The sequence below is a fragment of the Theropithecus gelada genome, chromosome 1 (assembly GCF_003255815.1).
Source record: "Theropithecus gelada isolate Dixy chromosome 1, Tgel_1.0, whole genome shotgun sequence".
NCBI lineage: Eukaryota > Metazoa > Chordata > Mammalia > Primates > Cercopithecidae > Theropithecus > Theropithecus gelada.
In genome coordinates, this window is record NC_037668.1 from 81,917,405 (window position 1) to 82,060,999 (window position 143,595).

Genomic DNA, 143,595 nt, shown 5'->3' on the forward strand with positions numbered 1-143,595 from the left:
CACCACAATAACACTCCTGCTCATTCCTCTCATCAGTTGCGACAATTAGGGAATCATTAGGCCTCCACCTTACAGTCCTCATTTGGCTGCTTCTGACTTCTTTTTGATTCCTAATCTTAAGAAATCTTTAAAGGGCATTCATTTTTCTTCTGTTAATAATGTAAAATAGATTGCATTGACATGGTTAAATTCCCAGGACCCTCAGTTCTTTACGGATGGACTAAATGGCTGCTATCATTGCTCACAAAAATATCTTGAACTTGATGGAGCTTATGTTGAGAAATAAAGTTTACATTTATTTATTTATTTATTTATTTTTGAGACGGAGTCTTCCTCTGTCGCCCAGGCTGGAGTGCAATGGTATGATCTCGGCTCACTGCAAGCTACGCCTCCCGGGTTCACGCCATTCTCCTGCCTCAGCCTCCCGAGTAGCTGGGACTACGGGCGCCCATCACCACACCCGGCTAATGTTTTGTATTTTTAGTAGAGACGGGGTTTCACTGCGTTAGCCAGGATTATTTTGGTCTCATGACCTCGTGATCTGCTCGCCTCGGCCTCCCAAAGTGCTAGGATTACAGGCATGAGCCACTGCACCTGGCCTACATTTTTTTATTTTTATCTCCACTTTTTAAATTTTTAAATTTTTTAAATTTTTTTTCCACTTTTCCACTTTTTGAAGTGGAACTTTTTGAAGTCCACTCATAGAATCCCACAACAGCAGAATACACATTCTTCTCCAGTGCACACAGAGTAATACAGTATTTCTAGTAAGACCAATGACAATAAAAAAGAGAAGATATCAGTAAAATTGATCAACCTCTAGCAAACTGATCAGGGAAAAAAATGGAGACACAAATTACTGATATAAGAAATGAGAGAGGTTGGGATTACTACAGATTCTACAAATATAAAAGCATACTAAGAAAATATTACAAATAACTTTATGCCAGTAAATTCAACAACTTTGATGAAGTGGATAAATTCCTCCTTGAAAAATAATACCAAAGCTCACTCAAGAAGAAATAATCTAAATAGTTGCACATCTATTAAAGAAGTTGAATTTGTAGTTGAAAATCATCCCACAAAGAAAACTGCAAGTCAGATGGTTACACTGTTATAAGATCTTTGGGGTGTTGGCCAGGCGTGGTGGCTCACACCTGTAATCCCAGCACTTTGGGAGGCCGAGGTGGGCAGATCACCTGAGGTTGGGAGTTTGAGACCAGCCTGACCAACATGGAGAAACCCCATCTCTACTGAAAATACAAAATTATCTGGGCAGGGTGGTGCATGCCTATAATCCCAGCTACTCGGGAGGCTGAGGCAGGAGAATCACTTGAACCCAGGAGGCAGAGGTTGTGGTGAGCTGAGATCACGCCATTGCACTCCAGCCTAGGCGACAGGAATGAAACTCCATCTCAAAAAATAATAATAATAAAAAAAAGAATTCGGCCGGGCGCGGTGGCTCAAGCCTGTAATCCCAGCACTTTGGGAGGCCGAGACGGGTGGATCACGAGGTCAGGAGATCGAGACCATCCTGGCTAACACGGTGAAACCCCGTCTCTACTAAGAAATACAAAAAACTAGCCAGGCGAGGTGGCGGGCGCCTGTAGTCCCAGCTACTCGGGAGGCTGAGGCCGGAGAATGGCGTGAACACGGGAGGCGGAGCTTTCAGTGAGCTGAGATCCGGCCACTGCACTCTAGCCTGGGCTACAGAGCGAGACTCCATCTCAAAAAAAAAAAAAAAAAGAATTCAAGAGCAGTTTGCTGCAGGAGGTGCTCCCACACATTAGTTTTCAAGTGGAATAGCTATAAAGGAAGCAAGATGGATACTGAAGGTTTGTGTAACCTAAGAATGAAGATTGCCACTGGTGCCACATTGAAGAGAACAATTCCCGAGGAAGGAAAGAAGTTGGGAGAACCTCACAACAAGGCAGCACTCCTCTTCTGCCACCCCTCTCCAGGAAATGCAGGATTGTTGTTCTGAGAATGACTGTGCACAGCAATGCACTGTTAACAGTGTTTTGCATGTAGCAGGTGCTTAAAAAATGTTTGACGAATGAACAACAGCAACAAAAAATATCTTTGGGGTGTCAATTTTTCTGGCCATAAACCTCTGTGACTGGTGGCACCTTTGCCCGGGTTTTGCTCGGGCCTGCTGGGCTCATTTTGCCCACTCGATCTGGCAGGCTGCACTCGGCTCATGCTACCAGCCTAGGTCCCACACTGGTCAAGGGTGAGTCAGGCGTGGAACAGTGAGGGGTGTGTGAACGAGCCTGGGGTCTGGCCACTATGCAAAGTCAGACATGCCGGCTGCTGCAGTGAGGTGGGCAGCTCTCTGTGAGGCTGTGGCTGGACCTGGCACACCGCAAGCAGCTTCCGTGGCTGGCACCAGGGAACACAGTGGCAAATGGAAGCTTGGAGATGCTAGGAACTGCAGGGCCCTGAAGAGGGAGTCACAGCCCTGGCTGGGGGAGCTCCCAGGTCTGGCCTCCCTGAAGGGCCACAGCTCTTCTCTCCTCTTCACCCACAACGTGGTGAACAAGGGGGTCTGTTTCAGCCCTGTTTGTGTTATAGCTCTTTTAGTCCCACCATTTGATGGGTCCCAAATTCTTGTCCTACAACTGGAAAGAATGAGGTGCTCAGAAAAGTGGAGGGTGAGCAAGACGAAGAGGAGCTTTATTGAGTGATAGAACACCTCAGTCTCCTGCAGGGGGCAGCTCCTTTCCATAGCCAGGCTGTCCTGACGAGTATTCAGCTCCCAGCAGAGAGGAGACTGTGGAATGGAAAGCTCCTCTCTACAGGCAGGTTGTCCTGTCATCTCTGCAGCTCTCAGCAGAGAAGAGGCCCTGGAGTGGGTAGCTCCTCTCAGAAGCTGGTTGCCCTAATGTCTGCTTGAATCTCAGCAGAGAGGGGGCCCTGGAGTGGGTAGCTCCTCTCTGCAGCTGGTCATTCCAACATCTGCCCAGCACTGGCTGAGCCTGGGGCTTTTATAGGCCTCAGGGGGAGGAAGTACATGCTGATTGGTCCATGGGCAGCCATGGGTGGGCCTGGAAAAGGCACCACCAATTCCCACTCCTGTCTGCAGGACTGGCAGCTCACCAGGGACCCACCCTCTTCTGCCCAGGAGCCTGTCTGCCTCCCACTGCCATCCATGGCACCCAGGCTGTTCATGCCAAGGGGTACCTGAAGGCCAGTGCCGAGCTGCCCTCAGCCCCCACTTGGCTTCCCTCCCATGCTCATTGGTGCCCAAGGTCCCAAAGGGGGCCGAGGCAGCAGGGGTCTGGCATGTCAGCACTGCCCTAAGCATGTGCACACCTGGCCGGGCTATGAAAGCACCTAGGTTTGGGCCTAGGTTCGGCCCTGACTTTGCTCTGAGATCAGATCAGGCACCAAAAGCAGGGAGAAGCCAGGCAGTGGGAGCAGGCATTTCTGAGCCTGTGAGGACAGGGGCTCTTTCTCGGGCCCCCAAGAGTGCAGGGATGCCTGGCTCCACAGCCACAATTTGGGAGGGTGGGGCTCCTGCCCACAACATGGAGCCAGAGGCCTGAGTCTGCAGCCACAACTCAGCTTGTCGCAGGCTCCACAGAGGGTGCAGCCCTGGCTGCACCTCCCTGCTGCAGCTGACATGATGGCAGCAGCTGCTCCAGACAGGCCACCACTGCCACCACCACTAGTGAATTTTACCAAACATTCAAGGAAGAAATAATACCAATTCTACATGAAGTATTCTAGAAAACTGAAGAAGAGGGAGCACCTCCTAACTCATTATATGAGGTCAGCATTACTCTGATACCAAAACCTAACAAAGACATTACAAGAAAAGAAAAATGCAGATCAATATTCCTCATGAAATAGATGCAAAAATTCTTAACCAAATTTTAGCAAATTGAATCCCACAAGATATACTGAAAGAATAACACATTGTGAATAAGTGGGGTTTATTTCAGGAAAGTAAAATTATTTTAACATTCAAAAATCAATTTATAGGCCAGATATGGTGGCTCACGCCTATAATCCCAACATTTTGGGAGGCCAAGGTGGGCTGATCACTTGAGGCCAGGAGTTAGAGGCCACCCTGGCCAACACGGTGAGACCCTAGCTCCACTAAAAATACAAAAATTAGCCAGGCTTGGTGGCGGGTGCCTATAATCCCAGCTACTTGGGAGGCTGAGGCAGGAGAATCACTTGAACCTGGGAGGCAGAGGTTGCAGTGAGCCAAGATTGCACCACTGCACTCCAGCCCAGGTGACAGAGTGAGACTCCATCTCAAAAAAAAAAAAAAAAATTAATTTATGTAATTCTTCATATTAACAGACAAAATAAATATAGATCATCTCAATGACACAGAAGAAGAATTTGGCAAAATTTGACATCCACTCCTTCAGTAAAGGCCATCATCCTTCCTGATAATCTACCAAAAACCTACATCTGACATCATTTTTTTTTTTCTGAGACAGTTTCACTCTTGTCACCCAGGCTGGAGTACAGTGGTGCAATCTCGGCCCACTGCAACCTCTGTCTCCTGGGTTCAAGTGATTCTCCTGCCTCAGCCTCCCAAGTAGCTGGGATTACAGGTGCGCACCACCACGCCCAGCTAATTTTTTGTATTTTTAGTAGAGACAGGGTTTCGCCATGTTGGCCAGGCTGGTCTCAAATTCCTGACCTCAGGTGATCTGCCTGCCTCGGCCTCCCAAAGTGCTGGAATTACAGGTGTGAGCAACCGCTCCTGGCCTAGCTGACGTCATTCTTAATGGTGAAAGACTGAAAGGTTTCTCCTCAAGATCAAGAACAAGACAAGGATATCTCATCTTACCACTTCTATTCAACATTGTATGCGGCCAGCGCAACAAGAGAAGAAGGAAAAAAAAGGCATCCAGGGGGTGGTGGCAAGCGCCTGTAATCCCAGCTACTCAGGAGGCTGAGTCAGGAGAATTACTTGAACCTGGGAGGTGGAGGTTGCGGTGAGCTGAGATCGCATCACTGCACTCCAGCCTGGCTGACTGGAGTGAAACTCCATCTCAAAAAAAATAAAAAAGGAAAAAAAGAAATGAGAGGCAAGAGGCATCCAGATTGGAAAAAAGGAAATGGAACTGTTTTTATTCACAAACAACATGATTATCTATGTAGAAAATCTGATTAAATTAGGCCGGGCGCGGCGGCTCAAGCCTGTAATCCCAGCACTTTGGGAGGCCGAGACGGGCGGATCACGAGGTCAGGAGATCGAGACCATCCTGGCTAACCCGGTGAAACCCCGTCTCTACTAAAAAATACAAAAAAACTAGCCGGGCGAGGTGGCGGGTGCCTGTAGTTCCAGCTACTTGGGAGGCTGAGGCAGGAGAATGGCGTAAACCCGGGAGGTGGAGCTTGCAGTGAGCTGAGATCCGGCCACTGCACTCCAGTCTGGGAGACAGAGCGAGACTCCGTCTCAAAAAAAAAAGAAAAAAGAAAATCTGATTAAATCTATGAAAAAAATCAGAATAAGTGAGTTTAACAAAATTGTAGGTTGCATGATTGATATGCAAAAAAAGTATTTCTATAAACTAGCTATTACAAATTAGAAATTAAAAGTTTTTTAAAAAACAGTCCAGGCTTGGTGGCTCATACCTGTAATCTCAGCACTTTGGGAGGCCAAGGTAGGCAGATCACTTGGGGCCAGGAATTCAAGACCAGTCTGGACAACATGGTGAGACCTGGTCTCTACAAAAATAAAAATAAAAAAATTAGCCAGGTGTGGTGACATGTGCATGTAGTCCTAGCACTTGAGAAGCTGAGATAGCAGGATTGCTTGAGCCCAGGAGGTCGATGCTACAGTGAGCTGTTGTTTGCACCACTGCACTCCAGCCTGGGTGACAGAGCAAGACTCTGTCTTTAAAAAAAAAAAAAAAAAAAAAGCCCACAAATATTAAGACAGTATGGTATTGGCAACAAAATAGACAAATAGGCCAATGGAACAAATAGACCAATACACATATGGATTACTTATTTTTGACAAAGATGCAAAAGCAATTAAATAGAGAGAGGATTGTCTTTTCAACAAATAGTGCTGGAATAAGTGGATTTTATGTGCAAAGCAAAAAAAGGAATGTTGATCTATTACTTATACCATATACAAAAATTAACTCAAAATGGATTATAGACCCAATTATAAAACCTAAGTTTGGCTGGGCATGGTGGCTTATGCCTATAATCCCAGCACTTTGGGAGGCTGAGGCAGGAGAATCACTTGCGTCCAAGAGTTTGAGACCAGCCTGGGCAACATAGTGAGATTCTGTCTCTATGAAAAAAATTTTTAACTTAGACTACAGTTGTAGTGGCATGTGCCTGTAGTCCTAGCTACTCGGGAGGCTGAGGCAGGAGGATTGCTTGAGTTCATGGTTATAGTGAGCTATGATCAAGCCACTGCACTCCAGTCTGGGTGACAAACAAGACCTTGTCTCTGAAGAGAGCAACAACAATGAAAAACCTAAAATTATAAGCCTGCTAGAAGAACACAGAGGATAAAATCCTTGTGACCTTGAGTTACGCAATGATTCCTAAATATACCAAAAGAGTATGATCCATAAAAGAAAAATATTGATCAATTGGACTTCACCAAAATAAAAAACTCCTGCTGTTTAAAGGCACTATTAAAAGAATGAAAAGACAAGCCACAGACTAGGAGAAATCGTGTAAATCCTATATTTGATAAACAATATGTATTCAAGGCTGTGAGCAGTGACTTATGCTTGTAATCCCAGCACTTTGGGAGGCCGAGGCGGGCAGATCAACTGAGGTCAGGAGTTCGAGACCAACCTGACCAACATGGAGAAACCCTGTCTCTACTAAACATACAAAATTAGCCGAGTGTGGTGATACATGCCTATAATATCAGTTGCTTGGGAGGCTGAGGCAGGAGAATCACTTGAATCCGGGAGGCAGAGGTTGTGGTGAGCCAAGCATGCCATTGCACTCTAGCCTAGGCAACAAGAGCAAAACTCTATCTCAAAAAAAAAAAAAGTATAAGTATTCAAAATAGATAAAGGACTGGGTGTGGTGGCTGACACCTGTAATCCCAGCACTTTGCAAGGCCAAGGTGGGCGGATCACCTGAGGTCAGGAGTTTGAGGCCAGCCTGGCAAACATGGTAAAACACCATCTCTACTAAAAAAAATACAAAAATTAGCCAGGTGTGGTGGCACCTGCCTGTAATCCCAGCTACTTGGGAGGCTGTGGTAGGAGAATCACTCGAACCCAGGAGGCTGAGATTACAGTGAACTGAGATCACGCCATTGCACTCCAGCCTGGGCGACAGAGCGAGACTGTGTCTCAAAAAAAAACAAAAAATGAAACAACAACAACAAAAACCAAATAGATAAAGAACTCTCGAAACAGCATGGGACTGGTACCAAAACAGATATATAGACCAATGGAACAGAACAGAGGCCTCAGAAATAACACCACAGATCTACAACCATTTGATCTTTGACAAACCTGACAAAAACGAGAAATGGGGAAAGAATTCCCTATTTAATAAATGGTGCTGGGAAAACTGGCTAGCCATATGTAGAAAGCTGAAACTGGATCCCTTGCTTACACCTTATACAAAAATTAATTCAAGATGGATTAAAGACTTAAATGTTAGATCTAAAACCATAAAAAATCCTAGAAGAAAACCTAGGCAATACCATTCAGGACATAGGCATGGGCAAGAACTTCATGACTAAAACACCAAAAGCAATGGCAACAAAAGCCAAAATTGACAAATGGGATCTAATTAAACTAAAGAGCTTCTGCACAGCAAAAGAAACTACCATCAGAGTGAGCAGGCAACCTACAGAATGGGAGAAAATTTTTGCAATCTACCCATCTGACAAAGGGCTAATATCCAGAATCTACAAAAAACTTAAACAAATTTACAAGAAAAAAAAAAACATCAAAAAGTGGACAAAGGCTATGAACAGACACTTCTCAAAAGAAGACATTTATGCAGCTCACTGGCCATCAGAGAAATGCAAATCAAAACCACAATGAGATACCATCTCACACCAGTTAGAATGGCAATCATTAAAAAGTCAGGAAACAACAGATGCTGGAGAGGATGTGGAGAAATAGCAATGCTTTTACACTGTTGGTGGGAGTGTAAACTAGTTCAATCATTGTGGAAGACAGTGTGGCAATTCCTCAAGGATCCAGAACTAGAAATTTGACCCAGCCATCCCATTACTGGGTACATACCCAAAGGATTACAAATCATGCTACTATAAAGACACATGCATACATATGTTTATTGTGGCACTATTCACAATAGCAAATACTTGGAACCAACAGAAATATCCATCAATGAGAGACTGGATTAAGAAAATGTGGCACATATATACCATGGAATACTATGCAGCCATAAAAAAAGGATGAGTTCATGTCCTTTGCAGGGACATGGATGCAGCTGGAAACCATCATTCTGAGCAAACTATCACAAGGACAGAAAACCAAACACCACATGTTGTTACTCATAGGTGGGAATTGAACAATGAGATCATTTGGACACGGGGAGGAAAACGTCACACCCCAAGGCCTGTCATGGGTGGGCGGCAGGGGGAGGGATAGCATTAGGAGAAATACCTAATGTAAATGACAAGTTAATGGGTGCAGCAAACCAACATGGCACACGTATACCTATGTAACAAACCTGCACGTTGTGCACATGTACCCTAGAACTTAAAGTATTAAAAGAAAAAAAGAGCTCTCAAAATGCAATAATGAAAAAACAAGCCATCTAATAAGTAAAAGGGGCAAAAGATTTGAACAGACGCTTCACTGAAGAAAATATATAGATGGCAAATAAGCACATGGAAACACACCCAAATCATTAGTCATCAGGGAAATGCAAAGCAAAAACACAGTGAGATACAACCACACACCAGTTAGAATAGCTACAATAAAAAGGCTGGCTTCCCACCTACTCAAGAGGCTGAGACGGATCAGTACTTGAGCCCACGAGTTGGAAACCAGCCTGGGCAACGTAGCAAGATCCCATCTCTTAAAAAAAAAAAAAGGTCTGTGCATGATGACTCATGCCTATAATCCTAGCATTTTGTGGGGGTGAGTTGAGAGAATCACTTGAGCCCAGAAGTTCAAGAACAACCTGGGCAACATGGTGATATCCTATCTCTACAAAAATAAAAATAAAAAAATTAGCCAGGCGTGGTGGTGCACACCTGTGGTCCCAGCTACTCCGGAGGCTGAGGTAGGAGGATCACTTGAGCCCAGAAGGTTGAGGCTGCAGTGAGCGGTGTTCATGCCACTGCACTTATCCTAGGCAACAAAGTGAGAGTCCGTCCCAAAAACGAAATGAATTTTTTCTTTTTTTCTTTTCTTTTTTTTTTTTTTTTTTTTTTTTGAGACGGAGTCTCGCTCTGTAGCCCAGGCTGGAGTGCAGTGGCCGGATCTCAGCTCACTGCAAGCTCCGCCTCCCGGGTTCACGCCATTCTCCTGCCTCAGCCTCCCAGTAGCTGGGACTACAAGCGCCCGCCACTACGCCTGGCTAATTTTTTGTATTTTTAGTAGAGACGGGGTTTCACCATGTTAGCCAGGATGGTCTCGATCTCTTGACCTCGTGATCTGCCCACCTCGGCCTCCCAAAGTGCTGGGATTACGGGCGTGAGCCACCACGCCCGGCAATTTTTTCTTTTTTTAAACAAAGGCTGACTGTAGGTTCACAGAGACGGTTTGATGAGTGAATGAAAGAATGAGGCAATGAATGAACCAGAGCTCAGTCTCTTGATGCCCATTTTCAGTTCAAAACTCACAAGAGACTGATATGCACAACCAATTTTATTAATTTTCAATGTGGACATGTCTGGCTCCCTCGACAGAAGTCCTCCAAAATGTTGGTGAGGATGTAGAACAACTGGAACTCTCAGACTCTAATGGTGGGAATGTAAAATGATGCAACCACTGTGGAAAACAGATAATTTTTAAAAGTTAAAAACACACCTACTTGATCCAGCGATTCCACTCCTAGGTGTTTCCTCAAGACAAATGAAAGTGTATATCTATAGAAAGACTTGTACACAGGCCGGGCATGGTGGCTCATGCCTGTAATCCCAACACTTTGGGAGGCTGAGGCAGGAGGATCTCTTGAAGCCAGGAGTCAGAGATTATAGCGAGCTATGATCGTACCACTGCACTCCGGCCTGGGTGACAGAGTGAGACCCTATCTCTAAATACATATATATAAAGAAAAGGGCCAGGCGTGGTGGCTCTCGCCTATAATCCCAACACTTTGGGAGGCTGAGGTGGGCAAATCACCTGAGGTTGGGAGTTCAAGACCAGCCTGACCAACATGGAGAAACCCTGTCTCTAGTAAAAATACAAAATTAGCCAGGTGTGGTGGTACATGCCTATAATCCCAGCTACTCGGGAGGCTGAAGCAGGAGAATTGCTTGAACTTGGGAGGCAGAGGTTGCAGTGAGCCGAGATTGTGTCACTACACTCCAGCCTGGGCAACAAGAGCGAAACTCCATCTCAAAAAACAAAAAACAAAAAAAACAAACAAAAAAAAAAAAAAAAAGAGAAAGAAAAAGAAAAGAAAAGAAAAGAAGGTCGAGTGTGGTGGCTCATACCTATAATCCTAGTACTTTGAGAGGCTGAGGCGGGCGGATCACCTGAGGTCAGAACTTCAAGACCAGCCTGGTCAGCATGGTGAAACCCCACCTCTACTAAAAATACAAAAATTAGCTGGGCACAGTGGCAGGTGCCTGTAATCCCAGCTGCTTGGGAGGCTGAGACAGGAGAATTGCTTGACTCCAGGAGGCAAAAGTTGCAGTGAGCTGAGATTGCACCACTGCACTCCAGCCTGGGCAACAAGAGTGAAACTCAGTCTCAAAAAAAAAAAAAGAAAGAAAAGAAAATATTAAAAAATGTTTAAAGAGTTGTACATAAATGTTCATAGCAGTCTTATTTGTAATAGCCAAAACTGGGAATAACCCAAAATTCATCAATAAGTGAGTCAATAGGTGAAGCATAAGTGAAGAACGCATCTCTTCAGCCTGGAATCCATAAACACATAGTGGTTTATACAATGGACTTTTATTCGACACTAAAAAGAATACTGGACATGCTACAACATGGATGAGTTTCAATAGTTATTTTCAGTGAAAGGTGCCAGACAAAACCTGATATATGCTGTATGATCCCATTTATATGACATTATAGAAAGGTGCAAATGAGTCTATATTGACAGAAAGTAAATCAGTGGTTGCCTGAGTATGGGGTTGAGGATCAAGGATAGGTAAGAGGGAGGGGTTACAAAGGGACATGAGGAAACTTTTAAGGGTGATGAGTTTGTTCTTTTGTATTAACTGTGACAGTTCATGGGCGTGTATATATGTCAACACTTTCAAAAATGTTGTTTCATAAATGTTTATTTTTTTGAGACAGGGTCTTGCTCCATCACCCAGGCTGGAGTATAATGGTGCGGTCACAGCTCACTACAGCCTTGACTTCGAGGGCTCACACAATCCTCCCATCTCAGCCTCCCTGGTAGCTGGGACTACAGGCACGCGCCACCACACCTGACTAATATTTTGTATTTTTCATAGAGATGGGGTTTTGCCATGTTGCCCAGTCTTGTCTTGAACTCCTGAGCTCAAATGATCCTCCTGCTTCGACCTCCTAAAGTGCTGGGGTTATAGGCGTGAGCCACCATGCTCAGCGAAAATGTACACTTTAAATAGGTGTAGCATGCCAGGCGCAGTGGCTCACACCTGTAATCCCAGCACTGAGAGGCTTCTGATCACCTGAGGTCAGGAGTTCGAGACAAGCCTGGGTAACACAGTGAGACCTTGTCTCTAATTCAAAAATAAGACTGGGCGCAGTGGCTCATGCCTGTAATCCCAGTACTTTGGGAGGCCAAGATGGGTGGATCCCTTGAGGTCAGGAGTTCCAGACTAGCCTGGCCAATATAGTGAAACCTGTCTCTACTAAAAATACAAAAATTAGTTGGGCATGGTGGCGGGTGCCTGTAATCCCAGCTACTATGGAGGCTGAGGCAGGAGAATCGCTTGAACCTGGGAAGTAGAGGTTGTAGTAAGCCAAAATCGAGCCATTGCACTCTAGTCTGGGTGACAGAGTGAGACTCCATCCTAAAAAAAAAAATTAAAAAATAAATATGCATAACTTACTGTATTTCAACTATGCCTCAATAAAGCTGTTTTTAAAAACCTCATTGAACTAGATACTTAAGATCTGTGCATTTTATTGTATATAATTATATATGTATATATACAATATACAGATGTACAAATATATATGCATACTATATATATGTATGTATACATACACACATACTTTTATATATATATTCTTTCAAGGACTCAGAGAAATCACTTCTACTTTGACCTCGAGTGGCGCTCAGAATCCCAGTGATAGCCACCTGGCAGTGCATCTTTGGGCTGGTCCCTTTCTTCTCTGGGAAGTAGTGTCCTCTTTTGTCAAAAGCCTGGCTGTGCTCTGAGGTCCTCGCCAGCTCTGACGTCTGTGGTTCTGTGAACCTAAGGATGAAAAAGAGTCCCCTGCAAACAGTGACGGCAGATAGTTAAACCAGACCAGATTTCCAGTCCAAACTCTGGGGCCCAGCCTGAGCCAGTTCAAATTCCATTAATCTATCCCTGCATGTTTGCACAGCAAAAAATCCATTGTTCTTAAAGTACTGATCTTGGAGCTGGAGCCAGGGAGGCTGGGAGATGGCAAATATTGACGCTGGCTACCTGGGTTCTCACTCCAGGTTGCTCTGCTGACGTGAGCCAAAGGAGGGGCCTGCCTGGCTGCCATGGGTCCTGTGTCTTTCTGGAACCACCTTATTGAGTGCTGTTTGAGCGGTTGCTGAGGCACCTGCACCTTTCTGAAAGGAAGACCCAATTAACAGGAAAAAAATAAACACTGGTTCTTCTGCCCAAGCCAGCCACCTCCTGTTTACAGGCTGTGGCCCTTTGGCCAGAACCCCAGCTCTGCCCTCTAGGGAGAGCTGGCTGAAAACGAGTGAGACATGACCAGGGGTATGGCGGCCTATCAAAGTATGGATCCTGGGCCTGCATCTTAAAAACTGTGATCTTAGGCAAGCAGTTGCATCTCTCCATGCCTCTGGGGAGTGTGAATAACCAAACCAGGTACGTAGAGTGGTTGTGAGGATTACAGAAAATGAGATGCCAGAGATACAACATACAGAGCTTCTCAGTGGCGCCTGGCATGGACTGAGCACTCCCTAAACCTTGACTATCAATATTCATTAAAGTCCCTGGCACGGCGCCTGGCACCCTTTTCTTCTGCATGAAGCTTTACTGCTTCCAAGTGACATTTGCATTCCGGAGCTCACTTTTCCTCGCAGTAAGCATTTGAGAGGGTTTGGCGCTGTGTCCTTATTCCTGACGTTCAGAGGACAGCTTTCTTTGCAGCCCCTCCTCAGAAGGAGAAATCAAATATATGTGTTCCTCCTGCTGAAAACCTCTGCTGGCAGCCTGCAGCCTTCATAGTCAAGCTCCCTCTCTGCTGCCAGGGTCCAAGACTCTCCTGACATCCAGGCACTCCCTCAGCTGTCACGTGCCCTCCCCACATTGCACCCAACTTGCCTTCCTGCCTGGTGGCTGAACATCTCTTCAACCTCGACTGCCCTTTCCACGCCCCCTGCCTGGCTCATTCCTAATCACCCCTTCGAGGTCCTGCTTAGGTGTCACCTCTGCTAGGAAGCTTTCCCAGACCTCCTGAGACAGCACAAAACTGAACTACCATGGTGTATTAGTCTGTTCTCACACTGCTAATAAAGACATACCGAGATTGGGTAATTTACACAGAAAAAGAGGCTTAATGGACTCACAGTTCCACATGGCTGCAGAAGGCTCACAATCATGGTGGAAGGCAAAGGAGGAGCAAAGGCATGTCTTACAGGGCACCAGGCAAAAGGGCTTGTGCAGGGGAACTGCCCTTGATAAAACCATCAGCTCTCATTGGACATATTCACTACCATGAGAACAGTATGTGGGAAACCACGTCCATGATTCAATTATCCCCACCTGGCCCTGCCCTTGACACGTGGAGATTATTACAATTCAAGGTGAGATTTGGGTGGGGACACAGCCAAACCACATCACATGGCAAGGGCCCGGACTTCAGAGTTGGCAATCCTGGCTCTGTCGCCTACCAGTCACACACCCTCAATAAGCTGCCTTGCCTCTCTAAGTGAGAGGTTTTAGGTCCTCTAAAAATAATACCTACCTCATAGTGTTGTTGTGTGGATAAAAGGTAAAGCCCTTACTTACCATAGTGCCGGTTCATTGTAAGTGCTTATCAGACACTAGCTGTGTGCACCTAGGTACCTGGCTTTTAGTCCTTGCCCAGCTATTGACATGCTGAGTGGACGCGGACAAGTCTGTCTTAGACTTGGTTTCCCTATTCTGTTAATGAAGCATCTTAAGCCTCAGAGGCCTGTGGATGGTTTGATGGGGAGTAAATTAATATGCTGCCCACAGTGGTGGGGCCTCTGGTTGTTTTTTCAGAGAAGCTCCAGGCTGCCCACTAAAGAAGCCCAACTGCCATACCAACAGACTCTGCGGGGAGCTGGACGCTTTCCAGCCGCCTGAACCGCCACGGCTGACTTGGTATGAGCAAACATAGGCTCAGGCTCTGATCTTGCCTGGCTTCCTGTGGCCAGTGCTCAGGACATGTTGTCATTTGGGTGCTGAGATGAACCTCTGGACCTTTCTTGTTCTTCAAGGACAGATTCAACCCCTCTTTCCCTTGAGACTGGCATCCTGTTAGAGAAGGCATGGCCCAAGGCAGGAGGCCAGGAATACACTCCTTCTGAGGCATCCTGGACTCGTCATCTTTCTCATTCCCCTACCTTACTGTCCCCCGTCCCCCACCCATAGGAGGGCTGAAGACCCATGAGTTCTACCAGTAAATAGCCCTTGACCACCCCTTTTCTCTGCCCACTTGGTCCCAGCCCTTGGCACCCCTTTTATTGGGCTGCTGTAGTGAAAGGTCATGCTAGGTGAGATACCGTGGCTCATGCCTATAATTCTAGAGCTTTGGGAAGCCAAGGCAGGAGCATCTCTTGAGGCCAAGAGTTCAAGATCAGCCTGGGCAACACAGTGAGACCCTCACCTCTTAAAAAAAAAAAAAAAAAGGCTCAGCGTGGTGGGGCACACCTGTAATCCCAACTCCTTGGGAAGCTGAGGGAGGAGGATCATTTGATCCCAGGAGTTTGAGGTTGCAGTGAGCTATGATCATGCCAGTGCACTCAGCCTGGGTGACAGAATAAGACTCTGTCTCTAGAAATATATATACGTAGATACAGATTGTGGTAGATCCAGTTTCCAGGCTAAATTGCCCTTGATGATAGCCCACTGCCATGCTAAGCTCTCCATAATCCATCCCCTGCTCATCCCTCTTACCTCTTCTCCTCGCTCCTCACCCACCGTGTACTGTGGCCTCTCTGGCCTGTTGGACATTTGCTGGCTGAGCTGTACAGTTCACTTCCATAACTTTGTTCACATGCCCCCTCATCCTGGAATGTCCATTTTGTCCCCTCCTACCTCTGGAAATTCTTCTAGCCTCCATAGCTGGCCCAAAGTCCTCCTCCTCTGGGAAGGAAGGCTCCTCTGGTTCAGGGTCAGAATTAAGGATGCCCGAGGGCTCTCTCAGCTCCTGCTTGCACTGCAGTTGGAGAGAAAATCAGCGGAACGTGCTAGAGCTGAGAGCTAACAGTCCTTTGGGCAAGATTCCTGAGGAACACTGTTCCAGGAGCTCCTCAGTTGGTCCGGGTCAGAAATGTGATTGTCCTTGCTCTGGGAGACCCTCCTCGGAGCCCTCGGCCCAGCATTTCCTGCAGTCGCAGCCCTCCCTCCATGGTGTGAGGTGCTTCCTCCAGGTGACCCTGAGCTCCTCGTGTACTAGGATCCAGGTCTCTTCTCTGGGGGCTTAGCATCTGGCTCACAGTTTGGTCCAAAGCAGGTTTGCAGAGGCTGATGAGCGAACGATTATATGAGGCAATAAATAAATCAGAGCTCACCAGTCCCTTCAATGCCCATTTTCAGTTTTCTTTTTTTCTTTAAAAAAATTTTTTTTTTTACTTACTAAAAAATTTTTTTTACTCTAAGTACCGGGATACACATGCAGGTTTCTTACATAGGTATACACATGCCACGGTGGTTTGCTGCATCCTGTCATCTAGGTTTTAAGCCCCCATTTGTCCTGATGCTCTCCCTCCCCATACCCCCCACCACCGACAGGCCCCAGTGTGTGATGTTCCCCTCCCTGTGTCCATGTGTTCTCACTGTTCAGCTCGCACTGATGAGTGAGAACGTGCAGTGTTTGGTTTTCTGTTCCTGTGCTAGTTTGCTGAGGATGATGGCTTCTAGCTTCGTCCACGTCTCTGCAAAGGACATGATCTCATTCCTTCTTATGGCTGCCATTTTCAGTTTTCACAACTCAGAAAACTGATATGTAAAACCAATTTTATTAATTTTCAGTGGGGACATGTCTGTCTCCCTCAACAAGAGCCCTCCCATCAGGCAGATCCCAAGTCTCTCTTTCAGAATATGGGTTGCACACTTTCTGACCCTCAATCTCATGTTTTCTTTTTATTAAAAAGAAATTTTTCGAGACAGGGTCTTTGTTGCCCAGGCTGGACTGCAGTGGCATGATCATGCCTCATTGCAGCCTCAACCTCCCAGGCACAAACGATCCTCCCACCTTAGCCTTCTGAGTAGCTAGGACTACAAGCATGCACCACCATGCCCAGCTATTGTTTTTCCCTATTTTTTGTAGAGACAGGTTCTCCCTATGTTGCCCAGGCTGGTCTCAAACTCCTGGGCTCACGTGGGACACTTCCACCTCAGTGTCCCAAAGTGCTGGGATTGTAGGTGTGAGCCACTGCACCTGACAAGCTCACTTTTAAAATACCCCACAGAGACTCTGCCCTGGCCAAGGTATAATTACACTGGTAGCTGGAAAGACTTCTGGGCTCGGGTACCATAGACTGTATTTGGGTACCAGTTCCAGCACTGACTTTGCTGTATGATTCTGGACAAGTCATTGCCCTCTCTGGGCCTCAGTTTTCTCATCCATCTAATGGAAATGATCATCCTTGCCTGCCTGGGCGGTGTGAAGCTGGAAAGATAAGCAGAGAAGCAGCTCATTCAGGCTCCAGGACCAAAATATAGTCCCTACTTCCAGAAAACTGGGCTGTTTAGGCGGGCAGCTGGGCATAGAGTGGAGGGCGGGGAGTGGTGGTGTGGAGAGCAGGGTGGACAGACAGAAGACTGGTGAGGAGCCCTTCAAGCTGCTCTTTCACCAGATCTTCTATTCTACAGCTCGGAGTTTCCTGTGGTGGCTTCCCACCGGTAGGATGCCAGATATCCTGTTTCACGTGCTGTGTCACGTGGTTAAACCAGTAGAGCCTGCGGGGTTAACTGAACTGGGGGAGATGCTAAGGTCGCATCCAAGCCCAGTATCTCTGCCTTAGGTACCAAAGGGGTAGGAAGTGGCATATGTTTCACATATGTGCCATCCATGAAGGCTAAACTCGGCTTGTCATTTAGGCCCCAGACATATCATCACTCCAAGGGGTGATGAGATTAGGATCCACAAGTCTGTCTTGGAGCAGTTAGCAGATTTCCTATGAGACACCCCAGAGACAGGCATGAAATCATGGAAGTAGATTCCTTTTCTCTTTGTTGATGTTTTTGTTTTGTTTTATTTTTTTGAGACAAGGTCTTACTCTGTCACTCAGGCTGGATGGAGTGCAGTGGTATGGTCACAGCTCACTGCAGCCTTGACCTCCTGGGTTCACACAGTCCTCCCACCTCAGCCTCCCTAGTAGCTGGGACTATAGGTGTGCGCCACCATGCCTGGCTAATTTTTGTATTTTTGGTAGAGACAGGGTTTCATCACCTCATCTGTGTTAGAAGCCACCTAACATGGTAATGAGCTCCTGGTCATTGGAGGCATTCAAGCAGAGACTGAACAACTTGAAAGCAGGAGAGAAAATTCCTCTTCAGAAATGGTTGTAGATCCCATTTCAAAGGCTCCTTCCTTGCCCTTGTGAGCTAGGATTCAATTTTCATGTGCAGGGTTATCAGTGCCATTCTAGCCAGCTTTCCATGCTGGCCTGAGTAGCCCACTCAGGGTCCGGGACAGGCATACTCATCGGACCAGTCGGAGCAGTGCTGTATGTGGTCGCGGCAGAGACGCCTCGGAATACAGTCGCAGTACTTGAAGAAGGTTGAAGGACAATGCCACCACCCAGGGCCACAGGGTGGGCACACAGTCACTGGGGAGACAAGAGCCAGCAGGAGAGCAGTTGCTGTGTCCTGGAATGCTCTGTGCACCAGGGCACTCCCTAGTTCTGAAACCTGCTGTAGCTCCCCACGGCCCCAACCTATCTAACATGGGTTGAGTGTGTTCCTAGTTTTTCTGCAGCAGAGAGAATCTAGACTCTACAGCTCACAGGCTATGTGACCTTGCTCACCCTGTCTGAACCTGTTTCCTAGTGTGCTCAAGCTTGTTATTAAGCAAAGGATGTCAGGCAAAGTCCCAGGCACATGGTAAAGGCTGCAATATGAATGGGTGCCCTTCCTTACCCTAAGTCCAGCCACATTTACCTGCCATGACTCCCCGAGAGTGCTCCTAGCCTTCTCTCCTCTGCTCAGGCCTCTGGCATTCCTCCCCACACACTCAGCCTCTGCCTACTGAAACCTGTCTATTCTTGGTCTTCCTGAATGCTACCTCTTCTGAGAAGTCTCCCTTGATTCCTCCAGGTCCCCAGCATCTCCTTTTGGCATCAGCATGATGTAAGTCCTGGGGGTAGGACACAGGCTTGATTCCTGATGTCCCCCATCTGAATCTGATACCAGGTGTGTTCTGAGCACCCCACCAGTGCTCAGAAAATGTTTGTTGATTGACCACTGGGGAAGAGATTGAGAGGAAACTCTAGGGCAGCTATAGGACTTGGGACTTGGATCAGGAGGCCTGGGTTCATACCTGAGCTCCCTTCCTGTCATGCACTGTACTAATTTTCTCTTCTCAAAGCCTCAGTTTACTTACAAACAAATTGGGGCCGGTGATTCCTGCCCTGCTTTCCTCACAGGGTTATTGGGAAGTGCAGAGATGAGGGAACCCCAGGTTCAAATCCCAGCAGGGTCATGTATGTGCTCCTTGCATGACCACCTTCTGGGACCCAGTTTTCTCATCTGCGCCCTTGAAGGCGACTTCCCCACTGCAGAAGAATGAGCCTCCAGAAAAAGTCACTTGGAGTGGTGGTGAGTACCCCACCACCGGATGTATTCAAGCAGGGGTAGAACACTCCTTCCTAGGATGCAGAGAAGGCATGCAAAGGGGAGCCCTAGAGATTCCCTGGTCACCCTTTGCCCTCTGGCTGCTGCCCAGCCACCGGCTCCAGCCCAGCCTGTGCCCAGACCCCTACCTGGGCTCAGTTCATCCGAGCAGTCCCCACAGTTGTTAGTGCCATCACATTTTTGGTCTGAGTAGATCCAGGAGGCTGGGTCTCCACAGTGGGCCACGAGGAAGCAGGGGAGGCTCTGGGGGCACATCTCCTGGGACAGAGGAGGCAGGAAGAAGTTCACATCTGGTCACAGCTGTCTGAGGGTTATCTGGAGAAGGATTGGCCACCCTGGCAGTTGCCAAACTCAGGATCAGTGACCATCCAGCCCATAAGGGTGCAAGCAGAAGGTTTCCTGGGGAGGCGGCAGAGTCAGAGGGAGAGGAGAGCTCCGTCGCTGGACAGAGGCCCAGAGAGCTGCCCCTCCCTTCCTCAGTTCCTCCCCAGTCGTGGTGTGTTCCTGCCCCACACCACTGCTGATCCTATGCCCCTCCACAAAGAGCCTCCTTAATACCTATCCAAAACCATTCCACTTTCAAGTTCAGGTTCAAGTTCCATCACCTCCAGGAAGCCTCCTCCAACTGGAACAGCACAGGAATAAATGTGCAAGTCTTACAGTTGGGCCCCGGAGCTCAGGGGATGTAGGGTTCACACACCTTGTAAGGCAGAGTCAGAGGGCCTTTCTTGAAAGTGTGTTCTGTGGCCGGGCGCGGTGGCTCACGCCTGTAATCCCTGCACTTTGGGAGGCCGAGACGGGCGGATCACGAGGTCAGGAGATCGAGACCATCCTGGCTAACACGGTGAAACCCCGTCTCTACTAAAATACAAAAAATTAGCCGGGCGCGGTGGCGGGCGCCTGTAGTCCCAGCTACTCGGGAGGCTGAGGCAGGAGAATGGCGCGAACCCGGGAGGCGGAGCTTGCAGTGAGCCGAGATGGTGCCACTGCACTCCAGCCTGGGCGACAGAGTGAAGACTCCGCCTCAAAAAAAAAAAAAAAAAAAAGAAAGTGTGTTCTGTTAGGCAGCAGTGTGATAGGGCTACCAAAAATTCACACAAACTCAGGCCACACCACTAGAGGTAGAAAACCTCGGGCAGGGAGGGAGCAAGCTTCTGTTCCTTAGACTGCCCAGACCCAGCCAGAAGTGCCGAGGATGTTTCTGAGGCCTGTCCAGGGAGGGGGACATGGGCAGTTGGTATTTATTCTGTGGAGCATTGATGGAATGGGGAGGGCCAGGAACTCGGTCACAAGGGGGCTGACTGTGACCTAGAGAAGGGGATGCGGCCTAGATAAGAGAACCCTCATGGGGGGCAAGGGAGTAATCTTCAAATCCATGCAGCGCCACCATGATGGGAGGGATTAAAGCATGGTCTATTGGGGCAGGGTTGACAGAAAGACAGAGTTGGAACCAATCAGGGAAGAACCACTCTGGGAGGCAGCTCTAAGTTTGGGACAAGGAAAACCTTCCCATGGAAAAACCTTCCAACCCTTGCATCTCAGGGGGTGCAAACGGAGGCCGGGTGGCCTCGGTTGGGCTTGCTAAAGAGGGGCCTGGGGATGAGCTGGGGCAAGGACTAGATGTTTTTGAAATTGCTTCTCGTCTTGAGGGTCTTTGATGCAATGACTCACCCTCCATGAGCTCCCCTACCCCACCCACTGCACCTCTCCAGGCTGTCTCTCTCCTGTGGGGTCAGGCTTCTCTCTCCTGAGAACATTCTGGTGTCTGAGGTCCGGGGTCAGGTCTTCCCATTCATTCATTGCTCATTCATTCAGCAAGCCATTCTGAATACCCCTCTGTGCTAGGCGCTGGGGCCCCCATATCAAGCGGACTGGGCCTGCCTCAGAGGAGTTCACAGTCTGATGGGGGCAGCAGATGTGCCAATCGAGTGACAACCAGTGTGACGAGGGCTGCGACACAGGGAACCACAGGGACTGTGGAAGCCCAAGGAGACAATTTAACCTCGTGTGGGAGTCAGGGAAAGCTTCCTGGAGGAGGTAACACTTGAACTCTGCCTTGAGGGATGAATACGGGTTCTCTGGGAGTGGAGATGCACAGGGTGAAGGCATTCCTTAGTGGGGGCATGTATGTCCCTGACTGGGACCAGGTCGGGGCAGGCGTTCCTGGCTCAAGGCACTGGAGCATCAAAACCATGGGGACGTGAAGGTGCCTGGTGTCTTCAGGGATGATTGAGCTTCAGTATGGCTGCAGAGAGAATTAGGCTGTGGGGGGACCCCTGGGAGGGGCAGCACCGAGCGGGTACTCACGGCACAAGCTCTCATCCTCATCCTCGCCGTGGGTACAGGTGCGAACGCCATCACAGACCCCACTGGCTGGAATGCAGCTCCTCTGGTCATGGCACAAGAAGCCTGTCCTATTTTTCAGTGTTATACAAGCTTGGACTCCTGAATGGGTAGGGGAAGGCCCTGGAGGGTCAGGGGTGGTGCTCACAAGGACAAACTTTCCTCACCTGAACTCCACCTAGAGCTGGCCTGAGGGGCTAGAGCAGTGGGGAGGATGAACCCAGCGCCATCAATGGGGTTCAAGCCCCAGCTCTACCCACTGCCGGCTGCCTGATCTTGGGCAGATGACCTGACCACCTTGAGTCTCAGGTTGTCTGCAACATGGGGATCATAGCACACACCCCGTGGGACTGTTGTGGGGATTAAATAAAAGCATCTCGGCCGGGTGCAGTGGCTCAAGCCTGTAATCCCAGCACTTTGGGAGGCCGAGACGGGTGGATCACGAGGTCAGGAGATCGAGACCATCCTGGCTAACACGGTGAAACCCCGTCTCTACTAAAAAATACAAAAAAAGAAAAAAAAACTAGCCGGGCGAGGTGGCGGGCACCTGTAGTCCCAGCTATTCGGGAGGCTGAGGCAGGAGAATGGCGTAAACCCGGGAGGCGGAGCTTGCAGTGAGCTGAGATCCGGCCACTGCACTCCAGCTCGGGCGACAGAGCGAGACTCCGTCTCAAAAAAAAAAAAAAAAAAAAAAAAAAAGCATCTCTGTGAAGAAACATAGAACAGAAAATGTGCAGGACAAGTAATGGTTCTCTCCTGTATTGAAAACTTATTTACAGTGTCACGGGAAGCTTCTGAGGACAGTGTTCAATTCAGTGAAGTGGTTGTAATGGTGAAGCTCCTGGTATGAGGTTAGAGTGTCAGAAGCAATATACTTGGGCTGGCTGGAGGGCCATATGTCATAATTCCTTCTATCTGGGCACAACTGCAAAGCACTTTCATATCTTTATTCTATAGTTCCCCAAACACCCCTGAGACACGTCATCATTGGCCCCCCATATGGGAGGAGAAAAGGAATACCCACTCCTAGGGCTGCCGCAAAGAATTAAAAGACAGAAACCTGCGGACAAGGTAGGGGGAACCCCTTGGCCCCACGTGTGTATACGTGTGCATAATTGGGGATGGGAGCCGGTTTGTGCATTTGTGTTTGTGCATGCGTGAACCACCTCTCAGTCCCTGGGCAGCCTCAGCTAGTGTGGGTGGGGGGACGGGGGAGCAACTCTCAGAGACACTGATGTTGACACAGACACACACACAGATGCACATACACATGAACACATGCTTACACACAGACAGCTGCACCTACATGCACACTCACAGATACACAGACAACAGATGTGCACACATGCACTGACACACACATGCTCTCACACAGACATGAACATGCATACACAGACAGCTGCATATACTCATAGACACACAAAACACACAGGTGCGTGCACAGACTCATGACTGCAGCTGCTCATGTATTCGCATCCACCTCAGGGCCTGTGTTCCTGCACAGGCAGTGGGAGAGCTGCGAATCTCAGCCCCTGGCCCTGCCTCAGCCCTCTACACCCACCCTGCCCGGCTGCAGAGCCATCCTGCAGAAACATCCACCTGGTGACACTTGCCCCCAACTTAATCTCCTGTCTGTGGCTCCTGGACTATGACCTCCCTTCTCGGTGCAGCCTGTGAGGCCCTTGGCCCCACTTGTCACTCTAGCCCTTCCTGCACACTGGCCTCTTGCAGTCTCTTCTTCTCTTCCTGCTTCCTCCCACCCCTCAGGGCTCCACACATGCTGTTCCCTGTTCCTGGGATGCTTTTCCTGGCATCCCCCCACTACTAATACCCATTGTGCCTACCCTGACTCCTCAACGGGGCTAGACTCTCAGGGATCCCAGGGACCCTGCTGTAATATGTATTCATGTCGAGACTGCTCTCAGAACAATTATTAGCTCCATGAGGGCAGGCACTGTCTTGGGGTTGTTCACCCCTGAAGCTGGGGCTGCAGGCATGTATGGGATGTGACCCTGTCCCCCATGGTGGAGATGGACACACAGATGGATAGCACTACCCCAGGGTGCCCAGGCCAGGGGAAGAGGAAGTATAGGGACTGTGGGGCTGAGAAGAGGCTTGTAACCCAGCCTGGGGGTCTAGGAAGACATCCTGGAGGAGGTGACTTCAGAGCTGGATCCTCTCAGTAACCATGTCACAGATGTGCAAATGGAGGCTCAGAGACTGGTACAGTCAGTGTGTGTGCAGGTGTCTGTGCGTGCACCTTAAGGAATTTGTCCAAAGTCATCTGGTAGAGAAGCCAGGCAGGTCGGGGCTCCCTCATCTCTCTGTGCCCCCCCATGCCCTTCCCACCGGGTCTGACCCACGCTTTCTTGGCTGCCCTGACCGGGGGTGCGTGATGGGAGTCCAAGGATGGTGACCAAGGTGATGAGGGCGGCCAGAGTTGCCAGGAGGAACAGCAGAGAGGCAGAGAGGCAGGCCCTGCGACGCGAGCAGCAGAGGGGGCCGCAGCCTGCTGTGTGGGGGGAAACAAGCCCGGGGGTGGTGGTGATGGGGGCCAGCACTGGGAACAGGGAGCTCCCTTCCCGCCATGCCCGCTGCAAGCAGCCCGTCCCCAACCGGGGTGAGCAGAGCAGGGATGGCTTCCCTGGAGGAGCAGCTCCCAAGCCCTCCGTGATGCTCTTTGTTCTGCCTGTGGGCTCACTCCACTAGATGCCACCCTGGCCGGGGCCCACAGATGACTGAATGGCAGAGGCGGACAGCCTCCTCTCCCACCCGCCATCAGGTGACCTCCTCAGGACACTGGGAGAGATGGACGCCTGTGTGTCCAGCCCCCACCTTGGGGCGGAAGCTCCATTAGGCCCTTCATAACCATGGTCTTTATTTTTCAAAACAAACTTTTATTTTATCAATGAGGAAACTAGGGCTCAAGAAGAAAAGATTCAGGTCACCCCGGGTAGAGCTGGCGTGTGAATCTACACCTGTTTGATGCCAAAACCCATGCCCTTTTCACTGTCCCAATTCACTGTCCATTCTGGAGTCTGCCGGGACGCAGGTTGGAATCCCAGCTCTACCACATCCTCCCTGGGCCACACTGAGTAAGCCACTTCACTTCCCTGTGCCTCAGATTCCTCATGTGGAAAATGGGGACCACAGTAGCTACCTCCGAGTTTGTTGAGAGGATTAGAATTTGTTGAGTTAATGTGTTAGAACAGTGCTCAGCACATAGTAAGTGGTGAGTATGAGCTATTATTATTGCTTTTTAAAAAATTATTATTTTTTATATTTTAGGGATAGGGTCTGGCTCTGTTGCCCACGCTGCAGTGCAGTGGTGTGATCGTAGTTCACTGCGCCCTGTAAGTCCTAGGCTCAAGCAGTCCTCCTGCCTCAGCGTCCCAAAGTGCTGGGACAACAGGCGCGTACCACCGTGTCTGGTCTGTTATTGCTTGTTGAGGACTTACCATGTGCTATGCCTTATTCTAAGTGCTATGGAGATAGCAGTGACAGGGGACCTCCCTACTCTTGTAGAACTGCACTTTAATTCTCCTTTAATTCTCTCCTGCTTACAAAATAATAAAAGAAGGCTTTACTGAGGACCTCCTGGGTGCCCTGCCGTGCAGCTTGCCCTGGTCCTTGTCCTCTGCAGCTTGTTATTGCACTTGGAAGGCAAGGCATGGACATGTCTGAAGGAGCATGGGAGCTACTGACCTGCCCAGGCCACAGGTACCTCAGAGAAAGGGGCAGGAGCAGGTGTGATTCATCCCTGTGACCCCAGAACCCAGCCCAGAGCCAGGCATGTAGTGGGGGCTTTTGTTTTTTTGCGTTTTTTTGAGACGGAGTCTCACTCTATTGCCCAGGCTGAAGTGCAGTTGCATGATCTCGACTCACTGCAACCGCTGCCTCCCGGGTTCAAGCGATTCTCCTGCCTCAGCCTCCCAAGTAACTGGGATGACAGGTGCCCACCACCATGCCTAGCTAATTTTTGTATTTTTAGTAGAGACGGGGTTTCACCATGTTGTCCAGGCTGGTCTTGAACTCCTGACCTCAGGTGATCCGCCCGCCTTGGCCTCCCAAAGTGCTGGGATTATAGGTGTGAACCACCGCGCCGGGCCTGGGGCTTTGTGAACACTGTGAATACGCTGACCCAGGGGCCCGGGAGACAAGAGAAGGCCCCCAGTATGGGTCAGTCCAGGTTATTTCCAATCCATTCACATTTCCAATGCAGTGTCCTCAGAAGCAGAGTGGGATTTCCACAGGCAGAAGAGGAGGGTGCAAAGAGAGGGCATTCCAGGCAGAGGGCGTGGCAGGAATAAAGGCCTGGTGGTTGCAGGTGGCCGGGGGCGGTGGGACTCCAGGATGGATGTGCATTGGGAGGGGAGACAATAGCAGGAGAGGCAGCATAAATCTAAAACCTGTCATCCCTACAGCCCTAGCTGGTGGCTCTTTGGCCATCAGCAACCTGGGTAAACTCAGGTAACCAGGGAGGCAGCGTGACTCCGGGCAGGGAGAGGTGTCCTGATCAGCCAAGCAGCTCCTCAAATATTTGTACAGCACAGACCATGCGCAAGGTGGGGCAACGGGAGAACCCGCGGAACCAAGGCCCCTGCCCAGGTGAAGCTGTTGCACTTCAAAGCCAGAAAGCCCTTAGGTGCCAGTCCCCTTCCTGGACCGATGAGGAGAAGGAGGCGATTCTTTCCACAACCGCGCCCATCATGAGTCAGGACTTGGAAATAAACAGACACCAGCTTGGAGCAACAGAAGCCCTGGGGCTTTGTAACCAGAGACACCTCAGTTCACATTTGAACCCTGCCTTCCAACCTCCCGGCTGTGTGACCTTGGCCTGGTTACCCAACTTCTTTTCGTTTCAGCTGCCTCATCTGTTATTGCCCCATAACAGGGTCCCTGTCTCAGAGCTGTGCTGAGGATTAAAGGGATCGTGCAGCACCAGGCACATAACTGGGGTGAGATTCTTCACAGCTGGTATTTTAATCTGCCTCTCTCAGTGTGTTTCCTCATTGATCAAATGTGGGCCAAGCCAAGGCATATACAAAGCTCAGTACGTGTGTGTTTCTTCCTTCTTCTGATTTCAGAAGGGTAAAGAGAACTGTCCTGGTCACACTGTGGGCCAGTGGCACATAGTAGGGCTAAATAAAATGTGTCACTTTATCCCTCAAAGGTAAAGAGAATTGCCCAGGTCACCCACTGAGCCAGGAATTTGGTGCTGGTTCTTTTCCCTGTGTTAGAGGAGAGCACTGTATGCAGTTTGATGCCTGTGAGGTAGGCAGCACACAGTAGGTGCTTAATACATGCATGTGCGTGGAGAGAATGAATAACCCTATTAAGCAAGTGACTGACAGCATGGCTGGCCAGGAAGCTGGGAGCAGACATTCACCTGGAGGCAGAGGTCTGAGGGAAAGCGGGAGCCTCGAAGCCTCCTCATGCCTCTATAGCCAACTGCCAGCTTCAGGGGAGCCCCACAGGGCACTGGTCCCGGGCCCTCCGGTTCTTTACCTTCCCCTCCAGGGTGGGCTTTGGGTCCAGCAGCAGCGTAGTCATTCTCTCCCTGCCCAAGAGAACAGAGTGAGGGGTGGGCTTAGGTGAGGTGAGCTCCAGCCTCAGGCAGGCAGACAACAGGGTTTTCAGAGGGGTCACTGAGATAGTCTTAGGTGGAACCACGGGTCCCTCACACCCCAGCATGCTTACGCCCCAGATGCTTCATGCCCGCTTCCTATCTCCACACCTTTGCCTGCACTGTGCCCTCTGCCTGGAATGCCTTTTTCTCTGGTGTCCCCCTGACAAACATTCATCCTTCAAACCGGCTTGGGCAGCAACTCCTGGGTGAAGCTTTCCCTGATACCCTCCTCCCCAGTAAAGCTGGCCGCTCTCCCCTCCCATCCACCCGGCTCCTCTGTTTCCATACCAGCACTTGCCACCTGGACTGTATAGCTGTGTCACTGGTAGGGTCCCCTACACCCTGGGAGTGAGCCCCGGGGCAGGCCGGGGGCTGATTTTCCTCCATGTCTCCCATGTATGCCCACTCTGTACTGCCCACTCTTCATCCCAAGCTTTGCTCTCCCTAGACCAGGAGCCTGGTCAGGGCAACTCTTTCCTGGGGACAGCTCTCACCTGGGGACAGCTCTCACCTGGGGACAGCTCTTACCTGGGCACAGCTCTCACCTGGGGACAGCTCTCACCTGGGGAAGACCTTGTTCATGTCTTCAGCTTCCAGCTCCCTGGCCAGGGCTGTGTGCAGAGAGCTCAGCACGGGTTCCCTGCCTTGTCCCCAGGGCCAATCTGGAGGAGGGACAGGCGGGAGGCCTTGCCCAGGCCACACCCTCCCTGTGGGCAGTCCCCTGCCAGCTGCCTTCCAAGCAGAGGCAAGGAAAGGAGGGCCCCGCTCCGGCCAGGCTCTTCCCTCATCTGCCATCTGACAGCAATATTGCGAGGCTGGAATCTTCATCCCCGTTCCACAGATGAAGAGTCAGAGGTTCAGAGAGAGAGAAACTGCCCCAAGTCTCACAGCACATGGGAGGAGTGAAACCCAGAAACTTTTCAGGAAGTGCATTGTCCTCCACATCAGTGATGGAACCGGAGGAGCTCAGGTTCCAGGGGTATGAAGATGCAGGCAGAAACTCCCAGAATTAATGTTTCTGTGGCTAGAAAGTAGGGGTCATTTTCTCATTGATGTTCTTCTGTTCAACTACATAGGTAACCTAGATTGAAAGAATATGCATTTTCCACTAAAATTATAAAGCAAATGTAATTTTAAATTATTTCACTTAGAAACGTGGCAATGTGAATTTTTACTGTCCCTGAGGTGGTGCCCGAGGTAGGGAAGAGGTGGGAGGTTGGTTGCTTGCCTGAACAACCCCTTCTATGCCCCCAGGGAGTGGGTTTTCCTAGCAGCCTGTCCCACTGCTGAGCAAACCAAGGCCCTGGAATCTTGAGGGACAGGTCCAAGGACCCGGTCCAAGAGAGGGGAGGTGTCTACCTCCAGAAATGAGCTCAGGAGTTCTTGCACCTGCCTCTGAGGCCCATAGATTTTCCAACCTGCAATCAGCCTTTTCTTTTGCATTGGAAAATAAAATGATGAATCCACGTGGGGCCAAGTGGGAGGCGCAGACACAGGGGCAGCCCTTGGGAGGCAGGAAGTAACACTCTGAAGAGCTGAGCCCTCGGCCAGGAGAACGGGACTCTCATTAGGGCCCTACCACTGGCTCTGACGGGCTGCTCACTCCCCTTCCCTGTGCCTCAGTTCCTTCATCCAGAAAATAAGGATGTAAACTAGATGAAGGGGGTGTTTTAGTTTAAGGTTACCCAGAATCAGACTGTAAGACAAGATGTGAGGGCAAGTAGATTTAATTGGGAGTGATCCCAGGAAACGCTGGTCGTGGGATGAGGGAAATGAGACAGGGAAGAGAAGGATCCAATAACAGGCGTGTTATGAAGCAGGTTCCCGCTGTGGGCAAGTGGAATTTAGCCCTGCTGGGGCACTCGGGGAAGCCAGGGGAGAAGATGCACCTCAGAGTTATCCCACTCAAGGTCGGGGGAACTGGGGTATTAATCTGCCAGCTTCTGCCAGTCCTGGTTGAGAACGGCCAGAGGAGGCCAGGCATGATGGCTCATCCCAGCACTTTGGGAGGCAGAGGCGGGTGGATCACCTGAGGTCAGGAGTTCAAGACGAGCCCGGTCAACATGGTAAAACCCTGTCTCTACTAAAAATATAAAAAATTAGCTGGGCATGGTGGTGGACACCTGTCATCCCAGCTACTCGGGAGGCTGAGGGAGGAGAATCGCTTGAACCCGGGAGGCGGAGGTTGCAGTGAGCCAAGATTGCGCCATTGCACTCCAGCCTGGGCAACAAGAGCGAAACTTCGTCTCAAAAACAAAAAAAGAGACTAGCCAAAGGGTGTTCATTCCTTGCACCTCTGGGCTGCCTTAGGAAAGGAGATGCCAGTGTTGGCAACTTGGCAACTGCATGCTAGGCTAATATGTCCTGAAATGGAAAGGGTTGATAGCATGGGCAGGGCACCCATGGTCCCTGCTAAAGACTCTAACTAGATTTTATATGGCATGCCAACTGCAACTGATGGGAAAAGGCTCTCTGCAACATGGGTTCAGGACTGTGATTGACCAGTGATGCCTGCCGTGGGTGTAAGAGTGGAGAGGGGTATCAGACATCATGACCATTTGCCATTCCTGAACCTATTAATGCCCTTCAGCCTCTGGCCTTCCTTGACTCTGTGATTCTTAAGTGTTCCTCTAAAAAAAGACTCCTCGGGCTTTGAAATGCACTTTTGTCTGCTGAGTCCGGATACAGCCACATACAATTGTGCTGAAAGCACTGTGCTCTCCAGGGCTCAGGGTGTCACCAAGAACCCTTGGGGGAAAGGCAGCAAGGGGCCTGGTGACATGAAGGAGAGGCCCTGGTGCCTCAATTCTTGAACTTCCTGGAATCATATCCCCTCCAATTCACAGTCTCACTCTCAAGGGAGAGGGCGTGTGTAAGGCGGTGGTGTAGTGCCTGGAGCACAGTAGCTGCTCAGTAAATAATATCTGCCTCCGTTCCATCCGTGCCCTCCCCTTGATCTTCACAACAACTCTGTAAGATAGGTAATATTATTACACCCACTTGACAGATGTGGAAACTGGGTTCAGAGAGGTTAAGTAACTTGCCAAAGCCACACAGTGAGTAAACAGCAGAACAGAGATTTTAACCCAGGTCAGTTTTGACTCCAAGCCTGTGGACCTGTGGAGTTGATTCGCACTCCCTCCCTTGTGGATGAGAATTTCTGATGATCACATGTCCGTCAACACTTAGTACCATCAGACTTTCTGGCGTCCACCAGCCTGACAACTGTGAAATACTATCAGTGCTGTCAGGATTTGCAGTCCTCTTTTGCTTCACCTCAGACGTGTCTCATTCTAAAGCAGGGAGAGGCTGGGCGCTGTGGCTCGCACCTGTAATCCCAGCACTTTGGGAGGCCAAAGTGCGCAGATCACTTGAGATCAGGAGTTTGAGACCAGCCTGGCCAACATGGTGAAACCCCATCTCTACTAAAAATACAAAAATTAGCTGGGCATGGTGGCGCATGCCTGTAATCCCAGCTACTTGGGAGGCTGAAATGGGAGAATCGCTTGAACGAACGGAAGGCAGAGGTTGCAGTGAGCCGAGATCGTACCACTGCACTCCAGCCTGGGTGACAGAGCGAGACTCTGTCTCAAAATAAATAAATAAATAAATAAATAAATAAATAAATAAATAAAGCAGGGAGAATGGTGAGGGACGGATGCAGAGTTCTAGCAGCAGCTTAAGGTGGTGCCCATACGAGGGTTAGAGGAGGAAATTGAAAAGAGTGGAAACAGGGCTGCCAAAGTCCCTCAGGGAAACTCAGAACTTTGATCAGCAGAGTCAAAGGGACCTGAGGCTCAGAAAGCACAATGGCCTCATTTTACAGAAGGGGGACCTAAAGTATGGAAAGAAGAGGGGACTTGCGCAAGGCCATACCATGGTCAGTGCCCTAGCACAGCGAGCACTCCTTCCACAGCAGCAGATGGCCTCAGGAACATTGGCATGTGCAGCCTCAATTTTTTTTTTTTTTTTTTTTTTGAGATGGAGTCTCACTCTGTCGCCCAGGCTGGAGTGCAGTGGCACGATCTTGGCTCACTGCAAACTCTGCCTCCCAGGTTCATGCCATTTTCCTGCCTCAGCTTCCGAGTAGCTGGGACTACAGGCGCCCACCACCACGCCTGGCTAATTTTTTGTATTTTTAGTAAAGACAGGGTTTCACTGTGTTAGGATGGTCTCGATCTCCTGACCTCATGATTTGCCCATCTCGGCCTCCCAAAGTTCTGGGATTACAGGTGTGAGCCACCATGCCCTGCCCAGCCTCAATTATTTTTAGCTTCACTGTCTGTCTTGCCTAGGGTAGAGGCCGCAGGCTGCCAACCTCGTGTGTCCCAGCAGTTGCTCCTGAAGGGCACGGTTCAGATGCTGGGCCCACGTTGTCCCCTCCTTCAGCTCTCTTTCTGGTTAGTTAGAACTGATGGCAGGGGCTTTCACTGCCTGTTCTTGTCCTGGTGGGAGGCAGTTGTTGGGATAGTTATATCATGAAGATTAATGGCTTGGGCTGTAGTGAACGACCTCCAGTTCCACCCTGCTGGGCCCTTGGCCTTGACTGGGACCCCTGGGCTAGGGCTGGGTAAACTTCTAGCAAGAGCATACGTTTTGGAGCTGATAGTCCAAATGGTTTCACCACTAGCTGAGCGATCTTGGCTGGCTCACGTAACCTCTCTGAGCTTCAACTTTCCCATCTCCCACTCTAGACTTCTTTCCCCTTATTCCTGAAGAAAGAGGAGGACAGGAGATCCTACCCCACTGGGTGGACCTCTCTGTCCTCCCTCCTCACCCAACACCATGCCAAGCCCACTCTCTTCACCTGCTCCAAAATCCTTCTCCCTGCCAGGCCCCCAGAAAAATGTTTCAAAACCTTAAGAAAAATATGGAAAGGTGGCTGGGCACGGTGGCTCACGCCTGTAATCCCAGCACTTTGGAAGGCCAAGGCAGGTGGATCACAAGGTCAGGAGATCGAGACCATCCTAGCTAACACGGTGAAACCCTGTCTGTACTAAAAAAATACAAAAAATTAGGCAAGCATGGTGGTGGGCGCCTGTAGTCCCAGCTACTTGGGAGGCTGAGGCAGGAGAATGGCGTAAACCTGGGAGGCAGAGCTTCCAGTGAGCCGAGATTGCACCACTGCACTCCAGCCTGGATGACAGAGGGAGACTCTGTCTCAAAAAAAAAAAAAAAGAAAAAGAAAAAGAAAAAGAAAAAAAACATATATATATGGAAAGGTAGGAAGAACAATGTAAATAATGTAACAAATAATCATGAATCCAATGAGTTAACGAATGTTAACATGTAGTCAGTTTTGCTCCAGATTTTTTTCAGCACAATTCAGGGCCTCTGTTGTTTTCCCCAGTTGTATTTCTTCTCCTCCCTCTCCAGAGTTGATCAGTTTCCTGAGTATGGCATGTATTCTTCGGTAACTGGTTTGTATATTTTTAACATCTGGGTATATATGCATGAAAAATATGTAGTGCTGCCTTTATGGCTTTTTAAAAACATTGACATAAATATCATCTTAGTGTACATATCTCTATTGCTCTTTACACACACACACACGCACACAGACACATCTAGTTAGTGTGCATATCTCTCCTGCTCTTTACACACAAACACACACACATACACACACACACACACACACACCCCTAGAATCATAGTGTAGCAAACTGCTCTGCAAAGGGAGTGACCTTGCATTCTCATCAGCAGTATGTGAGAGCTCCTATCTCACCAGCTCTTGAAATTGCCAGACTTCCTGACACCTGCCAGTCTGGTAGGTGTGGAATGGGATGTGGTTTAACCTTCGCTTCTCTAGTTAGTCCTACTGCTACCACCAATTGCTAACATTTATGGAGTTCTTTACTTTTGTCACATACTGTACTACATGCTTTATGTATATTTGCTGATTTTGTCCTCCACAGGAGATGGAGACTATTATTATTTCCATTTTACACATGAGAAAACTGAGGCACAGAGACGTGAAGTTACTTGCCCACGGTTTGCAGCCACAAAGTGGCAGAGCCAGAATTCAGACCTGGCTGGCTGAATTCACTCTTATCCTTACCTACGAATTCACTCTTATCCTCGCCACTCGAAAGTGTGGCCAGTGGATCAGCAGCACCCACATCACCTGGGAGCTGGTTAGAGATGCAGATTCCCAGGGCTCCCCAGACCTACCACACCAGAATCTGCATATTGACAAAATGCCCAGGAGATTCAAAAGCACATTACGTTGGAAAAGCACCGCCCTGTCCTATGTCGTTATGCAGCTCCTTTTAAAATACACAAGTGGATTTCCTCGCTCATGAATTGCCTTTTTGTATCTGTTGCCCATTTTTCTATGGGTGGTTGGTCTTTTCCTTATTGATTTATGAATTTCTTTATGATGGATTTGAATCGTTTGTTATGTGGGCTGTAAATCTCTCTCCCAGTCTGTGGCTTGTCACTTCTTAGGATGACTTCTGCTGGCTCCTTCTGCCTTTCTAAATCCATCGTTCTTGCCAGGAGCCTTCTTTGCCTTTGCCTATACCTATATTCTTTATACTCTGTGTCTCCCTCTTAGCCTGGCTATGGCTAAGGGAGAGTCACTGGACACGAGGTCAGCAAACCTCAGCTTGAGTCACAGACCTGGGTTTTCATCCTGACTCTGCCAAATTGAGACCTATCTAATTTAAGGTGGCGAGCTGCAGACTCTCTCAGTCTCAGTTTCCTCATTTGAAAAATGGGGATAAGAGGCCGGGCCAGTTGGCTCACGCCTGTAATCCCAGCACTTTTGGGAGGCCGAGGCAGGAGATTGAGACCATTCTGGCTAATATAGTGAAACCCCGTCTCTACTAAAAATACAGAAAATGAGCCGGGCGTGGTGGCCGGCGCCTGTAGTCCCAGCTACTCAGGAGGCTGAGGCAGGAGAATCGCGTGGACCCCGGAGGCGGAGCTTGCAGTGAGCCGAGATTGCGCCACTGCACTCCAGCCTGGGCGATAGAATGAGACTCTGTCTCAAAAAAAAAAAAGAAAAAGAAAAAAGAAAAAGGAAAATGGGGATAAGAATCCTTAATTCAAAGAGTAGTGGCTGGAATGAAGTGAGTGCACATATGTGACATTGCCCTGCACCCTCTAAGGGTGGAATATTGTTTCTGGATGCCTTGGTCTGTTTCCAGTTTCGGAGATTGACCCAGGGACCTGAGAGATCTGCTTCTAGACCTGCCTATTGGTGAGGCCCAGCCTCTGCTTCAGCATAGATCATTCCTTCTCTATCCCTCCCGCAACTCTGGGATACTGGCTGGCTGCCTCTCCTCTGTGTTTACTCAACTGTATAATATACAAGTTAAACCCCATCCTGCTTTCCTAGATGGATTTTTTTTAACTTTTAAGTGCAAGGATACATGTGCAGGATGTGCACGTTTGTTACACAGGTAAACGTGTGTCATGGGGGTTTGTTGTACCGATTATTTTATTACCTAGGTATTCAGCCGAGTATCCATCAGTTATTTTTTCTGATCCTCTCCCTCCTCCCACCCTCTACCTACAATTGGCCCTGGTGTGTGTTGTTCCCCTCTATGTGTCCATGTGTTCATCATTCAGCTCCCACTTGTAAGTGAGAACATGTGGTGTTTGGTTTTCTGTTTGTTAGTTTGCTAAGGATAATGGCCTCCAGCTCCATCCATGTCCCTGCAAAGGATATAATCTTGTTCTTTTTATGGCTGCATAGTATTCCATGGTGTATATGTACCACATTTTCCTTATCCAGTCTATCGCTGATGGGCATTTGGATTGATTCCATGTCTTTGCTCTTCTGGATAGTGTTGCAATGAACATATGCGTGCATGTGTCTTTATAATAGAACGATTTCTATTCCTTTGGGTATATACCCAGTAATGGGATTGCTGGATTGAATGGTATCTCTGACTTTAGCATTTTAGGTCTTCAAGGAAGACACTGTCTTCCACAATGGTTGAACTAATTTACACTCCCACCAACAGTGCATAAGCGTTCCTTTTTCTCCACAACCTCACCAGCATCTGTTATTTTTTTGACCTTTTAATAATAGTCATTCTGACTGGTGTGAGATGGTAGCTCCGTGTGTGTGTGTGTGTGTGTGTGTGTGTGTGTGATGTTTTTAAGACAGAGTCTCGCTCTCTCGCCAGGTTGGAGTGCAGTGGCACGATCTTGGCTCACTGCAACCTCTGCCTCCCTGGTTCAAGCGATTCCCCTGCCTTAGCATCCTGAGTAGCTGGGACTACAGGTGTACACACCACACCCAGCTAATTTTTCTTTTTCTTTTTTTTTTTTTGTATTTTAGTAGAGACAGGAGTATCACCATGTTGGCCAGGATGGTCTTGATCTCCCGACCTTGTGATCCGCCCACCTCGGTCTCCCAAAGTGCTGGGATTACAGGCCTGAGCCACTGTACCTGGCCTGTGGTTTTGATTTGCATTTCTCTAATGATCAGCGATGTTGAGCTTTTATTCATATGCTTGTTGGCGGCATGTATATATTCTTTTGAGAAGTGTCTGTTCAACTCCATTGCCCACTTTTTAATGGGGTTGTTTTTTTCTTGTAAATTTGTTTCAGTTCCTTTAGATGCTAGATATTAGACCTCTGTCAGATGCATAGTTTGCAAATATTTTCTCCCATTCTGAATGTTGTCTGTTTACTCTGTTGACAGTTTCTTTTGCTGTGCAGAATCTCTTTGGTTTAATTAGATCCCATTGATCAATTTTTGCTTTTGTTGCAATTGCTTTTGGTGTTTTCATCATGAAATCTTTGCCTGTGCCTATGTCCTGAATGGCATTGCTTAAGCTGTCTTCCAGGGTTTTTGTAGTTTTGGGTTTTATATTTAAGTCTTTAATCCACTAGATGGATGTTATAAGAATCCATTTAAGGCGATAGGTGAGAGTGCTACAAAGGGCTTTGCAAATGTCATGGGGAATCAACAAACAAACCCCATATTGTGAATTACCTAGTTAGACACTTTTACAAGATAGCATTATTTTTTAATGCAGATGACCCAAGTTTTATTAAAGTTTACACACGTAAGCATAAATAAATTAACAGATTTGTAGCTCCAATAATGGTGGCATGATATACACCTGGAGGTAACATTATCAACAGCTTTTGTTGAAACCTTTCATTTTCAATCAGGTGCTGATTTTTCTTCCACCCAAGGCTTCAATGATTGCTGTTCTAACACTGCAAAAACAATTCAAGCATAAAAAAGCACACAAGAGGCAGTAAAATAAGCCGAAATAATTTAAAATTGAACAAGAAAACAAAATAATTTACTCTTAAAATGACAAAAGTAAAATTAACCTCTAAACCAGGGGTCTGGTGAACTTGGATAGGAAAAATTTTAAATCCTCCTTTTCACCAGCTGCTAACTGAAATATAACATTCCTTCAATTACGAATATAGGAAACAGTCCACAGTAGGATCAGAGGACCTGTGACTTTGTCACCAGTAGAAATGAGACATTTATATATATTACAGTTGTTAGATATTTCAAAATATGAATTTGAATTTATAGTAATTTTAGAACCACCATGCAATCTTATTTTGTGTTAATAAAGTATGTATGTTGCTGGATCATAAAACTTTGAAAATATCTTAACTTTAACATGATCAGTTTCCTTTGCAATACTTTATATTTAGTTTTATGCATTTAAAAACATTACTATGAGAGGGGGTCCACAGGCTTCACTGGATCACCAGAAAGCTCAATGGCACAAAAAAGTTTGAAACAAAGGTCATTAATATCACAGGAAGAGAGTACTTAATAGTGAAATAGGGTGGGCATGGTAGCTCACATCTGCAATCCCAACACTTTGGGAGGCTAAGGCAAGTGGATCACCTGAGGACAGGAGTTCGAGACCAGCCTGGGCAACACGGCGAAACCCCCATCTTTACTAAAAATACAAAAATTAGCCGAGCATTGTGGTGCACGCCTGTAGTACCAGCTACTCAGGAGGCTGAGGCACAAGAATTGCTTGAACCTGGGAGCTGTGGAGGTTGCAGTGAGTCAAGATTGTACCAGTGTACTCCAGCCTGGGTAATAGTGTAAGACTCCATCTCAAAAAAAAAAAAAAGTGTAATATATGAAGCTGACTTCAACAGTAACAGATTTCAGAAAAGGTCTGAAAACTCTGCTCCAGAATTTAATTACCACAAGGAGTTAGAAAATCCACACTACAATCCAGCTTCCCACACAGAAGACTAAATTTCCCACTATCCCTGCCTTTACCACTGTACACACCCCCACCCTAGACTCCAGTGTAGAACAAGTAGTCAAGGAAAGAGAGATTAAAACGGTCACGCATGCAGATGATACTCAAATGCAAACATGACAGGCTTAGCAACTAGAAACCTGGTGGGAGGGGCGCAAGAGCACGCTGGGTTCCTAGAGACTGGTTGGCAAATGTAGAATTAGAGGACGGTGATAAGAAACCAGGGATCCATGGGCAGCCTTCCCAGTTTGCTTGGCAACATTCTGTTGCCAGGCTGTGACCAGGACTCAGAGTCCAGTCCTAGGTTTACCATCCAGACAACAATGTGGGGGAGCAGAGATAGCGTTATAGAGAAAAGTTTAAAAATACAAGTAAAATAAAAGGAAATAGTATTCTTGGGTGTTCAAAAAAGTACTCTGAGGCTAAGATTATTGTTGGCCTCTGGACTTGCCCTCTCTGGTCTATCTTCCACATTGCTATCCGAGTGAATCATTCCAACACTGTATGGAACCCTCTTGCTTAAAATCTTTCAGTGGCTCTCTGCTGTGTTCAGGATCAAGTGCAGTTTAAAGTGCAGGTTTATTATCTGGTCTGCCTAGCCCCATCTTTTGTCATGCTTTTGTATGCTTTATCACGGCCTACTCAACAATCTGCAGTGCCCCACCCTCTGGCCTCTAGGTCTTTGAGCACAGTGTCCCCACTGTCTGGTACACTGCTCAGTGTATTGTGTTTGGCTTCCCCTTCCTCTCCAGGTTTAAGCTTGGCTATCACTTTCTCCCAGAAGTCGGTCGTCCTGTGTGCTCCCATAATGCACAGAGCCCCTCCTATGTGCTCTGTGCTTGTCTGGTCATAGCACTTACCACAATAATAGTCTCCTTTAGAGTCTGAGCAACCGGAGTCAGGCACTAGGTCTTACTGCGGTCCTAGCATTTAGCATAGGGCCCGCCATTCAGGATCTCAGGTGGTTGTTGAATGGTTAAATTGTGGACCTATAAAGGCAGAGCTGAGCAAAATTACTGCCTTGGTGTGGTGGTGACAGTAACTGGAAATCTCTGTCAATGATTGCCTACATGTGGACTTGATATTTGAGTCCACAAAAATTATAATGGAACTACTTTATATCTTTAAAAAATTCATAACAATAACGGCTCATTTATCTAAGATAAATCCAGACAGACTAATGACAAAGGGTAAATTGTTTGCTTCTGGCTGGAAGATAAGCTCAGACAGTGCAGGGTTTTGTGCTGATCAGCACCTCAGATAGCCTAATGATGCACCACAGGGATTTCTGAGATAAGATTGACCAGATCATCTAGTAATTTCTGATTTACTACAAAACATATCTTAAATGAAAGGTGCCCGCGAAGTTTTGTGAAAAAACTAGGAATCTAGGCCTGGATCATTCATTATGGTGATTAGTACTGTTTTAATGTAATTGCCTGAATTAGCATGTCTCTTAGATGAGGGACCTGAGCCAAGAAGGACTTTAGAAGTCTGGGAGGTTTGAACCAGAGACCGAAGGGTCTGGAGAATTTGCCTAGGACCAAGACCAGATTCTCAAGATGCTTTCTGTGTGGTAGGAAATAAGACTATGACTGTTTTATGGAAACAAGGAGCTAAGTAAACTCGGGCACATCCAAGAAGGGCAAAACCGTTACTTTAGGAGAAGGGGCTTGGAAGCTCAGTTTTGTTGCTTTGGTTGGGATTTTCAAGATCGGAAACATTTTTATGCTGTATATATTTTGGGGATTTTTTTTCAAAAGTAAGATCTTTCTTCTCAAAAGCAGATTCTGTGCTTCAGAATTTAATTATCACAAGGAGTCAGAAAATCAGCACTACAATCCAGCTTCCCAAACAGAAAACTAAATTTCCCATTATCTCAATCTTTATCACTGTACGTACCCCCACCCTAGACTCTAGTATAGAACAAGTAGTTAAGGAAAGAGATTAAAATGGTTACTTGTGCTGATAGTACTCCAATACAAACATCAGTCTGGCTTAATTATGCTAAAAAAGAGAAGACAAATATTTGAGTGCCTACTAAATATCAAGAATGCCTTGGTATTTTCACATATAAGGAATTCTCTCAAGAGGGGTGATATTTGTCTAAACTTGGATCAATACTTTCAAGAGAAATGAAGGTATCTCAGGCACTTCTCAGTCAGGAAGCAAAGAGAAATGAAACCAAGGGAAGGTGGAAGAATATAGGACAACTGTACAATTGCTCCTTCTTTTTTTTTTTAAGGAGATGGGAATCTCATTATATTGCCCAGAATCATCTTGAACTCCTGGCCCCAAGTGATCTAGATAATTCTTTGTTTTGTTTTTATAAGGGAGGGTCTTTTCTAACAGCAGGCTCTCTGATTCCTGCGAGACAGCAGCATTTTATATGTTTCTCCCTGTTTGCTTCACTGGATGCATTACAATTAAACCTGTGCCTGATTAAGAAACTAAGTATGCACTCATGATGGGAGACAAAACAACAGGGCTTTTTATTTTTTTAAAGGTAACTCCTATCCACTCCCCATGTTTTAGACATAGTCCCCATATTTACTTGTATTTTTTTGTACAGAGAGGGACTTGCTGTGTTGCCCAGGTTGGTCTTGAACTCCTGACCTCAAGTGATCCTCCCACCTTGGCCTCCCAAAGTGCTGGGATTACAGGCATGAGCCACTCTGCCTGGCTGAGTCCCCATGTTTTATCCCATGTTTTCTAACAAAAATAACAAAGAAACAATGACTGCTTGACAATGACTGCTAATTCCTCCTTTCTTCCCCATCTGGATGTGTTCACAACTTTCTATCATCCAAATCTAGACAAACCTAAAAATAAAACCCTACACTTTGTGACCAAAGTCTTCCTTGATTAGCTGTTAACTGCTTTTTATTTGGACTCAGGAAGGCTAAAGACTAGGCCATAGGAGGAGTGACTAACTTACTCTTTAGTCAAATAGCACTGACATAGTTGTCAGCAATGCCACTGTGAATGAGGAAAGTATTGGTTTACAAAGTTTTTAATATTTTATGGTATAATAACAGTGAATCATATCAAAATTCTGGTGTACGCTGGGCGCGGTGGCTCACGCCTGTAATCCCAGCACTTTGGCAGGCCTAGGTGGGTGGATCACCTGAGGTCAGGAGTTTGACACCAGCCTGGCCAACCTGGTGAAAACCCATCTCTACTAAAAATACAAAATTAGCCAGGTGTGGTGGCGCATGCCTGTAATCCCCGCTACTTGGGAGGCTGAGGCAGGAGAATTGCTTGAACCTCAGAGGTGGAGGCTACGGTGAGCTGAGATCATGCCATTGCACTCCAGCCTCAGTAACAAGAGCAAAAAAATACGTTTACCTTATACTTGATATACTGTCTAACAGAGAAAAATAGTTCCTTGGAAAGACTCATCAAACAAAAACCTATAGCCTGTGCAAAATAACATCAAATGTACTGCTGAAAGATCATTTTTGCATCAAAATGGTCCCTGACCATCACATTATATAGCAATAGCAATAGACACAGAACATGTCATAATTCTTATCTAGGTTGGGCAGGGGTAGGAGGGAAGGCCTAGAAAATCAGATACTCAAATTTCAGCACATAATTATTCGAATAAAATTTTAATGATTTCAGTTCCTGAAAATGTAGTGTCATTAAAGGTCATTTCCTGCTAGATTTCAAATTACAGATTTGTGGGCCATTCCTGAGCAGAAGCATCATATTCTACTAAATATTCAGCTTATTAACTAAGGTAACTGACAGTATCATGGCAGGAGGTGAGGAGGAACAATGATCAGCTCATAGCTAAGAAAAGGGAAAAAAACAATAACCAAAGCAAAAAACAAAATAGCTACAGATATTAGTAAAATACTAATACAATCCCAAACATCCACCTCTTAAATTACTAGAAAAACAATACCAATAAAGTTATAGCAAATACAGTCTTCACAGATTTGAGTAACTTTATTTGCATTTTATAGTGATTTCTTAAGGCCTATATCCAATGAAACCATTTTAAAAGCTCTATGAGGAGTGGAATTTTAGATGTCTATTACACTTTTCTTTTAAAAGAAAAATGCTTAAATTTCAGAATGAGCAAGATTCACTTTTGTAGGTAGAGGCCCTGCTTCTTCATGATCTTCAGTTTTAGATCTAACAACCACAAGAGAAGAAGCTGGATATTTGTTCAGCTTTTGTTCATTCATAAACTCCAAGTCACCATAGATACTCAGCTTCTGCAAAAGAAAACCAATGTACATTAGTAGTCTGGATAATTAGGAACCTCTCCAAGTAAGTCTTCAAATAACAATTTAATTTATAAATGGTTAGTAAAAAAAAATTCTATAAACAACTTTAAGAAAGAAGAATGCTTTTTCTCAAAATGTTGTAGACACATGATTCAGCTCCCAGTGGATGGCCAAAGAAAGCTGTTCCACGTCTCAAGTTAAAATCCTCAGGAGTATAACAACTGAGTATCAAGAAAAATAGCTATGGATGCCTTAAGTGATCAAGTCCTTCAACATCTTAGCTCTCCTACCAAGTGGTAAAATAATTTGGTGTAAGTCTTTCTGCTCCTAAATGTTTTAGCTTAACATGTATGGAAAATGATAGATGCTATTTGAAAAGGCTGTGAGAAAAAAGAATATGCATGAAATGCTCTAACACTGATAGAAAGGTCTTCATAAATATATAAAGTTCCTTAATTGTTACTACCATATCCAAAAAGATACTAAAAGAATGAAAGCATAAAACAGAATCACTGCAAATGTCATAAAACCCCTTAGAGAATAATGTTAATATCTAACATCTTTTGAGAGTAGGTAATATACGTATGAATGTCTCTGTCTTTTTTTTTTTTTTTTTTTTAAAGAGATGGGGTGTTGCTCTGTTACCCAGGTTGGAGTGCAGTGGTGTGATCATAGCTCACTACAAGGCCTTGAACTCCTGGACTCAAGTGATTCTCCTGCCTCAGCCTCCTGAGTAGCTAGGACTATAGGCATGCACCACTATGTCTAGCTAATTTTTCTTTTTTTTTTTTTTTAAATGATGGGGTCTTGCTATGTTGCCTAGGCTGGTCTCAGACTCCTGGCCTCAAGTGATCCTCCTACCTTGGCCTCCCAAAGTGTTGGGATACATGTGTGAGCCACCACGCCTGTCCATACATATCTCTTAAAGGCAGAAAAGCAAAGTGAAAAGTCTTCACTAATAAGCATAGGCCGGGTGCAGTGGCTCACGCTGGTAATCCCACCACTTTGGGAGGCTGAGGCAGGCAGATCACTCGAGGTCAGGAGCTCAAGACCAGCCTGGCCAACATGGTGAAACCCTGTCTCTACTAAAAACACAAAAAATTAGCCAGGCATGGTGGTACGTGCCTGTAATTCCAGCTACTCAGGAGGCTGAGGCACAATAATCACTTGAGCCCGGGAGGCAGAGGTTGCAGTGGGCTGAGATCACGCCACTGCCCTCCAGCCTGGGGGACAAAGTGAGACTCTGTCTCAAAAAAAAAAGAAATGGTATAGATTCTATTGTTAATCTACTCATACAGCAACAAATCCCCATATCCAAAAGTTAGAAACTGAAGTGCTGATATCACTGGCAGGGCAACTCACTAGATTATAAAGCAAGAACTACACAGAAGTACCTACTACTGGAAAGGTGTTTTTAAAAGATGCTGAATAAAGAGCACCTTCAAGAATTTATCAAAAGTGATACATGCTATCCTGGCTGGGCATGGTGGCTCAAGCCTGTAATCCCAGCACTTTGGGAGGCTGAGGAAGGTGGATCACCTGAGGTCAGGAGTTCCAGACCAGTCTGGCCAACATAGTGAAACCCCATCTCTACTAAAAATATAAAAATTAGCTGGGTGTGGTGGTGCGTGCCTGTAGTCCCAGCCACTAGGGAGGCTGAGGCAGGAGAATCGCTTGAACCCGAGAGGCGGAGGTTTGCAGTGAGCCGAGGTTGCACCACTGCACTCTAGCCTGGGCGATAGAGCGAGACTCTATCTCAAAAAAAAAAAAGATGATAAAGTGATACATGCTGTAACATGATGAACCTTGAAAATATGCTTAGTGAAAGAGGCCAGTCACAAGAGACTACATATTGGCTATTTAGGACTGGAGGGTGAGATGGGGGTGGGGCTGGTGCAGCTGCTGCTGCTGCTTGGGAGAAAATGGGGAGCAATTACTAAGAGTACAGATTTTCTTTCTGGGCTGATGAAAATGTTCTAAAAGTGACTGTCACAATAGTTGCTTATTCATACATGTTTCAGATGTGTTCTACTGGACTGCTGCCTCAGGGGAACAACTATCCCGCAAGGAGTTGCCCCAGTACCTTAAGCTTTTCCAGTAAGAGAGTAGCTTTAAGACAAGTTCAGGCCAGGCGCGGTGTCTCACGCCCATAATCCCAGCACTTTGGGAGGCTGAGGTAGGTGAATCACTTGAGGTCAGGAGTTCGAGACCAACCTGGCCAACATGGTGAAACCCAATCTCTACTAAAAATACAAAAATAAGCCGGGTGTGGTGGTGTGCACCTGTAGTAGTCCCAGCTACTCAGCAGGCTGAGACATGAGAATCACTTGAACCCGGGAGGTGGAGATTGCAGTGAGCTGAGATTGTGCCATTGCACTCCAGCCTCAGTGACAGAGTGAGACCCTGTCTGGAAAAAAAAAAAAAAAATTCAGTGGTTGATAGGTTGGACACGGATCTGATATAGTAGGCCTCCTTAAAACTCAGAATTCACATGTGACCACTGGCTCTGGGGCACTGTGAAAGAAAAATGTTCACAACTCTACCTAACAACATTTAAAGATCTTGAAGCAGCAACCAGGAACTGTTTGATTTTATACATCAACATGAAAGAAGCCACTGAAGGGAGGAAGGAGACTGAGGAGATGCTGGTTAAAGGACACAAAATTTTAGTTAGATGAGAAGAATATGAAGGTATATGAAAATACTTTGTAAATTTTAAAGACTATACAAATGTTGTTATCAACATTATCCTGTCCCAGTTTCTAGGTGCCTACATCAATTATATCACCTTAATAAAAATATTAAGCATAATATTTTAATTTTTCATGTGCAAATCATATATTTAAACATCTTTATAGTCTGTTAGAATAAAACAGTTGTTCAAGCACCGTATTAGGCACATGCCAATGGCTTATTATTATATTCTAATTTCTGTCTCTTCTTCTTTTCTCTCTTTTTCTATGGTACTTTGGAGGTATAAGAAAACTAAAGTTTATTTCAGTGGGATTAGATGTTGACAGCCATTATTATTCTATATTTAGTTATATAAATACTTTTCTGTTCTTGAAAGCTAAGCTGAATAATCAAATTATAGCCTTTCCCCCAAACAAAAATCCTTTACCTTAACAGTTATATTTTTTGGGCCAGTTAAATTTTAATTACCAAGGAAGTCACAATGTCTTCCATCTCTTATGGGGTTAGATACCAGAATATAACAACTCAAAATCAAACACTCCAGCATTTCTCCTCTCCCTCTCCCTCTCCCTCCCTCTCTCCTCTCTCTTCTTTTCTTTTCTTTTTTCTTTTGAGACTCAGGGTCTTGTTCTGTCACCAGGCTGTAATACAGTGGCACAATCCTGGTTTATTGCAGCCTCAACCTTCTGGGCTCAAGTGATCCTCCCACCTCAGCCTCCTGAGTAGCTGGGATCATGGGCACACACCACCATGCCCAGATAATTTTTATAATTTTTCGCAGAGACAGGATCTCATCATGTTGCCCAGGCTGTTCTCAAACTCTTGAGCTCAAGTGATCCACCTGCCTAGCCTTCCCAAAGTGCAGGGATTAGATGCATGAGCACCACACCTGGCCCAGCCTTGCTGCTTCTAAAGCAGCACTGCTCCTTAATATTGTGGTAATTAATTTAAACTATTAAATGGTTCTACAAATCTTCTCTCTGGCTGGGTATGGTGGCTCATGCCTGCAATCCCAACACTTTGGGAGGCAGAGGTGGGCAGGTCACTTGAGATCAGGAGTTCAGGACCAGCCTGGTCAATATGGTGAAACCCCATCTCTACTGAAAATACAAAAATTGGCTGGGCATGGTGACGTGTGCCTGTAGTCCCAGCTACTCAGGAGGCTGAGGCAGAAGAATCACTTGAACCCAGGAGGCGGAGGCTGCAGTGAACCAAGATCCTGGCCACTGCACTGTAGCCTGGGCGACAGAGTGAGACTGTGCCTCAAAAAAAAAAAAAAAAAAAAAAAAGGCTGCGCACGGTGGCTCACGCCTGTAATCCCAGCACTTTGGGAGGCTGAGGCAGGTGGATCATGAATTCAGGAGATCGAGACCACGGTCTCTACTAAAAAATACAAAAAAATTAGCCAGATGCAGTGGCGGGCGCCTGTAGTCCCAGCTACTCAGGAGGCTGAGGCAAGAGAGTGGCATGAACCCGGGAGGCGGAGCTTGCAGTGAGCCGAGATCACGCCACTGCACTCTAGCCTGGGTGACAGAGTAAGACTCCGTTTCAAAAAAAAAAAAAAAGTCTTCTTTCCCATATATCGCCTTCGAAACTGATGTCAACAGGTCTTTTCAGTCTTAAGAGAGTCAGAAAGACACACTTTTCTCAAGCCAGTCAACATATATGTCACCACGGTAGTTAGCATCACAGAAAGCTGGGAACAACCATTCTTGTGCTGCAAACCTGTAATTTTTATGTGTGCCAACCTCTACCACATGAAAACCACCACATCTTCTCTCTTTCTATTAGTAGAGAGGCCTTGTTTTTCCAGCTAAACAAATAAGGTGTTTAAAATGATATCTCACAGGGCTCAGTCTTCAAATGGTCTAAGGGTTAGAATTAAATTTACCTCAGAGGGAACATACTGCTCCACAGCTGTAGCAACAGTGGCACAACAAATCCAAAGCAATACCATCACCGAGAGGACAAGAGTTGTAGTTAAAATCCACCCAGAGTTACTGGAAAAAAAATCAACAATTAGTTATATTAAAATTTCATAAGAAACAGGAGATTCTTAGTCAATCAACCTTATGTACTTAGCTCAACAGTACAATTAAAACTTTGTTGATTATCTTTGAAACTATTAAAAAACATACTTACAGAAGGAAATATTATACTAATAGCTATTACATTAGGTTGGCATAAAGTCTTTTTCCTCTACTTCTAATGTTTCTGTAACATGGCTACATCACTTTTGTAATAATAATAAAATCAAATATACTTGACTTTCTGCTAAATATATAAGGCAAGTGAAAGTGTCCTGTAAATTGTACACTGTCGTACAAATGTCATATATTATACAAATTATTATACTTGCTTTCAGAAAACCAATATACCATAAAGTTAAGGTATAGACTAGGTAAATTTAAAATGATCATTTGTTTTATAAAAGAAATCACAACAGGCTTCCAGAAGTCAGTTTCCCTAGAATACTTCACATATTTAATTTGCCATAATTTACTTATACTTCAATTTAAAAGAGCACATCTATTGTAAGGCATTCTGTAACCATTATAGCATATCTCAGTAAAGAGATAGTTATATTTTCCTTATCATTAAAATATCTTAAGATAGAAGGCCAGTTATGAGAATCAGCAATTAGAGGTTTTTTATTTATTTTTATTTATTTTTAATTTTTATAGAGACAAGCTCTCACTGTATTGCCCAGGCTAGCCTTGCACTCATGGGCACAAGCCATTCTCCCACCTGAAGTTTTTTTCATAATTGACCTATTAAGATTCAAAAAAAAGTCAAGCCATTTTTAAATAATTAAAAGTCTAACTCTGACAAACTGTGTAACACAGATAGTCCCTAATTTTCACATCTCTGCTCATCCAACACTGCCTAATAAGAGATCTATACTTACCACCCTAACCACTCACTTGACAGTCTGGCAAGACTTGAACATGCAGTAAGCACAGTCATTGTCTGCCAGCAAAAGAGGGCTTTGGAGAATGTATTGTATCTAAAAGTAGGGAACTCCCATATGATGCTTTAAGTATCCCAATTTAGAAAGATAATAGAGTAAAACACGTTTTTAATGAAAAAAATACCCACTTTCCTCTCCATGTTCCAGCCCTAACTGAGTTAAGGAATTTACCGCAAAATGAGGATATATTTGATATCTGGATTCCAGTAGCAACTACCTAAGCCAGAAAATTGGGGTTCATCCCTTCACTCTCCAGAACAAAACAATGACTAGATCCTACAGATTTTCAACTATCTCCATTATCTCCTGTTCTTGTCTACTGCCCTAATTCAGGCTTCATAATTTCTTCCCTGATTTACCAAAGTTCTCCAACCTATCCTTCACATAGAAGCCTCTTCTTGACACTAATGTTATGTTCCTGCTTCTCTCTATTCCTGTTTTCCCAGTTCAGTCAAATTTCTGACTCTCCTTATCCTCCATATGCAGTAATGTACCCTATACACATTGAGCAGGAGGCCAGTGTATCTGAAAAAAAAAATTTAAGTAAATCTTCTGCTACAACTAGCAAAAATGTCTACTCATTATTCAAGATATTTCTATCTCACCTGTCAATCCTCCCCTTGAAACCTCCAGTAGACTTAAATACAGTCTTTATATGCTGTGTATGAGACATGTGTAGGAGTGTGTATGTGTATAGCAATCACTATTGTCCATGTCTGTCTAGACCTGAGAACTCCTGACATCTTTTCTAGGTCTCAACTCCCTAGCACAGTGCCTGGCTCTTCAAAAAGAAATACAAGTGAAGAAAGAGTGACTTCAATTTCCTTTCTGGAGATAATGGTGTCTCTTTAACAGCTATGATCAGATTCCAATAACTGGCTGAGTGATTCTGTATGTAATCATGGAAAAATCATGACACTTTCGGAAGTAAATATTTACAGCAGAATAGGATGAGCAGAAGATGTATAATTAGAAAAATTAGGTTTGAATTCTAACATAGTGACTGTATAACCTTGGGAGTAGTCAATTCACCTCTCTAAATTACCACCTACTTATCACAGGGTATTGTTCTAAAAGTCAAATGGGATCACTGAAGGGGAAAAAGCATTTTAAAAAAGAACACTTAAAAAAAATTTTTGAGACAGTCTCGCTCTATCACTCAGGCAGTGCAGTGGCACGATCATAGCTCACTGCAGCCTTGACTTCCCGGGCTCAAGTGATTCTCCCACCTCAGCCTCTTGATAGCTGGGACTACAGGCGTGTGCCACCATGCCCAGCTAATTTTTTTTATTTTTTGTAGAGATAGATGGGGTCTCACTATGCTACCCAAACTGATTTTGAACCTCTGGGCTCAAGTGATCCTCCCGCCTTGGCCTTCCAAAGTGCTGGGATTACACGCACGAGCCACCGCACTCGGCCAAAATCATAATTTTTTATTCAAATATAGGATCCTATTATAATCTACATTTGGGCACAAAAACTTCTTCTTTTTTTTTTTTTTGAGACAGAGTCTCATTCTGTTGCCCAGGCTGGAGTACAGTGGCGCGATCTCGGTTCACTGCAACCTCCGCCCTCCGAGTTCAAGCAATTCTCCTCCTGCCTTGGCCTCCCGAGTAGCTGGGATTACAGGCGCCTGCCACCGCACCTGGCTAATTTTTTTTGTATTTTTAGTAGAGACGGGGTTTCACCATCTTGGGCAGGCTGCTCTTGAACTCCTGACCTCGTGATCAAAGTGCTGGGATTACAGGCGTGAGCCACCGCGCCTGGCCAAAAACTTCTAAGAAATACATTTCTAGTTATAAAGTTAGTTGTTTCACAAAATCACTTTTAAAGTGTTAGATTTTAAAAAAAACACACACAGCATATAATGACAAAATGTTAAAGGTCAATAAATCACCAATAATATGCCAGGTAGTACAGTACTGAGAACTGTAATTTAAGATTAATTATTTAGGTTTCACAGAACTATCAAACTGCAACAAACATCCTAAATACTGGAAAGAGAAAAACTGCCCTTTGTTGGACAAGCTCAAAACCAGGTTTAGAAATGAAAGAAGGATAAAATTTAAAGTTTAATCCTTGTTTTCTCATACAGTCTTTTAAACATTTTGCCTAGTAAAAGGTATTAATTTGTAAGGTCCACCTAACTCTAATGATACACGATAACACCTCTCAAGAAACTGTTTCTATAAGAAATTACAGGGAGCATGTGGTTTGGACTACTGAAGTTTTATACTTGAGATAGAACAGTCCACTAGAATGAACACACTATACAGCAATACCACTCACTGAAATGCTTGGCCTGGTATCTGACACAGAGTAGGTAACAGTCAATAAGTGACATGGCCCACTAGCTTTCTCTGTTTCCTTTTTTTGGGGGGGTGGGGAGGAGTAAAATGTGGGGGAGGGATCATATCCGAATTCCTTGGAGAAGAGGAAACATGCACACTTTGATAAAACCTGCCTCTCACCCTCATAAGGCTTGATATTTTTTCCTAGGAGGGCATATGGTACCCACTACTCTCACTTGCCCACTTTACCATTACCCTTAAAAACTCTTGGCACAGAGCTGATACTCCTTAGTATAGAATACAAAGCCCTTCTTAATCTAGAGTCCTTATCCAGCTCTTCTAGCCTCAAATCTGGCCATGCAGATAAAAACTAAAACAAAAATCTGATCCCTAAACCATTCAAACTTTTTTATTTTATTTTGTTTTATTTTATTTTTTGAGACAGAATCTCACTCTGTCACCTAGGCTGGAGTGCAGTGGTGCAATCTCAGCTCACTGAAACCTCTGCCTCCCAGGTTCAAGCCATTCTCCTGCCTCATCCTCCTGAGTAGCTGGGATGACAGGCATGCGCCACCACGCCCGGCTAATTTTTGGATTTTCAGTAGAGACGGGGTTTCGCCATGTTGGCCAGGCTGGTCTTGAACTCCTGATCTCAGGTGATCCACCTGCGTTGGTCTTCCAAACTGTTGGGATTACAGGCGTGAGCCACCGTGCCTGGCCTCAGACATATGTGAAATTAAAGCTTAATTTAAATGTGTGGAGAAGCACATTCAACATAAATCAAGAGATTCTAACAAGAAGTATGCTCCTGTACTGTGAAAAAAAACTACCTGCGTGGGTTTTATTCAAGTAGTATGCCTATAACCTTTTAAACACACTAAAATATCTAACGTACAATCTTGGAAGGGAAAAAGTAAAAAGGTTTACTTTTGAGGTGCTAACTTTAAAATAATAAAAAGTAATGTATCTCTCTGATACAAGCCAGATTTTATCTGTTATACACACAATAAAGAGGAATACATACAGAGAGAGGCATCTTAAAAAGCCATCACTTTCTCCATCTTCAAGAAAATTCCTGTGTGCTTGTGAATTTCTCATTTGCAGATCTGCTGAAATAGTAAGGTATGAGTTTATTATACCCTACATCCCAAAACCTAGTCTCACATGACTACTTCTAGATATACACACTTTACAGATATCCAATTGTTTTTGTTTGTGTCATCTGATACATTTTATAATACGTATCAGTTTTTCTAGCACATCAAAACCAAATGAATATTCTACCGCATTATGAGTTTCCTGTTTTATTTTCAAATTCTTATTGGCATTGATGCTTTCTGCTTAATTACATGTGAGCTTGGATTTGGTTTATTTTAATCTAATTAAAGTTAAAGATGGTCTTATGTTATGTGCTATCATTATCTACCCACTCCCACCTACCAAAATAATTAGAAGGCTAATTAAATAGTATCTAAAATAAGGTATGAGTAAATTTTACAAGGTAAGCTCTGCTTTAGCTTGATGTTTTATGTTCTTATGAGTCAAAATTCACTTCTAACATGGAAATAAAAATAGAATGGGGACTCATACTTTTGGTATTTTTCATTATTTGGTCAATTTATTGGGAAATACCAGAATAGTTGATTAGTTCATGCTCAAAACATCCTTTGAAGCAAACTAAATGTTTTTAGAATAGTGATTCTCAAAGTGTGGCCCCCAGGCCAGTAGCATCAGCAAAATCTGGAACTTGTGAGAAATAGAAATTCTCAGGTCTTCTCCCGGACCTAGTAAATTAGAAACTCTGGAGGTGGGGCCCGGCAATCTGTGTTTGAACAAGCTCTCCAAACTCTAATACACATGAAAGTTTGAGAACCACTGTTTTAGAAATTATCTGTTTATGTTCCATCAGTGGAAAAAAAAAAAAACACAACCAACTCTACTACAACCAGATTTGACTGCTAATGTTTTTATCTAAGCTACTTAAAATAAAACTTACAGGACATTTTGCTTAGAGATGATTCTCTCAAATTTGTAGACTCCTGTTCCAAATGTGGTGCATACTGGATTTCTGGCTTAGACTAAAATAATAATGAAAGCAATTAAGTCATTTGTACTTCTTTAGCTTTTTTTCAGTAACAAGTTCTAAAACACATCATCTCTTTAAACATTTAAATTGAGAAAGAGTAACAGAAATACTGTATAAAAAATAAAACATGTTAACCACAATATATTTTAATTGCACTTCCTAAACATTAGAACCAGTGCCTTGCAAAGAAACAGATTTCTGGCAGATTTATGTTAGTTTAACTTCCTGACAACATTTTTTTTTTTAAGGGAGAGAGCGATAAATCATTACATACTACATTAAATACTATACCTTGCAGAAATGAGTTCTAATTCTAGTTGATCAGGAATAATTTATCAGACTGCCAAAACTTTTGGCTAAACACATATTATCTCTATTTCTTCTCATATGAAACATTCCATTATTCCCTAGGTATGAGGAATCCATAAATTACAGCCAAACACTCCATACTTTACATTTTCTGAATAGTTCTGATCCTCTAGAATGGGGGTTTCTCCATCCCAGTTATGCTCAAATTCACACAGACTTTAGACAGACACAGAGCTAATCTCCTATCTAATGAGGAATGAATGAGGGCTTCACTCTGAGAGTCAACTTATGCTTTGATGTAAGTAGCTTTAGGACATAGAACTTGTTCATGAATTTAAAGAGAAAATTCCTGCATTTTACTTATTACCAAATTAAGTAGAGGGGACCCAAGGTTCAGGGTAGTGCTAAAAATCACATACCAGCCATACATTAAGTCACTTACTTAGCTACAGTACTTAAAAGGTTTATTTTATTACCCGAGAGGAAGACACAACATAAACTCTGTTGACTGGTAAATTTGAGGAATTCAACTACTGAATTAAAAGCATGGTAGGGTAGTATATGGGCCTTGGTGCTAAAGTGTCCTGGGTTTTAAGCTTAATTCTGTTACTTATCGGCAGTGCAACTGCAACAAGTTACTCTCACCTTCCTCATCAATAAAATAGGAATAATATAACCTCATTAAGTTGTTTGAAAATCCGAGATAATATATCTAGTACAATATAACCTCCAGGGAATAACAGTTATTATCACATGGTAAATGATGAGATAGGAGACATTACCTCTCTAGGCAAAATACTTCTTCAAGAAGTTCTCTTATAAGAGTTATGAGTAAAAGCACTATAAAAAACTAAAAATTATGTCATATTGTTTTTATCTGATATCCATATGTAATGATATATGGCCACTGTTTACATTAAAAGTATATTAATTATTATCTCTCATATTTAAAGATTTCATTTTATCAATTTAACCACCATAAAATTTAAAAGACTCAGAGTTCTGGTTAGATAAAAACTAATGGGCTTTAGATAAGGCTTTTAATGGGCAAAGGGAAGGGTAATCAAACTGATGTCCAATATTTTAATGTAGGGCCAAATAAGTAATTCTTACTTGATGATAAGTATTTGTAAGTGACTGAGTATGGTTCTATGCTGAAACACTCATTTAAAACATATACATTTACTGTTGTTGGTATTTAGATGAATCCATGAAGCACTGTTGTCACCTGGAATATGACTATTTTTCCATCATCAGCTTGAAGATAAAAAGTCCATGAAGAGGTTATGAAGCTCTGTGCAGAGTCCATCATGTCACTCCAGAATGACCTCACCAGAGTTAGAGGAAAGAGTAGGTGCATTTTTGGCATCAGGGACATAAGCTAAAAATAAAATAAATAATGAGAAATGCATTATTTTTTATATATGTACATTCAAGAGAACAACATAATCAAGATTACTCAAATCCTTAATGGGACAGGATACAAACAAATACATCTACCATAATCTAATAGCATTAAACTCTTAGTTATCTATGCAAATTATGGTAAGGCTTAAAAACCAAGGCTACTTTAGTTTGCCACCAAACACACTTACTAGCTCCCTGTCACCTCTATCAGAATAACAGGCTTTTGAATTAAGTCCAAAAATAAGAAGACTCTTAAGATGTAATTAAACGAGGACCAGCAAGTCCTCAAGGGTAGAACAGGAAGGGACAAATCATATCATTCTCATCTTTAATGTTTTCATCGAGAATAAATCATGCTATAATGAACATCAATGGAAAAGGGGAAGGAAAAAATCAATCAGAAGAATATATACATAAAATGGTAGACATCTGACAACAGGGCAGGGTGAAGGGAGTATTTATGGGCTGAGTATATGTAGTAAGCTACTGATAAGATTTTAATGGCCCGGCATGGTGGCTCACGCCTGTAATCCTAGCACTTTGGGAGGCTGAGGTGGGTGGATCATGATGTCAAGAGATTGAGACCATCTGGGCAACATGGTCAAACCCGATCTCCACTAAAAATACAAAAATTAGCTAGGCGTGGTGGCACACATCTGTAGTCCCAGCTACTCAGGAGGCTGAGGCAGGAGAATCCCTCAAACCAGGGAGGCGGAGGTTGCTGTGAGCCAAGATCACGCCACTGCACTCCAGCCTGGTGACAGAGCGAGATTCTGCCTCAAAAAAAAAAAAAAAAAAAAAAAAAAAGGATTTTGACAAATGATGTCATCTTTCCTCCTCCAATTCTGACTTCTTGACTTCTTTAGCAGCACTGGGCCCCTCTAAAGCACAAGCGTGGGATGCCATTTACTAAACTCTAGGGATAGCTTTGGTTCTACTTTGTTTCTTTATATGTTTGTTTTTTCTTTTTTTTTTTGAGACAGTGTCTCGCTCTGTCACCCAGTCTGGAGTGCAGTGGTATCTATGGTAGCACTTGAGCCCAGAAGCGTGAGGCCAGACTGGGTAATATAGTGAGATCCCCATCTCTAAAAAACATAAAAATAAAAAAAGCATATACCTCTTAACTCAGCAGTTCTAGCCATATGATTTTATTCTACAGGTATACTCACAAATGTGCAAAATAGATATTATTTACAAAATAAAAAGATTAGAAACAACTTACATGTTCACAAATAAGGAACTGCCTAAATAAATTATAATATATCTACACAATATTATGTAGTAGAAAAAAATTAGTAGAAGCTCTTTATGTATACTTATATTTATAAAATACATGTGTACATCCTTGTATATGCAGAACATATCTGTGTACTAGTAACCTTGGCTACATGTATGAGGGAAAACTGAGTGGCTAAGAGACAGGGGTGGGAGACTTTTCACTATATGTATACTCTTTTTATCTTTTGAGTTTGTACATGTGACTATTTCCTGTGCAAAAATTAAGAAACTTTTCCCAGTATGTCTGGAGAATAGAGTATGAAATTCCCTTGTCAGGAATTTTAAGCGATGGCATTGGAGAAGTAATCAGGAGCTAGGTTGTGATAAACAGTTTGGACTTAAATCTACATGTAATTGGGAGCTACTGGTTATATAAGACAGGATAATGGCATGATGAAATTTAGAAAAAAAAATCTGGACACAGTAAAGGATGGAGTTAGAAAGGGTTAAATTAGAAAAACAGTTTGGAAGTTAACTTAAAAATACAGATAAGAAATGATGATAATCTGAGTTAAGGCAATGGCAACTGTCCAATGGAAGTTGGGATGGAGAAAAAGAACTCTGAAATAATTCCTCTGAGCCTTAGTTTTTTCATATGTAAAATGAGGATAATATCTTCACTGGAATGTGGGAAGAAACAAAATAAGATTATGAATGTAGGCATAACTTTTAATAGTAAAGCATTATACAAGTGCAATTATTCAACTGACTTTTTTATTTGCAAACAAATTTTGTTTGCTGAAAGTCAAATTTATATATTTTATATATTTATATATTATATATATATAACACTAAAATAGGATCGAGTGGGTGATAAACACTTCAAGCAACACAAGTCAGTGCCATCTAAGCAGGCTAGTTTGAAAGGCAGTATTGTTTCGTACTTGTTCTTGTCTCAGTTCAGCGAATGGCAGCTGATTCTGGCAACCAAGATGGCAAGCATATTGCTCATCAGATTGGGAATATGCTTCTGTACATGCTGTAAGAGAAAAATAGTCAAATTACAAGAAACAAAAGGGAAAGGGAAAGAGGAAAGAAAAGGATTTGATATTTTATTAAAAAAATTCTTATACTTAAAAAAGATTTCATCAATGTCAATTTCCAAATTTGGTAATATAGTAGTAGGAAATGTATCTTTAACAGAACTCCATATTGTCTCCCTCCTACAAGTCAAATGTTTTAGATACAAATCTGTTAATTATACACCCAGGCTCTGGCCACATGATGACATTCATATAAGAGGACCCTTGCAGCTAAGGCTTGTGTAGTAGAAAATGCACTGGATTGGCATCCTGAAGATACCACTCAAAAAGTTTTAGTTCCATCATTTGTTGGTGTGTGTGACCTGGGCTGAGCAGTTTAACCTCTGACTACTGATTTCTATATATCTAAAACAGAAATAACACAACCCACTGCATAGGGTTGAATGAAATAATATATTTTAATGATTTATACAAATATACAGTATTATTGTTAAGAACCAGATCACTCAGTTAAGAAGTAAGGGTATACACGTGGCAACAGAAAAATAAAACAATCAGCCTAACATCTGAAAGTCTAAGAAAATTGAACTAGGCCGGGTGTGGTGGCTCACGCCTGTAATCCCAGCACTTTGGGAGGCTGAGACGGGCGAATCACGAGGTCAGGAGATCGAGACCATCCTGGCTAACACGGTGAAACCCCGTCTCCACTAAAAATACAAAAAAAAATTAGCCGGCCGTGGTGGCGGGCGCCTGTAGTCCCCGCTACACAGGAGGCTGAGGCAGGAGAATGGCATGAACCCGGGGGGGGGGGGGGGGGGGGGGGGGGGCGGAGCTTGAAGTGAGCTGAGACCACGCCACTGCACTCCAGCCTGGGGACAGAGCGAGAATCCGTCTCAAAAAAAAAGAAAATTGAACTAGAAAATGTTCTATAGCAGATGATTCTAATGTTGAAATAGGTCTCTACCAGATATACTGTCATTTAGTTCATTAAATCCATTTCCTTCTTGTGATATAACATTTTACCACTATACCAATTTCATTTTTTCCCAACTCAGTAATGCATTTGTAATACACTTCTCAGAAGCGCTAGATAATAAACTGGACAGCATTATGCATATACAAAGATGATCAGTTAGGAGACTGAGCTGCAAAAATACGGTTATGATATCAAAGAAGACTGTATGTGAGTCATGGCATAGTGATGGGGAAAAGGTGCCTCCTTCTATGCTAAAAACAGTGTAATGAATGGAGAACATTCCATTATAGTTATTTAAAAAGTTAAACGTCAATTGTGTCCTGATTGCAGGTTTCTTTTATTAAACAGACTGCTTTTAGCAAAAAGAAAGAAAAGTGGTTTAACAGATGACAAAGCCTCTGGCTACTTATTTTAATGGCCTGACCAATGAAGAATACGCTATTAAATACTGAGTCAAAGGCCTGATTCAGTAAAAAACTTGGAGATAAATCAATGAACTTATGATTGAAAGGTTTAGGAAAATTATACTATTTGTGAAAAGGTAGTAATGAATTGTGAGTAGGGTAATTTTACTGCATTTGTCTGACAGAAAGTTGGTTAAACAAAGGTGTCCTATTCACAGCAGAAAATAAACACTGTCTCAACAAACAGATGAAATGTAAAGCCCATGAAATTTCTAGCAGCAGCTACGAAAACTCTTAAATCCATAATAATTACAGTATGTTAGATGACTAGTTTCAACAGTGTGCTTGCCATTTCCTAAGGAAAATACTTTAAAAGGTTATCACAAAGAAAACAACAGTGTTACATACAGCTGATGTTGTTAGCATAGCATCTTACCAGATTCACATTCCAATTTAGTTCGATTTAAGTCAATTCCATCATCCACAAACTGACAAATTGAAAACAGCCTGCAACCTCTCTGACATGCGTACAACTCCTCTTCCTAGGGAGTTCAAGAACAGGAAGGGTTACCAAAAAATAGTATTTTTTTTCCTCAGGGGAAAATGGGTTAGGAAGAAAGCAGTTAGTAACGTTTATTACAAATCATCCTATAAGTTTCATAACTGAAAGAAAAAAATGATAGGAGCCAGTTGATACTCAAGACCTTCGCCATACAGAGGTTTTAGTTCCTTATTTTAAAAGTGATACCAAGAAAAAAGCCTAGTAGGTAAGACCACTACCCTTTTTCCATTTTCTTTGGTTACAATCTGTGAGGGGGAAATTAAAAATAAAAACAATAGTGACATGCCAGGTGCAGTGGCTCACACCTGTAATCCCAGGGTTTTGGGAAGCTGAGGCAGGAGGACTGCTTGAGGCCAACAGTTTAAGGTCAGCCTGGACAATACAGCGAGACCCCATCTGTACCAAAACAAACACACACACGAAAATAACTGGGTATGGTGGTGCACACTTGTAGCCCTCGTACTCAGTAGGCTGAGGTATGAGGATTGTTTGAGCCCAGGAGTTTGAGGGTACAGTGAGCTATAATCACACCACTGCACTCCAGCTTGGGGTACAAAGTGAGACCCTGTTGCTTAAAAAACAACAACAAAACAACAACAAAAAATACAACGGTGATATAACTAGAACTTCAACAGCAATAGAAAGGAGTAAGCAAGTACCCTAGGACCAGTGGCATACTTCTGTCACATCCATGTTTATATGAATCACCAGGCTTATCAGGAAAAGTATCAGACTAGCTTCACATGGCAAATGGTGACACAAGGGCCTGATAAAGTAAGGCATACATCTATAAAAATGTTTATATGAAAGGATTTTTAAAAACTGGGCTTAGGCCAGGCGTGGTGGCTCACGCCTATAATCCCAGCATTTTGGGAGGCCGAGGTGGGTGGATCACGAGGTCAGGAGATCGAGACCATCCTGGCTAACATGGTGAAAACCTGTCTCTACTAAAAATACAAAAAATTTGCTGGGCATGGTGGCGGGCGCCTGTAGTCCCAGCTACTCGGGAGGCTGAGGCAGGAGACTGGTGTGAACCTGGGAGGTGGAGCTTGCAGTGAGCCGAGATCGTGCCACTGCACTGCAGTCTGGGAGACACAGCGAGACTCCATCTCAAAAAAAAAAAAAAAAAAAAAATTTGGGCTTACATTAAATGAAAACACTGGAGCAACAGTGTGCTGCATGGGAAAGGACACTGCAATCAGCCAGACCTAGATCAAACCTTTTGGGTGAGTGCATAAGTTATTTTACCTAAGAATCTCAGGTTTCTCATCAAAAAAGGAGAGAACAGCCATTATCTCCAAATTCCTCAATAATTTGGAAGCTATTTCCAGCACAGTGCCTGGGATGTAGAAGGTTCTTAATAAATGGTAATAGTGTTAATAGATTTTTAAAATAGAAAACAATTACAGGCATCAATGTATATGTGTGAAAGCTCAAGATAGGATGGACATCTAGTTCTTCATTACTGTAAAATATTAACTGCTTAATATGACTAATGTCTTCAGCAGGGTTTTCTTTGATAAAATAAAAGTATTTTTAAAAAGCTATTGCATATGGGGGAGCCCCCTCAACTTACTGTGTGATATACTGTGTACAAACTGGCAGACACCTAATAAGGAAACAGCATGTACATATGCCAGTTAGCAACCAATGGAATACAAAGTATGTACTTCTTTCCAGCAAAAGGATTAGTAAAATTTATGCAGCAGCAACAATCCATCAAGAAGAGATGGCTGCAGTCTAATATTAAATATACTTTATCATACAGCTTTGAAGGTAGCACACTTTTGGACCTCAGTTCCAGCTGCATTTATTGTTAAGATGAAATTGAAAGAATTTTAAAAATTAAGATAAATTTCATATCTGAGTAGCTTTTGCAGGCTTTGTAAAACAGTTAAAGAATTATTTTATGTCTTTGGAGCACCAAATATTTCCTTATACTGCACAGAGGAAGCATAAGCTCATTAGTATGAGCTATATCACATGCCATTTCATTCTTAGATATGCTTTCCTTTGTTAAAGACACCTAGTAAGTCATCCAGTACCAATTTCAGAAAACCATATGGCATGGTGAAAAGAGACTAGGTTTCAGGAATCAGCCCTAGTTTGAAGTTCAGACTTGCCACTTATTCTGCACAACCTTTGGCAAGTTACTTAATCTATTTCCTCAGTTGTAAAATACGGACAATACTCTTACATCAATCCTCACTACTATTTATTCCTTTATTTTCTACTGCCTGTATAATTGTAGAGCGTCAATCTTCACTATTAGGATAATTATATATTTATATCTACAATAGCATTACTATTATTTAATGAGCATCTACAATGTGCCAGGCACTGTGTTAAGACTTAACAAATTCAGGGCCGGGCGCGGTGGCTCAAGCCTGTAATCCCAGCACTTTGGGAGGCCGAGGCGGGCGGATCACGAGGTCAGGAGATCGAGACCATCCTGGCTAACATGGTGAAACCCCGTCTCTACTAAAAATACAAAAAACTAGCCGGGCGTGGTGGCGGGCACCTGTAGTCCCAGCTACTCGGAGGCTGAGGCAGGAGAATGGCCTGAACCTGGGAGGCGGAGCTTGCAGTGAGCCGAGATCGCGCCACTGCACTCCAGCCTGGGTGACACAGCGCGAGACTCCGTCTCAAAAAAAAAAAAAAAAAAAGACTTAACAAATTATGCAACATCTGGTATGGGGCAGGCACTCAACTGGTAGCTATTAAGAATCATATCTTTATTCTAAGTATTTCATGTTATATATACAAAAATAATGATTTCAAGTAAATATTTCATGCCCTATTTATCCCAAATGACTGGCAAGCTTATATAACATGTATCTCCTCTGATTTAGGACACAATAAATGGTGCTTCCACCATAGGAAATACCAGCTAAATTCATAATTAGAAGGTCCCTCAATGATACTATTTAGGGCAGGCACCGTGGCTCATGGATGTAATCCAAACAGTTTGGGAGGCCAAGACATAAGGATCCATTCAGTCCAAGAGTTTGAGACCAGCCTGGGCAACAGAGCAAGACTCTGTTTCAATTATTTTAAATTAAAAAATAAATAAATAGAAGTTAAGTGATCAGCAAGGACAAACAGTAATCAAGGAACTGGGAATAAAACCAGGTTTGTATGGTTCTAGAGACCACACTCCATTAATAAATGACCAGGCTAGCTCTAATTAGCTTTTTTATTAACATGATTTATGTCTCTTGTTTTTTCGTCCGAGATAAATTATGCAATTGCATTTTCTGTAGATAAAAGATAGAATAATTTAAAAATAACTACTTACAAACAGGTATTCTACTTTCTTGCAACAAATAATTAGTTCTCAAAAAGTGTCATTAAAATGAGATTTTTTTTTTTTTTGAGATGCAGTCTTGCTCTGTGTCCCAGGCTGAAGTGCAGCAGCGCAATCTCGGCTCACTGCAACCTCCACCACCCGGGTTCCAGCGGTTCTCCTGCCTCAGCCTCCTGAGTCGCTGGGATTACAAGCATGTGCCATGCCCAGCTAATTTTTGTATTTTTCGTAGAGACGGGGTTTCACCATGTTGGTCAGGCTGATCTTGAACTCCTGACTACCCATGATCCACTTGCCTTGGCGTTCCAAACTGCTGGGATTACAGGCATGAGCCACAGCGCCCAGCCTAAAACGAGATTTCTATCTCGTTTTTCAAACTCTATGTGAGTTTGAAAATTCTCTAATTTCTTACAACACACGAAGCTTTTTCCTGGAGCACAAAGCACAGAGGAGAGCCAATAGAAATCAGTGACATAGTTAAATATGTGGTTTTTTTTTTCTGTTTTTTTTTTTTTGAGGCAGAGTTTCCCTCTTGTTGCCCAGGCTGGAGTGCAATGGCGCAGGCTCACTGCAACCTCTGCCTCCCGGGTTCAGGCGCTTCTCCTGCCTCAGCCTCCTGAGCAGCTGGGATTACAAGTGCCCGCCACCATGCCCAGCTAATTTTTTTTTGGTATTTTCAGTAGAGATGGGGTTTCACCATGTTGGCCAGGCTGGTTTTGAACTCCTGACATCAGGTGATCCACCTGCCTCAGCCTCCCAAAGTGCTGGGATTACAGGAGTGAGCCACCGCGCCCAGCCTTTTTTTTTTTTTTTTTTTTTTTTGAGACAGGGTCTCACTGTCAGACTGGAGTGCACTGGCGACATTTCGGCTCACTGTAACCTCCGCCTCCCAGGCTCAAGCAAGCCTCCCACCTCAGCTTCCCAAGTAGCTGGGACTACAGATGCTCGTCTCCACGCCTGGCTAGTTTTTTCTTTTTCTTTTTTTTTTTTTTTTTCTTCAGAGACGAGGTCTTGCCATGTTGTCCAGGCTGGTCGCAATCTCCTGAGCTGAGGTGATCCACCCACCTCGGCCTCCCAAAGTGCTGGGATTACAGGTGTGAGCCATCGCACCCGGCCGAATATGTTTAATGCAAGTTTATTGATAGGAGGCAGCATAGTGTAGCCAGTTTTAAGCTGAATTCCTACTCCACGATTTCTTGGGTATGTGACCTTAGGCAAGACACTTAACCTTTCAGAGCCTCAATTTCCTTAATTTTAAAACCCTACTTTACAGGGTTGTTGTGAGAATTAGGAATAATAGTATGATAAATCTCCCATCACTCTGGCTAACAGTGGAGTCTATATAAATTTCAAGTCCAGGACCTATAGGGAGCCAGATGATTTGGAGTTCTTTGTGAGAAAAGCTTTAATAAATAAGTAAAAATGGTTTATAGATATCACACCAATTGTTAGAAAATAGTGGACATTATTAAAGTACCTACAAGTTCCAGGAAGGTATCCTTTCAAATTATTTGATTATTCTACCAACATTCTGGTTTATACTACAAAATTGCCAGGAAAATCTCAAAAAAAGGAAACAAACCCTAGAACAATAGTAAGTAAGTCTCAGCCCAATTCCAGGCCAAATCAATATTAATGAGCTTCCTCATACAATCCTCTTAATGATGAGAAGTTTACAAGAAGTGAAGAAAAATAACGTGGTTAGAAGCAGTATTCATCGATTTAAGTCTGAAGTTAAAACTTCTCACTTCTTTCTCGATTGTTACATAAATCTCTGGAAAAATTTAGCACAGTCCCCTCTCCCACAGTTTTTGAAAATTGATAATCTCCATGCAGTTTAAAATCCAGCCGTAAACAAAATCTGAGAAGTGCCGGCACTTAGAACTTTTCATTTCAAAGACCTGAAAGCACTCGCCAATATGGAACATCCTAAGCTTCACTGGAACTGTCTCCGTAGCCACTCCAGTTTTAGAGAGCAAGGAGGTCTAGCCACAATGGTTAAGCAAATAGCATACAGGAGATGAAGGAAAAACGAAGAGGAAACCACCAGCAACATCAACAAAAGCTCTCATAAAACAACGTGGGGGAGGGCATACACTCAAATCATACATGGGAAACGTGTGGTGGGAATCATCAAACAATTTAGAATGTTGAGTAAACAGAGATCTTACGCTGAAAAACCAACGTGAAGAGGGTTAGGTATGTACTTAAAAAGGGGGGAAGCATAGAGAGGAGGGCCATTACCTCTCCGTAAGCTGCGAACCCTCTCCTGTCTACAGTCTCGTTTCTTTACCCACTCCACGAATCCCCCGTTTTCTGCACTGAGTGGTCAGTTTCTGGTAGGCAGACACCTAACTGCCTCTTCTCTAACCCAGTCCCTCTTGGCAGCGTCTTGGACACAGTAACTCAACATAGGCAGACAGCATTCCTGGGCGTCTCGCTACTCCTTGAGCCGCCTTCGTGACGCTTTTTATACTTCAGTGGAACTGTCTACTTGTCTGACTCCCTGAAGACTACGCTCCCGACCCCGAGAGGCGCTTAGTAAACAAAGGTTATGAATCAATCATTTGTGGACTCGCTTATCTGCGCCTCCCTTTCTACAAACCCCCCTTAGGCTCCTTAAGGCGAGGACCCTGCATTAATCATCCATATCCTCCTCTATACTCCTCCCTCTGAGTGCTCGACTCCCCTGCTGCCCGGCTAGCTCCCAGAGGAAAGGGATCGCGTCTTTCTCATCTTTGTGTCCCTCAGCCTATCACAGGGTAGTGCAGGACAAACTTCCGGTAATGACAGCAGGAATTGGGGTGCAGGCAGGATTAGGGAGGAAAACAGGAGCTACACAGATGGGAGACAGCGGTTAAAAGGCGGATTGAACAGCCAGGTTGCCAGAGCCGACATACGTGTGGGGAGCCGAGAGATGGGCGGCCAGGGAAGGGTCGCAGCCCGCTCCGGACGGGCCCTACCTTAGGGTAGGTGTGCAAGGGGTAGGTCAACTGACAGGCCCGGTGGCAAGACGCTGTATCACCCAAGACCGAGTCAAATGCTTCAGCCGAAGCGGTCCCCGAACCTCCGGCCAAGGCCATGGTCAGCAGCAGCAGCGGCGGCAGCCCCAGTTGGGTCCTGACCCAGAGGCTCGCCTTCGGCGCCGCCATCTTGTTCCCCTCTATCACAGCAGCTCAGCTTGTTGCTGTTTTCTTTGAAGGGTTTCCTCCTCCTCCTGGGGCCAGCCCCCTTCTCCGCCCCACCGACCGTTGCTTCCGCCTCCGCCGTCGCTTCAGCTCCGCCCTGACCCGCCTGAAACTGCCGCCTCCTGCCCCACCTCTGGGACTACGAACTTCTCCTAGGCGGGCGTGAGGCGGAGAATTCAACCATCGCGAGCATTAGCGCGAAGCGGGTCCCCCTGTCTTCCCTTCGCGGGGCAGGCTGGGGCATGTAGTTCTCCATAGGCGGGAGGCGCACGGTGCTGTCGGGAAAGTTGGTCTCGGAAAACTACAGCCGCCCTCGGCGCGCCTTCTGCGCGTATTTCTTCGTAGTGCATTCTGGGGAATGTGGTTCGCTTTGGCCCAGAGGCGCGAGGGCCGGCGGAGTTTCTTCAGAGGAACTACAGCCCTGGGAGGAAGCGTCTATTTAGTTTCAACACAGACGACTGGGCTTGGGAGCCTACGGGGTTGCAGTCTGGAGGGCGCCAACAGCAGCTGCCAGGGCTGCTTTTCCTGGTGGGTCTCACGCCAGACCGTTGTTAGGTGCCCCTACCCGAGCTCCTGAGTGCTGAGAACGAGGAGGATGGGGTTTCTCCTTGTTCGGGGATCCAGAGATTACAGCCGTGGGTAGGGTCCTCTGACCACCAAGCAGTTTGTTCCAGGGGATGGCTGCGTATTGTGAGACTCCCTGCTGTGTTCTGGAGGTGGTTGTCAGTTGCTGATTACCAGGGAAACCCTTGGGATTGTGGCTGTGGTGAGGTGATTGTTAAGAGGGCGGCATTGAGCCTAGTGTAATCCTAACCCTTCCACAGCCCAATCTTAATTGGAAGAGGGCTTAGGTGCACGCTCTAGGGGGGATTCCAATATTGGGCCAATCCCCCCAATATTGGAATCCCCCCTAGAGCGTGCACTTCTGGAATCTAGGAACCTCCTAACCCAGGACGTAGGCTGATGATTGTTTACAGTTTCAATTCTTAGGAAGTTCCTCAGGAGGAAATCTTCTTGTCAATTCCACTCGAGTCCCCATAATTCATGAATTCTTCCAGAGAACTCAATTGTGTTACTTTGGGGAGCAAATATCACGGCAGTCTTTAGTGAGGTTTTAGAATCTACCGTCTTTCTTGACCAGAACACGCTGCAAGCACGTCAAGGTAGTCGGAGGCCCCTAACAATGGATAAATTCGTCATTCGAACGCCCAGAATCCAGAATAGCCCTCAGAAGAAAGATTATGGAGGAAAGGTTTACAAGCAGGCCACGATTGAATCTCTGAAGGTGAGAGGGGATCTGGGGCTAGAGGAAATGTGCAAAGGACTGATAGCAAGGTGGTACCAGAGGTTCTGTTGTGAAAAGACCTATGAATTATTTCTTGTTATGCCTCCTCCCGCAAAGTGTACCTGACCACTCCTCCTTTGTTTCCCCCATAGCTGTACAGACTTACATTTATCAATTTCCGCACACCTCTGCTACACCCTTGTAATTACTCAGGTTTACAGCATGTATGGTAGCTGGTAGGACAAGTCCCATTTGTTGTTATTCTTTTGCAAAATGTAGTCTGTTAGGAATGTTAAAGTACCAGATATGATTCTATATACCTACCCTGTACAGACTCATTTAGGGGTGGGTTTTGATGCTGTTCTCTCACATCTTACTGCCCAGAACTGTATCAAATGGCTTTACAGCTTCAGCTGAGACCAGGAAAGAGGCTGTTTTTTGTTGTCGTTGTTGTTGTTTTTGTTTTTCAGAAAGGGTCTCACTCTGTCACCCAGACTGGAGTACAGTGGCACGATCTTGGCTCACTGCAGCCTCCACCTCCCGGGTTCAAATGATCTTCCTGCGTCAGCCTCCCAAGTAGCTGGGATTACAGATACCCGACTAATTTTTGTTTTTGGTAGAGATGGGGTTTCACCATGTTGGCCAGGCTGGTCTCGAACTCCTGACCTCAAATGATCCACCCACCTCTGTTTCCCCAAGTGCTGAGATTACAGGCGTGAGCCACTGCCCCCAGCTGGAAAGAGGCTGTTTTAATGAACTCTTTGCTGCCTTGAACTCAGTCTGATGTCTGCAAGCAAGATGCAAAGAGTAGATACAATGAATCAATCAACATAGTCACCCAATAAGTGCTAAAGTAATTATTATTTTACTAAAATGAAACAAAACAACTTGTACTTGGTCCCCTTTGTCATCCTGAACCTTGCCTCTTAAATATCTTTTTCATTTTCTTTTATCAGTTCTTCTTCCTCCACTAGGTTCCTAGTGTTCGTGCTCCTCAGAGTTCTGTCACATTTTATGTATTTGGCCAGGATGACATCCATTCTTTAGGCTTTCTATGCTAAAACTGCCAGAACTGCACCTCCAGCCTAGGTTTCAGAAGGTAGGAGGATCTGGGGCTAGAGAAAATGTGCAAAGGACTGTAAGAGCGAGGCAGCATTCTGAGTACTTGACACATACTTAGTTGGACTCCTTTTCTGGATGTCCCACAGACTTACCAGACCCATATTGGAAAGCAGTGAAGGAGAGTATAAATAGGCCCTACTGGTAACTAGGTGATCTTTAGTAGCAAGTCAGTCCCTTCTCTAAGACCTCAGTTTCCTCATCTATAAAATGTGGAGATTGAACTATATCAGTGTTTCTTCAAGGGGGTGCTATTGTTGTATGGGGCAAGACAATTTGTCATTATTTGGAGCTGCTGGTGAGTTACAGGATACTTAGCATCCCTGGCTCTCAGGCACCTAATGCCAATGGCACCTCCCATTCTGATAACTGAAAATGCCGTCACATATTTCCAGACAGCACTTGATTGAGCCCTACTGAACTCTAGATGATCTTTAAAGTCTGTCCTAGTCTTGCAGTTCTGTGACTGCTTAGAACACATTCAAGGTTTTCAACTGTCTCTACCTTGTCAGAATATTCATGGATAATTGTACATAGCAATGATTCTCAATGAGGGATCATGTCAGACTCTCTCCAGGAAAAAGGTGGGAAGGAATAGTTGAACTACACATACACTCACCTACACCTACAAACACCCATATTATTATTATTTTTTTTTTTTTTTTTGAGATGGAGTTTCGCACTGTCGCCTGGGGTTAAGGGCAATGGTGGGATCTTGGCTCACTGCAACCTCTGCCTCCCCGTTTCATGCGAGTCTCCTGCCTTAACCTCCCTAGTAGTGGGGAATTAGAGGTGCCCACCACCACACCCGGCTAATTTTTTGTATTTTTAGTAGAGACAGGGTTTCACCATGTTGGCCAGGCTGGTCTTGAACTCCTGACCTCGTGATTCACCCGCCTCAGCCTCCCAAAGTGCTGGGATTATAGGCGTGAGCCACGGCATGCGGCCCAAACACCTATATTCTAATATACCTCCTCCTACCCCTCTCCCTTCTGGGTTCCTTCTTGTGCCCCAGTTGAAAATCACTATGTGTGATGATGAAAATAAATGATATGAAAATTATGGAATAAAAATAAAACAACAGGCTGGGCTCAGTGGCTCATGCCTGTAATCCTAGCACATTGGGAGGCCGAGGCGGGTCGATCACCTGAGCCCAGGAGTTCGAGACCAGCCTGGGCAACTTGGCAAAATCCCATCTCTACAAAAAATACAAAAATTAGCTGGGTATGGTGGGGCGCGCCGGTAGTCCCAGCTACTCGGGAGGCTGAGATGGGAGGATTGCTTGAGCCTGGGAGGCAGAGGTTGCAGTGAGCCAGGATGGCACCATTGCACTGCAACCTGGATGACAAAGTGAGATACCATTTCAAAAAAAAAAGAATAAAACAGCAGGCATATGTAACAACATTCCCCTTAAATGCATAATGCATTAGCTTTTCTTCCAAACCTGTTCCTTGTTCTCCTGTATTAATGTATATCCATATACCAAGTAACTGGGACTAGAAATCCAGGAACCATCCTTAACTCTTTTTTCTCTTATATTGAATTTTCTTTTTTCTTTTCTTTTCTTCTTCTTTTTTTTTTTTGACAGTCTCGCTCTGTCACACAGGCTGGAGTGCAGTGATATGATCATGGGACTATGATCACATCATAGCTGGGACTATAGGCACATGCCACAATACCTGGCTAATTTTTTTTTTTTGTAGAGACAGGATTTCATCATGTTGCCCAGGCTGGTCTCGAACTTCTGGGCTCAAGCTAACTGCCCTCCTTGGTCTCCCAAAGTGCTGGGATTACAGGCATGAGCCACTATGCCTGGCCTCAATTTTTAGTTTTACTTTCTAAAAGTCCTTCTTGCCCATACTAACTTGTCTTCCACTTTAAGTTCAGAATCATACTTCTCATCTAGAGCAGTGCTATGGTCTGTTGACTTGTCTCCCTGCCTTTGGCATCCCCCATTCACCTCCATTCCACTCTTACACCAGAGAAATATATCTAAAACAGAAAAGAAAATCTACTCAGGTCACTTTCCTGCCTAATCCTTCCATAGTTTCTCATTACCCATCAATAAAGATCACAGTTTTTTACATGGCACCCAAGGCCTTCCATGACCTGGCACCTGCCTGCCTCATCCCCTGCTAGTCTTTTTATTTATGCCTCATCCAGTGTCAACCATTCACAGTTCCCCAAAGATGTTGTGCTCTTTCCTTCCTCTGTGCCTTTGCATATACTGTCCTGTTTGCCTGGAATTCCCTTACTATCTTGTCTTGGAGGCAATGTAATGCAATAATTAAGAACACAGACTTAGGAGCCAGACTGCCTTACTAAAATCCCAGCTCTGCCACTTAACTACCTTTGTGACCTTGGTCAAGTTATTTAGCCTCTCTGTGTCCGTCTTAATCTATAAAATGGGGATCAATAATACCTGTTTTATAAGGTATTACGAAATTTGAGTGAGTCAACATATGTAAAGTGTTTGGTACAGAGTCTGGCCTATACTGAGTACTATGTAAATGTTTGCTATTATTGTTGTCATCATTCCTTTATAAAATCCTATTCATCTCCCATGATCTAGTTCAAATCCTCTACTATGGGGCCCTTCCTGACCACCCTTTTGTCCCTGAGACACAGAGCCAATCTAATCACTCCCTTCTTTGAGCCATCCCTGTATATTAAACATGTCTGTATCATTGTACTTATTTGTGCTGTATCCTGGTTGTTTCTTTACATGCCTGTGCCCCGCTATGCTCTGAGCTTCTTGAAAGACTATGTCTCATTGATTTTGTGTCACTGGTTCCTGGCACAGGACTTGCCTATAGTAGGCTGCAATACATTTTTCTGAATGACCAAATGAAGTAAAATAAAAGGCTTGGCTTGGCACATGAGACCTGTTCTATCCCAGTGTGTTTATCATCTCATGCCTTGTAGCCCCTCCTTTGTATGTATGCATTCCAGCCACACCTTATTTCTTGCTATTCTTTGTGTAAGCTCTTTCCTTCCATGTCTTCAGGGCTTCCTTGAACTTGAGGCTGGTCTCTTTTCCTTGAAAGCCCTTCTGTTTCTTTTTACAGAGTCAATTTCTACCCATTTGTCAACCCACTCAAGAACCACTTTGTCTATAAATCCTATATTATAAGCTCCATGAGTACAGGACCTTGAGTTGTTTTTTTGTTTTGTTTTGTTTTGTTTTTGTTTGTTTGTTTTTCCAAGACAGAGTCTCGCTCTATCGCCGAGGCTAGAGTGCGGTGGCATGATCTCAGCTTACTGCAGCCTCTGCCTCCTGGGTTCAAGCGATTCTCCTGCCTCAGCCTCCCGAGTAGCTGGGATTACAGGGGCCCACCACCACGCCCGACTAATTTTTGCATTTTTAGTAGAGATGGGGTTTCACCATGTTGGCCACCCTGGCCTTGAACTCTTGACCTCAAGCGATCCATCTGCCTTGGCCTCCCAAAGTGCTAGGATTACAGGCATAAGCCACTACACTCGGCTAGGACCTTGAGTATTTTATTTACCTCTCTACCCTTGGGCGTAGCACAGTGCCTGACACACATTAAGTGGTCAATAAATATTTGTCAAATAAATGAACGTTGAAATGCTTTCTGGGTTCTATAAGGTAGTTAATCCTTCTCTCATTAGTACTCTCAACATTTTGTTCAAGTATCTGTCGTAGCACTTACTTTACTGTATTGTAATTGTCTGATTACCTGTAGTTTTCTCCAATCCACTATGAATTCCTGAGACCCAGGACTGTAATATCTTATTATGTTCTGATTCTGCTCCAAGACCTAACACAGAGTGTGTGCTACACTGTAGGTAAAAAGTATTGAATAAACGGTAATCATCTGTATTCTGGCATGCCGTTGTAGGGTTTTGATAGTAAAGTATTCTATAAATATTGTGAAACAGCTTATGCATAGCACAATGCTAAGTACTATAGAGAATGTAAGAGAAATTTAAGATCAAAATACGAACCCTCATGAAACTTGCTGAAAAGTGATCAAATTATAAGAAGTTAATAAATGATGAAGCCAGGTGTGGTGGCTCATGCCTATAATCCGAGAACTTGGAAGGCCAAGACAGGAGGACCACTTGAGCCCAGGAGTTTGAGACCAAACTACAGGGTGAGGCTACATGGTGAGGCCTCATCTTTACCAAAAAAAAAAAAAAAATTAGCAGCCGGGCGCAGTGGCTAACACCTATTATCCCAGCACTTTGGGAGGCTGAGGCAGGTGGATCATGAGATTAGGAGTTTGGGACCAGCCTGGCTGATATGGTGAAACCCCATCTCTACTAAAAGTACAAAAATTAACTGGCCATGATCGTGCGTGCCTATAGTCCCAGCTGCTTGGGAGGCTGAAGCAGAAGAATTGCTTGAACCTGGGAGGCGGAGGTTGCAGTGAGCCGAGATTGTGCCACTGTGCTCCAGCCTGGGTGACAGAGCGAGACTCCGTCTCAAAAAAAAAAAAAAAAGAAAAAATTAGCCAGGCGTGGTGGCATGCACCTGTGGTCCTAGCTACATGGGAGGCTGAAGTGGGAGGACTGCTCGAGCCCAGGAGGTTGAGGCTGTAGTGAGCTATGACCATACCACTGCACTCCAGCCTGGGCAACAGAGCAAGACCCTGTCTCAAAAAATAAAATAAATGCTACAAAATTATATGTGATCCATTACAGAATTGTCATATAGACAATAAGGGTTAAGAGTTAAGAGAAGCGTGGTGGCTCACACCTGTAATCTCAGCATTTTGGGAGGCTGAGGTGGGCAGATCACCTGAGGTCAGGAGTTTCAGATCAGCCTGGCCAACAAGGTGAAACCTCGACTCTACTAAAAATACAAAAATTTGCCGGGCGTGGTGGCGGGCACCTGTAATCCCAGCTACTCGGGATTACAGGAGGCTAGGGAAGGAGAATCACCTGGACCCGGGAGGCAGAGGTTGTAGTGAGCCGAGATCGCGCCACTGCACTTCAGCCTGGGTGACAGAGGGAGACTCCGTCTCAAAAAAAAAAAAAAAAAAAGGTAAGAGAAGAGAGAGCTTAGTACCTGTTTTAGTGCCCAAAGAAGGCTATGTGGCAGGGCACCATAAAGGGACGGGAGGATTTGGCTAGGTCTGATATACTCTAGGGAAGTAGTGACATGTAACCATTCAATGAGTGGTATGTGCTCTTCTGTTTCCTCTATGTACGCATGATGCTTGGTGTGTTCACAATGGCAAATTAAAAAGAAATTGAGTTAAATGTGAATGTTAGAGTCAGCTTGGTCCACTTTCTGCCAAGTGACTTCCAAACATCAGCATTATGTTTTAATGCCAAGAACCTACTAAATGTTCAAGACTTAGTTTCCTCATCAATAACATCAGAAATAACAGTACCCCATCTGCATGATTATTATGAGAGTGAAATAAATAAATTCATGTTGAAAGGGCTAACCATTGGGCCTGGCATGTAGTAAAAACCGATAGTTTCCTCTTTTCATGTATGGAAAAGGAGGGGCTTGTATAGTAAAACCAAAGCTGAGGAGGAGGATGATGATAGTAGTAATAAGGATTACTACTAACATTTATTGAGTCCATTTTTACAGGCCAGGCATTGTGCTAACTAATGCTTTACAAATATTAACTCTTTAAATCTTAATAATAGCTTTGTGAAATGTATGCTTTTATCATTTATATTTTACAGATTAAAAACTAAGGCACAAGGCCGGGCGCGGTGGCTCAAGCCTGTAATCCCAGCACTTTGGGAGGCCGAGACGGGCGGATCACGAGGTCAGGAGATCGAGACCATCCTGGCTAACCTGGTGAAACCCCGTCTCTATTAAAAAATACAAAAAACTAGCCGGGCGTGGTGGCAGGCGCCTGTAGTCCCAGCTGCTCGGGAGGCTGAGGCAGGAGAATGGCGTAAACCCGGGAGGCGGAGCTTGCAGTGGGCTGAGATCCGGCCACTGCACTCCAGCCTGGGCGGCAGAGCAAGACTCCGTCTCAAAAAAAAAAAAAACTAAGGCACAGAGAGATTAAGTAGCTTGCTTGAAGTCACGTAGCCATTAGTGGCAAAGTTGAGATTTGAACTAGACAATCTGGGTCCTGCAGATAGTGTGAGCCAGAAAAAAAAAAAAAAAAAAGTGGAAGTTTCTGAATGCCAAACTGAAGAGGTATTAAAATCTTGGAATATTAGGACCATTGTACTTCTGTTATCACTATATATTACAAGTAATTTTGCCATAGGCTTATCACATTCTATAAAAGTGATTCTCAATAGAGCTCATGTAATGTCCATTTAAGTGGTAAAGGTTAATTTGGTTAATCTCTTTTTACTCCCTTAAGAGGAAGTGATTTCTTCTGTTGGTTGCAGTAAGAGATTTTTTAAAATTAAAAGGTCCTAGAGTATACCCATTCTTTTAGGTTAATTGCTTCAGAATGTTCTATAAACCTTTCCTTCCTTTGTAGGATCAACTAGCCAATATGTTGCCTCCTGCCCCCACCAGTGGAATGGTGCCCACATAACTGCTTATGAATGAATCATTTTCCCTAATTGGTTTTGTCAAACCTGACATTTCAGCAATCCACAACTGTAAAACCAGATGGTATATTGGAAAGCACATCTTCTTTCTGGCAATAACTGTTCTACTACTCATTGTAGCATACTTATTGATATTTTGTGTCCATTTCTTTTGTTCCTCCAAGTAATTAGAGTGATCTATTTTCTGGCCAATGCTTAGAGATTGAGACATTTCTTGATATATATGGAATTCTTTTGCTCTTGAATAGACTGATGTTTTTCCTATTCCTGACCTAAAATTTCATATCTGAAAACTGTACTATACTTAGTCCTTGAAGGTAGAAATAGTTTTGTTCAGTTACACCTACTGTGCACTGGGGATAGTGAGATAAATGAGAAATGGTTCCAGCCCTCAAGGGAAAGACAGCCTTGTTGATGGTAAGTATTTGCAGAAAGCATAGATGCAATAATAGGAGTCTATACAAGTTGCAGAGGGATGCAAAGTGGAGTATGGTAAAATGTGGTAGAGGAGAGGCAAGAAAGGCTTCATAGAAGACGTGATGCTTGAAGAGTCTTAAAAAAATAAATAAGTATTTATCAGGTAAATGAGGCAAAGAAAGAACTTCCCAGGCAAAGAGTATGAAATTCAAAAGGAAGCTGTAAATAGTTTGGTGTATCTGGAGCAAATGATGAGACTGAAAAGAATGTCAGGAGCCAAGTCATGGAAGGCCTTTTATGCCATGCTAGGGTTTGGACTTCTTTAGTTCCATATGTTGAAATTATCTGATGTGGAACCCTTAACCCGATTCCAGCCATGTAGAAATGCTGGATTAGGGCCGGGCGCGGTGGCTCAAGCCTGTAATCCCAGCACTTTGGGAGGCCGAGACGGGCGGATCACGAGGTCAGGAGATCGAGACCATCCTGGCTAAAACAGTGAAACCCCGTCTCTACCAAACATACAAAAAATTAGCCAGCCATGATGGCGGGCGCCTGTAGTCCCAGCTACTCGGGAGGCTGAGGCAGGACAATGGCGTAAACCCGGGAGGCGGAGCTTGCAGTGGGCTGAGATCCAGCCACTGCACTCCAGCCCCGGTGACAGAGCGAGACTCCATTTCAAAAAAAAAAAAAGAAACGCTGGATTAGAAGTCTCCAATTCCGCCGGGCGCGGTGGCTCACACCTGTAATCCCAGCACTTCGGGAGGCCGAGGCGGGCAGATTACGAGGTCAGGAGATGGAGGCCATCCTGGCTAACACGGTGAAACCCCGTCTCTACCAAAAATACAAAAAATTAGCCAGTCATAAAAAAAAAAAAAAAAAAAAAAAAAAAATTAGCCAGTCATGATGGCGGGCGCCTGTAGTCCCAGCTACTCGGGAGGCTGAGGCGGGAGAATGGCGTGAACGTGGGAGGCGGAGCTTGCGGTGAGCCGAGATCACGCCACTGCATTCCAGCCTGGGCAACAAAGCGAGACTCCGTCTCAAAAAAAAAGAAAAAAAAAAAAAAGTCTCCAATACAGAGCTGAGCTTGAACGCAAGAAAGGGAAATCCTTAGATGCCAGGAAGAGAGAGGAATGCCAAAATCAGAGCTGTAAGTGGGAGCTGAAGCTGAATAGTTCCAGGGAACATTGAATCCAGATATAATGCTTAGGGGCTGGATTTTAAGGCCAGTATGGATGGGAGATAAGACCTCGGGCTATTGTGATGTGGGGAGCTAGAACTGATCTCCCATGTGAAGCTGGAAGCCAAAACAGAACTACCATATGTTTGTGACAAATGAGCTCGAAAAATTCCATCCACTGGTCCAGGGAAGCAGATTGTTACCTTCTCAGGGTCTTAGATGGAAAAAGAGTTGACAGTAATAATAAATTGGAACCACATTCTTATTACCATGCATGAATATGTGTACAATCGTCTCTCAGTATCTGTGGGGGATTGGTTCCAGGACCCCCCACCCCCAACAGGTGCCAAACTCCACGAATGCTCATGTCTGTTATATAGAATGGTGTGCTATTTGCCTATACTCTATGTAGATCCTCTTATATAATCTAAATCATTTCTAGATTACAGGTTGAGCATACTAATCTGAAATCCAGAATGTCGCAAAATCCAACACTTTTGAGTGCCAACATGGTACCCAAAGGAAATGCTCATGAGAACATTTTGGACTTTGAATTTTTGGATTAGGGATGCTCAACCAGTAAGTATAATGCAAATATTCAAAAATCCCAAATCCCAAACATTTCTGGCCCCAAGCGTTTTGGATAAGGGATACTCAATCTGTAATACCTAATACAATATGAATGCTATGTAAGTAGTTTTTATACTGTATTGTTAATGGAATAGTGACAAGGAAAAAGGGCTCTATGTGTTCAATACAGATGCAGCCATCTATTTTTTAAAAAATACTTTTGACCTATGGTTGGTTGAATCCACAGATGTGAAACCTGCCAACCCAGAAAGCTAGCTGTAGTTAAATTCAGTCTATTTGCAAAACTGAAAAAGATTAATATAAAAACTGGCCTAGAACTGAGAAAATTCAAATCTTGGCAAAGGCCAATGTGAGATTTCTCTGTTAAGACACTTCATATCCTAGAGTGCAGAGGACTTTCATAGAACACAATCCCCTACAAGGATAAACTAATGGTCAGAAATTACAAAGTCTATAAGAAAATAAATTACCGAGAGAGAATGAGCAGACAGATGTAAGTAATAGAATTTCTACCCCAAGAAATAAAGATAAGAAAACAATCTCAAAGAGACCTTAAATATGTTTAAAATGTTTGTTATTGGTGGAGGGTGTCCAGATTCCTGGCGTTTTGAACAAAGAATTGGACAGAATGCATACAGCAACAAATGAAGCAATGAAGCATAGATTTATTGAAGTAAGTACACTCCACAGAGTGGGAGTGGGCTCAAGCAGGCTCAAGAGTGCAGGTTACAGAATTTTCTGGGGTTTGAATAGTGTGAATACCCTCTAGAGGCTTCCCATTGGTTACTTGGCTTACACCGTGTGTAAATGAAGTAGTGGCCTGCAACCAGTATGATTGGTTGTAGAAGGTGACCAATCAGAGGCTGAAGTGAAGTTACAAAGTTACACCCTATGCAAATGTCTGATTGGTTCCAGGAGAGGACCAATCAGAGGCTGAAATGAAGTTACAAAATTATACCCCTATGCAAATAAAGACTAGACATGTGACCAGTTTGGTTGGTTGTGCATTTTTCCTTTTTTTTTTTTTTTTTTTTTGGAGACAGAGTATTGCTGTGTCACCCAGGCTGGAGTGCAGTGGTGCTATCTCGGCTCACTGCACCCTCCACCTCCCAGGTTCAAATGATTCTTGTGCCTCAGCCTCCCGAGTAACTGGGATGACAGGCATGTGCCACCATGCCCAGGTAATTTTTGTATTTTTAGTGGAGATGGGGTTTTGCCATGTTGGCCAAGCTGGTTCAAACTCCTGACCTCAGGTGATCCGCCTACTTTGGCCTCCCAAAGTGCTGGGATTACAGGTGTGAGCCACAGTGCCCAGCCGAGTTTTCCTTTTGATTTTGTTCTAGGAAGTCAGCGCGAATCAGCTTTAGGTTCCCTGCCTCCAGACCTCATGATCACAGACATAAAGGAATAGAAACCAAAAGATAAGAACAGAATAGTATGAAAAGAGAATAGGTAAGTTTGGAGAAGAAGAAAAACAGAACTTGCCCAATGAAAAAATATCCTTATTGAAGCAGAAACATATCAAACAGGTTAAACATAGGCAGGCCATAGCTAAAGAGAGAAATACTTAGGATTTCTGAAGAATTCACTCAGGATGTATCATAGAGAAATGAAGAGACAGAAATATGAAAGAAAAAAGTACATAAGGGATAGAGAAGCCATGGAATTGGGGTTTCTGAAGTAGAGGCTTGTGAGGAGAATACTGGTATCAATTTTTGTTAGTATACATCTTAAACATTGTAAGGACAGGTTGAGCATGGTGGCTCACCTCTAATCCCAGCACTTGGGGAAGCCAAGGCAGAAGGATCACTTGAGCCCAGGAGTTTGAGACCAGCCTGGGCAACATAGTGAGACCCCATCTCTACAAAAAAATTTAAAAATCAGCAGGTTGTGGTGGCCCACCTGTGGTCCCAGCTACTTGGGAGACTGAGATGGGAGGACCACTTGAGTCCAGGAGGTCGAGGCTGCAGTGTGATCTCACCACTGCACTCCAACCTGGGCAACGGAGCATGACTCTGTCTCAAAAAAAAAAAAAAAAAAAAATTGTAAGGGTAAACACTCAAATGATAGAAATATAATACATAACTTCCAAACCATAGAGGGGAAAAAAAAGGGGCTGGGCACAGTGGCTCACACCTGTAATCCCTGTACTTTCAGAGACTGAGGTGAGGGGATCAGTTGAGGCCAGGAGTTTGAGACCAGCCTGGGCACTGGGCAACAGAGTGAAACCCCACGTCTACAAAAAATACAAAAATTAGCCAAGCGTGGTGGTGCATGCCTGCAATCCCAGCTACTTGGGAGGCTGAAGCAGAAGAATTGCTTGAACAGGTTGGGGGAGGAGAGGCGGAGGTTGCAGTGAGCCAAGGTTGTGCTATTGCACTCCAGCCTGGGTGACAGAACAAGACTTTGTCTCAAAAACAACAACAACAACAACAAAAATTAGCCAGGCATGGTGGCAAGTACCTGTACTCCCAGCTACTTGGGAAGCTGGCAGGAGGATTGCTTGAGCCCAGGAGTTGAAGGCTACAGTGAGCTATGATTGTTACCACTGCACCCAGCCTGCGCAACAGAGCAAGACCCCATCTATAGAAAACAAAAAAAGGAAAAAGGAAAAAAATAGATTAAAGAAAACTGTTAAATAGAAGATACAAAAGAAGAAAAAAGAAGAGAAAATATGTTCAAATATATCAATAATCATAATAAATACAAATGGATTAAACATGCCTATTAAAAGATAGAGTTTCTCAGATTGGAATAGGAGGCAGGGAACAAAATAAAGCAGCCACAGGTTATGTAAAGTGTAATGACCCAGAAAAGTTGAAAGTAAAGAGATGAAGACAATATACAAAAAACTGTCATAGACAGGAGTTCATTGAGTTCATTGAAACAATGTTTGTAACATGTAAAATATGGGGAAAGAAACTAAATACTTAATAGGGGAATAGTTTTAAACTTCTAAGACATTTGTATATAAAAATAATGGAATACTATTTAATACTATTAAAATGGATCAACCGGGATTACATATTTCAGTATGGATAAATCAATAAAATACATTGGTGAAAAAGACATGATATTTGCACTTTCTTCCTATTCAAAATTTCCCCTTACTTGGCTTTATTGATTTATTTTTCATACAGTTTAACACTAATACCATTTTATATTGTAACAGATCCTAGAAAAAGACTGTCTCAATTTTAACTAATGCCCCTGAAGACTGAGAACAAAGCAGTAGGTATCAAATGATATTTCCCAATGCGATTTTAGACCATCTATACAGAAGGCAATACCTGAAGACCAGTTTTGGGATCCTGAACCCATCACCCACCATAAGCTATAAAGTAGGTTGAAGTTAAAGGAAGAGGGGAGAGAGAATTCCTCTGGATGAAGCAGGAGTGCCACGGTATTTTTTCACTTGAAGAACTTGACTTTAGTTCCTGGGGTTGGTGGACAGAGATCAGACTATGCCTGGGAAAGTCTAAAGACAGAGAGTGGCTGACTGATGTCAAAAGGAGAAGTGGGTGCGTTGGGAGGGCTGTTACCAAATTCTTTAGGACAAAGGTGTGGGCAAGTGTGGGAGAAAATGCTGGCTGGCCTGGAATTGAATGAAAATGGATGGGTCCACAAAGATACTTGGAAAGGCAGTGGGATCCCTACAGGGAGAGCCTGTGGGAGGTGGGTTGCCAAAAACTGGGAAATCGAGAGGACTTATGGGTGGCTGGCAGAAGGAGACAGTGCCCACAGTATGGGAACTGCAGGTGAGAGCTCAACAGTGGGAGCTTTCCAAGGAACTGCAAAAGTAACCTATACGAGAAAAAGAAAGTCAGCTTTCAACATCTGCCAAGTCCAGGTAGTAGTAAAACCTGATTAGCATAGTATCACTATGTTAAAGTAAGGCTTTTCCTTCCCCTTTCCTCTTTTCCTTTTCCTGGCTTTGAACCTGGAAGGGTTAGAAACCAAAGCAAACAAGCGGATTGGAGAGGAAGAGAAGCAAAGCTGGGGTGAGAGGGAAATCAAACATACCCTCCTCCCACCATAGGCTTCTAGGCTGGAAGCAGACACCAGCCAAGGGAGAGAGATAAGACTTTTTTTTGTTGCTTTTATCAAACTGTCATATAGAAAATGCATATAGAAAAGTGCACAAATCATAAGTGTACATGAGGAATTTTCACAATAAACACACCAGCATCCAGATCAAGAAAGTATTACCAGAATCCCCTTTAGTTCCCTCACTGTGCCCACCTCCCTCAGATAATAACAATCCAAGATGAGATTTTTTGTGTGTGTGTAGTTATAAAAGCAAATTAAAAGTCTCCCACTTTACTTTTTGAAAAATTCTTAGTGGAATAATTTCAACACTATAGAAAAGTTTGGGCCGGGCGCGGTGGCCCAAGCCTGTAATCCCAGCACTTTGGGAGGCCGAGACGGGCGGATCACAAGGTCAGGAGATTGAGACCATCCTAGCTAACATGGGGAAACCCCGTCTCTACTAAAAAATACAAAAAAGTAGCCGGGCGAGGTGGCGGGCGGCTGTAGTCCCAGCTACTCGGGAGGCTGAGGCAGGAGAATGGAGTGAACTCAGGGGGCGGAGCTTGCAGTGAGCTGAGATCCGGCCACTGCACTCCAGGCTGGGCGACAGAGCAAGACTCCGTCTCAAAAAAAAAAAAAAAAAAAGAAAAAAGAAAAGTTTGCAACACAGTATGAAGAACTTTCCCATCTCCTTCACCCAGATTCTTTAACTGTTAATTTTTTATACTTAATGGAAAGATGCATATCAGCTTTAAGATGGTACATAGTTTCTTCTAGGAAGGGAAGGAGGGGAATGAGTTGATGCAGTGTACAAAGATACTTAAACTTTATAATGTTTTATTATTTTATGTGAAATAGCAAAGTGTTCATTTTTTCCATTATAAATAGTGGGTTACTCGCTGTACTTTTCTATGTGTTTGAAGATTTAAACAATTACTGGAACAAGAGAGAGTTTTGAGTTTTATCCTCTAGGAAGTGGGGAACTACTGAAGTGTGCTTTTGATTGTTGAAATAAACATGCCTGACTTCTCTGCTCATTGTTCTTGCCTATGAATTAAGACACTCTTAAGTGAGCTATAGAGTTGATTCACCTCAGCATTGTTTTTCTCTTCTCATCCTTATTGCCTCTCACTGCTAAGTGCCCAGTGGTGTCTGAGATGGTAAGATTAAAACTTGCACTTTTCCTAATAGATGCACCTCTCTTCCTGATTTGCAGTAAGCCATACCTGCTTTTAAGCAATTACCCATCATTTGGGGCCATCAGATGCACTGTACTTTGGTTTAGGTCATAATCAATAATTCATATGTCAATAGGAGCCCCATTAGCTCAGGTGAAGGCAGATGTCTTTCTAATGCAAATTTTCCATTTTCCAAATGACTTTTCTTTTTCCCAGAGAGTTGTGGTTGTAGAAGACATAAAAAGATGGAAAACTATGCTGGAACTTCCTGATCAAACCAAAGAGAATCTCATTGAAGCCTTACAAGAATTAAAGAAGAAAATACCTTCCAGGGAAGTGTTAAAATCAACAAAGATAGGTATATTCCTTCTTAATTTTATTTTTTAAGAAAGCTTATATTTTGTCTCCCTTCTTTCCATCCTCTCTCCTTCAAACATGAAGTTATCTCCCTTATCAATGCTTTCAATTCTCTGGTAAAGGACTGTTGTTTAAAAAATTATCTGTTGGTTGCAGACCAGTACCTTGGTAATATATAAAAAAAAAAAATCAGAAAAATGAAATGGAATGTACAAAATACCAGCCCGTTTTTAAAATTAGTTTCAACAGATATAGAATTACCCTTGTCAAATTACCATGAAAGTTTCTAAGTGCTTACATTTTATTTATGTACTTACTGGCATAACTGGCAATAACACATGGATAACATTTTGAGTGTGCTAGATGCTGGGTATGCAGAAATGGATACGACATCATTTGTGACCTCAAGAAACTTAGGGTTTGGGCTGGGTGTGGTGGCTCATGCCTGTAATCCCAACACTTGGGGAGGCTGAGGTGAGCAAATCACTTGAGGTCAGGAGTTTGAGACCAGCCTGGACAACATGGCAAAACCCTATCTCTACTAAAAATACAAAAATTAGCCAGACATGGTAGTCCATGCCTGTAATCTTAAGCTACTCAGGAGGCTGAGGCATGAGAATTGCTTGAACCTGGGAGGCAGAGGTTGCAGTGAGCCAAGATCGTGCCACTGCACTCCAGCCTGGGCGACTCAGACTCTGTCTCAAAAAAAAAAAAAAGAAACTTAGGGTTTGGTAGCGGAGACAAGCATATAGACAAATGGGAACAGTGAAATATTGTAGGTTATAAATAAAAACATGTAAATAGTGTTCTGGGTACTATTCTAATCTAAACAAGGTATATACTGGGGACTTCAGAAAAGGCTTCATAGAGGAGGTGACATTTCAGTTACATCTTGATATTATAGCATTGGAGATACTTAAAAGGTAAGTTGGGGACCATGTTGAATTGCCATTTTAGTACAGTACACAACTGTGAATAATATGCAAGGAAGTGCCAACATGTGTTACTCAAGCTGCTCCCAGCTCCCCAGGGAGTCCGGGACAGTCATTCACAGCTGCTGTTCTTGCCCTCACTAGGGCAGCCATTGCCTTGTCTGCCTCCCTTTGACCTCTTGTTCATGAGAAGCAGAAGAGAGAGCAGCTTCAGAACTGGCACTAACAGCTGGGAAGAGCTGTGCAAAATCCCCAGAGGGCCCCCCAAGAGTCTTAGAGTTGTACCCCTGTAATATAAACCAGAATCTGAGAAAATCAGATGCTTTAAGAATATAAAACCCTACTATTGTAGCCAAGGAGGTTCTCCCATCTGCTGCTGGATTTTGTCTTTATAGGTTATAATCACTAGGGGGCAATAAGACCATTCATATGAGCAGATAAAGTATTTCCACCAGTAGAGGGTACTAGTGATTAATATTTTATGACATGTATATGTGTACATATATATGTATATAGTTAAGCACATTCCACAAATACTGTATATGATCATAAATAGGCTGGATTTGAAGATTTGAAGATTATAATTAAAAAAATAATTTCTATTTGGTGTTTGAGTATAATTGTGAGTATGCTTTCAAGAATGGGTATTTCTGATGTTTGGAGATTTCATTTCAAGGATCATAACGAAACCACAACAGGGCTTGACTTAAGAGGACCTGGAAACCATCCAACTTTGAGTTTTGACTCTATCCCAAGCCTCCCCTAAACCTGAGGTTGTATGGAATATAGGAGTTTCTTGGTTTCTTTGTAGTTACATCAGTTGCTATGCTGAAGATTTCATTTGGATCACTGCCTGAGAGTGTTTACATTTCTTCAACCTTTAGTCTTCCTGCCTGTTCCTATCCTGTGGGTTATAAGGGACAAATATTTACTGAGTACCTTTTCTGTGTTGGGAACTATATAGGCATAATAATGAAGGAGACAGATATTGTCCTGCCTTTTTGGAGCCTGAAGTCTAATAGAAACACAGTTTAACAAGACTTTATCATACAATGTGATGAGTGCTCTGATGTTGGGGAGAAGTTAGCAAAATGACTATATGTGTTAGGAGTAGGGCAGAAGGTGTTGAAGAAATGTGTCAGGCCAGGGTACATCACGTGAGCTATATAGAAGGTGGAGGTGGGAGAGAACATGGTGCATTCCAGAAACTAAAAGTAGTTTGGTGTGTTAGAAATGTAATGTGCTTTAGAGAGCATGGCAAGAAATGAGACTGGAGAGACATTCTGGACCAGATGGAGAAGGTTCTTTGTAAGCCATTCAGAACTGTTTGGTCTTGGCATATGTATTAGTTATCTATCACTGTGTAAAAATTACTCTAAAATTTAGCTGCTGAAGACAATATTTATTATTTCACACAATTTTTTTAAGTTGAGAATCCAGGAGCAGCTTATCTGGTTGGTTCTGGCACAGGGTCTCTTATGAGGTTGCAGTCAAGCTGCTGGCTGGGGTTGCAGTCATCTGAAGGCTTGACCAGGGCTTAAGGATCTGCTTCCAAAATGGCTCACAGGATTGCTGGCAGGAGGCCTCAGTTTCTCATCATGTGGGCCTCTCCTTGGAGCTGCTCGTGACATGGCAGCTGGCTTTCCCCAGAGCAAGTGATCCAGGAAAGAACAAGAAAGCAAGAGAACAACCAAGATGGAAGCCACAGTGTCTTTTATAACCTGATCTCAGAAGTGATGTATCATCAGTTTTGTCATATGCTATTGGTCACACAGACCAACCCTGATACAGTTTGGAAGGCAACATAAGGGTATAAATACCAGGAGGTGATAATCATTGAAACCTAACTTGTAGACTGGCTACCATAGCCTGTATTTCTTTTCATTTATCTTAGATACATTATACTTCCTGGACCTGCAGATTCATGTTCATTGTTGAAAATTTACAGCCATTATCTTTTTTTTTTTAATTTTTTTTTTTAAATTTTTTTTAAGACAGGGTCTTTCTGTGTCACCCAGGCTAGAGTGCAGTGGCATAATCACAGCTCACTGCAGCCTTGAACTCCCAGGCTCAAGTGATCCTCCCGCCTCAGCCCCCCAGGTAGCTAGGACTGCAGGTATGCACCACCACATGCAGCTAATGTTTGTATTTTTTGTAGAGATAGGGTCTCGCTAAGTTGCCCAGGGTGGTCTCAAACTCCTGGGCTCAAGCAGTCTTCTCAGCCTCCCAAAGTGCTGGGATTACATGTGTAAGCCACTATGCCTGGCAACAACCATTATTTCTTCAAAAGTTACTCTCTTTCATTATTTCTGCTCCCTCCTTCTGAGATTCTATAATTAGAAGCATGTTAGGTCTTCTATTCTTCATACCCTTTAATTTATCTATTTTTTATCTCTGTCTGACTCAGCATTCTGGGGTAATATCTTCAGATACATATCTTCCAAGTCACTTATTCTCTCTTCAGCTGACTCTAATCTGCTATTTAGCCCATTTATTAAGGTCTTTATTTCAAAAACTGTTTTTCATTTTTACAAATTTGTTTTATCCCCAATTTTTTTTTTTTTTTTTTTGAGACAGAATCTTGCTCTGTTGCCAGGCTAGTGCAGTGGTGTGATCTCGGCTCACTGCAACCTCTGCCTCCTGGGTTCAAGTGATTCTCCTGCCTCAGCCTTCCTAGTAGCTGGGACTACAGGCACGCACCACCATACCCAGCTAATTTTTGTATTTTTAGTAGAGAAGAGGTTTCACCATGTTGGCCAGGATGGTCTTGATCTCTTGACCTCATGATCTGCCTGCCTCAGCCTCCCAAAGTGCTGGGATTACAGGCATGAGCCACTGGCCTTGGCTTCCCAAAGTGCTGAGATTACAGGTGTGAGCCACTGCACCCAGCCCCAAAATGTTTTCTATAAATTTTTTTTGGTGCATTCTTGTGATTGTGCCTTTTATTTCTTAAACATTTAATATCTAGCTCTTCTGTATTCATCTGACTATTCTAATATTTATGGTTCTTGGGGATTTAAATCTGTTGTTTATTGTTTCTGCTGACTGATGGTACTTGCCTTCCCATGTGCTTGTTGATTTTTAATTGCAAACTCATTATTGTATTTCTATTTTTCTTTTAACTTTATTTTTTTTTTTTTTGAGACAGGGTCTTACTCTGTCTCCAAGCCGGAGTGCAGTGGTGCAATCATGGCTCACTGCAGCCTTGAACTCCTGGGTTCAAGGGATCCTCCTGCCTCAACCTTCCGAGTAGCTGGGACTACAGGTAGATGCCACCATGCCTGGATCATTTTTTAAATGTTTTATAGAGAAGGGGTCTCGCCCAGGCTAGTCTTGAACTCTCGTACCCAAGTGATCCTCCTGCCTTGGACTCCCGGAATGCTGGGATGACTGGCATGAGCCACTGTGCCCAGCCTGTATTTCTATCTGTAGGAATTCTGTGGGTCTAAATTGAGAAGCTTCTCTCCAAAGGGGATTAACTTCTTTTGTTTCTGCCAACAGTCAGAGGCCATCTCTGACCTGGAATACTTTAGCACACCTCTTAAGGATCTCACCTCAGTATGAGAGTGCCGAGGATTAGCTTCCCTCATCACTGCTGGCCCAAAGCTAAGTATTTCAGCAGCATTGCTACTGATATCAGCCCTTAGGATAACCCTACCACTCCCTGAGTGCACCCTTCTAGCCTCTGCTAACTTTTTTGTTGGGGTTAGGTGGCTTTTATCCAGGATCTAGTAATACTGCAGTGAAAGAGTAGCTTTAGTCTGCCATAAAACTTGAGAGTTTGGTCTTTATCTTAAAGATAGTATAATTATTACTGAAGAGTTTTGAATGGAGGAATGACATATTCAGTTTAGAAAAATCTATCTGGTTGCCATGTGGGAAAAGTGTTGGACACAAGCAAACCTAGAGGCAGGAAGCTCAGTTAGGAAGCTCCTAAAACATCTGCATAAGAAATGAGAGTGGCCTGGATGGAGTAGTAATCATGGAGATGAAGAAATTGTAGTTGGAGTCAAGAGACATACATGTAATAAATCCAAAGGACTTGTAGATTGATTGGATGTTGGGAATGAAGATGAAGCAGTGAAGGCTGAGGGCTAGGTTTCTGATATGGACAAGTAGGTGGATGGCAGTACCACTCATTAAGATAAGAAACAGCAGGTTTGGAGGTGGAGGGAATAATAAGTTCCATTTTAGACTTATTCTGTGGAACATCCCAAAAGGAATGTCCCACAGAATGCTAGAAATACAAGAGTGAAGCTAAGGAAAGGTTGTAACTATACACTGGGGAGTCATTATCAGCATAGACCTGGGAAATGGTGTGATAATAGTAGATAAGCTGCTGCACGCAGTGGCTCACGCCTATAATCCCAGCACTTTGGGAGGCTGACGCAGGTGGATCACGAGGTCAGGAGATCAAGACCATCCTGGCTAACATGGTGAAACCCTGTCTCTACTAAAAATATAAAAAATTAGCCGGGCATGGTGGCAGGCGCTTGTAGTTCCAGCTACTTGGGAGGCTGAGGCAGGAGAATGGCGTGAACCCGGGAGATGGAGCTTGCAGTGAGCTGAGATCGCTCTACTGCACTCCAACCTGGGTGACAGAGTGAGACTCTGTCTCAAAAAAAGAAACAAAAAACAAAATAGTACATAAGCTTGCCTACGATGAGTATATAAGTTAAGAAGACCCAAGAGCTGAGTTTAAAATCCAGAAGCACACCAGTATTTAAGGACTTACAGAAGAAACTGAGAAGGTACGACCAGAGAAACAGAAAGAAAACAAAAGAATGCTGTCATAGATTGCAAAGGAAAGAGTGTTTCTAGGAGGGGATTGGTTAGCTTTGTCCATTCTTGTCTAAGTGCCGAATAAGCTACATCTAAAAATTACACATTAGATTTTGCAAAATGAAGTCATTAATGATCTTGCTTAGGACCATTTCAGAAGTAAGGTTAGGGGCAGAAGCTTGAGGAGTGAAGAAGATGTATGAAAATGAAACAAAATAGACAACTCTTTCAAGAAGTTTGGTATTAAAAGAAAAGAGAGGTGACAATATCTGAAAGGGAATGTGGGATTGAAGAAAGTTCTGTTTTTTAAGATGGAAAAGGATCCTAACATGTTGAATGCTAATGGCAAAGATTCTGTAGAGTGAGAGAAGTTAATGTAGGAGAATAATAACAGGGTGAGCCCCTTAAATTGTTAAGATTGATAACCAAGATGAGGATTAGCAAGAGCCTTGGATCATCATTTGATCTGTGTTTTATAGAATCTATATTCATTCATTCATTCAACACATACTGAGCACCTTCCTTGTCCTATGCCTTATGCTGTGTGCTACAGAATAATGCATGGTTCATGTTTGTAAGGCGCCCACATTCTCTGGAAAAATAGGCATTCAGGTGTATAATAATGATTGACGTGAAAATGCTAAAATCAAGGGATGTACAAAGGTCTGTGGGAATACGGGGGAGACAGTGAATATCTGCCTAGGCAAGTGGAGAAGGATTTTTATAGAAGTGATGGGATTTTGCTAGGTCAAAATGAGATCTGGCTCATTGCAGGCAGAGACATGAGTAAAGGAATGGAAGCTTGAAAATCCTGAAAACAACATGCTACAATGTAATGGCTGGAATGGGCAAGGGTGGATAGCAATTGGGCCTGATTATAAAGAAACTTAAAAGCTAGCCATTAGGGTATGGACTTTTCCCAGATGTCATTGTTTTCAAGTGTGGATTTCTTAGAACTCTGGTCCAGTGAGATGTTATTTGAAGAAAGTGTCCTGGGTTCAAATAAAGCTTGGAAAATGCCGCATCACTGTTTCCTCTCCCTTAGAGGTTTTCAGTATACTTTCTCATTTAATAGGCTAGATGAAATCCTACAATAAAGAAACCTGTTTGACTGGGCGCGGTGGCTCACGCCTCTAATCCCAGCACTTTGAGAGACCGAGGCAAGTGGATCACTTGAGGCCAGGAGTTTGGGACCAGCCTGGCCAACATGGTGAAACTTCGTCTTTACTAAAAATATAAAAATTAGCTGAGTGTGGTGGTGCGTGCCTGTAGTCCTAGCTACTCGAGACGCTGAGGCAGGAGAACCCTGGAAGCTGAGGCAGGAGAACCCGAGAGGCAGAGGCAGGAGAACCCGGGAGGCAGAGGTTGCAGTGAGCTGAGATCATGCCACCGCACTCCAGCTTGGGCGACAGAGCAAGACCTTGTCTCAAAAACAAAAGCAAAAACAACAACAACAACAAATTTTATTTTATGAGTATTTTTTTGTTTGTTTTTTTAACTTTCATTTTAGGTTTGGGGGTACATGTGAAGGTTTGTTATATAGGTAAACTCCCCATGTCATGGGGGCTTGTTGTATATATTATTTTGTTACCCAGGTATTAAACCTAGTACCCGATAGTTATGTTTTCTGCTCATTACCCTTCTCCCACACTTCACCCTCAAGTAGACCTCAGTGCCTCAGTGTCTGTTCCTTTTTTTGTGTTCATGAGTTATCATTTAGCTCCCACTTATAAGTGAAACATGCAGTATTTGGTTTTCTGTTCCTGCGTTAAGTTTGTTAAGGATAATGGTCTTCAGCTCCATCCATGTTCCCATAAAGGATATGATCTTGTGCTTTTTTATGCCTACATAGTATTCCATGGTGTATCGGTACCACATTTTCTTTATCCAGTCTGTCATTGATGGGCATTTCAATTGATTCCATGTCTTTGCTATTGTGAATAGCACTGCAGTGAAGGTGGGTATCTTCTTAGCAATCTATTAGCTTGAGAAACAGCTGTTACTGGAACCATTTAATGTTAACTATAGGATGACATGATGAGTGTTTCTGGTGACCAAGGGAAAAATGCATAGGAAAAGGGTGTTAATAGAGAAAGATCAGGTAGAAATCAGGATATCAGATAGGGGATCATTCAGGTGTTCATTCATGTGCCAGGCAGTGTTCTGGATACATGCTATCAAAACAAGACAAAAATCTCTGCCCTTGTGAAGCTTAGTGAGGAGACATGCAATAAAGAATAAACATAATAAACAAATTGTGTAGTTATGTTAGAAGATGAAAAGTGCTGTGCAAGAGAAAAAGTCAACAAGTTGGGGGGATGGAGAATGTGGATGGTGTGGGTGGGAGTAGGCCTCATTGAGAGATGACATTTGAGCAGAAACTTGAAGGAGGTGAGGAAGTGAGCCATGAGGATGAGGTATGACTGTAAACATTGAGGTGAGACATGATGAAGGCTTGGAGGACTGAGAGAATGGAGAAATGAAATAGCTCCTTAGAGAAATCTTATCAGGGAGAACGGGCTGGATTTAAGGAATTGACCGTGGAGGTGAGGGAAAATGGGGATGCCCCGATGATGCCTCTCGCTATGTTGCCACCCTTATCCTCTCCACTGGCTCACTCTTGCTGCTTTCAGACAAGCACAAATCTTCCCCTTTAATTGTCTTTGCCACCTTTTCCAAACACCTTATTTCCCTTCTTTTTATAACCAGATTCCTTTAAAAATGTTGGCTACTCGCAGCTCCCATTTCTGGCCTGCCCAATCCTTTGGGAACAGCGTTCCAAGCTGGCTTCTCGCGCAACCACTATTCTCTCAGGACACAAGTAATTTCATTCTATCCAAATCCAATGGTCTTGTCTGAGTTCTCATCTTCCCAGACTGTGAATTTGAGACCATTGATACTCCCTTTCTGTTGACATAAATGACACTGAACTGGTTGCCAGTTCTGTATCTATTTTTAAACTGTTTGTTACCTTCATAGCTCTTATCTCAGTTTGTAATCACCTATTTAATTATTTATTTCTTTTTTTTTTATTTGCTAGACAGTAACTCTGTGCCAGCAGAAGTTACATTTTATTTACCAGTGTATTTCAAGCATTAGTGGCATACAGCAGGAGCTCAGGATATAGTCCTCAAATGAGTGAAAATGACAAAGTTGAACAAGTTTTCTCTATAGCTCTTCTTGCCTTCTGTGTCCTTGTTTCTTTCCTTTTTGTGTTTCTTCAGTCCTTTTTCTCTCTCCCCTAACAGGGTGCTTTTCCATAAAGCTCAGCCCTTAGTCTTTTGCTGCTTTTTTAGAGCATTTAGCCAGAGAGCTTGTCCATGTCTCCAGCTTAACTGAGGCCTTAATTCAGATACCTCTTGGATATGCATCTCCTATTCTGATCCATTTTTGAATCTTAGATTTCTAGAAAGGTTTTTCCAATTTACATTCCTACCATTTTCTTAAATCTTACAAATTTAAGAGGTAAAAATAGCATCTTGTTTTCATGTGCCGCATAGAATGAATTGTTTTCCATACATTTTTTTTGGCACTTTTTCTTTTTTTTGTAAACTTTTCGTGTTCTTTGTACATTTACTGCTGAGATATTATAATTTTTCTTATATATTTCTATGAGCTTTGTAAATGTCAGTGTCATAACCGTTTAAATCCATTTACCTACTTCAGTTTATAAACAGGGAAACTGAGACCCAGAGAGATGAAGTGACTTATCCAGGGCCACCTTATGAGTTAGCACCAGAGAGGTAATGAGAACCCAGGTCTCCTGGGGCAGTGTTCCTTCCTGGTTAGCAGACTGCCATTGTGCCCTGGACCCCAGCCATATGTCCCTTTATTTTATTGGACTGGCTCTATGGATTCTGCCATCTGCTTGAATTTAACTCTTTTAAATCAGAATTTAGTGCCTTTTCTTGTATACCTCAAATGGGAGTTTTCTCTCAGTATTTCCATTTGAGTCAGTGTCCCTAGAGTTTTGTTCTCACATAAACCCATTAAGTGGAAATGTCCACCAGGCGGTTGGAGATGTGGGATTCAAGCTCAGATGCAAAATTTAGATTGGAAATACTTATTTGGAAGTCATCTGCCAGGAAGAGTTTGCTTACAATCACCTTAGTAGATGAATTCTCTAAGTAAAGGGAAAGATGAAGGGGCTGAAGGACTGAACCTGGGAGAAAATCTATGCTGGGGAAGTGGGAGGAAGAAGAGGAGCCAGATAAAGAGACTAAGGAAGTGTGGTTAGACAGGAAGAGAGCCAGGGCAGTACATGGACATGGAGACCAAAGACTGTTCTTAGAGGCAGGGGAAATGAGTGGCCTTGGTGTCCTCAAGTGGTCTGGGAAGTTGAGGGCCAACTAGCAAAAAGCCTTTGGAGCTGGCAGTGATAAGGCCTCTGTGAGTGGATACCTTTATTATCAAGGAAACCAAAGAGCATGGGGGATCGAGTAAATAGCTGATCAGGCAGTGGAGTTAGGCCTTGTACTCTTAAGCTGGTGAGCAGGCATGCTCCATTTTTGCAATACTGTATATATGAATATTCTGGGAAAAGTTTTGTCAATCATATCTGATTTCAGAGATGCTATATTTTTGTTTATGATTGTTTAACAACAACAACAAAACCCCTCTTCTTACAAAGTACTTTCACATCTATGACCTTGTTTGATCTATATAACAGCTCTGGAAAGTAAGGGTAATTTTTTTCCATTTTACAAATGGAAAAACTGAGGCTTGGAGAGTTTAAAATAACTTTCTCCAGGTTAGACAACCAAATAATAAATGACAAAGCTAAAATATTCTTTTTTTTTTTTTTTTTTTTGAGGCGGAGTCTTCACTCTGTCACCCAGGCTGGAGGCGCGATCTCGGCTCACTGCAAACTCCGCCTCCCAGGTTCACGCCATTCTCCTGCCTCAGCCTCCCGAGTAGCTGGGACTACAGGTGCCTGCCACCGTGCCCGGCTAATTTTTTGTATTTTAGTAGAGACGGGGTTTCACCGTGTTAACCAGGATGGTCTTGATCTCCTGACCTCGTGATCCGCCTGCCTCGGCCTCCCAAAGTGCAGGGATTACAGGCATGAGCCACCACGCCCGGCTAAAATATTCTTATACCATGTTATGCCATCTCCTGAAACCTAAAAATGAATAAAAGGCTAAAATCAAAATGATGGTAGGACTTTATTCCTTTCTGGAGGCTCTAGGGGACAATCCGTTTCCTAGACTAGTTGCCTTTTCTAGTTTCTAGAGGCCGCCTGCATTCCTTGGCTTGTGATCTCCTTCCTCCATCTTCAAAACTTGCAATGGTCGGTTGAATTCTTCTCACATCTGATCTCTGACCCATCTTTCTGCCTTTTCTTCACTTTTAAGGACTCATGTGACTAGATTGGGCCCACCTGGAAAAGCCAGGCTAATCTCTCCATCTCAGGGTACTTAACCTTAGTCACATCTATAGAGTCTCTTTTGCCATGTAAGGTAACATAGTCACAGGTTCTGAGGATTAGGGCATAGTCATTATTGGGGACCATTGTTGTGTCTACTATACTCCTCAAATTATGCTATGCGTTTCAGGCTTCTGTGCTCTTGTTCACTCTACTTCTTGTGTTATTCCTGTCCCCTTGAGTTATCATCATTATTATTTTTTGTTTTGCAAAAGCCCTTCAAAAAATCTGACAGCAGCGCCAGCACATCCAGCCCTTGTTGCCTTTGAACTGGGAGTTTAGTCACCAACTAAATTAGCATTGTCTGAGTGTGATGCTTTTCGTTCTCAGGGCTCTGCAAGAAGGTTCCTGAGTGAGATGATGCAGAGACTATGGAGAGATGCTCATTACCAGGGGTCTCCAATTTTCTTTCTTTCTTTTTTTTTTTTTTTTGAGACAGTCTCACTCTGTCAGACAGGCTGGAGTCCGGTGGTGCGATCTTGGCACACTGAAACCTCTGACTCCTGGGTTCAGGCGATTCCCATGCCTCAACCTCCCAAGTAGCTGGGATTACAGGCGTGCACCACCATGCCTGGTTAATTTTTGTATTTTTAATAGAGATGGGGTTTCACCGTGTTGGCCAGGCTGTTCTCGAACTCCTGGCCTCATGTGATCTCCCCACCTTAGCCTCCTAGTAAGTGTTGGGATTACAGGCGTGAGCCACTGCGCCTGGCTGAGTTATTATTAAGACCAGGATAAGCATTGCCTCTTTCATGATGTTTCCTGACCCTTTACCAGCTGAATTGACTCCTCTGCCCTTTTGGCCCTCCTTGGGGTTCCCCCTTCAATACTATCTTAGGACCCTTGTAACACCTTTTTGTGTGCATTTGTTTGTTTAGGTGTTGTCCCCTGACTTTCCTAGAGCTCCTTGAATACAGGTTAGTCTGGATTTTCTGGGTCTTGTCTTGCTCAACATTCTATCCCAATGTCTGTGAGTATTTGTTAATATTTGGTAAATGAGCAAAAGACTGCTTCCTGCAGGGAATTTGTCTTAACAGTGTGCTGGGATGCAGAAATCCCCTAACCTTAAACCCCGGGAACTTGACCTGGGTCATAAGACCAGCCAGTGGCACTGCTTACTTTAAAACATAAACTTCATGGAGCAAATAATGACTTTTTGCAGATCATTAACTTCCTTGATGTAGCTACTGGCCAACTTGTGACCTTGGGGAAAGGTCATGGAGCCTCATCTTTTTCATCTGAATCAGAGGATGTAGGACTATCTGATCACCAGAGGGAATAGTAGAGGGTTAAAGCGTGGGCTTTGGAGCTAGACTGCTTATATATGAAACCCGGTCTGGCTTCTTGTTGTTTTTCGCAAGTTACCTCACCTCTCAGTACCTCAGGTATCTTTACCTATAAAATGGGGAACTACAGCACCTACTTCATAGGGTAGTTCTGAGGATTAAATGAATTAATATATGTAAAGTGGTTAGCACAATAGCTGTCATTACTGTCATTATGATTATTTTATAATTTTATTAGAGACAGGGTCTCACTCTATCACCCAGGCTGAGTACAATGGCATGATAATAGCTCACTGCAGCCTCGAACTCCTGGGCACACATGATCCTCTTGCCTCAGCTTCTCAGGTAGCTGGGACTGCAGGCATGTGCCACCACACCCAGTCAATTCTTTTATTTATTTATTTTTTAAAGTTTTTTGTAGAGATAGGGTCTCACTATGTTGCCCAGGCTGATCTCAAACTCCTGCACTCAGGCAATCCTCCTGCCTTGGCCCCCACAAAGTGCTGGGATTACAGGCATGCCACCATGCCCAGCCTGTCATTATTTTTTTTTTTTTTTTGAGACGGAGTCTCGCTCTGTCCCCCAGGCTGGAGTGCAGTGGCCGGATCTCGGCTCACTGCAAGCTCCACCTCCCGGGTTCACGCCATTCTCCTGCCTCAGCCTCCTGAGTAGCTGGGACTACAGGCGCCCGCCACCGCTCCCAGCTAATTTTTGTGTTTTTTTAGTAGAGACGGGGTTTCACGTGTTAGCCAGGATGGTCTCGATCTCCTGACCTCGTGATCCGCCCGCCTCGGCCTCCCAAAGTGCTGGGATTACAGGCTTGAGCCACCGCGCCCGGCCAGCCTGTCATTATTAATGATATCATGAAATTCCCTTTGTGATCTGAAATTTATGATTCTGCTCTGTTTTTGTCTAGTAGAGGGTTTCCCAGACTCCTTCTCTTTCTTGCCCCAGACTGAATTGCCTTTTTGCTGTTAGTCTTCTTTGGAAATTCTTCCCTCTTGCTGGCAAGTCTTGCATCCCCCACTGGGCTCCTTTACAGCCCTACCTACCCTTCCTGGGCTGGTTTGGCTGGTGTTGGCAAAAGACTCCTGACCAGTCCCAGTTTGGGCATGGCTCTTATGGGATTATCTGAGGGATGTACTGCCCACTGCAGGCCAAAAGCAGTGACTCTACTGTCTGGACCTGTGAGTTGAAGCTTTCTGTCCTTTGGCCACCTCTCAGGGCCTGTGCTCTTCTGATTTTGGAATACCAAGAATGTGAATAACAGTATCTCATAGATCTCATATATCTAATAGAGCCTTGTTGAAGACTTCCTGTGTGCCAGTCCCTAATAACAGAGAAGTATAGTGTATTAGGGGTTCAGTGTGCAGGCTCTGGAGGTGGAGTCAGGCTGCTTGTGTTCTAATCCTAGCTTCCACACTTATTAGCTGTGAGACCTTGGGCAAGGTGCCTTACTGAGTTTAGGTTTCTCATTTGTAAAAAAAGATATAATAATGGTATTTAAGTCATTGTTATAAAAATTAAATGAGATAATTCATACAAAGCCTGGAGTGATAAGCAGGAAAAATTCTCAGCGGTGAATAAGAATTAGAAACTTTTCCTTTTCTCAGCACCTTTGGATTCATTTCTTTACAGTGTAGTTTCATTATTTTGTTTGCAGTTGTGTGATTTTCCTAATCACCTCTATCCATATTCAAATGTTAGTACAAAACCAATTTGAAAGTCAAATGTAAATGTTTTTTATTTAACTGATTCAATTCAGCAAACATTTATAAATCGTCTCTTCTGTGCTAGGCACTATGCTGAGGGCTGGGAATAGAACTTGAAGTAAGGTAGAGGTTCTGCCCTCAACACATTTACAATTTTGAGGATAAGATGGACGTTTAAATATTCTAGGCAGAGGGCATGGTATGAGCTAAGGCACAGAAGTAGGAGCAGGCCAGCCAGCATGACTCCAAACAGGGACATGCAAGCTGCTGTCTATGGCTAGAAGGTAGTGCACAGAGGCAAAAGGGTGGGAGGGGTGAAAGTGAGGGGAGGGAGGAAGGAGGGCGACATGGTGACAGGTGAGGCCAAAGAGATTCCAGGTCATCCAGAGCTTTAATGCTATGTTAGAAATTAATTTGAGGGCAATGGAGAGCCATCGGAGGATTTTTATTAAGGGTATGATATGATCAAATTGTGTTTGAAAAAGGTCATTTTGCCTTCAGTAGGGAGGATGAATTGGAGAGGGCCAGACTGGAGACAGAGTTTGGTTAGTAAAGTAATGCAGTAGACCTGTGGAGAAGTGTTGCGAACCTGAATCAGGGCAGTAAGAGTGGAGAGTAGGCGAGGAGGAAGAGTAAAAGGTAGAGGGAGAATTAAGGAAGTAGATCTATATGACTTGGAATGGCTGAATGAACATAAGGTTGAAAGAGACAGTGGATCCTAAAATGGTGGGTGGGTGATGGTACCATTCTGTGACAAAAAATGTTGAGTTAGAGGTGTTTGCAGAATAAGCAGGTGGAGATGTCCAGTAGGGGACTGGATATTTGGTCTCATGCTCAGTGGGAACCTTTGGCTAGGAACACATAGTTGGGAGTCATCTGCCTGTAGGTAGCTGGACCACAGGAGTGGGCAAGATTACTCAGGGAAGGCAAGTGGAGAAAGAAAAGAGGCCAAGGACAATGCCCTAACTGGGGTTCACAGATAATGAAAGATTGGACAAAGGAGCAGCAGCCAGCAGAGGAGATAGAGAACGAAGAAGAGACCCAGTAACAGGTGGTGTCTCCAAAAGCAGTGCAAGAGAATATTTCAGGAAGAAAGCCAGTGTCAGATGCCACAGAGAGGCCAAGTAATGTCAGGATGGAGAAGGACCGCTGGATTCGACCAAGTCAAAGGACTCTCTGTGTGAGGGACTTCTGCATTGTTTCTCATATATAAAGCTGGGTCAGCAGTGCCCTTCTTGGAGAGAGAAAAGGTTAACGTGAGACTCTTATGAAGGGAAGGATCTGTATTCTGAAGAAACCTGAATATTGCCCTACTATAACACAGCCCAGGCTGTTAGGTTTGTTGACATGTTGAGCCAGCCCACTAGATTGTGAGCTGAACTGCATGGATACACACAGTCCCACTACTCAGAAGAGACCACCATTAATAATTTTATTGTAAATTCTTTAAGACTTTTTTCTTTGCATATAAACAAAAATGTTGTTTATATGTATACACATATGTAGTTTTAAAAATAAACATTGGCTCACATTGTGTGTGCTCTGAGACCTGCTTTTTTCACTTGACTAAAAAAAACTGATCATTTTTCCAGTCACTCCATGTAGAGCTATTTTAGTTTAGTGTTTTGTTGGGTTTTTTGTTTTCTTTTTTTGAGACAATCTTGCTCTGTCACCCAGGCTGGAGTGTAGTGGTGCGATCTTGGCTCACTGCAACCTCTGCCTCCAAGGTTCAAGCGATTTTCATGCCTCAGCCTCCTGAGTAGCTGGAATTACAGGCATTCACCACCTCGCCCAGCTAATTTTTGTATTTTTAGTAGAGACAGGGTTTCGCCATGTTGGCCAGGCTGGTCTCAAATTCCTGGCCTCCAGGGTTCCACCCACCTCAGCCTCCCAAAGTGCTGGTATTACAGACACGAGCTGCTTCGCCCAGCCTATTTTAGTTTTTAATGGCTGCAAAGTTGTTATTGTTTAAATGGACTATAATTTATTTAACAAACAGGACCTTTAATGATGAGCTTGTAGGTTATTCCTAGCTTTTTGCTATGACAGACAATACTGGAAGGAATATTTCTGTGCATGTGTCTTCTTTGTACACTTTGGCAGGTAAAATGTAGGCTAAATTCCTGGGGCTGTGTCCTCCTCATCTCTGTATCCTCAGCACCAGACATAAGGTAAGTGCCTGGTAAAAGTGTTTAAATGGGCCGGGCTCGGTGGCTCATGCCTGTAATCCCAGTACTTTGGGAGGCCAAGGTGGGTGGATCACCTGAGGTCAGGAGTTCGAGACCAGCCTGACCAACATAGCAAAACCCTGTCTCTACTAAAATTACAAAAATTAGCCAGGCGTGGTGGCCACTGCACTCCGGCCTGGGTGACAGAGCAAAACTCCATCTAAAAAAAAAAAAAAAGTGTTTAAATGCTTTGGATCTAGGTCTGACATCCTGTACTGTCTTATTTATCATTTTATTTTTAGCATCTACTACAGTGACTAAGAGCATAAAATGTTGCTTGCTGAATGAATAATCTCAGGGATAAGGAGAACTCCACCCAGAAGAGGAAAGTATCCAGGGGTGCTTTGTGCTTTAAAGTGATGTGTATTGGAATGCACTTTCCTAAGCACCGCTAGCTAGGAAGCACCTTTAGACATTTCTAATGAGTGCTCTGCATTCCTCTTCCTCTTCCTCCTTGTGATGAGTATTGATGTACTCCTTTCCCAGGTCCATAGAAAGGCTAGGTACAAATTTTTGATAAATAATTGGTTAGAGGGAGAAGTTAAAGACTCAATATTATTTTACCCTGTCTTCCCTTCAAAGTTTTATTTTTCAACTCCAGGATTCTCTTCATAGAACCTTTAAAGCAGGGACAATTTCTTGTTTAAGCCCTACATGACTAGTGCCTAGCATAGTATCTAGAGCAAACAGGCCTTCAATAAATGTGTGGAGAATAAAGGAATCAAACAATATTGGGCTATGCAGTTGGCATAATTGGAGAAATTTTCTAAATGTTTTGACCATTTTCTCAAATAAAAATGTTTTTCTGCTTCCCTTTGTTCAATGATGCCTCTTTCATTATGTATTAAATTCTTATGTACTATAGTCTGTTTCCGGCCTTCATTATTTTTATTCCCTATCCATTTTCTTTTTTGGTGTTGGTCCATATCATTTTCAACATTGTTACTTTATAATATGTTCTAATATCTTAGATCTTAGATATGAGGCTAGTTGTGCCTCATAACTCCTCTTTTTCAAAATAGCATTTTATACACTTGCTGAGTTATATTCGTGTAGAAGTATTTGGTTGTAGTCTAATAAAAATAGCCTACTGAGATTTTTGGTTGAGATTACATAAAATCTATAAACTAATTTCTTTTTTGTTTCTTTTATTTTCTTTTTTCAGGCAGGGTCTTGCTCTGTTGCCCAGGCTAGAGTGCAGTGGCATGATCACAGCTCACTATAGCCTTGAACTTTTGGGTTCAAGCCATCCTCCCGTCTCAGCCTCCCAAGTAGCTGAGAGTACAGGCATATGCCACCTCACCTGGCTAATTTTTTTTATTTTTTGTAGAGACAGAGTCTCACTATATTGCCCAGGCTGGTCTTGAACTCCTGTGAGTTCAAGTGATCCTCCCACCTTGACATCCCAAAGTGTTGAGATTATAGGCATGAGCCACTGCACCCAGCTGACTAATTTCTATATTGGCATTTTTGTGCTGATTTTTCCATCTCGTAACAAGGTATATTTTCCCTTTATTCAAATCTTCTGTTATGTATTGTAGTAGGAATGTATGTTATTCTTTATATGAGTCTCTCATTCAATCAGCCTGCTCTCCTGATTCCCATCTCCTGGCACTATGCTCACTGCTGGAGATACAAAGATGAGCGTCCCCTAAGGTTAGCTCTTTCTGCAAGAAGCTCAATTTGGTGAACGAAAGAGATAACCCATCAAATGATTACAACTAACTCTAGTAATTATCATGATAAACAGAACACAGGGTGCTAAGGAAGCAGAGAGCAGGGGTACTGACCAAAACTAGAGATATTAAGGAAGAATTCCTGGAGGAAGGGGCCCTTAAATGAGTCTTAAAGGCCGAATGGAAGTTGCAGATAAAAAGAGAAGTAAGAGTATTTCAGGCAGACAGAATGTTCATTGGGGTGTGTGCTCAAAAATAAAGAGATAAAAAATAAAATGTTTTAGGAGCTGCAAGTAGCTGGAGTATTGGATGACAGTGGATAGTAGCTGGAAATGAAGATAGAAAGTAGGTAGGAGGATGGCAGATTGTGAAGGGACTTTTATGAAGAGGTAAGAGTGGATATAGCACCAAAGAATTTAAGTGGAGGAGTGAAATGGTCAAATTTATGCTTTAGGAAAAAAGTCCCTAAAAAAGAAAACACTAAAAATAAATAAAGGCTATCCTAGCTGCAGTGTGGAAGATGGCATTAAGGGGTACCAAACTTAGCCAGAGAGGTCAACCAGGGTACCTTCATAGTCATCTGGAGGCAACATGCCCTAAGGCAGGGCAGTGGGGCTAGGGATGGAGGAAAAGGAGGAATCCCAGAGCATTAAGGAAGTGGGCACAGACAGACAGCACACATGCATGCTCACACACCCATTCTTGTCCATGCTTTCCAAAGTACTGTATAGTTTTTACTAGTTTAAACAGGATTTGTTCCCCTGTTGTGTTCTGACTGGCTGTTGCTGACTTAAGAAAGCTACTGGTTTTTAAAAATATATCTATCTTATATTCAACCCATGGATCAGGATTAAAACATTCATTAAAATTAAAAATTAAAATATATATATGTATCTTGTATTCTTCCATTTTTTGAACTTTGTTTTCAGTGTTCAGTTGACTTCTTTAGCCTTTCTAGGCATTTATTTTTATCTAAGTACTTTTGCATATTGATATTTTTGACCCTTCACCTTTTTTTCCATTTTTATTATGAAATTCTCAAACATACCCAAAAATAAAGAGAATATTGTAACTCCTATATGCCCTTCATCTAGATTCAATAACTATTAAGATTTTGCCCTACTTCTTCTTTCTGTTTTTGCTTTTATGTTGTTCCTGAGGTATTTTAAAGCAGAATCTCAGACCTTTTGTCATTTGAACTCTACATACTTCAGTATGCATCTCTAAAAAATGTGGGTATTTTCTCATGTAACCACAGTATCATTGTTATTGTGCTTAACAAAGTTTACAATTATTCCTTGGTATAATTTAGTATCTAGTACATATTCATATTCCTTGTTTATCTCAAAATATCTTTTAACAGTTGGTTTGTTCCAATTGGGATTTGAATCACGCATCGCATTTGTTAGTTTGTACTCAAGAGACTTTTAATCTACTTCAGTCCCTAACCCTAGCCCCTTTTCAGAAAAACAAACGAAAAACAACAACAAAAAGAACCACTGACTGTGGAAGAAACCATGTCTGTTGTCCTGTAGAATGTCCCACATTCAGAATTTGTCTTGTTTCTTCATACTATAATTTAATTTATTCCTCTGTCTCTCCTATTTCCTATGGATTGGAAGTTAGCTTTGAATGACTAACTGGATTATGGTTCTTTTTCTTTTGGGGAAAAGGATAAGACTACTTCATAGGTTGAGGGTGTGAAGTACTTCTGTTTCTTCTGTCTGATAGTCCCACTCTTAGGGATGCTAACACTGAACAGTGGGTTTAGATGATGACAGCTCATCCCTCCATTATAAATTTCCTCATCAGACTCATTGAATTAGTTCGTCCACTGATGATTGTCTCTGAATGAATTATTTCATCAGGGCTACAAAAAAATGTTCTCATTCTATCAGTCTTTTCACATTTATTAGCTAAATAATATTCCCATAATAACTAGGGCTATTTTGTTGTCTTGAAATATAGTATGTACCCCCTTCCCCAAAAAAACTAGATAAATGCTTAATTCATTTTCTTTTATAGTAATTTTTGGTTAAAGAAGTTACCTTTGTTGTTCTTTTTAAGAATCTATTGATTTTGCTTCTAGTTTATGACTTAATTCATTGGCTAGGCTGCTGGTTCTCCCCCAGTGATTATCTTATTATCTCAGTCCTTTTGAAACAGGTTCCTTTTGCACAAGAGTCTTTACATCCTTGGGTGTGTGAATGACTTTCTCAGTACCACACGTCAGTCAGTCCATCTAGTCCTGCACTTTTCAGAAGAAGATGTAACAACTTTTCCTTTGGTTTTTCTCTTCCTGTTCCAGGTCACACTGTGAACAAGATGCGTAAACACTCAGATTCAGAAGTGGCTTCTCTTGCCAGAGAAGTTTACACTGAGTGGAAAACTTTCATTGAAAAACATTCAAATAGACCTTCTATTGAAGTTAGAAGTGATCCCAAAACCGAGTCATTTAGGAAAAATGCCCAGAAATTACTCTCAGAAGCCTTGGAATTAAAGGTAATGCCCTAAGTATATACAACTGTTTTGTACCCATAATAATTAATTTTTAAAATAGAAGAAAAATAAAGTGAATATCCTGGTTGGATGTGATTAGTAGGTGCTCTTGGTTAAATGCCTCATGATTTCATAATTAAGATTTCATAGTCTTAATGCTGTGGCTTTATTTTAACCAGTTATTCTTTAAGGATTCTGGATTTATAAGCATTCCAGAAGACAGTGTTGTAGGAGGCAGGCTTTTGAACTAGCAAGATCTGGGGTTGAAACCCTGACATTCTAGTTGTGAAACCTTAGGCAGATACCTTAACATTTTCTGAGACTTGATTTCTTAATCTGTAAAATGAGGATTGTAAGTCCTACCACCTAAGGTATTAAAAAGGTTAAAGAACCATATATGCAAAAGAATAGTAGTGCCTGCTGATTAGAAGTTATTTAATGCATGTTGGTTACTTCCCATTTAAAATTCCTTCCCTTCTCGCTGAAGTAAAAATTCTGTGATGGACTGAATATCAATAGTAAAATAAATAGTTGTCTAGTGAAAAGACTCAGATCCCCCAGTTTTCGTCAACAGCCGTATCTTTAGTTTTAAGTCATAAAATCGATTGGATAGACATGCTCCCTATCTTCATGACTTACAATTCAGATGATGTTCGTGGTTTGAGGTATACATCCTGGAAGAAGGATTTTTGCTCATTAATAATAATATTCATTGTCATCATCAAACAACAAATCTTATAAGCTGATTAATTACTCTGGAAAATAACACATATAATAGTCATGTTTCTTCCTTATCCCAGGATATCCCAGAGCAACTCTGCTAAAGTATCCTTAGAGAACAATTTAATATTAATAAAAGAAGCAAATCCGAAGTCTGATTTAAACGCTAGATCTGTTACTACAGTCTCTAAAAAATTTTTTTGCCGTTCTATCTCAATTATTTATCCACAAAAGAAAGACTTGTGATATAGTACTTACTTTTTTTAAAATAAAGTTTTGGATCTGAAGTGAATTTGCGCCAAAGCAGCAGCTGCATTGCCACAGTTCTGTCTTCACCTTCACCATGTTCCTCTTGGTCAAAAACGCACTAAGTTGCCTCCAAATTCAAAGCATTCAGCAAACAATGGCAAGGCAGAGCCACCACAAACGTACACCTGATTTTCATGATAAATACGGTAGTGCTGTATTAGCTAGTGGAGCCACTTTCTGTATGGAGATATGTAGCAATACAAATCGGAATAGAATGGAACCTGTCCCCTGTTGGCAGAGTCACCCCAAAGGAAGGGAGAGATCGGTAATCATCCCAGCTGGTATAATAATGAATTGTTTAAAAAACAACTCATAATTGATGCCAAGTTAAAGCACTGTGTACCCATTAAGATATGGCATTATTGAAGAAATAAAGTACATTCGAAACCTTAAAAATAAATAAATAAAGTTGTGGATTTTTAAATACAAACTTCTAATAGAAAATGAGAAAAATTTATAAAAGGGAAAAAAAATGTAACCCAGACATAATCTTGTTAACACATTGGCACATTTCCTTTTTTGGTAAATTGTTATGGTTTTTTAAATGAATGTTGGGCAAGTTATGATTAACTGAGATTTATATAGAGTGAACTATATGCTGAAAGTTCCATAAGATATTTTTATTGATTATTTAAGTAACATTGCAGAAAATTGATGTAATTATTTACATTTGTGTTCTCTTTAATCTTGATCAATTTTAGTGTCATTTTGTGTATCCTTTTCTATATATCTTTATTTTTTCATGTTTATAATTTTTTTTTTTTTTTTTTGAGACAGAGCCTCACTCTGTTGCCCAGGCTGGAGTGCAGTGGCGCGATCTCGGCTCACTGCAAGCTCCGTCTCCCGGGTTCACGCCATTCTCCTGCCTCAGACTCCCGAGTAGCTGGGACTACGGGCGTCCGCCACCACGCCCGGCTAATTTTTTGTATTTTTAGTAGAGATGGGGTTTCACCATGTTACAGGATGGTCTCGATCTCCTGACCTCATGATCCACCCGCCTCAGCCTCCCAAAGTGCTGGGATTACAGGCATGAGCCACCACGCCCGGCCCATGTTTATAATTTTTAATGACTATTTGATAGTTCAGTGAATTGCTATGCTGAAAGTTCACTTAACATTTCCTAAAGGAAGCTTTAATATGAGTATTAAACCCTTAGAAGAGAAAACAAAATATGAAAGTTATAAGTCTGATTTTCCAGAGTATCAATTAGCCACCAAGATTTATTTTAAATAAAGTTTAGTTTTGAAATAAGTCAAAATTATTGCAGAAACATACAGTGTGGGTATATAATATATAGTTAATGTGGTGGTAAATACCAGTTCCCTGTGGTATCTTTTTAAGTAAATGATAATAACAAAGCTATGCTTGTAAGGATTAATGAGCAGTTTGCCTACTATATTAAACTCCATGATAATTATCCTTTTAGTTTATCCATTAATTATCCTTTAAATGGCACATCAAGTGGTAAGCACTCAAGTGTTATAAAGCAAAGTTAAAAAACTGATACATTTGTTAGTGCTTTCCAACATAATTGGAAAAAACATCAGATTAAGCATAGCTGAATGGTTTTGTTCTCAAAGAGTAAATTTAAAAAATTAAAAGTATGCATCTTAATGTCTTCCTTAGCCAAAAATAAAAATAAAAAAATAATAACTCTGCTTTCCTTGCATAAACAGCATTTGATAGCATGTTTATCAGTTTGTTATGTCAGAGAATATAAATACAAGCCCTTTTGTATAAGGTTAATTCTTAGCACCTATCATCATCTGAGATATTTCCATATTAGAGTAAATCAATGAACCATCTAATTCAGTATCTGGTCTTTGACAGTAACCAATGTTGAGTGCATTCAAATCAGACATCAGATCTCCATAAATGTACTTAATCAGGCAGCAGTAAAGCACTGGGTTTAAGTTACTGGCCCAGTGACTTAAAAGCCTCTACAATTTGATCCTAGCATGTGTTATTGCAAATACCAAATCTTCTCATTACATTTTTGTAGAAAAATAAATGTTTCCATGTTGTTTCACTCATATTCTTTAATAGTGAAAGCCATAGATGAAGAATAATACGCACAGCCTAAAGGTGCATCTCTTTATTACCCTACAGATCTTGCTTTCTAGATTCAGGGATTATTTCCTTGTTCTTGGAATAGTGGAATAGATGAATAAAAACTCCATCGTTGAAACCCAGGCTCCATTCCCCTTTACTTTCTCCCTTCCAGATCTTCTTTGTTCTTCCCCGTCTTTTAGATCTTTCCTCATATGAACATCCCCTGTGGTGTCATTCTCTTACTTCCCCTTCCTCATTATCCACTCTCCTTTCCTACCTCACGGCCTGTGATCATTTTCCTATTATGTCATTTTAAAAAATGAACCTGATTCTCAAAGTGAGCCTGTATCATTAAGAGTTATGAAACACTGGCTGGTTGGCTCAGTTGGTTGTCAGATGGTGCTAATGAGATCCAGGTCAGGGGTACGTCCCCATATGGGACTGTTAGTTTTTCTTTGTTTAATGGCCTCAGACTGCACCCCTGGCTTTGACCAGCTCTCTCATGAATGTATTCAAGTGGTCAAAAAGAAGTGTGGGTAGATATGTACAAATTCAATCATGCTATTGGAAAACCCACACAAAGTTTGCTTCCAGTGGCTATTCAATTCAACAGATGTTTAGTAAGGATCTACTCGGTGCTGGGGGAGAAGACAAACATGAATGAGTCGCATTCCCTATCCTAAGAAAACTTTACTATCTCCTGACTGAAAACCTATAAATGATTAATTAAAATATGAGGCAGTCTGAAATAATGGTACTAGCAAGTATCAACACACAAAGTACAGAGCAGTTAAATCTGATGGGGGAATCTGGGAATGTTTTGTGAAAGAGATGGCAGTGGAGCCCACCTTTATCAGAGGCGTAGGATTTTGCTAATTAGAAAATACACATAAAATAGAAACATATTTTATCTGCTATGTATATGATGTTATTAGAAGAGCAAGAAAGAAGAGTTACACACGGGAAGGAAGGGCATTCATTTAATAAATATTGGTTGAACATTTACTATGTGCCACTAACCTATGCTAGCTAGGCATGCGCAGTTTAGAAATGGATACAACATGGCTTCACCTCTAGCAGTCCTTATAGTCTTCTGAGGAAGATAAACAAATAAATAGTTACGAAACAGTGTGGGAAGTTCCACACTTAAAGTAAACACATGAAGAAGACCCTGTTCCCATGCCCTGAGAGAGCTTACGCATGTGACAGACATCACTAATTGGTTATGGCACCAATTCCCACTGATGAAGGAGCTCAGGGGGTCATGTTTTATATCTTCCTCCAGCTATAGCCAGTTCATCCAGAATTAGAAAGCTGTATAACACACTTAACTCCCAGGCACAAACAAATAAGGATTCTGACTGTCTCTGGGAAGTGTGAACTAGGAGATACCAATAAAACAACACCAAGTGTTGAACAGAAAGGATGTTGGAGGAGTTGTGAGGAGGCAGAGTTGTGAGTAAAGATGTGTAGCATAGGAAGAGAGAATAAGGCAGTTAGAATTGGTAGTGAGTAAGGCCCATGGAGAAGAGCAAAAACATGTGAGAAAGAGACGAGGCAGCTCATGAGAGATACAGAGAAAGGATCGATTTCTAAATAAATCCCTAGGTTTCTCCCAGTGTTCCTATCCTTATTCCCATTCATACAAATTATCTCATAGCAAAAGCCCTTTTCTCAAGGACTCAGTGAAACTCTGGTCCTTCCACCGAGAAGGGCTCACCTAAAGCACTAGATTAGGACCCACTGGAAAGGACTCACCAACTTGGGTGGGTTTGGATTACCCAAAGGCACTTACAAGACAGGTATTCTTCACTTTGCAACAAACTTGTTGTACACACGGTACACGATGAATCATTTTCTATCACGATTTTAATGTCACATATTTTTCTCCATTTCTTAATTCTGATTGGTCTTCATTTAACAAGAGGCATGCATGAGAATTGTTAGATGCTTACCTTCTATTACCACCACACTGCTGGCATAGCACTTGTCGTGCTGCCTACCCCTGGGTTCCCACCCACTTCTGGGATGTGAGTTTGTGATGGGCAGGGTTCACATCCTTTCTGCTCTCTCTCTCTAAGATCAGGCCAGACCCAGAGTAGCAATTCAGTTAACTATTTGCTGAATGAAGTATGTGAATTACAAGACACTCTCAGAGTTCTTTTTTTTTTTTTTTAATTTAATACAGGTACTATAATTTGCTGGAGTGCCCATGACTTGTTTTACAAACACATATACCCTTCTTCTTTGATAACCACTCCCCTCCAAAAAAAAAAAAAAAAAAAAAAAAAAAAAAAAAGACTTCCTGCTAAGTGTATCTCTAACCACCAGTAGAGACTAACCAGCCTCACACCAGGATAAGGAGCTTTCTTTCTAGCAAATGCTGCAGGACAAATGCTGGATAGCCAGCTAGCCACCTTTCCAGCTTCCTAAAGTAGTCTGGTGCCAGGCCTGCCTCAGGGGGCTAGTTCGGTGCCCACCCAGGAAGCCTTGAAAAACTTGGAGTCCGGGTTCTAGAGAACCACGGCGCCAAGTCCACTCACTCCAACACAAGCCGTGGAAATAATCTGTCTGTCATTAGGACCACAAACTTTTGTGAGCACCTTTTGTCGGCTAGACTAAGGCAGATGTCTGGGCCTGGATATTCACTCTCTCTCTGTTTCTCTGTGTCTCTTTCAGTCCTGTTCTGCTCTTTGCTTGGTCCTTACGTCTGACAAGTTTGTTTTTTCTACTTACTTTGGTCCATCTGTCTCATGTTAGGACATTTTATTAAATGTCAGGTGACCCCTTTTTATTTGGGGTGTGTTTTTCCTTTTTTTGAACTTTGCATTTTGCACAGAAGAACAAACATATATGTACAGCTCAGTGAATTTATCACAAAGCAAAGACCTATTTCACTTAGCCAGATCCTACTCATGCTCCAGGTCTCAGATTAAACTTCATTTCCTCTTGAAGCCAGGCACTGCCCTCCTGGGTTGGGTTGCTTTGCCATGGCTGTGTTCTCCCCTGTGCTGGTTCCTCTCCTTTCTCCTGGTGCACAGAATCCTTGCAATCCCTGTTCACAGTCTGTCTGTCCTACTGGACTAGGCTGCCCAAGGGCCCAAGGACTGAGCCTTCCTTAGTCACTGCTTATTGCTCAGCCCAAGCACAGAGCATGGCATATAGTGCTGAATGAATGTTTGAATGAATGGCAAAGGGAGGGAGAGGAAAGGTTAAAGATAAAAAAGCAAGTGAGAGAGATAAATTTGTCTCCTATTTTCAAGGAATTTTCTACTAGGAGAGACAAACTTAAAATATAGATCATTGGCTGGGTGCAGTAGCTCATGCCTGTAATCTCAGCACTTTGGGAGGCCAAGGTAAAAGGATTGCTTGAGGCCAGGAGTTCAAGACCAGTCTGGGCAACTTAGCAAGACCCCATCTCTAAATTTCTTTTTTTAATTTTAATTAGCTGGGCATGGTGGTGCATGCCTGTAATAATCCTAGCTCTTGGGAGGCTGAGGCCAGGAGATCACTTGAGCCCATGAGTTTGAGCCTGCAGTAAGCTTTGATCACACCACTGCACTCCAGCCTGGGTGACAGAGTGAGACAGTATCTGTAAAATAAAAGTATACACTTCATTTATAATATATCATGATAGTGACTAGGGGAAGCTCAGGGCATGGTGGCAGCCTGAAGAACTTTCAGTCCTTTGCACTGGGGTCTTTTTGTTTGGTTGTTCTTGCCTCGGCTTTGACATACAAAGAGGAGTGTTTTCCGTAGGGAAAGGTATGCCTTGCTAAGGGAACATGTGCTGGTGCAGAGGCATAGAGGTGTGTGAAAGCGGCCAAGAGTGGAGTGCTCAGGGCCGGCTGTGGTCAGGATTGGGGAGGGGAATAGCTGAAGATGGGCCTGGAAAGGAGGGTAGTGCTGGGGGCGGTCTCGGACCAGCATCCAACCTACCCTGGATTCAGACCGTGTAGACAAAGTCCCAGATCTCTCCTGCTTTGATTAGGTCTGGGACCTCAAGATGGCTTGGGCCTGAGCCAGACCACCCCAGAATTGCTACAGGTCCCTCCCCTAGGCCTGCTCTGCTTAATGGAAACTGCAGGCGTCTCTCCAATCTCAACCATTCTCTCGGAATGTTGAAGCGGCCATTAGTATGGTGAAAGGGAAAAGACATGAACTTTGGAGTCGAGGGATCCAGATCAGAGTCCCAGCTCTGTCTCTTAGTAATTGTAAGACCTTAAACCTTTGCCTTTGAACCTGTTTCCTTATCTGTAAAATGTGATAATAGGAGTTATGAGCATTAAATGTGAAAAGTGATTTTTGAACTGTTCTGTACACATATTAGGATCCAGACCCCATGTTTCTAAAATGCCGTAAGGAGTTAAAAGGCAGTCTAAAAACAAAACAAAAAAAAATATGAAGCGTTATACTGATTTATTATTCTTGGTCTTCGTTTCCTGGTTGGTAAAGTACAGGGCCCAGTACCCGTTGCTTAGTTCAGGCCAGTTTCCTGTTATAATGGCAAATATTACCACCCGGCAGGGGTTGTGAATGAGGTCCCTGTCACAAAGCACATGGCCTTGTTCCTTAATTGCCAGGGTGGAATTAATTTGCTCTTCCTGTTTCTCTTGTGACAGGAAGTAGATGTCCTTGAATTTCAGTTGATTAATGGAGGCCTCTGAGCAGAGTGCTCCAGCCTCTCTTGCTTTTAATCCTTATGCAATGTAAGGCTCTAATTTGATAATTTTGCTGTTTTTTAGATGGATCACCTACTGGTTGAAAATATTGAGCGGGAAACGTTTCATCTCTGCTCCCGCCTCATTAATGGGCCGTACCGGCGGACGGTGAGAGCCCTGGTCTTCACATTAAAGCACCGAGCTGAAATCCGGGCTCAGGTGAAGAACGGCTCGCTGCCAGTCGGCACGTTTGTACAGACCCACAAAAAGTGACCTGAGGACGGTTCCAGCCCTGGGCCAGGCAGAGAAGAAAATGGGCCCCTCTCTGCCGTTCAAAGACGCTTTTGAGTTTGGGTGATGGCTGATGCTGGCTGTGCTAGATTTTCCCATGGTGCCATTCCTTTGCAGACAGAGGATTCGGAGAGCCCTAGGAGACAGGCCTGCAGGAATGTGCTTCATTAGCTGGAGTGCGCTGGTGCTGCCTAACAGAACGCACACTGGCTGTCACTAGGAAGCGCCATACGGTTGCTATCACCCAACATGGTGAAAGGGTGATGGATTTCACTGTGAGTATGCCAAGGACACCTCTAAACTTCCCCCTGTCAGGCAGATGAAGTTACTACTTTATTTCACCACCCTGCAGGTAACTGAAACTCAATTACCGCTGCCGCTCACTCGGTTCCATCCCCCTGAGTTTAGATAGCTCTGGAGCCTCTCAGAACTCCCCTGTCTGTTCTCTTTGCTCTACCCCAGGGGTGAGCCTGCCAGAGCCAGCCGACTACCCCTTCTTCCTAGAGCTCACTTATCTGAACGTTTCAGCTCTCCCTGGAAGACCTTCTGCGTTGGTCTCCAGAGCCCCCATGCTGAGGCTACTAATGAGGAACTGGCCCGAAGCCTCCCACACCTCCGGGTTTATTTGAATACGCTGGCGCTCTCAGTTTAGGGCTCTGTAGAAGATACATAATGAAATTTCTCTTGAAATGAATTACTGCAGTAGAAAAAAGTACATACATATATATGTTAAAGTGAATATCTCTACACAGGCCTGTTTTAACAATTATGTAAATAATACTTGTTTTTTTAAAAGTAATGATAAGCTGGGACTTTTTTTTTTTCTTAAACAAAAGGTGGAGTTTGTTCACGGAAGAGTGTTTTGGGTTGAGAAAGGGTACAGTTGGTGAAATTAAAAAATGATGGAACAAGGATTTGAGGAAGGTAGAAGACTCAAGGAAGTGGGGATTAGATTAGAGGATACCGGAGCACGTTTGTAATCTGAAAGGAAGGAGCTGGTAGAAAGGGAGAGATTTAAAATAAAAAATAAAAAAAAAGAGTTGAAAAACAAGGGGAGAAGGGATGGGACTAACATTATTGCCTAACTTCTAAATGCTAGGCACTTCTCCTAAGACAGTTTATTAACATTTACATGGATCAAAAACAAGGGGAGAAGGGACGACACTAACATTATTCCCTACCTTCTAAATGCTAGGTACTTTTCCTAAGACAGTTTATTAACATTTACCTGGATCTTTATATAGTTTTGTAAAAATCTTTATATAGTTTTGTAAAAATCTTGTAAAAATCTTCTCTCACCCATTGTATTAAGTAGGTATTGTTGTTTTCATTTTTTAGATTTGTTTGTTTATTTAGCAACCATTTCCTGAGCATCCATTCTGTGGGGTAGGTGTACACTGAGCAGTAGTTACAAATGGGAGCCTGAGGATCACTGAGCAGAAGCATCACCTTCAATTTCTCACTGCTAGTAACTATTGGAGCTAGAATAATAATAATCGAGCATTTACCCTGGGCCCAGCACTGTGGTAACCATTTTACAAAAAGAGAATACCCAGTTAAAGACAAGAAAAGTGAGGCTCAGAAAGGTATAGTAACTTACTCAAGGTCACACAGATAGTGAATGACAGATCTAAGATTCAAAATCCAGGTCTATTTGACTGTATATGGTTCCCTTGGATGATTTCATCCACTCTCATGTTTTCAAGCATCGTCTACATGCTGATGACATTCCAGTTTGTATCTTTAGCGCAGACCAGTCCCCTGACTTTCAGATGATATTTCCTAGATGCCCCATAGACATCTCAAATATAACATGTCTTCTCTCCATTGGCAGTACCAGCAAGCCAGACACTCCAGCTAGGAACTCAAGGGGTCAGCCTAGACCTCACATCTCCCACTCTGAGCCAACCAAGTCCTAGTGGTTTGATTAGGTTGGTGCAAAAGTAACTGTGGTTTTTGCCATTACTTCTAATGTATTACTTCTTTGCATTTGCTGTTCCAGTTGCAATGCTCTTTCCCTAGACATCTGCATGTTCTTGTCCTCATTTGATTTAGGTCTCTCTTTCCCTTGTCAAAAAGGCCTTTGCTGACTACCCCAAATACAATAGCACTCCCCCCTAACTATTCTTTAATGCTGTACCTGGCTTTATTTTTCTTCAGAATATTTATTACTCTTTAACATAGTTATTTATTTCTTTATTGTCTATCTCCCCACTCCCAGAATGTAAGCTTCATGAAAGCAGAGTCTTTGTTCTGTTTCCTGCTATATCTCCAGCATCTGGAACAGAGCCTGGGACAAGCTAGGTCTTCATAACTATTTATTGGATAGTTGAGTGACTGATTGTGGATGTACAGGATAAGCATCTAATTCTATCAGAGAGTGCTTCCTGGAGGAGCTGATACCTGTGTTCAGTCTTAAAGGGCAGGAGTTTGGATAGGGGAATGTTAGTTAATATAATGAAAATTTCAAAATTAAAGGGCAGGAGTAATTAATTGGGTGGTTGAGATGCACGCCTGGCAGAGCAAGCAGAGTATGGAAAAACCCAGAAGTGGAGATATCTGGAAGGTGATTGGAAGGTGATTGGCATGGCTGGAGTAGAGGACACTGGCAGGAGAGTAGCCGGAGATGAGGCAGAAGAGGAAGGCAAGAACCAGGACCAGGTCTGAAGGGTCTTGAGCATCAGGAGAAGGCGTTAGACTGATTCAAAGCAGGAACTGCTCAGTTTTGTATTAATAGGCTATGTGGAAGAAAAGCCAGGATAGGGAGACTGGAAGTAGCAAGCCTCATGTTTAAAGAACCAAAGAGTTCTGCTAACTTAGGAACCCAGAGTAAGTTGAAAACAAATTGCTCTCTGGCTGAAAGCCTTCAGTGGTGATAGTTGGAAAGTAGAATGATTGCAGAGATGTGCTTTGGAGATTTGGAAAGCAGGCTGTGTTATTTGTGGCTGTTTTCTCCTTGATGCATGTGCAGAATTTCCATGCACGCTAATGGAGCTATTCTGAGCATTTGCTGAAGGGAAGGAAGCTTGCAGACATCCCTCCCAATCTTGCCCACACACCGAGAAGTACCTCGGAGCTACAGTCTGTTAAAAATGAGAAGGTTGAAGCCGGGCACATTGATTCATGCCTATAATCCCAGCACTTTGGGAGGTCGAGGCAGGCAGATCACCTGAGGTCAGAAGTTTGAAACCAGCCTGGCCAACATGGTGAAACCCCAGCTCTACTAAAATTACAAAAATTAGCCAGATGTGGTGGCAGGCGCCTGTAATCTCAGCTACTTGGGAGGCTGAGGCATAAGAATCGCTTGAACCTGGGAAACGGAGGCTGCAGTGAACCAAGATCGCACCACTGCACTCCAGCCTGAGCAACAGAGTGAGACTCTGTCTCAAAAAAAAAAAAAAAAAGAAAGAAAAGGTTGCCCCTGAAATGGGGTGAGAATAGTTCCTGAGACCTCTGAGCTACCTGTAAGTCAAGGTGTGAATATGTCTTATAAGCATGTTCAGTTGCTGGGGGAAATATGGGAAAGTAAATACCATTTGTGTCTGCTCTAACAGCTTATTGATGCTTTTCTTGTAGTGGTTAATTTGGAGGTCCTGGTTGGGCATGGTAGCTCACACCTGTAATCCCAGCACTTTGGGAGGCTGAGGCAGGTGCATCACTTGAGATCAGGTGTTTGAGACCAGCCTGGCCAACATGGTGAAACCTTGCCTATACTAAAAATACAAAAGTTAGCCAGATGTGGTGGCAGGCAGCTGTAATCCCAGCACTCGAGAGGCTGAGGCAGGAGAATTGCTTGAACCCGGGAGGCAGAGGTTGCAGTGAGCTGAGATGGCACCACTGCACTCCAGCCTGGGTGACAGAGCGAGACTCAGTCTTAAAAATAAAATAAAAATAAATTTAAAAAAATTGGAGGTCTTGGTCCTTTGTGTAGGGACTCAGTCTCTGTATTTTCATTCATTCATTCAACAAACAAATGTTGCCCATCTTCTGTGTGCCAAGGACTAGACTAGCACTGGGGACACAGCAATAAAGGAGGGATAATTTCCTTTTAGTCTGGTGAGGCAAATAGACACATAACTAAATAAATAGAGTATAGCATATTGGGTGGTAACTATAGACATAAAAATATTGAGAAAATGGGGAAAGGAATGAATAACACCACTCATAGGAAGAATCTTCACAGAGGAGTTCATGTTTAAACCAAAGCCAGAAGGATAGGTAGGAGTGCTTAGCAGAAGGCTCAGTCTATGTGAAAGCACAGAAGTGTAAGGTGTATGGCTAGTTTCAGTAAAGGAAAATAATATGAGGTGGTTGAAACATAAGGTTGTTAGGAAGGTAGTGAGAAATTGGGCAAAAAAAAGTAACCAAGGCTTTGGAGGCCTTATCAACGAGTTTGGACTTTGGCCTTCAGATAATGGGAGACCATGAGAAGTTTTTGAGGAGGTGAGGGACCTAATCAGGTGTGTGTTTTAGAAAGATTTAAAAAAAAAAAAAAAACAAAAAAAACCCAACAGATATTTTAAGAAAATTTTAAACATTCAAAAGAAAACCAACAATTTAAGGAAAAGGAAAGAAACACTTGAGATTCAGTAAATTAGAGGGTTTTTTTTTTTTTTTTTTTTTTTTTTGGACAAATGAAGTTTAAAGTTGCCCAAACAGATATCATTAGAGAATCTCAGGTTTGAAAAGTGGCAGGAGGCCCAGATAATGCATTTACTGTGTTCTGTGGTGAAGGAACAGGCAGCTGGCCTTTTTCATTTATAGAATATCAGGTTCTTAAACTTGTGCCTGTCAACTTTGGTTTTCTTTTGCTGTAGCCTCAGGCCTCAGAGCCTTACTCTGAGATTGGTAATGTGTTTTGAATGTGTTTATCACAGCCAGATGGGGCAAGGGCTCAGTTTGTTACTGCCCATTATTGCAAGGGAAGGGAGTCCATCCAGAAAACAAAGCTTTGGGAGTTTCAGTTAGTTGGGTGACATTGCCCTGATATCAAAGGAAAGATGGTTTGATTGGATACATTGTATTTTCTTTAAATCAACCAAAATGATACAATTACTGTCAGGATGGACTTACTCATAACCTGGGGAGGTTGGTTTCAAGATCCAAGAAGATCAAAACATCCAATCAAATGCTGTTTTTTAATGTTGATAAAATCATTCTTTCAGTACGCATTTGTTGAGTTCTTACGTGTCAGGTATTAGGGTCACAGGGATAGAGAAGACATAATCTTTGGCCTCAAGAAGTTTACAGTCTCATGAAGGAGAAGATAATAAACAGGCTATTTTTACCATTTATTTTTATTTTGGGAGGGAGTCGGGGTCTCACTGTGTCACCCAAGGTGCAGTACAGTGGTGCAATTACAGCTCACTGCAGCTTTGACCTCCCAGGTTCAAGCAAGCCTCCTACCTCAAGCCTCCCAAGTGGCTGGGACCGTAGGTGTGTGCCACCATACCTGGCTAATTTTTTATTAGCCAGGTTTGACACCATGTTGACCAAGCTTCTCTTGAACTCCTGGTCTCGAGTGAGCCTCCTGCCTTAGCCTCCCAAGGTGTTGGCATTACAGGCATGAGTCACTGTGCCTTGCCCAGACCATTTTTGAAAACACAAATGGGCAGGGTGCAGTGAGATTTTTAGGGGCCAATGGTCTGGGATGTGGCAGGGACATTCTCTTGAAAGTGAAAGACAATTATTGCATCTCACTCCAACCATTAAGAAGAAAACATAATGCCTGGGAGCCCTCTTTAGGTTTTGGAGACAGCATATCCCACACCTAGGAATACTGCTCCATCCATGTACTGGATGACACAGAAAGTTGTCAGTTTTGATTGGGGCCCAGAGCAGGAAAGGGCTCAGCAGAAGCTCCAGGCTACAGCACAAGTGGCCATGCTGTGTGGGATGGATGAGCTGGCAGAGCCCAAAGTACCTGAGGTGTCTGTGGTAGGAACAGATGCCTGTCAAGTTTATGACAAGACCCTACAGGAGAATCACAGTGTAGACACCTGGGGTGCTGGAGCGGGGCCATGCCATCCATAGCCAAGAATTGTATACTTAAGAAACAACTCTTGATACTACAGGGTTCTGATAGAGACAGATCATGAGACCATGGATCATTAAGTTGACCATGTGACCAAAGCTGTTCATCATGAGCTGGATTTTGCCATATCCACCAAGTCATAAGGTCAGGCAAAGCCAGCAGCAATTCCTAAGATAGAAATAGTACGACTGGGGTTGGGCATAGCAGGGCCAGAGGGCAGAAGATAGTTATGTGAGCAGGTGACCCAGACATCAATGTCATCCACTACCTTTGCACCAGTACCTGCCTGTCCCTCATTTCACACCTTTGGCTGCCTGGGGAGCTCTTTATATCCAGCTGATGGAAGAGAAAAGAAGCCAAGCCTTGTCCTTAGATAGGTCAGTTCAGTGTGTGTGAGCAAGACAAAAAGAGACCATGGCTGCACTGCAACCCCACACAGGGGCATCCTTGAAAGACAGCAGAGTGGGGAGTCCTTCTAGTGGGCATAGCTTGTGGGTCATGCACCTAGCCATCCACTGTATGTGGAAAGAGAAGGAGCCTGAGCTTAGACTATACATGGATCTCATGGGCAGTGGTGAATGGCTTGGCTGGTTGGTAAGGGGTCTGAAAGGAATAAGATTGGAAAATTGGAAACCAGGAGCCTGTGGTGGAGGCTTGGACATATGGAAGTGGGCGCCAAGTGTGAAGATCATTGTATTCCCTGTAAACACCTGCCAGAGAGGACATACCATGGAGAAGCACTAAACAACCATGTACACACAGTTGACATCAACCAGTCTTTATCTGAGGCCACCCCAGAGCTGACACAATGGGTGTATAAACAGCATCCATGGTGGTGTAGTAGTCCGTTTTCACACTGCTATAAAGATACTACCTGAGACTGGGTAATTTAAAAAGGAAAGAGGTTTCATTGACTCACATTTCTACATGACTGGGAAGGCCTCAGGAAGCTTACAATGATGGCAGAAGGCAAAGGAGAAGCAGGCATCTTCTTCACAAGATAGCAGGAGAGAGAGAGAGCGCAAAGGGAGAACTGCCAAACACTTTTAAACCATCGGATCTCTTGAGAAGTCACTCACTATCATGACAACAGCATGGGGGAAACTGCCCCCGTGATCCAGTCACTTCCCACCATGTCCCTCCCTCAACACATGGGGATTATAATTCAAGTTGAGATTTGGTTGGAGACACAGAGCCAAACCATATCAGATGGTATGGCGTGGCTCCCACTCACCAAGATTGATCTAGCTATTGCTGCTGCTGAGTGTTCGGCCTGCCAGTAACAGAGACCGACTCTGAACCTAGATATAGCTCCATCCCTTGAGAACAACCAGCAGCCACTTGGGAAGTTGACTATATTAAACCCTGTCACCCTGGAAAGAGCCGTGATGCATTTTCCCTGGAATAGACAGACGTATATTCCAGATACGAGTTCGTCTTCACTGCTTGTAGAGCTTCATCCAGCACAACTCTCAAAGGGCTCATAGAATGTTTAATCTACTGGGATAGATTATGGGATCTACAGATTATGGGATAGTCATACAGGATCCCATATGATAAGGAGGTGCAGCAGTGGGCCCATGGTGACAGGGTCCACTTGTCATTTCATCTACTGCACTATCCTGAAGCTGCCAGCTTGGAACTGTCTGTCGAAGGCACAGCTGGGGCACCAGCTCAGAAACCCTGAGACAATAGCTACCATCCTCCAGGATGCAGCACATGTTTGAAATCAAAGACCGTTACATGATGCTTTGTCTCCAATGGGTAGAATACATGGGTCCGGGAATGAAGAAATGAAAGCAGGAGTACTCTCTTTTACCATCACTTCTAGTGACCCACTTGGACATTTGTGCCTCCTGTTCTCACAGTTGTGGGCTCTGCAGGTTTAGAGGTTTTGAGTGACAAAGGAGGAACACTTCCACTAAAAGAAACATCAAGATTACTATGAACTATTAGCTGTGACTGCACCCAGGCACTTGAGCTCCTCGTGTCAAGAGACTACTAGGCAAGAACAGTCACCATTTGAGGGATAATTAACCCTGATCATCAGGAGGAGGTACAGCTGCTGTTAAGCAATGGAGGGTAGGCAGGTGTATCTTTGGTACTCAGCTGATTCACATGGAGACTTCTTGGTATTCCTTTGCCCAATATTGGTTTTTTTTTTTGTTTTTTGTTTTTTGGTTTTTTTTTTTGAGATGGAGTCTCTGTCACCCAGGCTGGAGTGCAGTGGCACCATCTTGGCTCACCGCAACGTCTGCCTCCTAGGTTCAAGCTATTCTCCTGCCTCAGCCTCCCGAGTAACTGGGATTACAGGCGTGCGCCACCATGCCAAGCTGATTTTTGTATTTTTAGTAGAGAAGGAATTTCGCCATGTTGGCCAGACTAGTTTCGAACTTCTGGCCTCAAGCGATCCACCTGCCTCAGCTCCCCAAAGTGCTGGGATTACAGGCATGAGCCACTGTGCCTGGCCCCTTGCCCAGCATTTATAAAATAATTATACAAGCGCCCAGGCCGTGACCTGAGCAGGATATGCTGACTTCAGCTCAGCCCCCTCAGGTCTGAGGGTCTAAATCATGCCTCCGTGGAAGTGACAGAGACCAGAACATGTGCTGGCTGAGGGTAAGAGGGATCTAGAATGGATAGTAGAAGAGGGAGATGATGAGTATCAGTTGTGGCCTCAAGACCAGTCAGTGATGGAGTTTGTAGTTTGTCCAACTTACTTTCCTAAGTTTCCCCCAGGAAATGAGGCCCACCAGAACTTAAACCAAGAAGTAGAGCTGAGCAGCAGAAGTGTGTGCTGTAGTGGATGCCATCCTGTGCTGCCCAGATCCCCCACCACCATGCTTGCTGGGCCTCTTCCCACAGCTATTGGGAGTGCTCTCAGCCAGCAGCCCTCAGCTGTCAGCCCCCTGGGAATTTTCCTCAATGGAAGAGCTACCTCACTGACATACCCCTTTCCCAGGCAGGTTAGTTCAAGGTTATGAAGACCTGGCCCCACTGCCTCAACTTGACAACTCTAAAGAGCCATCCCAGCTTCAAGAGCCTCCCATGGGACTGGCTGAGGTCTTCATACAGCATCGGAGCCCAATTTATCTCTCTGCCCAATCCTGCTTCCTTTCCTGCCTCCTTCCCAAGAGCAATCCCTGATAAACTTCCTGCATGCTAATCTCCATATCAGAGTCTACTTTCCAAGGAAGTGGGCCTATAACGTAGCTCTTCTAGTTTTCGGTGACAACTCTAGAACAGGGGTCAGCAAACTTTTTTCATTTTTTTTTTGAAACGGAGTCTCGTTCTGTCACCAGGTTGGAGTGCAGTGGCGCGATCTTGGCTCACTGCAACCTCCGCCTCTCAGGTTCAAGCGATTCTCCTGCTTCAGCCTCCCAAGTAGCTGGGACTACCACACCACCACGCCCAGCTAATTTTTGCATTTTTAGTAGAGACGGGGTTTCACCATATCGGCCAGGATGGTCTCGATCTCTTGACCTCGTAATCCGCCCTCCTCGGCTTCCCAAAGTGCTGGGATTACAGACATGAGCCACTGTGCCCAGCCAGCAAACTTTTTTAAAGGAACAGATAGTAAATATTTTAGGCTTTGTGAGCCATACGGTCTCTGTCACAACTATTCAACTCTGTTATTGTAGTACAAAAGCAGCTGTGGACAGTATGTAAATAAATGAATGTGGCTGTATTCCAATAAAACTTTATTTACAAAAAACAGGTTGTGGCCTGCATTTGGTTCATGGGCCTTAGCATGCCAAAGCATGCTCTAGAGAAATACTTTTACATGTGTGCAAAGGAGACATGTACAAAGATTTTAATTGCAACATGGTTTGTAACAGCAAAATTTTAGAAACGGTCTAAATGCACATTTAAAAAAGAATGGTTCAATTGTACATCTAGAATGGTTAAATTGTACATCCAGATTTTGGAATACTGTGCAGTGGATAAAAAGAATGAGTTTAGGTCTGTATAACAGCACTGTCTAATAGAAATATAATGCAAACCACATACATATTTTTTAATTTTCCAGTAGCCACATAAAAAATGTAAAAGGAAACAAATGAAATTAATTTTAATAATATATTTTGAGTCCAATATGCCGCAAATATTATTACTTTGACATGTAATCAATATAAAAATTACTGAGACATTTTATGTTTTGTACTAAGCCTCTGAAATGTGGTGTGTATTTTACTCTTACAGTGCATCTCAGTTTGGGCTAATTACATTTTCAAGTGCTTGTAGCCTCATGTGGCTAGTGGCTACTGTGTTGGACCATGCAAATCTGTAAGTACTGACATGGGAACATCGCTGAGACATACTGTTAAGTGAAGAAAGGAAGTTGCAGTACCATATGTACGCTATGAACTATTTATGTAAGGGAAAAAAACTATTTCCGTAGAAACATATTGAGAAAAAGAAAAAAAAAAAAAAGATGTGTACAGATATATACCCAATTTAGAGAGACGTTTTGGATGGGGTGAGGGGTTTTTGGTCAGGAGGGACTCACTCTCCTTGCCTGATTTTTTTAAAATAAACTTTTTATTTTGGAGTGATTTTAGATACACAAAAAGTGGCAAAAATACAGAGAGTTCCTGTATGCCCCTCACCCAGTTTCCACCATTGTTAACTTCTTATACTAGTATGATACATCTGTCAAAATTAAAAGTCCACTGTTGGTATACTACTATTACCAAACTCCAGACTTCACTCAGACTTTGCCAGTCTTCCCACCCATGTCCTCTTTCTGTTTCAGGATTCAGTCCAGGATCCCAGGCTGCACTCAGTCATCCTGTCTATCCTGTCTCCTCTGCTCTGTGACAGTTTCTCAGGCTTCCCTTGTTTCCCATGACCTTGACAGTCTTGAGCAGTACTGGTCAGGTATTTCGTAGACTGTCCCTCAGTTTGGGTTTGTCTGAGGATTTCTCTATGACTAAGTTGGAATTCAGGGTTTGGGGGAAGAATACCACTGAGAGGAAGCGCCCATCTCATCACATCACACCAGGGGGCACATGGCTTCCACAGGACTGTTGACTGGTGATACTAGCCTTGAGTGCTTGATTACATTAGCGTTTGCCAGATCTTCCCACTATGAAGTTGTCATTTTTCCCTTTCCATATTTTATTTTTTGGAGGCAAGTCACCAAATCTAGACCTCACTCAAAGGTTAGGGGGCTGGGGGCGAATTAAACTCCACCTCCTGGACAGTGGAGTATCTACCTATATAATTTGGAAGTTTTCTTTAAGGAAGATTTGTCCCTTCTCTACCATTTAATTTTTTGATTATTTATTAATATATCAACATGGACTCATATATTTATTTTATGCATCGGTTTGTAATCAGATTTTTTTTTCACAGTGAACATAAATTCATATAATATATTTTTAATGCAGAAAACGTACAAAAACCACACTGTGTGAGAAACAAGCTCTTACGATTGGCAAGTATTTTTCCCCCACAGCTTTTCATGTCTGCCTTTGAGTAGGATAATCATTAGCTTATTGCTGTTCAACCGTAGACATGCTATTTCAACTCTCCAGACCTCAATTTCCCCATCTAAGTAAGAGAATGTTTCATGAAATGGTCTCGGAGGTGAAGAAGGGGATGATGTTTGTATGTTTGTAAGTGTCCACATATTTTGTTGCCTATTAATAGACCCTTAGTCCTTAATGGTTATCTTCTTTTATTTATGTTGGAAAATGAACTCAGAGCTAATAGCCCTTGAGAACATCCTGTAAACATAATCAATATTTATATCCCCCATTACAACCCCAAAGGGTTCGCCTTCCTTGCTCTTTCACCCCTTTAAGTGGGATTAAGTTTTCCTTTTATTCCTCAGCTTTTTCTCCAGCGGCTGAAGGCTAACGTGAGGCCTAGCATTCCCAGTCCTGCTGACTTATTTGGCCTCATTCTTGTGCCTCTCATCTAGCTCTGCACAGCCACATGGATGTCCTTATCACCCTGCATCATCCCCAAATTCATATGTTGAAGTCCTAACCCCCAGCACCCCAGAATGTGACTGTGTTTGGAGATAGGGCCTTTACAGAGGTAATTAAGGTAACATGAGATCATATGGGTGAGCCCTAATCCAGTATGACTGGTGTCCTTATAAGAAGAGATTAGGATGCAGACAGCACACAGACTATGTGAGGACACAGCAAGAATGTGGTCATCTACAAGCCAAGGAGACAGGCCTCAGAAGAAACCAAACCCACTGACACCTTGATCTTGGACATCTAGTCTCTAGAACTGTGACAAAATCCGTTGTTTAAGCCATCCAGTCTGTGGTACTTTGTTATGACAGCCCTAGTAGACGCTAATACACATGACCATGAATGAAAATGCTTCCTAAATACCTCCCTCCTCTATGCCAGGCCCGGTGACAGGTCCCAGGCCACAGAGATGAACCAGACAGGGGCTCACAGTCCAATAAGGAACCAAGTCATCCATCTATTGCAATCTGACATACCAGGGGCTGAGTGGGAGACGGTGGGAGCACAGTGGAGGGACCACTGAACCATGCCTGTAGAGGGGCCTTGCCCGGAGGGTATCAGGAAAGGTTTAGCATAAATGCTGACTTGTGAGCTGAATTTGAGAGGTTTAAAGGAGTTTCCCAGGTAGTAAATGGCATTCCAGGTACAAGGAAAGGTATGTGCAAACGTGGAAGCTAGAAGGATGTCAAAGAACAAGAGTAAGTGTGATGTGGATGGAGCCAAAGTGCAGCAGGAGGAAGAATAGCCTGAAGTGAGCCTGGAGAAGGAGGTAGGGGCCAGTATATGGGTGGCCTGAGTGCTGGGCTGGGAATTTTTACTTGGAGAACTTTAAAGATTTTGAGGTGAGGAAACTCCTAAGTAAAATTATGGTTACATGTATCAGGGGCTTACTGTGTAGGTAACTATTTGTTAACCAGCAAATATGGAGCACCTATAGCACATCAGGCGTTTGTTATCTGTTTCCCTCTCCACCTGAATGTGAACTTTTCCAGGGAAGGGACTGTGTCTGATTTATTTCTGTGTCCCCAGCAGAGTCTGGTACAGATCAGGGGCTCTATACACATGCACTGAATGAGTACATAACAGCCCAGGCAGGAGGCCAAACCCTCCCTCAGCATGTCTTCATGGTTGTGAAGTTGGTGCTGGGTCAGTACATCTCTATATGTGCAAGAGCCCTGTTCCCTCCTGCCTGATGTAGAGAGCAAGGCTCCCAAAGAAGCACTAAGGGTTGAATTACTTCAGATCCAGAAAAAAACATAGCCTGTGGCAGGTTTACCTCTGAGATAAGCAGCCCACATGGCATGGAGATGACTTGAGGCCAGCTCACAAGAGAGAAGCATCCAGCATTGCCACAGGGGCCTCCAGGCCAGGACTTCACCAGACCACACAGGGGAGGCTGTGTCAGAGGGAAATCAAAATCATCAAAGCCTCAACCACCAGGTAGTGAACTCCTGTACAGGCTAGAGACTGTGCTGGGTACTCTGCAGTTTGCCTTAGTCTCCCAAATGTGACCCCACCCTTAATCTTCTCTCCATCCCCTTATGCCTGGCGCTCTTACCCAGTCTTCTTGGGAGCCCCTTGTCCCTTCTCTAATCAATTCTACACTCAGCAGCCAGAGTGAATGTCTAGAATATACTGCAGGTCATGTCACTCCCCTGCTCAAAACCCTTCAATGGGTCTGGGTGTGGTGGCTCATGCCTATTATCGCAGCACTTTAGGAAACCGAGGTGGGAGGATCGCTTGAACCCAGGAGTTTGAGACCAGCCTGGGCAACATAGTGAGCTCTCTTTATCTCTTTACAAAAGAAGAAAAATAGCCAGATGTGCTGGCATGCACTTGTGGTCCCAGCTACTTGGGAGGCTGAAGTGGGAGGATTGCCTGAGCCTGGGAAGTTGAGGCTACAGTGAGCCATAATTGCACCACTGCACTCCAGCCTGGGCAACAGAGCATAACCTTGTCTCAAAAAACAAACAAAAGTAAAACAAACAAACAAACAAAACCTTCCAATGGCTCCGATCACCCTAAGAATAAAACAAAAGTCCTTACAGTGGCCTACAAGATCCTCCAAGTCCTGGCCTCTGGCACCATCTCCATCTTTGTCCTACCTCTGGCTCCAGCCTCTCTGGTCTTCTGTCCCTCAAACTCCCCGAGTATACCCCTTCCTTGGGACATCTGCATACACTCTTCCCTCTGCCCAGCATACTCTGATTACCCCGAGGTGACTTCTTTCTTTTTTCTATTTTGAGACGGAGTCTCGCTCTGTCACCCAGACTGGAGTGCAGTGGCCGGATCTCGGCTCACTGCAAGCTCCGCCTCCCAGGTTTACACCATTCTCCTGCCTCAGCCTCCTGAGTAGCTGGGACTACAGGCGCCCGCCACCTAGCCCGGCTAGTTTTTTTTGTATTTTTTAGTAGTGACGGGGTTTCACCGTGTTAGCCAGGATGGTCTCGATCTCCTGACCTCGTGACCCGCCCGTCTTGGCCTCCCAAAGTGCTGGGATTACACCAAGGTGACTTCTTGTCCTTCAGTTTTTACCTCCTGAGAGAGGCCTACCCTGGACACCCTCTCTAATTAGGCCCAAAACCCCAAGCCACTCTTCGACACATCAGTGCTTTTTTTCTTCATAGGACTTAAAACCATCAGAAGTTACCATATGCACTTCTTTATTCCCTTGCTAATTTTTTTGCTTCTCCCACCAGAACTCTTCCTGGGAGCAGCGACCTTGTCCGTCTCTCTTTCACTGGACCTCCCCAGTGCCTGGCACAGGGCTTGGCCCCGAGCAGGGCTCCATGCATATGTGCTCATGAACGGATGGCACCCTCCCCCCCATGCCTCCAGGCTGGCCTCTGATAGTCCACGCAGCCGAGCAGACAGTCTGGGCTCCATGGGAAAAGCTAATCCCAAGCGTGTGGACCGACAGATGGTGTGGAGCCCAGAGCTGAGGTGCAGCTTTTATTAGTCTGAGTTGCTTTTGCTTGGAATAGGATTAGCATAAGTACCATCCCAGGCAAATGGATAAGGTAAGGCTCTGTTAGTTACATTCAGATTTTGTTTCTCGGCCACAATCCTGGGCCAAACTTCTGCTGGGTCAGTCCAATTCATGCATAAGGGTACTACTCAGGAAAGTCGACTGGAGTGGCCAGTCCCCTCTCCACATTGACCTCTACAGTGGCCTGTCCACCTCCTAAGTCCAACCTTCCCACACCAGGCAGAAAGCTTTTTACTGGCCCTGTTGCCCCTGGGTGAGGCCTGAACACTTTATGATGATGAAGATGAAGATGTGATGGTGGTAGCTATCACACAGCTCTCCCATGTAACCCTCACGACAACCCTGCAAGGCAGACAGCATCACCATCCTCATTTGGCAAATGAAAAGCTGATGGTTCAGAGAGGTTAAATGACTTGCCCAAGGTGACTCAGCCAGTAGGCCACAGACAGGCTCCAAATCCCAGTCTGGACCGATTGGACGGGCATTCCCGGGTGGGCCAGCCTCCCTCTCTGGCAAGGCTGTCATGCTCCCCGAGTGCTCTGGCTTCAGTTTTGGCTGGATCAGTGAGGAGCCAAGTCAAAGATCACGTCAGGGAAACCCATGTTGTCTGGCTAAGAAGTATCACTTCCCTTAATCTCTTCACTGTCTCTTCAGCACCATTAAGGGGCATTTAACTTTTGGAAGGAGTCATTTTCCACAAAGAAACAGTTCTTCAAAATCACTGAGGGTCGGGCTCAGTGGCTCACACCTGTATTCCCAGCACTTTAGGAGGCCGAGATGGGCAGATCACTTGAGCTTAAGAGTTCAAGACCAGCCTGGGCAACATGGCAAAACCCCAATTCTACAAAAAAATACAAAAAAAAAAAGTAGCCAGGCATGGTGGCATACACCTGTAGTCCCAGCTACTAGGGAGGCTGAGGTGGGAGGATTGCTTGAGCTGGGAAGTTGAGGCTGCAGTGAGCTAGGGTGGCGCCACTACACTCCAGCCTGGGCGACAGAGACTTTGTCTCAAACAACAGCAAAATCACGGTGTAATAATGTGTATAATAACAATAAAAGCTAACATTTATGGAGTATTTATTAAGTGCCAAGACTATGCTCAGTGCTTTTCACGCATTATCTCATTGTTTGAAATTTCAATAATTTATGTGAATAAAGGAATTCTGCATATGTGATTTTTTTAAAATAAGAGATTACAAAAAGGCGAAGAGAGAAAAGTAAGTCTCCCTACCTCGTCTGCACTCCCATGCCCCTCTTCCCCTTCCCACAGACCACACTGTGACCAGTTCCTTTTATCCTGCAGAGAGTCCATGAATGACCCTCGACAGCACTTTCAGGTAGGTATGATTATTCTGGAGTTACATATTAGGAAACTGAGATTCTGAGACATGAAGCCACTTTCCCAAGGTCACACAACTTCAGGGCAAAGCTGGGAGTTTGCCCCAGACAGGCTGACTGAAGCCCATGTGTTGAGGGTCACCTTGCCTCCCACAAAGAAGAGAGAACCAGAAAGTTGAGCTAAGAAGTGTGTGCTGGGCAGCCAGCTGGACTCGCTCACAAATAGGCTTTGGCTGCATACACTGGTCTTGAAGAATTCAAATTTGGGCCTCAGCAAACTGGCAAAGTATAAGCTGTCGCAGACCATCTAGGTTATTGACAAAGAGTCAAAGCCGCAAATATTACAATCCTGAATCCTACCAGTCATCGTTCTTGCTGTTTCCTGCCTCCTTGCACCTCTATACCCTTGATTGGTCATTTGCAGGCGTCAGCTCAGACAAGCTGCTCAGCATAAAGAAGGTTATGGGAAGCAGAGGAGGCAGTGCACAGCTCTGCAGCTCTTGCACCTCTGCCTCCTCGCACCTCTGCCTCCTTGCACCTTTATACCTTTGGTTGGTCATTTGCAGGCGTCAGCTCAGACAAGCTGCTCAGTATAAAGAAGGTCATGGGAAGCAGAGGAGGCAGTGCACAGCTCTGCAGCTCTAATACCCGGGCTAGGCCTCAGCTCTGCCCTCTGCATGGCTGGGGCAGTCCTGTCCCTCTCCAAGCCTCAATGTCTTCACTTGGGAAATGGGAATCATTCTATCTAATCAAAAGGTTTGGAGATCCTCAAGTGAGGTAATTAAACCCAAATGATGGTAATTAGCAAAACTCCATGCAAATGTAATGTAATTTTTTTTTTTTTTTTTTTTTTTTTTTTTTTTTTTGAGACGGAGTCTCATTGTGTCACCCAGGCTGGAGTGCAGTGTCGCGATCTTGGCTCACTGCAACTTCCGCCTCCCGAGTTCAAGAAATTCTCTGCCTCAGCCTCCCGAGTAGCTGGGATTACAGGCATCTGCCACCATACCCAGCTAATTTTTGTATTTTTAGTAGAGACGGGGTTCCACCATCTTGGCCAGGCTGGTCTTGAACTCCTGACCTCCTGATCCACCCGCCTCAGCCTCCCAAAGTGCTGGGATTACAGGTGTGAACCACTGCGCCCAGCTGCAAATGTAAATTTTTAATAACAATAAAGGAAAGTTGGAATAAACCTAGTAACCTCTGTGTGAAATAGGCTGACTTACCTCACACCTGCTATCTGCTCACTTCCACCCACCCACCAACCTGTATTTGCAAAATCATTTACAGTTTACAAAATCCTTTTCATCCTGTTTCATTAGTCCTTGTCCAAGCCCTATGAGGCAGGAGGTTCCAAAGATTCCTTATCTTGGTGCTCCACATTGCCTTCTCTCTGGTCATGAGTGCCCAAGGGCAACAGGGGCTGGTGCTGGGCCCCCAAAGACGGAACCCAGGTTCCTTGACTCCTGGTCCTCTCTTCTCTGAACCTGAGCAATCTCAACAGTGACATGCAGTTGATAATCACTCCCAGTTGACAGATCCGGAAACGGAGGCTCCAAAAGAAGAAGTGACTTGCCCAAGGTCACAGAGCTGGTGAGAGCTGGTATGGTCCTCACACCTGGCTGTATCACTGCCCTGCTTAATACCTGCAGTGGCTGTCCTGGCCCCCTGGCTAGAAGTCGTGCCCCCAAGCTTGGCTCTTGAGGCTTGCAGTGATCTGGCCCTCACCTCCTCCCCAGATTCATCTCTCAGTGCCCTTTCCACACCTCTGCCTTTCCAACTGTGTCATCATTCCCCAAACACGCAATGACTTCCCAACCCCTTGTCTTTGCACCTGATGTTCCCTCTGCCAGGCTGCCTGTGGTCTCTTGCCCATCCTTGATTAATCCCTCCTATGCTCCCTTTGACAGGTACCTGACACAATGAGCTTTCCTTGTTGTTGTCATCATTACTGTACTGATCATGTCTCAGAGTGGACCAGACCCTAGGCTTTGGAGTTAAACTGCTTGGGTTTAAGGCCTGGCTCAGCCACTTATTAGCTGAGTGATCCTGGATAAGTTCATCAACATCTCTGTGCTGTGGACTTGTTTTCTCAGTTGTTTCATGAAGGTCCCTCCTGGGATTGTTGCAAAGAATAAATAATACATATAGAACAGTGAGCACAGGGCCTGGCACAGCATAAGCACTCAATATATGCTATATCTTATTATTTTCTGTTATTTGTATTTGGTGATGCCTACCATCTACCTGTCCCTGTGCTGGGCATGCCTAGCTGACCCAGATGCAGTCTCTGGCTTCAGTTCCCCAGGGGAGAAGAGAGGCAGGTCAACATCCCACAATAATACATTCATTCTGACGAAACCACTGTTTCGTTTAAATCATCCCACGCCTGTGTTCATGAGCTCTAAAGAGCAAATACCATTCTGCAACCACTTCTTCCTCACCAGACATGGACTGGGTCCTTGTGCCCCCACCCCACTGCATGTCTCATCCATGGGGAATGGTTTTGAGAGCTGCCCTTCTCTCCATGTTAACCCCAGAGACAGGCTGTTCCCAGAGTGCAAGGGAAGACTCAGCTGCAGCCCAGTTTATCTCCCTGGGCTGCTCCCTCAGCTGAGACGTACAGGCTGTGCCTGTCACAGTGACCCTGCAGGCTCAGTTACAGATCTGCTGCTAGGCTAGACTGGGGCAGGAGCCTGCCTAGATTTGCCAAGTGGCCCCGAGGGAGAGCCACAGGCCCTGTCAAACCTGCGACCTCCGAGGGCGTGGGGACCATTTAGCTGCCTTGCTTATCACACACGAGGAAACTGAGGCTAGACACAGGAATACACATTCAAAGCTCCCACCAGTGAAAATGGGCCCTAGTGTGAAGTCTAACGTGGGCCCTGGGTGCCATTAAGGGAGCTTATTTTACCATACGCGAGTTTATGACTTCATTATTACTCGAATAGTTTTCCTTTTATGTAACAAAAATATTTACTATGGAAATGTGCTTTGAAACTTAAATCAAAAGCAAAATATTGCACTTCCATAAACAAAGACCCTATTCTGTCCCCACAAGCACATTAGAAATGTATTAGATGAAACCTAAACATTGCCTGGCTTCACTGGCTTGTGGTTACAAAATGAAGTTCCATTTTTGCCAAAAGAGACAATGACCCTGAACTCCACTTCTACATAAGCAGAAACTTAACCTTCTCAAAAGCTCCCCCAGTTATTCCTGGGAGTCCCCAAGAGTAGCCACAAGCTAGCCTGTCAGTTGCGGTCACCATATTTGCTGGTTCTTCCTCTCCAACTCTGGCTCCTTCTTCATCAATATCCTCAGTTAGTGAGGCCTTTGGAAGGAGTCCCATTGCTGCTGCTGTTAATGGTGCCTGCAATGAGGACAGTGTCAGGGGCAAAGATTCCTTATACTGGTGCCCCACACTGCCTTCTTTCTGGTCATGACTGGCCAGGGGCAGCAGGGGCTAGGCCTGAGCCCCCAAAGAGGGAACCCAGGTACCTTAACTCCCAGTCCTACAAAGTAGAGTGGAGTCTGACTTACCTGCACACTGCCCCCTTGTGGATTACAACTTATCATTTGAGAGTTCTTGGTCAGGCCACCTCTCCTCTCTGAGCCCGAACAATCTCAACAGTGACACGCAGGTGATAATACCCACTTGGAACAGTCGTCATGAAGATCGAATGAGGTCATAGGTACACAACGCCTGGCATATAGTAGGTGTTCAATGAATGAATGGCTGTTACCATTATTATTATTCTGTCTGAGGCTGAGTTTCTCCAGAAATAGACTCTAAAACATCAATTTGAGACAAGTGGTTTATTTGAGAGGTGAGTGAGAGGAGGTGTTGGAAGGTGAAACGGAGGAAAAGAAGCCAACAAAGAGTGTGTTATCAAGCCGATTTTTGCTGTACCCAGCCAGGGCTCAATTCCACTGAGGATTCCTGGATGATAGGGTACAACAAGCCTTACAGTTGTCCCTATCAAGGGGCGAGGGAGCTGGGGTATCTATCCATCAGGAATTGTCTGGGATTTGCTGCAGGAGAACGGATACTAGCTTGCTGACAACTTTCCTGCATACATGCAGGCCAGGCCTGGTGGGCTCCGAGGCCAGAGAAAGTCCTCAAACAGAGTCACAAGGGCTGGCACTTAGAGGCTGTCAGGTCAGCATGCACAGAAATGGTGAACATCAAGGAGCACAGGAAGACACTTTCAGCATCTGCTACAAATGCCACATAGGGTCACTTCCTCTGAAAGACAAGACACTTAAATCTTTTTTAGGCTGGGGGAGCACAGGAGGAGGGCTACTTGGGGCCTAGTTCCAGCTGCCATCTTCTAATTGGACGGTGACCTTATTCTGTGCCATCTCTGGTCCTCAGTTTCCTCTCTTGTCAAAGCAGATGGATCTTGAGGTCCCAACCAACTCTCAGAAGTTCCTGAATTCATCTGGCTTTTGAGCCTCACAGCACCCCTTGGGGAGAGGTAGGAGGATCCAGTGTGATTCTCCCTGTTGAGAAGGGAACTTCCTTTCAGACTCAGAAGGAAAGTGACTAGGCCAGTGATTCTCAACGTGGGGTCCGTCCACCTGCAGCCTTCTATCACCTGGGTACTTGTTAGAAAATGAAAATTCTAGGCCGGGCTTGGTGGCTCAAGCCTGTAATCCCAGCACTTTGGGAGGCCGAGATGGGTGGATCACGAGGTCAGGAGATCGAGACCATCCTGGCTAACACGGTGAAACCCCGTCTCTACTAAAAATACAAAAAAAACTAGCCGGGCGAGGTGGCAGGCGCCTGTAGTCCCAGCTACTCGGGAGGCTGAGGCAGGAGAATGGCGTGAACCCGGGAGGCGGAGCTTGCAGTGAGCTGAGATCCGGCCACTGTACTCCAGCCTGGGCGGCAGAGCAAGACTCCGTCTCAAAAAAAAAAAAAAAAAAGAAAATGAAAATTCTTGGGCCCCACTTTAGATCTGTTAAGTGAGAAACTCTGGGGCTGGGACCGACAATTGACAACCCACCTTTAACAAAGTCCCCAGGGAGTTCTGACCCTGGGCATGCTCAGGTTTGAGGCCAAGGTCAGACAGTGAGCTAAAGGCAAAGCTGGAGCTGGAACCTAAGTCTTCTTTCTCCCAGGCGTCCTTTGAACCATCTGCACACAGGGCCCAGCCCGGGCTTTGGTGCTCCTAGTGTCTCTCAGCTCTTCCCAGATGCCTTCCTTCCCCTCCCATCTGATGTGCCTGAGGCTTATTACAAATCTCAGCTTGGGGAGAGGAAAAGAAAACTAATTTTGAAGTCCTAGAAACTCTGGCAGAGCAGCTGGAAGCTTCTAGTTCTCCCTTCTGCATACACCTACTTCCCAGGGCCACTGAAAAACAGGGGTGTCTAGCAGTGTTTCCCAAGGTCAAACAAAATTCTTTCTTCTGCAGAGAGCCTTGGCCACAGCATCAAGTAAGAGCAGGGTTGGGTGGGGCTGGGGTGAGGTCTGGGGGTGGAGAGTGGAATGCAGCTAGTGACGGGTGCAGTAGAGTCCCTACAAATCCTCCAAGAGTGGCAGGTGAAATGCATGAGAGGGAAGAGGACTTAGCAAAGGTCACTCAGCCAGATCTGGGCCTCCTGACCATGGCCCAGCTGCCCAGAGGAGGCCTTTTGGCTCACTCTCTCCTCTCCAAGCTCTCCTGCAAGGGCTCTTGGGATTACCATGTCTTTGCACCATTCTGCAAATCTGACTCCATGCCCAATGGGCGTCATGCTTCCTGGTCTGTGCCAGGTCTAGGCTGGGCACTGGGGATGCAGAAGTATGAGTCAGCCATGGTGACTCAAGGAATCACCCAGACACCCGCAGAAATACTCCTTGGGCAGTGGGTTGGTACCATCACATACTCCTAGCCTCCAACCGCACTTATTTCTTCCACTGACTCTGGTTGGCTCACCCATTCCTGGGCCCCTCAGGAGCAGTTAAGGGGCTCTCCCCTTGCCTAAGCCCTCCAACTGCACGCTCACCTCCTATACTCACAGATGGCCTTGCCTCCCATGCCACAAACAATAAAAGCATCGCATAGCAGCTCCCTCCCCCTCCCCCTGCAGAAACACGAGCTGCACTGTCATGTTCTCAGATGCGGTGCTGTGGTGCTGTCCCATCACTGCCCACCCCTCCCCTTGTGCTCCAGCCCCTGCCTCCCACTCTGTGACAGGCTTCTCTCTACTTCAACATCCACCTCTCACCCCCTTCCTTAGCTTTTCCCGTCAGTGTTTAAATGCACTTAAAGCCTTTCCATCCTCAACAAACAAAACCAAACAGACAGAAACCAGGGTGACCATCCACTAAATCAGCCCGCTCCACCCCCACCGGTGCTCCAGCTCCTCCTAGCCTCTCTCCTGCTTGAGAAAGGCCACGCTTCTCCAGGGAGCCACGACTCTCACTGTCTTAACTCCTCTCCTCAACTCCTCCTCGGCCCCATCTTCACTTGCCCAGGTCACCAGTGCTGTCCTCATTCCCAATTATGAATTAAGGCTGTGGGTCCCTTCCCAGACTGGCAGCTGCCACATCGCCACTACCCTCCTAGGTCTCAGGCTTTTGTGGACTCCTCTCCATTCATCCAGCTATTATTTAAGGAGCTATTTTTCTGTGTCGGTCACTGGGCTTGAGTCTAGTGACTCAGCGACGAGCAAGAGGATCAGGATCTGCCTTCCAGAGTGCAAGGACAAGGGGATCCTCGGAGGTCCTGCTCTAATGCCCCTCTCCTCCCCACAACACACACCCGCTCCTGATCATCTCAGCTACACGCTGATGACTGTCAGAGCCTAGCTTCTGCCCCGACTTTCCCCCAAGCTCCACATCCACACCTCTAACTACCTGGGGGACAGTTCTGCCTGGATGGTCACAGGCAACTCAGACTTGCAAGGTCCAAACCAAACGAGTTCTGCTCCTTAAATTTAACCCCTCCCCTATACCAAGGGCAGAGCCACCATTCATACAACTCACAAGCCATAAACTTGGGAGACATTTTTCACTGCTCCCTCCAGCCCCACCTTCCAACCATCTGCTTTCTCTTGTAAATTTTATTTTCTTTTTAGAGACTCTGTCTTGCTCTGTCACCCAGGCTGGTGTGCAGTGGCATGATCATGGCTCACTGTAGCCTTGAACTCTTGGCCTCAAGCTATCCTCCTGCCTCAACCTCCTGAGTCGCTGAGAATACAGGCTCAAGACATTGCACCCAGCCCACCTTCCTTCTCAATCAGTGGCATTGTCCTTGCCACGGCCGCTGACCTAGGCTCACTTCGCTGAGACACTCTCCAGCCCATCTTCCCCATCCAGTCTTGTGCCCTCCAAGCCATTGCATGGACATAGTAGCTAGAGAGGTCAAAAGCAAGCCCGGACAGCCCAAATGTCCATCAGTTGGAGGAATGGGTGGACAATTCGTAGTGCTCATCCACACAACGGAATATTATTCATCCAGGAAGAGGAATGAAGTCCTGATACATGCTACAATGCTGATGAACCTCAAAAACACACACCATCACAGCCACCACACACACAATCACAACCACCACACACACCATCACAGCCACCAAACACACAATCACCACATACACCATCACACCCACCACACACGCACACCATCACAACCACCACATACACAATCACCACACACACCATCACAGCCACCACACACACACACCATCACAACCACCACACATGCCATCACAACCACCACACACACCATCACAACCACCACACACCATCACAACCACCACACACACAATTACCACACACACCATCACAGCCACCACACACAATCACAACCACCACACACATAACCACACACACCATCACACCACCACACACACAATCACATACACCACCACAGCCACCATACATACACCATCATGACCACCACACACAATCACCATCATCACAACCACCACACACACACAGTCACCACACGCATCATCACAACCACCACACACACAGTCACCACATGCATCATCACAGTCACCACACGCACACACACACACAATCACCACACACCACCACACATCATCATCATTCTCCACAGAGCACAGCAGCAGGGCAGGTGCAGGCAGAGCAGTGGCTGGAGGCCTCACTGCAAGAGTGAAGGGGCCGGGCCACGCAGGGCCTGTGAGCCAGGCTGGGGCACTTCACCCTGCAGGCAATGGGGGGCTGTGGCCGGCCTGAGCAGAAAGGTCCCTCTGCTGGGACGTGAGAGTGGAGTAGAGAGGCTGGAGTGGCCATGGCCAACCTGTTCAGAAAAAGTGCCTGCGGGAGGCAGTCGGCACCCTCACAGTCCCCGCAATGCGGGGTAGGTGGAGACGGTGTGCTCAGGTGCAGACGGTGTGCTTAGGTGCCGTAGCAAGAATTCTTGAACCTAGAACCTGGAAGCACGTGCAAGCTGACATCCCCTCTCACCCTTAGTGCACCACACTCCATGGCTTGGCCATGGTCTGGAAGAAATTGGGGCATGGCTGGAGGCGGTGAGCTGGGTGGGCTGGTGGTGGCAGTCGGGGGAGAGAGAAAGGAATGGACTGAAGAGATGGTGGTACGTGGGCTGACAGGGCTGGATGTGAGACCTGGGGGAGAGGCAGAAATCCAAGGCCAGCCCAGAAGTCTGGATGTGGAGAGGCCGCTCATCTAGACAACAGGATTACGGGAGAGGCTCAGGGAGCGCCACGATTCCGTGTGAAGCACAGGGCATGGCTGCAGTTGGCTGGGGGGACTGTAGCATGGGAGACTTCGGTGGAGAACCAGATCAGGAGTCACCAAATACCATGGAGATGGTAACAAAACCCACTGGGCGGCAGGGATTGTGCGGGGAGTCTGCAGCATTAAGACCCCTGCTGGGATGAGGGGCTGGGCCTCTCTGACCCCAGACCAGGGAAGGCTCCCGTTGTCCCCATTTTGCCACACCTGCTCATCTAGGGGAACTGATCAGCCCCTGTTCGCCCAGGACTTTTCTCATTTAAAACCGAGAGTCCCACGTCCTTGGAATCCCTGAGTCCCAGGCAAACTGAGGTAAACCGGAGCAACGGATTATCTCTGCCTTAAGGTTTGTTTGCTGTCTGTCTCCCCAGTCAACGGTCACAGGAGGGACTAGGCGCTGCTTTGGGATGGAGGAGGAAAACCGCAGGGTAGCACCTTGGATCTTTTCCCGGCCTGGAAACCGGCGCCACTCGGCTGTGGCGTCTGTGGGTGTGTGGGTGGTTTGGCCTCCCAGGTCTCCCAGGCCTCTTCCTCATCATTCTTTCTCTCCAGGGTGGCTGGCAGCTCCCGGTGGTGCCACGGAGCCCTCCTTGCGGTCCCACAAGATGGCGCTGTGTCCAACGCTAGCCCCGGCCTCTGCCAGAGGAGCGGGGGGATCCGGAGCGGAGCCGCCTCTGAGCCTTTCCCAGACTAGGGGGCTCAGGGACGCGCCTGCAGCACGCAGAGGCCGCCTCTTTCTCCAGGCATAGCCGTACTCACACGCACTCTCCCGCCCACACAGACCCCAGATCCCCCAAGGCTCACAGCCCGGCAGGAGCATAGGCAGAGCCAGGAGCGACTCGAGGGAGCGTCAGTTCCAGTCCCCTCTAGACACAGTGCACGCGCGTCCACACACACGGGCATACACGCACATGAACACACAGAGGAACATCCCACACACAACCACACACGCGCACTCCCACCTTGGGCTGTCAGGCGCCCTGCTTTCCTGAGGCTCCACCTTCCCCTTGAACCCTGCTTTCCCACTACGCCTGCCGTGACCCTCACAGCTCTGAGGTGGGCATCAAATGAGGTCCTGGGGGAGACAGGCTCGCGTGAGGGTGTGTGGGGTAACATTAGACCCACAGGCACGTATGCAAACACACCCAGGCACACCCGCCCCTCACACCTGTGCTCCAGCCACATACGAGGGAACGCCTGGGAATGCCAGCAGGGGACACACGGACACACGGCTCACAAATTTGAGCTCTGGCTGCTCGGAGCTGTAGGTCTGGTCTGGACATCTGACACCAGCGGAGTCCCCTGCTCCCAGCATCTCTTTCTGGCTTGGAACTGAACTGGGGAGGAGGGCCAAAGCCCAGGCAGGGTTTCCCCAAGTTCAGTTCTGACTGGGAATATGCTCTTGCACCCCAGTGGCACCCCCAGCCCTGGTTCCAGCTCCCTCTATCCTGGCTGTGGGACCACAGGCAAGATCCTCTCCTCTCTAAACCCTCCCCTGTTCCCTGGGGCTGAATTTTCTTCTCTCAGACCTTAAAGAGGGCTTGGGGGATCCTGGCGAGAGACTTGGGCAGTGAGGGATGCACTGGGCTGGAGGGTCCGGCACACCTAAGTCAGAAATCCCTGTCCTCCGCAGACCCTCTGGGTGACGTTGGGCACCCGGATGAACCTCGCTGAGGGACTTCTGTCTCTAAGGAGCCGCATGAAGGCCCTGGTATGCCAGCGGCAGATGGGAGCTCTTTGCTTCCTCTAGGACACAGGGAATTACTTGTGGCAGGGGAGCGTGTGCAGGGGGAGCCTTGGGAAAAGAAAGGATTTCCACAGCCCTGATAGAGCTGGGGTTATCAAATGGTGAGATCTGCACCCCCAGAGAAGAAAAGGGTGAGCCAGTCTCAGAGCCCACCTGACTCCTTCCAACCCCACCCAGCCTTTGGCCTGGCACCCAGCCCTGTGAGCTCCTTTACTCTGCCAAAGTGTGGCCGAATCAGAAGAGGAGTGGGTGTCCAGGAGCGTGGGTTGTGGCCTGGGCATTCCTGCTTCCGTGCATGTCTGGGTCTGTGTGGAAGCCTGTGCAGGAGGGTATCTCTCCACGTGGCCGAGAGTGTGCAAAATCGTTCAGGGGAGCCTGGTGGTTTGGGCTGAAATCCCGACATTTGTGGGCCTTGTGACTTTGTCCAATCTCTTTACCTCAATGTGCCTCTGTTTCCCCATTTATAAAATGGAGATAGATGATGGCTGGGCGCAGTGGTTCACGCCTGTAATCCCAGAACTTTGGGAGGCCAAGGCGGGTGGATCACTTGAGATCAGGAGTTCGAGACCAGCCTGGCCAACGTGGTGAAACCCTATCTCTACTAAAGTACAAAAATTAGCTGGGCGTGGTGGCATGCACCTATAATCCCAGCTACTTGGGAGGCTGAGGCAGGAGAATGGCTTGAATCTGGCAGGCGGAGGTTGCAGTGAGCAGAGATCGAGCCATTGCACTCCAGCCTGGGCAACAGAACAAGACTTCTCAATTAAAAAAAAAAAAAAGATGGAGATGATGATGATAATAATAACTGAATAATAGCACAGATCTCACAGGGATGAAAGAGATGATACCAGTAAAAGCAGTTAGCTGAGTGCCTGGTGGCACACGGTTGGTGTTGAAAAAAGTGTTAATAGCTATTTTGTGTATGCAGCTGCACTACGTATCCCTTCATTAATTTTCGTTCATTCACTGAGTCCCTCCCTGTGCCTGGCTGGTCCTGTGCTGGAGACTGAGGACACAGAAATGAATCAGCCGGGGTCCTTGACCTCCAGGAGCATCCGGGATGACAGGGGAGACAGATCTGAACACTGATGGTGAAGCAGAGCAGATGATAAAGAGGAGCCAGGAGGCAGGAAGGGGGAAGAGGCCCCTGGAAAAGGAGGGGCATCACCTCTCTGATCCTCACGCTCGCTGTGCGCCAGTTCCGCTGGAGCCTTCATTGTTCCTGAACTGACCACTTTCTTTCTCCAGGCCTTTGCTCGTGCTCTGTCCTCTGTCCAGAATGCCTTCCTCTGCATTCTGCCTGGTCACTCCTGCACATCTTTAAAAGATTCAGCCTCAACAGTACTTCCTCCCTCCCACTCAGACTAAATGGCTCTTGACTTTGACCACCACACGGATCAGAGACGACCCACACCTACAGTCTCTGGGAGCTACTTGTTTCCAACCCTAGATCCATCATCAACTTACTGTGTCACCTTCAGCCTTTGAATTTACCTCTTAGGCCTCAGTTTCCCCTCTATAAAATGGGCAACACCTCTTTCTCAGGACAGATATGAGGATCAAAGGGCAGAATGTCTGGGGAAAGCACTTTGCAAATGGTAACTCGCTGGGCACCTGGACAGGGGAGCTGTTATTCAAACAGCTTCCTTTCCTCTCTTGGATGTGAGCCAAAAAGTGTGTATACCCCACCGGTTCCAGCTGCATTTACCTGGAGCTCAGGTGTGGGGCAGTTTCTGTTTAGGGTTTGTTTGTGTTTGATTTCAAAGGCAGGGAAACTCCCTCGCACAGGTGATGTGGGCGGAGCCTGGTCAACACAGTTGCCAGGGGAATCCCAAGGGCTGGGGGCCCTGACCAACCCCCACGGTGATCAGGCAGAAACTCACCCCCTGGCAGGAGAAAGGGCAGCGAGATTGCACCTCAGGGACGGGATGTCCTTTGGAGTCAGGTGACCTGGGTGCGAGTCTGGTTCTTCTGGTGAACCTTAGGTCAATCACCTTTTCTCGGGGGCTTCAGCTATAGTCAGTCCATAGGATTTATAATTTGGGAAACCTCTTATACCCTGGGAGGCCTGGGGGAATCAAGTGGAGACCAGGAGCTGGTGTGACCGCCCAAGATCTCCCAGGCCTTGACCCTGCTGCGTGGGAAGTCCCTCGCCAGACAGGCCCTGTCCCCACCTGCCTCTCTGGCTTCATTGCCTCTGCTCTCTCCTTTCCACTCTGTGCTCCAGCCACCTGGTGAACTCAGAGTCCCCTCAAGCTCCCCAAATCTCTAATCTCCTGCCTCCCCCAGCCCCCAGTCTGAAGCGTCCTTCCTGCCCTTTCTGCTGTTTGGTGTCGCCTCTCAGGACCCTGCCCAGGCATCACCTCTCCCAGGCCGTGTTGGGGTTTCTGTTCTGGCCACAGTACTCATTTGCTTTGTGTCACTGTTGGTTTATGGGCAGGTCTCCCCAAACCACTTATACGTGCCACTGTCTACCTTACAGCTCCTGGGTTCAGGCCCTGGTGCCCAAAGGCATGAATAAATACCCCTGGAGTGGTCTTCGGGTGGTGGGGCCGTCTGGGAAGTGCATGTGGTTTCCTAGGAAGAGCCTCCAGAAGGAAGTGAGCTCGGGTCCCTGCTCCGTCGCTTACTCCCTCACAAGACAGCAGGCAGTCTTCCCTAAGCCCCTCAGCTTTGCTGAGCCCCAGCTTTCTCACCTGTGAAGTGGAGGAATGGTGAGGGTTACAGTGGGTGCATGCCCGGGGGCTCAGTGACCAGAACCCACTGCTACTGGATCCAGCAAGTCCAAGGGAGATGGTGTCCTTGGCTCTTTGCAATGCGCTCTGTGGAGCGGCAGCCAGGGAGGCTCTGAGTAACTGTGAGGTCTAGACCCAGCTGGGGCCAGGGTGCTCAGAAAACCAGAGCTGCCTTCCCAAAGGTGCCCACCACTCCCACAGCTGAACGGGCTTGGAAGAAGCCAGCAGACGGCAGTGAGCCCTGCTGATTTCCCAGGAAGGAGGCCAGCCAGGGCCTTGTTGACTTTGAAGGGAAACAGCAGGGAGCCCGGGGAGGTCCTGAGGCTCAGTGTCCAGGTCAGCAGGGCCTGGCTTGCTCACTGTGTTTCTGGTGCCTGCGTGGGCACAACAGGCAGGCCAGTCAGCCATGAGTTCCTGGAAGACTCGACTGGGAGCAGCTCTGAGCTCTGACAAGGCACCTGCCATGGGGCAGCAGTTTGTTGGGGCTTCTCTAGGGCCTCAGGAGCCCAGAACCCATTTTGCAGCCTCCAAGGGGGATTGTGTCTTAATGGTCAATACTCGGGGAGCCTGTAGTCTGCACTGGTCACTGTATCCAGAAAAGGAGTCCGAGTTCGTGTTTAGAAGCAGGGACTCTGAAACCAAACCGCCTGCTTGGAGGCCTGGCTACGGTTACTATGGGTGAGTAACCAGCCTCTCCGTGCCTCACTTCCTCCAGCACTGAGGCCTAAGCACTTAATACATATGAAGTGTCTAGAACAATTCTTGGCTCTTGGTATTAGCCTTCACCTAATGTGAGCTATTAGCTGTGTCCTCAAGCAAGTTACCCAAATTCCTAGTGCCTCAGTTTCCTCATCTGTGAAATGGGGCTCCTAACAGTACCCACCTCACGAAGTTATTACAAAGGCTACATGAACTAACTTATACAAAGTGCATAGATCCTTAGAACAACATCAGGCGCACAGTGCTCTGTGTGAATACCCAACATGCATTTCATTATAGCTGCAAATGTGAGTTTGGTTGTGACCTGTTTTCTCATGACCTCCCTGACATGCTCCACTGTAATGGTTGAGGTTTGAGCTCTATGGGCCAACATACTGCCTGGGTTTCTTGCCTCTATTAAACTTTCTTTTCTTTTTTGAGATGGAGTCTTGTTCTGTTGCCCACATTGGAGTGCAATGGCACAGTCTCAGCTCACTGCAACCTCCACCTCCCACGTTCAAGCGATTATCCTGCCTCAGCCTCCCAAGTAGCTGGGACTACAGTTGTACACCATCACGCTCAGCTAATTTTTGTATTTTTAATAGAGATGGGGTTTCACCACATTGACCAGGCTGGTCATTTCTTAGAAGGAATAATAATAGTTACTGTTTAGAGAATTAAATGAGAAAATAAATGCAAACAAATCTAGAAAAATGCCTGGCATAGAGTAAATCTCAATAAATGTTCCTACTATTAGTCTCAATTTACAGATGTGGAAACTGAGGCTTAGAGAGGTTTTGGAATATGACCGAGCTTCCAGACAGTGAGTGGCAGGGCCAAGATAGGAACTCTAACCCCATCTCCTGAATCCATGTACCGCATTCCTCCCTGGATCCGAACACCCCAGCCTGGGTCCTGGCTTGTGATGGGTGCTGGAGAAGGGTGTCCCAAAGGAGGCATGGGGAATTGCTAGGTTGATAGACCAAAGTTACTCAGGTGGAAGGTGGCAGAGATAGACTGGAATCCAGAACTCAGCTCACTGTGTCAAGCTGACATTTTCCAACAGTGTGTCTGGTTCCAACAAATCAAGAGCCTTTCTACATGGTGGGCTGTGTCCCAGGAGAAGACATCAATGACAGAAATGCCCCTCTTGGTCCAGTGAGTGCCCTTGTTCTGAAGCCAAGGACACAGGGGGCCGCTTCCACAGTGGTTCCAAGAGAGGCAGCCGGTACCATCTTGGTGCCTTAAATAATAACTTCCCAGCCCGTCTTTCCAGCGTTGCCCCCACACACCTCTCAGCGCCCCCCTACAGCCCTCTTCCTGGCTCCCAGGCATGACAGGTTCTTTCACGCCTCTTTGTATTTGCACATGCTGTTCCCTATGCCTGGGATGCCATTCCTCCTCCTCCCTGTGCCTGATGGATGAGTCTCCTGGCGGTGTGAGTCCTCCCTCGGTGCTCCTCCAGCACTTATACAAATTGAGTCATTCATCTTAATCCTGTCTTCTCAAAAGTCTTTGACACAAAAGCACTTTGTTTATTTCTCTGTGAGTCTCCATGTGTGCCTCTGGATCTACCTGTTCCTCTTCTCCACTCTGCTCTGTACCCTGGGGAGGCCAAACCACACTGACTGCATGCACTGCCTTGGAGGCAGCAGGAGAAGGAGGCTTCCTTCCCATGGGGTCCTCTGGCTGGCTGTGCCCCTCCGTGGAAGCACACGTCTCCTCCCCTCACCCTTCAGACCTGAGGATGGTAAGGACTTCTCACTGTCACTCGCCCCACATTCTGCACTCTCCCTTGTGGCTTCTCTCTCTTTTTTTTTTTTTTTTTTTTGGAGACAGAGTCTTGCTCTTGTCAACCAGACTGGAGTGCAGTGGCACGTTCTCAACTCACTGCAACCTCCTCCTCCTGGGTTCAAGCAATTCTCCTGCCTCAACCTCTGGAGCAGCTAAGACTACAGGTGCACGCCACTACATCCATTTAATGTTTGTATTTTTGGTAGAGACAGGGTTTCACTATGTTGGCCAGGCTGGTCTTGAACTCCTGGCCTCAAGTGATCTGCCTGCCTTGGCCTCTCAAAGTGCTGGGATTACAGGTGTGAGCCACCATGCCCGGTCCCCGTGGCTTCTCTGCCTCCTGCTCACACCTTTGTCAGTTATCTCTTTATTAAATGCTCTTCAAATTTCCAATTTCAGTGGACTGTCTCCTGTTCCCACTACCCTGACTGATAGATGGACAGATTCTTTGAGCACTGTATACCTTACAGCTGCTTTCACACGTCTTTCTCCATTAGACGGTGAGCTCCTGGGGGCCGGCCATGCCTGAGCCAGTCTGCATCTCTGTGCAGGAGGACACGGAGAAGGCATCTGAGAAATGCCCTTGACTTAGGTTGTACCACAATACAGTCATCCCACACACAGGACTGAATGACTTGAATGAAGTTGAACCCATCCATTCATTCACTCATCAACCACAGATACTCACTGGGTGGCAGGAGTGAACAAGGTGAAGATGGCCTCACGAAGCTGGCTTTGCAGTGAGGGGAATCAAGCATAGACAGCAGAAGCAGACAGCTAATGGCATTTCAGATGGTGATGCTAGGAAGGAAATGAAGCAAAGCAAAGGGGTACCAGGGACGGGCTGGGGATGCTATTTTAGGTAAGTGGTCGGGGGGTCATGAGAGTAGAAAGGGACATGAAGGGGCCGAGTCAGGAGACGCTGTGGTGGAAGGACATTCCATGCGGAGGACGGTGGGTGGGAACAGCCTTGGTCTGCTGGAAAACAGCAGGGAAGCTGGGAGGTGGGATAGGGGATACCGTGGGGACTTGCTTTCTTGTGAGGCCTCTCCCAACTCTGGGATCTGAGGACTCCTTAGGGAAGCCTTTGCCCAGGCCAGAGCCCACCAGCCAACCACTTCCTGATCCATCCAGGGGAAGCCCTACACGGGGTGCTGTCTCCATGTTCTCTCACTTAACCCTCGTGATAATCCGGTGAGGAGGGTGTTTCTACCCTCATCCCACACATGAGGAAACCGAGACTCAGAGAGGTTAAGCAACCTACCCGAGGTCACACAGAGTCAGGGAAAGAACTGGAAATGATCCCAAGGCTGCCTGACCTGCAGCCCGGAGAGTGTTTTCCCAAGACCAATGCATGCATTTGCCAGGGACCCTTTCCTCAGGGACATCAACCTTGCTGGGACAGGCCGGCAGCAGGATCCAAAGCTCCCATTCAAGGGTTGGCATGTCCCATGGTCACACAGCCTATGGGGAGGGAGCTGGAGTTCAAGCCTGGCTCTTTCCACAGCCCCTCACTCTGAAAAGAGAAAATTGGTAGGTGAGCAAGCAAGCCGTGCTGTGCCCACCGTGCCCGACACTATTCCAGGGCCAGGGCATGTTGGCTAATGGATATCATTTCAGCCCTTTCATTTCTAATAGACACTGTGCTTTCATAAAGACTGTCATTTTCCACAGCTCACACAGATAATCAATGTGCTGGCTGCCTGGAGGGCTGGGAATGGCAGTATTTGGGCACGTCTGTGAAGATAAAACCATCCTCTCATTCTCTACTATTTCAATCCTTTCCCAACCAGACACAGCTCTCGCATTTGAGGGCACTGGCCTGGGATCCCAAGAGGCTCCAGCCTGCTGCACGATGCCCCCAGTTCAGGGAAGAACTAAGTTTCAACATTCCATAGCCATATGACCTTGGGCACAGCACTTACCCTTCCAGAGCCTCACTTTCCCCAACTGTAAAATGGGGGCAATTAGGGCTAACTTGCAAAGTGTCTTAAATGAGATTATTAGCATGGACCTGTAAATCCACTTAAAAGCTCTGACTTAGAAACCCAAGTTCTAGGCCCAGCCTTGCCATTGATTTTCTGTGTGACCTTGGGGGAGCCACGTTAAACA

The 143,595-nt window shown here is 44.8% G+C and overlaps 3 protein-coding genes and 1 pseudogene across 12 annotated transcripts; 2 read left to right on the top strand and 2 right to left on the bottom strand.

Moving 5' to 3' along the window:
- Window positions 1-18,005: 18,005 nt before the first annotated feature.
- LDLRAD1 (low density lipoprotein receptor class A domain containing 1) lies at window positions 18,006-27,881 on the bottom strand. Of its 3 annotated transcripts, XM_025363462.1 has the most exons (6): window positions 27,865-27,881; window positions 27,179-27,234; window positions 24,054-24,182; window positions 21,631-21,772; window positions 19,456-19,580; window positions 18,006-18,303 (listed from the first exon to the last, which is right to left on the bottom strand). In XM_025363462.1, the coding sequence occupies exons 1-6, from the start codon at window positions 27,879-27,881 to the stop codon at window positions 18,155-18,157; spliced, it is 618 nt and encodes a 205-aa protein (XP_025219247.1). In that variant the 3' UTR covers window positions 18,006-18,154. The 3 variants fall into 3 exon arrangements, with proteins under 3 accessions (XP_025219247.1, XP_025219252.1, XP_025219257.1); XM_025363467.1 differs by lacking the exon at window positions 24,054-24,182; XM_025363472.1 differs by lacking the exons at window positions 21,631-21,772; window positions 24,054-24,182 and adding an exon at window positions 26,453-26,454 and having other exon boundaries at window positions 19,456-19,582.
- A 13,227-nt stretch (window positions 27,882-41,108) lies between these two features.
- On the bottom strand, window positions 41,109-64,552 carry TMEM59 (transmembrane protein 59). 7 transcript variants are annotated; one of them, XM_025364328.1, is made up of 9 exons: window positions 63,986-64,437; window positions 59,292-59,324; window positions 57,590-57,695; window positions 55,675-55,769; window positions 53,334-53,486; window positions 51,707-51,788; window positions 50,735-50,819; window positions 46,340-46,448; window positions 41,109-41,742 (listed from the first exon to the last, which is right to left on the bottom strand). In XM_025364328.1, the coding sequence occupies exons 1-9, from the start codon at window positions 64,172-64,174 to the stop codon at window positions 41,587-41,589; spliced, it is 1,008 nt and encodes a 335-aa protein (XP_025220113.1). In that variant the 5' UTR covers window positions 64,175-64,437; the 3' UTR covers window positions 41,109-41,586. The 7 variants fall into 7 exon arrangements, with proteins under 7 accessions (XP_025220113.1, XP_025220161.1, XP_025220130.1 ...); XM_025364376.1 differs by lacking the exon at window positions 59,292-59,324 and having other exon boundaries at window positions 50,735-50,816; window positions 64,342-64,552; XM_025364345.1 differs by lacking the exon at window positions 59,292-59,324 and having other exon boundaries at window positions 50,735-50,816; window positions 63,986-64,420.
- Window positions 64,553-64,559: 7 nt separating this feature from the next.
- Window positions 64,560-110,242, top strand: TCEANC2 (transcription elongation factor A N-terminal and central domain containing 2). The gene is made up of 5 exons (XM_025364390.1): window positions 64,560-64,738; window positions 65,352-65,495; window positions 80,730-80,871; window positions 101,220-101,413; window positions 109,237-110,242. Exons 2-5 carry the CDS (start codon window positions 65,394-65,396, stop codon window positions 109,423-109,425), a joined length of 627 nt encoding a protein of 208 aa, XP_025220175.1. The 5' UTR covers window positions 64,560-64,738; window positions 65,352-65,393; the 3' UTR covers window positions 109,426-110,242.
- Window positions 102,440-102,830, top strand: LOC112610838 (annotated as a pseudogene). The gene has a single exon (XR_003116498.1). The product of XR_003116498.1 is annotated as a cytochrome c oxidase subunit 7B, mitochondrial pseudogene (transcript).
- Window positions 110,243-143,595: the final 33,353 nt, after the last annotated feature.

What these genes read in the sequence shown, in the direction of transcription:
- LDLRAD1 (XM_025363462.1), bottom strand. An exon ending in AGCCCACCCTGGAGGGGAAG is followed by an intron (nt 24,183 to 27,178) that starts GTAAAGAACCGG and finishes CCCCCCACACAG; the next exon opens with CAGGCTGCGGCCCCCTCTGC. An exon ending in ACTCCCATCACGCACCCCCG is followed by an intron (nt 21,773 to 24,053) that starts GTCAGGGCAGCC and finishes CTACCCATTCAG; the next exon opens with GAGTCCAAGCTTGTATAACA.
- TCEANC2 (XM_025364390.1), top strand. Translation starts at nt 65,394, where the DNA reads ATGGATAAATTCGTCATTCGAACGCCCAGAATCCAGAATAGCCCTCAG. An exon ending in GTTAAAATCAACAAAGATAG is followed by an intron (nt 80,872 to 101,219) that starts GTATATTCCTTC and finishes TTCCTGTTCCAG; the next exon opens with GTCACACTGTGAACAAGATG. An exon ending in CAGAAGCCTTGGAATTAAAG is followed by an intron (nt 101,414 to 109,236) that starts GTAATGCCCTAA and finishes GCTGTTTTTTAG; the next exon opens with ATGGATCACCTACTGGTTGA.
- TMEM59 (XM_025364328.1), bottom strand. Translation starts at nt 64,174, where the DNA reads ATGGCGGCGCCGAAGGCGAGCCTCTGGGTCAGGACCCAACTGGGGCTG. An exon ending in CCTTGCACACCTACCCTAAG is followed by an intron (nt 59,325 to 63,985) that starts GTAGGGCCCGTC and finishes TTTCCTTATTAG; the next exon opens with GTGTCTGCCAGTTTGTACAC. An exon ending in TTTTTAAGATGCCTCTCTCT is followed by an intron (nt 46,449 to 50,734) that starts GTATGTATTCCT and finishes TTTTTTTTCCAG; the next exon opens with TAACTCTGGGTGGATTTTAA.